This window comes from Pan paniscus, chromosome 10 (genome assembly GCF_029289425.2).
Source record: "Pan paniscus chromosome 10, NHGRI_mPanPan1-v2.0_pri, whole genome shotgun sequence".
In the NCBI taxonomy this organism is placed as follows: Eukaryota; Metazoa; Chordata; class Mammalia; order Primates; family Hominidae; genus Pan; species Pan paniscus.
In genome coordinates this window covers 51,414,797-51,536,692 of record NC_073259.2, presented here as the reverse complement: position 1 = coordinate 51,536,692, position 121,896 = coordinate 51,414,797, and the positions used below count along the sequence as shown (strand labels likewise).

Genomic DNA, 121,896 nt, shown 5'->3' with positions numbered 1-121,896 from the left:
TCCAGAAAAGACCCCCTTCTTGCCTGGGGACCAGTCTGACTTTGCAGGACTAATAAATTAGCTACAAGATTAGAAATTACAGTTTAGGGGTCATGCAACCTCTGGCTCTAAGAGTCTGAACCGCCCCAAATTGTTCCTGGGGATAACATCAGTATTGTAAAACCTAAGATCAGTGCTTGAGATATTTTGCAGACCCTGCCCTGGATGGATCAGCTGATACCATACACACTGGTAATCTGGCTCAGTCAGTTCTGCCATCCCACCCAGGAACAGAAGACAGAAAATCTCACCGTGACCCCCATGATTCCATCTTCAACCTGACCGATCAGTACTCCCCACTTCCCAAGCTCCAACCCACCAAATTATCTTTAAAAACTTTGATCCCTGAATGCTTGGGGAGACAGATTTGAGTAATAATAGGACTCTGGTCTTCTACACAGCTGGCTCTGCGTGAATTACTCTTTCTCCATGGCAATTCCCCTGTCTTGATAAATCAGCTCTGTCTAGGCAGCGGGCAAGGTGAACCCATTGGGCGGTTACAATTTTCCCAGCAAAAGACAGGTTTCGAGGGTGTTACCTCATTTTGCTGGCTCTCTGGTTGTCATTCCAAAATATGTCAAAGAAATATATTTTGGGGAAAAATATTTTGATTCCCTTCAGAAGGTAGAGGAAACACACATCATACCATTAGCTGGTTTGCCAAATTTTAGTTGTTAGATCAGAAAACTAAGAAACGGCATTCTTCACCTGGAGCCTGGATTTGTAATATTCAAGAAATTTCATGACCCTTGGAGTCTGCAGGCAGGGTAGTTTACATCACATGAAATCTCAACGATGGTCTTACTTCTGGAACCAGAATCTTTACTCTGCCTGGTGCAAAAGAAGTAACTTGCAAATATAGTGTTCATTTAGACTGAAGCTCATGAAAACTAACTAACTTTGGACTTAGTGACTTTCAGCAAATTATCTAACCTCTCTGGGCTTCAATATCCTCAATTGAAAAATGAAGCAATTGGTCTAGATAAGTGGTCTCTAAACAGTTTTCTAAAACTTTTCCTAGAAAGTGCCCCATCCCTCACTTCCAGGGCACAAGCAGACCCGTTAGGACTTTTTCTGATTTTACCACAGTCTTTAAAGGATACTTACTGCCGATTAAAAGAAAAAAAAATCATTTTGGAGCCACCAGATTGAATTCTACGTTCCCTTCTAGCATTATCATGCTAAATGTGAATGCAGTGTGGTTGACATGAATACATTATTCAGATATTTACTAAGCATCTACTGTGCATTGACCACAGTTTTAGGCATTGAGGATAAAGCAGTAAAGGAGACAAGTCCTTATCCTCACAGAGCATACATTCTAGTTGAGGGATAGATTAATGAACAAAGTGATTACAGGGAATGATTGGTATATTATAGCAGAGAAAGGGCACGGAAGCAGTGGGGATCTCTCTGAGCAGTGGCATCTGAACAGACATCCAAATGAAGCCAGGGAAAGACTATAAAGACCTGGGTAGAACATTCCAGAAAGAGAGAACAGAGAGTGGAAAACCTTGGGCAGACATGAGCCTGCAAATTTATTTTTTACCACATGAACTAATGATCTAGGTCTCCAGCTTCCTTAAGGAAGGAAACACTTGATTTTACTGATTAAGGGTATAGGAGTTTCTTCTACTTGAAATGATGTCTTGTCTTAGTGGTTCCTCCTTACCATTCTCAAGGGCCTCCTCCCACCGCACCTTTGCAGCATGGTATTCAGTTGCAGCAGAGTGAGCATCCCGTCCTGGTGAACTGTCTTGTCCTGCCCCATCCTGTGTATTCGCCTCGGCCGTTCTTGCACCTATTGAAGTTAATGCAACGTGCCTTGACACTGGCTTTTCTTATGCCCTTGAATCTTCCCCATCTATTGGTTAACACTGCTGTTAACCACTGCCTCCAGTCCCCAGGATTCTGCACCCAAAACTCTGGCACAGTCTGTTCAGAACCCAGGCCTCTGTGGTGCTCTCAGCATTTCTTGGGCGTGAAACCCCCAGGGGTTTTTCTCTTTCCATGCTGGAGTAGGCACAAAAGACATTAAGTACCAGGACTTTTGAGCCTCAGTGCTTGGGTTTGATTTCCCTATATAGTAAGTTGAGTAACCTAAAATCTCTTTGCCTTCTTCTTCCTTCTTCCTTCATCCTCTTCTTCCTCTTCCTCTTCTTCTTTCTTCTTTCTTCTTCTTCTTCTTTTTGAGACAGAGTCTCGCTCTGTCACCCAGGCTGGAGTGCAGTGGTGCGATCGCAGCTCACTGAAACCTCTGCCTCCTGGGTTCAAGCAATTCTCATGTCTCAGCCTCCCAAATAGCCGAGGAAGGATGATTACTTGAGCAAAGGAGTTCGAGGCTAGAGTGAGCTATGATTGTGCCACAGCACTCCAGCCTGGGCAACAGAGCAAGACACATCTCTTAAAAAAACAAAAAACACAGCTGGGCGCAGCGGCTCATGCCTGTAATCCCAGCACTTTGGGAGGCTGAGGTGGGCGGATCACCAGGTCAGGAGTTTGAGACCAGCCTGGCCAACATGGTGAAGCCCCAACTCTATTAAAGATTTAAAAAAAAATTAGTCAAGTGTGGTGGCACTTGCCTGTAATCCCAGCTACTCGGGAGGCTGAGACAGGAGAATTGCTTGAAGCCAGGAGGCAGAGGTTGCATTGAGCTGAGATCAAACCATTGCACTCCAGCCTGGCCAACAACAGGGCAAGACTCCATCTAAAAAAACCCATGAAAACCAGAAACCAAAAAAACAATCCAATCAGTTCCTGTCCAGGTTCCTAATCAGGTCTGTTTATGCAAATGAAAGATTGACACTTTCTTAGTTCTGATTGGTTGTTACAGCTGAGCCCTGATTGGCTGGGGCTGGTGAGCCTTGATTGGTTGGTTTCCAAGTCTAAAACCAGAAGTCTCTGTCAGACGTTTCTTTTCAATTGGCTGGAAGTGGGGCTGGGGTGGTGGTGGTTTTTCTAGTCACAGTTTATTTTGGCACTGACAACTGGAACTTGTTTGGCTTGATTTCAGAAAGGGAGATCCTGTGACATTTTATAACATCTTTCTGATAACACAGAGTGTGTGACAGCTCCCTCACCCAGCTATGACCACCTGGTTCTGTTTTAAATCTGAGCACCTTAGCCATGGGGAATCCATTTTGCCTGTCACCCAGGAGCATACTTTAGCACTACCTTACATGACTGCTTTCAGGTACAAATAGCTTAATATATGTACATATATGTAAAATGCTTTTCTTTTTCCTTTGAAGGGTAAATATTTTATTTCTGAGGAATTTCTTACTGCACATTTTCTTTCTTTCTTTCTTTTTTTGAGACGGAGTCTCACTCTGTTGTCCAGGCTGGAGTGCAGTGGCGCAATCTCGGCTCACTGCAACCTCTGCCTCCCATGTTCAAGCGATTCTCCTGCCTCAGCCTCCAGAGTAGCTGGGATTACAGACGTGCACCACCATGTCCAGGTAACTTTGTAGTAGAGACGGGGTTTCGGGTTTCACCATGTTGGCCAGGCTGTTCTCAAACTCCTGACCTCAGGTGATCCACCAGCCTCCGCTTCCCGCAGTGCTGGGATTACAGGCTTGAGCCACCGCGCGCGGCCTTACTGCACATTTTCAAAGAAAGTCTCATAAGAAAGTACAAATGTTATTTTCCCCACATCCCAGAGATAAATAAGAAGGGTATAAAATTTCTTTTTAAATCAGAACACTTGGAAGTTTAGCACCAGCATACAAAATGAACACACAAAAATAAAATAAAATAAAAAGCCTTTGCTATGTATTTCAGATTTTTTTTGGTTGGGGTTCTCCTGAGGTGGTATTAATATTTCTTCTTTGAATTCACATATTGCTTCTTTCAATTTATATAACCAAAACAGTAAAAAACGGGGAAAAACAACCCTAAGTTTGCTGAAAACTGGAGAGGTTGCTGTCTTGTCTTTTGCTGTGCAGGCATTCCCAGTGTCTCAGCTTACTGGAAAAATTTGCTGTCATTTTCCTTTTGCAGTTGTTATTTTCTTAAAGAATAATAGTAAACATTCTAATGTCCAAATCTTGGTTAGTCTTCCACTTTCTTGCTCAGATGTCTCTTTGATGCTGGTAAGATTGAGGTCTGCTTTTTGCTTTATGTTATTTTTGAGTGGTCATTAATTCTTTAGGTTGCCTTGCTGATGGCGAAGGTGCCTGGTGTAACTCAGCGCTGCTCTGCTCAGTGGTGGGAGCAGGGTTCTCAGTTGGGGCTTCACCTGCTTCGGTCTCTGCCATCTTGTGAAGGAGCATTAGGAGGATAGAGGCTACGTAAATAGTTGTGGGGAGGCTGGTATCCACGGCGAGCAGGTTGCTGGCTTGGATGATTGGCTGCTTGTTGATTCCCTTTATTTTCAGCTTCTCCAACAGCTGGGGCAGGTCGTGGCTCTCTGAAGCCAGCTACACATTCCAAATCAAAGCCCTACTCTCCAAAGGACAGGAAGCTTTCCAACATGCAACAAAACGCAGACGTGGGTCTTGAAAAACTGAGCCAAAAAAATCTCACACCAGAAAGCATAGAAGTTTTCCTCCAAAATTGTGTTATAAGTTAAAAGTGCTCTCCTAGAAACTTTTAACCATTAAATAGTCTATCCGAAGTTAATTATTCTATCTGAGCTAATTGTACATCATCTTTGAGGAAAAAAAGTCAGCAATTACTGAAATATCCTTGTGTTTTGATGACAGTCATGGCTACAGAAAAAAAATAACATAAAAAACAAAAAAAATTGACAGTGGTAGCTGTCATTGTCTGTGACAAGGACTCTCTGCAGGTTATAAACCTTGTGCATTGTTAACTTAGACCTGCAATTAGTTCATTCACATTTTGGTGTGATTTAATTGCAAGAATTGTAATTTGAAAGGGAATAATTGGTATGAAACCCAATATTATTTAATTTAATTTTGTTTTACTTTATTCTTTTGATGGACCACTCTCACAGAATAAGGAATACTTGATTTCATGGCCCACAGGTATCTGATGAAAAATCAATCGAATTAGTGATTTCATTTTGCAATTTACATTTAAATAAAAAGGGATGGAGAGAATTCGTTCAAGAAGTTAAAAAAAATTAGCCTTACTTAAATGGTGTTTAATATAAAACACAAAAACACTAAAATAATTCCAAAGTTAATCTTCTACTCTTCTACTCCACTTTTACTCATGACTTTGCAATGACTGGGAACAGGGGTAAGTGATGACATGAAAAATGATGTGGAAAAACAAAAGAGCAAGAATTCGATATAACAGGTTATTTCTATATTTCTATATTTGGATTTAGCCAGTTCATCTGCCCGATATTCTGACCTGTGGGTTTACATAAAGATTTTCTCAGAGACAACTGGGGTATAGTGAAAGGAGCTTTGACACTGTAAACAGAAATCGTTTTTTCAAAAAGTCTCAATTTGGCCATTGTTTTTCTGTACGATCAAGTCATAATTTCTCTACTCCTGTTTCTCATGTAGAATAAGGAGTTAATAAGTTAAACTTCACAATGTTATGGTGATGATTCAATAAAATAATGCCTGTGAAAATGCTATGTGAAGTACAAACTATGCATGGGAAGATGTTAAATTTTAAATGAGGGTTTCATTTAGTTGGGAGAAGCCTAGATCATAAGCATCTAGTGCCTCAACATCCTGCAGCCTAGTCTGGGTAGACTGCCTCTCAGAAAAGTAGAGGATTCTGTTAGCTGCAAGGCAGGTGAACGGCAATGCAGAGCAGGGGGCCAAGGGCAACGTCTAGATAAAGCAAAAATGTATCTGGTATTTACTATATCTCATGCACTCCAAAGCCGAACTCTTTTTTTTTCTGTAGAAATCCTGCCCATTCCTGCTTATGTATTAAGGGAATTTGGGTCGTCATTTCAAGAAAGTTAAGGATAAAGGAAACATTTCAATTTCCATAGTGTTGATAAAGAATTGCAGCACATTAACAAGGTGTATCATGTAGAACTTTTTTTTTTTTTTTTTGAGTCTCCCTCTGTTGCACCCAGGCTGGAGTGCAGTTGGGGCGATCTCAGCTCACTGCAACCTCCGCCTCACAGGTTCAAGCGATTCTCCCACCTCAGTCTCCCAAGTAGCTGGGATTACAGGTGCCCGCCACCACGCCCAGCTAATTTTTTGTATTTTTAGTAGAGACGGGGTTTCACCATATTGGCCAGGCTGGTCTCGAACTCCCAACCTCAGGTGATCTGCCCACCTCAGCCTCCCAAAGTGGTGGGATTACAGGTGTGAGCCACCGTGCCCAGCCTAGAGCTTCATTTTAATTTGCATCACTGTCACATGGCAGTAAATGCTAGGCCTTTTCACAGCTCCTTGCTTTATAGGAAATCTCTATGGAGTCTTTATTAGGAGCCTGTTGTAATGCTTTTGAAAGGAAATGCAACTTTATGTTCTTTTTACACTCAGGAGTCTGAAAGGTACATTGTTTTTTAAGAGTGCTGCACAGAGCAAAACTAACTTTACCACCTTGAGGTGTCAACAGTGAGAGAAACGGAGGAAGTCACAACTTTTGAGATGAGAGAAGCTTTTTAGGTAACTACGAGGTGTTTTAAAAAGTACCTTGTCTCTTTGGTAAGTGGAGTTTCCCAACTCCCATTCAATGATCTGTCAAAGTTAGAATGCACATGAAAGGTGCATTGAGACAACGGTACTTGTCTGAGAGGGAAACAAAAATTTGTTTTTTGATGAATCCTTCCAAAATAGATCAAATTGAAGCTGCTTTGAGGCACCAACTAAGGAAATCTGATTTTAGCCTTCTTTTTTCCCCCTCTCGGTTGTAGTTATTCTAAGTGACAAAGAACAAATTATGTTAAGAGAGGTTGACATTTTTAGGAGCTGCTTTTCAAAACATAGAAACCAACATTCTTCTTCTTGGCTGACTTACGTTTGAATGTGTGTTTGCCTTGGGTTAGGAGATACAGCCTCCCAAAAGACGTGGCTCTACCATCATCAGGCAGCTCTTTCTAAGGAATGATTAACCTATCAGATATATTTTCTTCTCTTTAGTAACAAACCAACGTTCCCCTTTCCGTGCACCCATTTGCTACATCTCCATTCTACTCTGTTAAGATTATGACTGTCTCTTGGATTCCAGGCCTTCTCATAGACGTGTCTTTCCACTGTCCAGGAGCAGCTTTGTATTCTGAAATCTAATCAGAGAGTAAGTTCATTCCGCAAATATTTCTTTTCACAACTGTTTATTGAAGGACAGTGTGTTACAGGCTCTGTGCTAGCTGCTGGAATGCAGCTATGAACCAGGTGGAGAAAGATCCCTACCCTATAGGAGCTTACACTCAGGGAAAAGGGGAATCAGCTTCCTTGATGAAATATAAGTTGGTCTATTTAAATTCTTCTCTAGCTTTCTCATCCCAACATGTGTACCTGTGCAGTTCAAACAGATTCTAGAAAGACTGGGACAGAATTCCTGTTAAGAGAAGATTGCATTTACTGTGCTAGAGCATTTGTTTCTCAGAGCCCAAAAGCTCTTTCTGCTGTAGATGTCTTATCAAGATTATATGAGGAGAGCCTGAAACATAATCCTTCTCACTGCCATTTCCATATCTCTGCCGTAAGGCCCTTGTTTTAAATTCTAGAAGGTGAAAACAATTCACAAACAGAAATGATTAATGGCATGAAGGACAGATTTATGGGAAAGGATCTTAAGAGATAAATATGTATGGGTTGACTTTAGGAGGCTCTCAGAAATTGTTCTTGGTGATATAGTTAGTGAGGAAGGATTAGCATGATATTAAAGCTAAAACAAAGTAGGGTAGAAGAGGATGATTCAGGATGTTTGGGAATACATAATTTTTTTTTTTTTTTGAGACGGAGTCTCGCTCTGTCACCCAGGCTGGAGTGCGGTGGTGTGACCTCAGCTCACTGCAACCCCTGTCTCCCAGGTACAAGCAATTCTCCTGCCTCAGCCTCCTGAGTAGCTGGGACTACAGGTGTGCACCATCATGCCCAGCTAATTTTTGTATTTTTAGTAGAGGCGGAGTTTTGCCATGTTGGCCAGGCTGGTCTTGAACTCCTGACCTCAGGTGATTCGCCCGACCCGGCCTTCCAAAGTGCTGGGATTATAGGCGTGAGGCACTGCGTCTGGCCTGGAATACTTAACATTCGTACGATGCTTTACAGGTGAATAACAATACTGGATATCATTGATTAAGGGCTTAGCATGTGACAAGCACTTACACAAAAAGTTATTTAACAAATATTCGTTAAGTGCCTCGTATGTGCAAGGAGCGGTTCTAGTTTCTGGAGATACAACCTGAAACAGGAAAGACAAAAAAATCCTTCCCTAATGGAGCTTGCATTTAGTTGGGGAAGGTAGAATATATACAAAATAAATCAGTAATATATGTTATTGGGTCAAGTGGTGTTAAGTGCATGAGTGTATGATTATCTGCACAGCTTGCAGAGTAATTTCACAAACATCATTTACTCATTTAACAAATATTTATTGAGAATACAGTATGTACCAGCCATTGTGCTCATAACAACCATATAGTTGTTAGCATTTTAAGACCAAAATATTGGGATTTAGACCGGCTAAATGATCTTTCCAAAGTAATAGAGCTGAAGGCAGGGCATGATGGGCTTGTACCTTCAATCCCGGCACTTTGGGAGGCTGAGGTGGGAGGATGGCTTGAGGCCAGGAGTTTGAGATCAGCTTGGTCAACACAGAGAGACCCTGTGTCTACAACTAAAAAAAAAAATTACAGCTGGTAAATTGCAGAGCCAAGACCCAAACCCATATTTTCAGTTTCTAAGTATAGTCCTCTTTCTGATGCAATAGCTGTAACTTAAAAATCTGAGCCTTGAAGCTTGTTTCTACTTTCACTCCTTCTGTTGCTGTAAGAGTGAAATAAATATGTTTCTAGGGAAGTGGATTTCTACCTTCAGGGCTTCCTGGATATGTGTGTTGCTTGGGCAATATTTTGTCTTCAATTAGATGAGTTTGGATAGCTTAAAAATTCACTGTGACTTGCAAAAGAAATGTTTTTTAAACCTTTACATTCATACACTTTTCTTTAAATGACTTTAAAGAAAGACATTTACTGTAATGTTCCCCTCTCTGTTTCATATTCTCTACTTAATTTTATTCCTTCCATTTCCTCTGGTCATATGAATTTTAAAATTAGGCCGTTTGACTCTTTTATAAACTGTATTTGGAGGCTCTGTCAAACCTCAGTGAGACTTTGCTGGATTCTTAAAAGCCCATGGCTCTCTGAATTCATCCTTTACATGAGAAAGCAGGGGAGATTCTTGGAAATAATCTGAGTTGACATCTATTTCTGTTGTTTTACAATAGTTTCCCAAAGTTTGCAGTTTTAAGTAAATTTAGAACAATTGTAAAAAAGTCAGCACACAAAGTTGAAAATGGTAGAGTTGTAGGCCAGGGAATTCAGACTTCTTATCCTGAATGTTTACACACGGATTTTTCTTTAGATGTATTTTTAACACTGTCTCCTTTGCTTTTATTTTTGCCACAAGGTAAACCCACCTCCAGTAAATAGTTTTGAAATGATTTTAAACCAGGGCGAATGCAGTAAGAAAACCAATATATTACAATGAACAGAGCATAGTTAAAAAAAAATAGTTGGGTGGCTTGGGTATTTAATAATCTTTAAAAAGATACAAAAGCAATAATCTTTAAAAATATAAAAACAACTTTTTGTTCAATGTAGATATTATCATTGTTAATATTTTGGTATGGCCTATCCTTTCAGACATGTTTTCCCCTGTAAAAAATGGGATCATATGTTGTGGACTTCATTTCTTTTTTCTTTGTCCACATCATTTTTATGGCTCTTTAGTAGACTGACATATTATGATTTGTCTAACCATTTGTCTATTGACCTTTTAAATTATTTCCAGTTTTTAAACTCTTATTAATAATTTACAGTGAACATCCTTAAAGTAAAATATTTGAACACATCTGTGATTATTTTCTTAAACTAGTTCACAGAAGTTAAATTGTTAGGTCAAAGTGTATATGGAATTCAAAGGCTTTTGTTAGTTTTGTCAAACTGTCCTCAAAATTCTGTATTCCCGTAAGTAATATATGGTGAGTTAAAACATTGGGTAAGAAACTAATAAATGCAAACCAGGTACAGTGGCATGGTGCCTGTATTTCTAGCTACTTGAGAGGCTGAAGCAGGAGGACCACTTGAGCCCAGGAATTGGAGACCATAGTGCTCTATGACTATGCCTATGAACAGCCACTGCGCTCTAGCCTGGACAACAGAGCAAGACCCAGGCTCTAAAACAATCAAGTGAAATCCAAAAAAAAAAAACATTAAATGCACAATACATAATACATAATCTAAAAAAGCACAATACATAATTTAAAAAAGAGGAGTTCAGATCACATCAGCCACTAAGAATATTCTGTTCCTTCATTTAGGGGGATTTTCTATTTGAAAACCATCCCAAAGAAAGAAAAATGGAACACCATTACAGTTGAGGTCTATGTAGTGTACTGAACTGGTAATCTGAAAATCTGGTCCCTAGCCCTGGCTGTGCTGCTCATTTGATGTGTGTGGCTCTGCCAGCCAGTTATTCTACCTGGGCCTAGTATGCTTTATTCGTAGTGTGACCATACCTCTTGCTCTATGTCTGTGGCACAAGCATAATAATTAAAAGCATTTTCTTTTACTCTCAAAGTGGACAATGAAGTCTGTGCTTGTCCCACTTACTTTTATGTGAGGTATTTCCACTGTTAAAATGGATATATGTTGTTTTGCCTGCCCAGCCTCTTCCCCTTGTTGTTTTCTGTTGTGGAGCCACTGTCTCCCATCATCAGTCAATGTGTCTGCAGCCTAAGTCTATCCCAGACACATGGCCAGCGTGGGCCAGTCAGAGCACCACAGCCTCTTGGACTCAGAGATGAATCTAAAAATAGCCATGTGACCCAAATCAGGCTCCTGTGAGCTGTCCTCCTGGATGTCTGCGGGGCTGGTGGTGCACTGGCTCATTTTGGTCCGCAAGAGCCAATTATTAAATTTCTAGGAGTTTTGTCAATCAGTTGTTAAACACAGCCATTATTAACAATTAGATTATATAAACTTACAATTAAAGTATATTAAAACAAAGGTAGGTGAATACTTCAAACTCACAGCTGCCTTATTATTTTACTACATCTTATATTACCTATCATCTTGAGTTATTTATGTGTTTTCACTCTATATGGCGGAAATACTACAGAATGGACTACTGCACATCTCCTCTCAACTCCATGTTTAGTGATGTTAAGTTGGTAGGTTGAAATTGGCCAGGGTGGGAGTATTTATACCATGGAAACTGGCAAATGTTATAAACCAGATTTTTTTTTTTTCTGGAAAGTTAAACACTTACCTTCACATCACTGGCTTGAACTAATCATTTGCTTTTTACTTTGTCACTATGCTGGTAAAATGTAGTCCTGGAGTAGCAGGAGGGCCATTTCGGTCATTTGGGGAGGGCTTGCCCAAGAACTCTGCTAGTGAAAAGAAAAGTAGATCTGAGGGCTACAGAATGATGGGATTCTTATTTTTCCTTTGGCTTTATGGAGGTATAATTGACAAATAAAAATAGAGACAAGCTTGGTGTGGTGGTTCATTCCTGTAATCTCAACATTTTGGGAGGCTGAGACAGGAGGATTGCTTGAGCCTTGGAGTTTGAGACCAGCCCAGACAACATAGCAAGATCCTGTCTTTACAAAAAATTAAAAATTTATGCCGTGTGCAGTGGCTCATGCCTGTAATCCCAGCAGGCTGGGAGGCTGAGGTGGGCAGATCACCTGAGGTCAGCAGTTCGAGACCAGCCTGGCCAATATGGTGAAACCCTGTCTCTACTAAAAATACAAAAAAAAAAATTTATCTGGGCATGGTGGTGCATGCCTGTGATCTCAGCTACTCTGGAGGCTGAGGCAGGAGAATTGCTTGAACCTGGGAGGTGGAGGTTGCAATGAGCCGAGATTGCACTGCTGTACTCCAGCCTGGGTGACAGAGCAGTCTCCATCTCTAAATAAATAAATAATAAATAAATAAATAAATAAATAAATAAATAAATAAAAATCTAGCCAGATGTGTTGGCATGCACCTGAAGTCCTAGCTACTCAGGAGGCTGAGGTGGGAGTATCACTTGAGCCCAGGAGGTGGAGGCTACAGTGAGCCAAGATCGTGCCATTGCACTTCAGCCTGAGTGACAGAGCGAGACAGACCCTGTATCAAAAAAAAAAAAAAAAAAGACAAGACTCTTAATGTATGTATTTGGTATTTTAGTTGGATGAGAAACTGGCTTAATCCACATTAGGTTTCTATAATCTATAAATAAAAGTCTTTTGATAATACAGACTCTCTATATCTCTAAGACTTGTAGCTTAATGATATCTGATTTCAAAATTAAATAAGAGGAGGAACTTCTTAGATAATATTTGAGTGCCCATAGTTACTATCTTTGACAAGAAGTCAAATAAAAAATATTCCATAATGAATTCACACAATTTATCTTCAAAACATTCAGTACTGTATAATGTTAGCATTAAATGTCTTGTACCCAAATTTAAGCCATAAGACAGATGAAATAAACTGATGTTAATAATTTCACTCATTTTACAAGATTCCCCCCTTCTTTTGAAAATAAAATATTGTGTTTAAGCTGATCCACTTTAAAATAATTTTTTAAACCAACTTTTAATTATCCTCAGATAGTGATTATTATCTATATTCAACCACAGCACTGTGTCTAGAAAGCCCTGTTAAGATATAGTTACTCTGCCTTTTAAGAACACTGTACTTTCTCCCTTTGAAATATTGATTTCATTTTACCAGCGTGATGTCCCCACGGTGCACCCTGAGGTGGTATTTGTTAATTAGTGAATGAGTCTGGAGTAGGTCCTACTGAGATATTAGGAATACTCTCCAATTTGACACAGCTGAAGTGCATATTTAACATTTTATTCCTGGCTCACTGTAGTTATGACCCATCTCGCATATTGTTGATTCAAAAGAATCAAAATCCCATCGGTGTGTTCGCTTCCTGGTACTTGACTGTTGATAGCTCGGAAGTGTTGGTGGTTAATAGTCAACATTCACAAAAATCTTATGAGGCCAAACCTCATAACTTGCCAAGTGCTAAGATGATTTAAATTTACCATCCCTGAAATAAAGTGTTCTTTTCTTTCTCTGGCTTAAAAAGATGTTAGAAAAAGTCTGTTTTGATTTGGATGATTATGTTTAGAAATAAACTAAATAATAAAAACCTTGACGCTGCCATTATTAGCTCTTTTAGGGGTTTCCTTGTCAATAGCTGGTTGCCTCCTCTTAATTCTATTGCTAGTTTGCCCCCTTTTCAATAGTGAGTTGTCATCTTGCAACTATAACAGAACAAGCTATTTAAATTAATGTGAATGGGAACTGTGATGTATTGGAACGAAACAAGCACTTTTGGGGACTGACCTTGAGTTAATTCCCTGCACCAGCATTTGCATTTCCCAAAGTGTGTTCCAAGAACCCTAGTTAGGGAAACATTTCATGTCAGTATTTCTCAGTGTGCAGATAATCTGCATCTGAACTACCTGGGGTGTTAAAGTACAGGCTCCAGGGCTGCTTCTGAGGGGCTTGGTAATATGAATTTTCAACAGTTTCTCAGAGTGATTCACATGTACTTTGGCAAAAAGGAAACTAGTAAATTTGTGAATTACTTTCTTTTTTTTTTTCCTTTTTTTGTTTCGTTTTGTTTTGTTTAAACAAATGTGCACCACGATGTTTCAACAAGCAAGACAAATGCCATGAATGTGAAAGCTGCAGTTTGCAATATACCACATTTAGAACCCAGGGTAGGTGAATTAGACAGAGGTGGTAGTCATTCTAATTAAACAATCAGGTAATTTCACGACAAGTATCAAAACTGTCCACTTAAGTTTCTTTTATCTTGATGATAAGAGGTCCCACGTTGACTCCAATCTCTTCGTTGTGTTTTGTGTGAGACCCATCACAGAATGGGAATTTTTGGACCTCCAGAAACGACAGTACACAGCATTATCTCCCAAATCCTCCATGTCAAAAGCATGTACTGTCTTGGGGTTGTCTTTCTGGATGTGAAGGTTTATCACAGCTTTATTTGGATGATCTTTAACATAAAATCTTTTGTAAGCTAGATAACCAATTGCAGCTGTCCCAGCAGCAACGGTAACTGCTGCCATCCATTCAACTCGTCCGCTGGAACTGGAAGTCAGACTCACGGCGCCGTCGCTTGCAAGGCGTGTGCACTAGGATACCGAGCACAAACGGGTTCGCGCGGCCAGCGAGAGTCAAGGTAGGTGCCAGCGGCGTACTAACGTTACCGACTCCGCGCTGCTACCGCCGAATTACTTTCTTGACTTACAGATACATTAGCAAATTAAAGGATCTGAAAAGGATCTGAAAAGTCCTGTAGTAGAGACCTGTTTAACTTTTTTAAACCCAGGACTTTCTCAAATTGTTTGATTTTTCAGTTTCTTTTGTTTTTTGAGACAGTCTCACTCTCTTGCCCAGGCTGGAGTGCAGGGGTGCGATCTTGGCTCACTGCAACCTCCGCCTCCTGGGTTCAAGCTATTCTCCTGTCTCAGCCTCCCAAGTAGCGGGGACTACAGGTGTGTGCCACCACACCTGGCTAATTTTTTGTATTTTTAGTAGAGACAGGGTTTCACCATGTTGGCCTGGCCTCAAACTCCTGGCTTCCCACCACCTAGGCCTCCCAAAGTGCTGGGATTACCCGTGTGAGCCCCACTGCACCCCGCCTCAAATTGTTTGATTACAGAATTCTTTTTTGGGAGGAACATTTGTTAGTTGATCAAATACTATTGGGAAAAGTTACTCTATCTAATAGCATAATAATTGTAGATTGTTGCAATTGCTTGCTAGTTTGATACAGAGTTACTGTAGTGTCTTGCTTTAAGCATTAGACAGACATCTGAGTGTGCATCCTGAATTTTATACTGTTGGTTCAGTTACCTAGCAGTCATGTTCTCTTAATCACAAGGGAGATAGAGCGAAAGAGTGAGTTAATACCAGAAACATTGCTAGAAAAATAAACAAGTGTTTCTGATACTATCGTATTTTATGAAGGGTGATGTATATGAATACTTCTGGCAATGTATTTTGCCCAGACATTCTAGTCTTCACTCTACACCTCCAGAGAAGAGATCTGGGAGATCTGGTTGCCATTTGACAGTAGACTCTACAGAGGGAGGAGCAAGGAGCTCTTCCAGAAACACCAATCAAGTAGAACAATGGGAAAGAAGTAAACACAGTTGAGCAGGAAATTGGATGGAAGTGAAGTAATTCTTCACTCTGCAGCAGAAGTGGTTAAAGGCGACCCCAGTTTTTCTTCCCACCATTCTCCCATTAGGCATAAACAACACAGAGCCAGGCAGTAAAGAAATGATAAGGGAGGACTGAACTTTAGGGACTTCTCTCTGGGGGTGGGACTGCCTTTTGCTTGGCTCTAGAACTAGAGGGACAAAGATGGGTCCAGAGTAAAGGAAGCAGGGCACAGATTAGCTGGAGGGAGAGAGATAAGGAGACCTCTGGGTTTCCTTTCAAATTGCCTGGGTTGATTGACCAGGATAGAGAAGGAGGCCAAATCCTGGGCTTGCTCATCCCGTCGCTCACCACACAAGGCATTTCATTTCTCCATGCTTTTGCACGCCTTGTCTCCTTTGTTTCTTCTTTTCTTTGTTTTTTTTTCTTTCCTTCTTTTTTTTTTTTTTTTTTTTTTTTTTTTGAGACAGGGTCTCTCTCCTTTACCTAGGCTGGAGTACAGTGGCTTGAACATGGCTCACAGCAGCCTCGACTTCCGGGGCTCAAGCAATTCTTCTGCCTCAGCCTCCCAAGTAGCTAGAACCACAGGTGCGCATCACCACGCCTGGCTTTTTTTTTTTTTTTGTAGAGGCAAGTCCTTGCCATCTTGCCCAGACTTGTCTGGAACTCCTGGGCTCAAGCCCTTCTCCTACCTTGGCCTCCCAAAGTACTGAGATTACAGGCGTTAGTCATTGTATCCAATCCTGCCTCCTTTATTTCAAATGCCCTTGCCTTGTTCTCTCCCTCTATGTGCCCATGGAACTTTGCTGATTTTTCTAACTTAACCTCATAATATGTTAATGGTATGCAGCGAGATTGGGAGCTTTTTGAAGGGCAGAGATAATGTCTTATTTATCTTGAGTATCTTGCACTAGGCTCAGCTTCTAGCATAAAACAGCTTTTCAATTAATGTTTGTGGTAGCCAGGGAGATCAGAAATCTCAACAGGATGCCTCTAAATAATCTTTAGAGTACTCATGTAGAGTTCAGTGGTATAGAGCTTTAGAGCTGGAGGCTATCTATAGACCCTCCTCATTTTACAAATAGGGCAGTGATAGTTCACTCAAGAGGCAAGCAGCGACCTAGGACTCAGGCCTCCTGCCTCTCAGTCCTATGTTCTTTTGACTCCCCGAAGGTGGTTTGTGTAATTAAAAAAACCCTCAAAACTCACACTACCCAATGCTGCATGACCCTTTATGAATTATAGTATAAAGCAGTATTCCATGTAATATTTGCATCAGTGAAAAATGCAGAGACATTGAGCTAGAAAGTGATTTAAGGAGGATGTTCTGCCTCCACATAGAATGTGTTCCATTTCTGAATTTTTGCATCCCATTGTGCGCCTTTCTAATTCTTGGCTTAGCTTGGAAGCTGCAGTTAAAAAATGCTGGGTGAGAAGCTATTCTCCTGGTACTTTCAACTTTATTGGAAAGAGAAGGTCTCATAAATCACATAAGGGAACTGGGGCCTGTAGGATTGCTTAGTTGCCAAGTGAATTCTGATTGATTGCTTTGGAAAATATGTACATTTTCCAGGAGCTTATCTGAAATAAAATAAAGATTCATACTTTCTCCAGACTGAGCTCTCACTCCACCAGATTTCAGTCATACTCTGGTCATTTTAATCCAGTGAAAGGGCAGTTAAATGAACAGTGTAAGCATTAGAAGTGTAGTAAAAAATCTGAACAGCAAAGCACAAATGTTATTTCAAATAGAGAAAGGTTTGGAACACCAAAAACACTCCTAACTAAACAAAATTAGAACCAGATTCAGGTTCTATGACTCGTGTTGACTTAAGCTTCTTCCTAATAATGGCCAGCATATCAGAGTGGAGAAATTGTTGGGAAAACCATGTTATCAGACGCAGGTATCACTTCCGTATCAGGAAGCACTGTGAATTAGGATTTCAGGAGAACTGAAATTGTGTGTGTCCACAGAGAGCGAAATTAAATGGGAGGAAAACATTTGGATCTTAATCCTTTGAGGTCACAGAAACTGTTGAAAATCTATGAAAGCTGTGTAAAAATTCACATGCATATGAAAACTTTCAGACCCACGATGCCCATAGGGTGCTGGGAACCTACATTAAGTACCTCTTATTTAACTATTTTTCCTAGAATTTCTGGTTTCTATATGTGGCAGATCTGCCTGGCTGGCACCTGGAACTTCCAGCCTCTTCACACACATACACTGTAGGGCCAGGTTGTAGCAAAAAACAAAAAAACAAAAAAAAACAACAACAACAAAAAAAAAACAGAAAAGGAAAAAAGAGGACAGAACATCTGCTGTGAGGCTGATTCAGTTTTACTCAGGGTGAAGAGAAGTGGCCTTAATCCCCTACAGATTTCCTTTACTTTGTTGTTGTGCAGAGGGATCATCTGGCAGAGATATTAAATTTTCTCAGCATTTATTTATACTTTCATTTGTAGTACGTCTGAAAGGAAAATGCAAATTTTTAATTGGACTGACTTGGTAACTTGGTTCAGTGATAGGCTGGGTTCAAAATTGCTCCATCCCCGTTTATCAGATGATTACAGTTTAGGTGGGTAGCAAATTCTGCTTTATCTTGGAGATATACAGTTTAAGAGATTTTCTAGTCTTCATTCATTACCATTTCTTCTGAATTCATCTCTGGTGAACTAAGGAAGACTTCTTGCTGTATGATTAGCCTACTGAACATGATGATGCATTCCTGAACAGACATGGGAAAGGCAGGTTGATAATAATAGTCTACAGCACTTTTTGTTTATCCAGAAATCTGCCATCCCCAGGAGGTTGACATATAATCCCATACTTAATCTGTCATCCATACTTTATGTAATAATAATAATAATGATAATGATAATCATTTACACTTATATAGCCACTTTCATCTAGGGTATCTTAAAGCTTTACAAACACTAATTAATTCTCCTGGTCTCCCTGTGAACTAGGTAAGGCCCGTTTTACAGATGAGGCATTTGAGGCACAGAAAGGACGAATGGCTTTCTCAAGGCCCTTGGGTACTGAATGACAGAGAGCTCTGTACTTCCAGTTGTCTAGAGCCAGCTGCATCTTCTGGGTGAGTGAGTGGGAGGGACCACACCAGAATAAGGCCTTCTAAGACTTGGTTACCTAAACCCTAGTAGTGCATAGAAGCTCTGGGAGAGTTTCCAAAGTATGTGCTTTTTCATCCCCAGCACACACATGCACAGCCTGTGAGTGGTTGTTTTTGAGGTCTAAGCAGTAGAGGTGGAGTTAAAGTTGGCTGTCATATATCTTTGGATAGGAAGGAAAGGAAAGAACGTGGGCAGAGAATTGCATTTTAAGTGGATGTTGCTGAGATGCATCAGCCTACTCTACACTGAATCAGAGTAATCCTGACTTTTGACTTGTTTTATTCTGTTCCACTACATGAACCATTTGATATGTACATAACAAGGATGCAATGATTAAAGAGAGTCCAGTATGCAATTGGCAAAGCACCTAATGGAAACTAGCTTCTCACTGTTTCCAGGCATTTTAGTTTTAGAGAATCCTTGAAATTCTCCCAAATGGGTGGTGCTGAATTCCAGGGAAAATGATGTTTAATGAGTGCTTCTCTCTCTCTTTAATTGCAAGAAGAAATAGACAAATGAGGGCTTATCAAATGTTAATATGCATACCAGTCACCTAGGGATCTGTTAAAATACAGATTGTTGCTTAGTAATTCTGGAGTGGCGCCCAAGATCATGCTTCCAGTTGATGCCCATGATAATGGTCCCTATAGCTTGCTCTGAATAGTGAGACTCTACGCTACTGTTTACAATTCCGATGAGCTTATTCCCACAACATACTGCTCTGGAGGAAGCTTCGGTCAATTGGAGTGAGGCCTGGGCTTACAGGACCAAGGCCTGGTTTGGAAAAGTGCTTCTGCTCTTTATTATCTAAGAGGTTTGAGACCCCAAACCTTTCAGAGCCTCAGTTTTCATATCTTTAAATGAAGATCATTAATTGCTCCTTTGCAGGTTTGTTATGCAGATGAATAAAATAACCCAGGTGAAAGAGTCTGGCACGTGCTGGCTGGGTGCGGTGGCTCACGCCTGTAATCCTAGCACTTTGGGAGGCTGAGGTGGGCCGATAACTTAAGGTCAGGAGTTTGAAACCATCCTGGCCAACATGGTGAAACCCCGTCTCTACTAAAAATGCAAAAAAACGTAGCCAAGCATGGTGGCACACGCCTGTAATCCCAGCTACTTCGGAGGCTGAGGTAGGAGAATCGCTGGAACCCGGAAGGCGGAGGTTGCAGTGAGCCGACGTCATGCCACTGCACTCCAGCCTGGGCAGCAAGAGTGAGACTCTGTCTCAAAAAAAAAAAAAAAAAAAAAAAGTCTGGCACATGCTATAACTCCACAAATGTTGATTCATTCTCTGGGCTCCCCAACTTACCCTGTCTGGTTACGTTCTCTAACAAATACTTTATAGTTTTCCTTCTGTATCTGCTGTAATCAATAACTATATTTTGTCTATCTTGGCTTTTTCCTATTATTTTACCTCTAGATTCTTTCTCTTAAACATGTATAAGCCAGCATCAAATGTTAATATGTCTCTCAATATCAAAATGCTTTCCTTGAGCTAATTTCTTGTCTTGTTAACTATTATAAACTTACCTCTGCCTTCCTGGGTTCTAATTTGATCTAGGCCATGCAACACAAGTGAGACTGTATGGTATTCATTTAGTAAACAAATATTTATTAAGCACCTACTGTGCTATGTTCTGATGCCCTGGGTATACATACCACTGAGAATAAGATAGAGACTTTTTGTTTTCCATATTGTTTTTGTTGCCTCTGTTTAACTGTTTGAGCCATAGCGAAGTCTTTCTTTAATTCTCCATTTATTGATGGAGACTTTCTCTCATTTTCTTCTAGTTCTATTTTTGTCTTTTCCTCTTGCCCACACTTATCCTTTAGATCTTTTCCCTCTGAATCCATCAGACTGACAAGAAAATTCTTTCCTAAAAAGTCTTTACAAAACTCATATTGTGTGAAATGGTTTTAATTTTTAATAAAAAGCAACAGTGAAAGTTAAGTATTGTATACGCGTGGGAACAAATGTCTGGAATAACACATACCTCACTGTTAACACTGGAACTGGTGAGAGGAAACTTTCACCTTTATCTTTATGTACTTTGGCATTTTGGGGAAAAAAACTCTCCCCCTTACAGTCAGCAAATTGTATTCTGTAACACAGAAAAGAAAATGAGAAAAAGTATGGGCCAGGCATGGTGGCTCATGCCTGTAATCCTAGCACTTTGGGAGGCTGAGGTGGGCAGATCACCTGAGGTCAGGAGTTTGAGACCAGCCTGGCCAACATGGTGAAACCCCATCTCTACTAAAAAGAAGAAAAAAATACAAAAATTAGCTGGGCGTGGTGGCATGTGCCTGTAATCCCAGCTACTCAGGAGGCTGAGGCAGGAGAATTGCTTGAACCTGGGAGGTGGAGGTTGCAGTGAGCCGAGATTGCACCACTGTACTCCACGCTGGGCAACAGAGGGAGACTCCGTCTAAGAAAAAAAAAAAAAGTATAGATTGATGGACGACAAAAGGAAGGTTGAAGAAAAATGAAATGAAACTTACAATCTTCAAATTTGCCCACATTCCCACCTGTAGTTTTATGTCTCAATTGCTGAGTCTGTTATTTAGGTTTCAAATCACTGGTTTGGAACCCCGTCTTCCTGGGATTATGCAGTGTCAAGAACACTGTTGACATGAAAGCAATACTAATAATAAAACAAGAGGAGGCATTTTCACAAGAGACAGCACTACCCAGATGGATTTTGATAAGGTTGGTATGTACCCCAAGAGGTCATAATTAATCACATCAAAGAAGGAGTGGCTTCTTAAGCAAATGGACTTTATCTTGCCATCTGCCAAAAAATGTACCAAATGCTCTTACTTTGTTAAAAAATATCTGCACTTTTGGAACCAAGTCTTCGTAGCTTTGAACTGACAAACGTGATTGAAGAAATACTTTTATTACTTACACATTTGACCTCTCATTCTTTATTTGGCACCTTGCTTCTCTTATGTCCTCCTCGCTTGGACACATCATCTACAATTTACATAAATGAGAAAGTACTGGGTCATGGCTTAATTGGGAACAGAGAGGAGTTATCTGATAAAAACAGAGCAGGAAGAATTTAATTTCCCTAGCTCATGGTCAATTTTCATCCTACCAGCTGGCATGCTGGATTAAGTAGTTGTTAGAGAATTGAATGTAGCAAATCTAACGTAGGCAAAACTGCGTTAGAATTTAGGTAGGACTCAACCTGGTTTCTGATTAGAATCCTCTGGAGAGGTTTTTGCAGATTAAGCTTGATTTAATTGGCTAACTTTGGAATTAATAAAAACAACAACCAAACAAAACAACAAGCACAAAACACCTCTCCAGGTATCTCTAACGTGTAGCCAGGAGAGCTACTTCTGGGACTGAGCCAGCCTTATACGAGGTCTTTGGACTACACAGCTTTTAATTAGAGACCACATGGTTCTCTTAAGGAATAATAGATACTCTTCAAATTTATTCTTTCCTGTGATTTTTAGTTTCAGGTACATTTGAAAAATAATCATAGGTGTAAATGAATAGATTGGAATGGCCCAAGAATGTACTGAACATTTACAATTGTGTTTCAGCCTTGGTACTTTTACTTTATGTATATAAAGCTCTAATATTATATTTCTCTGTAATTAATACTTATTTCTTAAATGTTATTTAATGAAGTAGTTCACCTTTATTTCTGCAATGATTATTAAATTATCAATCTTTTTCAAATGCAGAATAAAAATTTGCCTACCCTTGACTGTAAGTTTCTGGCTAGCACTGGAGTTTCTTTCACTGGAGGCATCTTCCTTAGATTCTTTGCCTGCCTCTTCTTTTTGGTGGTGCCATACTAGTTAGACACACCTCCACTGTTTCTCTTAGATTTAATAAAGGTGTTGGAGGCTATTCTTGCTGTTTTGTGGTTTTTATTCTATTTCTTCATTTCCAATATTACTTGGGGATATCTTTTTGTCTATGCTGTTCCCTATTCCACCCCTTTCCAGGGAGTTCTGGGCACAGCATTTTAGAATGTACAGAGATAAACCAGAATGTGCCTCATCATGCATAATCCACATGCCAAAGGACCTGCAAACCATGTTGGGTGATGAACATTTGAAGGAAATGAAGGCAATTGCCCAAAGAAATTATGATGTGAAATTATATGGTAAATGATAACTTCCTTAATATATTTTTCTTCCTTAATAAAATGAATTGTCCTTTTTAATTATAGAAAACCCAGATCCTCCAAGGCCCTAACCCTGTTCCTTGATATGCAACTTTCTTTAGGTCAGGGATGATACTCATCATTCACCAGTGTTGCCACTTCCTCTGTTGTATTCATGATTGATAGGAGTACTAATTGATCAAAGCATTCTTTCCTGCTTGAATCTGGGTGTGGCTTCAGGCAGCCACTACTAATTGATTGGTATTGGTGTTAAAAATGACATTATGTGTAATTCCTACCTTAAAGGTCTCTTGCTAATTACTGCTGCCAGGAGGATAATTCTGCCCTTTAACACCAAGGGGGCTTCATGATCTATATTTAAATAAGTCTCCTGCAACAATACCCAGATAACAGTTGAGACAAAACTAGAATATTTATTAAGACTGTAATTAAGTGTAAGTCACTAACAAAGTGGAAATAGAATAATATAAACTAGATAATCTTGCCTGTTCTTCCCTAATCCATCGTTAGCCTGGGATCCTCTAGCAGGATACCTCTTTGTATATCTCCTGGTTTTCCTCCACGAGGAAGAGAGAATTTTAAACTCCTAATCCTTTGGAATAGTTCAGAATCTTCAGGACTTAAAAATTTAGATCCAAGAAAATGAAGTCCCAAGACAGAGGAATTGTTCTATTTGTTGCTTTCTGAATTCTAGGTGAATTGCCTGATATTACTGAGGACTGGCAACAGAATGTTCATATGACATGTCTTTAAGAGAGACCACACTTAACTACAATTCTACTATGTCCTCAAAATCCCAACATTCCTTCAGCAGAGCCACACTCTTAAAGATTATAAATGTTGTCTTCAAATAATTGAATATTTGAAGGTGTAAGTTTATTGCATATTTCTTCCAAGGGTCAGCTAGATCAGTGGGTAGAAATCAGAGGGGGGCCAGACCTGAGTTTAACAGAAGGTTATGTTTTCTACTAATAAGACATGCCCTAATGTTATTAAGCTGCCTTATGTTTTAGTGCTCCTAGTCATTGGAAAGATTTAGACAGTCTGGATTGCCCTGTGCCAGAGATAGAGTTGAGTGGACTCCCTTAGCAGATGGAAAATTGAACTTAATCTCCCTTCCCTTATCAAAGAATCAGGAGATAAGAAGATTCAAATATTCAGTTATTTGAAGACAATATTTATCAAAGAATCGAAGACAACATTTATCAAAGAATTGGGAGATTCTTTGATAAGTTAGGTATAGCTACCCTACACGGTACAGCAGGAGTATTTGTAAGGAGGTAATCTATAAACCATTTGAACTTTTCTATCCTGACAGTTGCTGGCCAATGCAGGACTGATTATAAGTAATGATGACACATCTGTAACTTCTAAATGGGAAGGTCTTTGAATGGGATTGAAAAGACAAAGTGATGAAAAAATAATTGTGATAATACATACTGTTCCAGGTTTTAAGTGAGTACAACATAGCTGCATTATAATATAAAATTGTACAACTTAAAAATACACATATATGCGATCTATAATTACAAGTTTATGTGTACAACCTAGTCCATTTCTAAAAGAATTGTTCACATAATTTTGATCTTAAAATTGTAAGATGGAATATTATGTAACTAACATAACGCTGCTACGGAAAATATATAATGTTGTGGGGAAATATTCACACACTACTGAAGAAAAGCAGATCATAAAAATAATGTGAAGAATGATTCTACTTTTGATGGGGAAAAAGTATACATTTATGTTTTTAAATATAGATTAAAGGTGCTTTTAATTTTGTAAGAAAAAGAAGACTGGAAGGATGTACCTCAAAAAGTTAATAATGGATATTATAGGGGAGTAGAATTAAGGGTGACTTTTGTTTCTATTTTAAATGTTTTCTAAAATTTCCAAAGTTCTTAAAATAAGCAGACATTACCTTAGTGTTATCTTAGTTTTATATTTCTGCTGTAACAAATTATTACAAACTTCATAGTTTAAAAAACATGAATGTATTATCTTATGGTAAGATAATGTATTATCTTATAGGTTAAGAGTCCAATGCAAATTTCACTGGGTTAAAATAAAGGTGTTTATTGGGTAAAATCAAGTGCTGCATTCCTTTCTGGAGGCATTAGGGGTAAATCACTTTCCTCACCTTTTTCAGTTTGTAGAGGCTGCCTGCATTTCTTGGCTCATGGCCCCCTTCCTTCGTCTTTGAAGGCTGCGAAGTTGCATCTCTCTGACCATTCTTTCATAGACATATCTCCTCTGATGGGCTTCAACTAGAAAATGTTTTCTGGTTTTGGCATTCTCTTGATTAGTTTGAGTTTACCTAAATAATCCAAGATAATCTCCCCATCTCAAGCCCTGTATCCTTAATCACACTTGTGAAGTCCCTTTTGCCAAGTAAGGCAACACAGTCACAGGATTCGGGGATTATGACATGAATATTTTTGGTGGGGGAATGCATTATTCTGCTTACCACATGTGGTCAGGAAAAGAAAACATTTGTAAAAATGTGTTGAATCCCTACTGAACTCATTCTTTCCAATAGAAACGAAGTCATACATGAGGCCATTCTCCAGGCTAGTCATCAGAGCCTATGTGACCCATGATAGAGGGGATTTTACTTTTTCAGTAAACTTGTTCAAATGGTCCTGTTAGTGCTCTTACACATCAGTACCTGAAAGAATGGACAATAACAAGTTCAAATGGTTTATAGATTACCTCTTTACAAATATACCTATGGTACTGTGTAGATTCACTATATGTAACTTATCAAAGATTCTCCCTCTGAAAGGGAGATTTAGTTCAATTTTCCATCTAAGAAGGGAGTCCATTCAACTCCATCTCTGGCACAGGGCAATCCAGACTTTGTCTAAATCTTCCCAGTGACTGGGAGCACTCTATAACATAAGGCAGCTTACTAACATTAGGGCAAGTCTTATTAGTAGAAAACATATCTTTCTGTTAAACACACGTCCGGCCCCACTCTAATTTCTACCCACTGGTCTAGCTGACTGTATCAGGAGAATGTATTCAGAGTTCCCAAGTGGATGCCAGGAACATAACCCTCCCCTTTTTTTTCTCAGCCTCTGCTTTACTCTCTTCTTTCTCCCTTATACTTATTTTTGCCTCTCCCGTCTCCTCATATGTTTGGGAATACTGAGTGGAGATTCCGTTTTCAGTCTTTAGGTGGTGATCCCCATGGCCTGTGGCATGAGTTCAAGCAGGATGGGGGTAGGAAGTGAGGAACAGCTGAGGAATTACATGAGTTTGAGAGAAGGTAGCTGTGGGACCTCTTTTTTGGTGTAAATCTCCGAAGGTATCCTGAGAGGCTCCCGTTTCTCTCCTTCAGTTTTCCCAGTGGCCCAAGTGATTGATTCACCTGCTTCTTTTTACCTATCTCCACTAGTGTCACTGAAGGCTTCTGTTACATTAGAAGAAAATCCTTATCTAAATTAAATTTAATGGAGTTTATTTGAGCAAAGAACGATTCGCCAATTGGGCAGCCTCCAGAGCCCAGGTAGGCTCAGAGACTCCAGTGCACAGCCACGAGGTGGAAGATTTATGGATGGAAAAAGGAAAGTGACATATGGAAAATGGAAGTGAGGTACAGAAACAGACAGATTGGTTACAGTTTGGCATTTGCCTTATTTGAACAAGGTTTGAACAGTTGGCTTCCTTTGATTGGCCAAAACTTGGTGATTGGCACAAGAGGAGGCTACAGTCTGTTGACACATCCAGTTAAGTTACAGTTCACTATAAACAGAGAAACCTTTATGCAGAACTTAAAATATGTAGGGAGGCACCTTTAGGCTACACTTGACTTAACAGTTCTTGCTTGCTCACCATGGAACAAAACAGTTGTTCATACAAACCAGAGCCCTTCTGGAGTTTTCTGAGGGCTATTCTATCCAGCAACTGGGGACAGAAAACTCTCACATGCTCCCTTCTACTTATCTTGTGTTCGGTTTATGTAGCTCCAGGTGCTAGGGAAGGAGCGTTGCACGGAAGGGCTGCCTTAGAAGCTGGGGCATGGGGAAAGGCCGGCAAGAGGCTCTGCTGTTGGGCCAGGCAGTGGCAGGTGTGAGGGAGAAAGTCTGCTTTCCCTCTGTGGGGTGAGCTTTCCTCCAGCCTAGGCCAGCACAGTCCCAGTCCCAGGTGGGTGGATCCCAATAAACAGAGCAAGTCTGTCTCCTTACAATGTTCAAAAGATGGCGAGTGTATTGTTTTCTCATGTTCTGAGCTAGCTCTGTAGTTAGTTGAGGAAGTGTCTGGAGAAGGCTTTTCAAGGACAAGCCTCAAGTTGTCCTCTTTTTTGGCATTTAGGGGGAACATTGCCCCTGACTGGGAACTAGGGCTTGCCTCCTGATGATTGCAAGCCAGAAATAAAATCCTAAACCCCCCAACTGACTGAACTGAACAGACCCCCTCTTGGCTGAGGGAACCCCAGAGAAACCCAAAAAACAAATTTCCAGGCCATGCCAGGAAGGGAGGCTGAACACACCTTGTTGTACTCTTTTGGGGTTTAGGTTAAACTAGAGGTCACAAGACTGGCAAAACAGAATCTTTGTGGCAATGGGATACCAAATTACAAAGAAGACCTAAGGCCATGCAAGGCAGGGGTTAAGTCACATCCTACAAACCATAAAATCTGCCCTCCCCCACTTTTTTCTGAGGCAGTCTCCCTTTGTCACCAGGAGTGCAGTGGCATGATGACAGCTCACTGCAGCCTTGACTGCCTGGGCTCCAGGGATCCTCCCTTTTCAGCCTCCTGAGTAGCTGTGACTACAGGTGTGCACCACCATGCCAGGCTAATTTTGTATTTTTTGTGAAGTCAGGGTTTTGCCATGTTGCACAGGCTGGTCTCAAACTCCTGAGCTCAAGTGATCTGCGCACTAAGTGCTATGATTACAGGTGTGAGCCACCACACCTGGCTTTGTATTGATTTATTAATTGGTCTACAATTCCCATCTCCCTAACATGTGTGTAACCAAACTGTAACCTGACCACCTTGGACACACTTTCTCAGGACCTCTTGAGACTGTTCCCTGGGCCATGGTCACTCATACAAGTTCACAGTAAGCCTCTTTAAAATATTTTAAAGTTTGGTCTTTCCATTAACATGATGATGAGGAGGATGACAAGTAGCTGCCACGTGCGAGTGCTTACTATGTTTTAGACTGTGCTGAGTGCCTACCTGAATCTAGTTAGATCTTCATGATGATAGTATGACATAAGAACTATTTTATCATTATTATGTATCAGTGATTTCAAAATAACACAGAAAACATATAACGCTATACACTAAGTTAATGATATATGCAAGCCATGCAAAAATTATTGAGAATAAAATACACTGAATAAAGCACTGAAGTCATACAAAGGGCTTAGCTATGGTTGTGCTAAGCCTTGGAAAAACAGGTGGAATAAAATCTAGAGTCCTCTCTCCCTCTTTCCCCCAATTTACTCTCTTTGGATGGACCACACTGCTTCGCTCTGGTGCTCCTTCTATCCCTGAAACACACCCAGCCTATTAGAGGCCAAATAGTGCCCTTTCAGTCCCCTAAAGTCATATGCCCAAGTCCTAAGCCCCAGTACCTCAGAATGTGACTGTAGTTGGAGATGGGGCCTCTACAGAGACAGTTAAGGTAAAATGAGGTCATTGGGGTGGGCCCTAATCCAATATGACGTATACTCAATACGACCATGACATTATGATGTATATATTTTGGGTTTTGTCCATGATTCCAGGTTCTCAGCTCCTGTAAGCCTTGCTGTTTCCTAAGTGACTAGAGCAATAAGAATATCTTTTGTTAAATTATTTGGCCTTTTGTCCTGGGTTCTTGAAACACCCTAGAAACAGCTTCAGAGAAGTGAGGGAGAAAGATGTTTTTTTGTTATTCGTAACAAAGCCTTTTCAACCACATCTGAGCTGGTGTGAATGAGGTGATTTTTGGAAACTCAGGGTGGGCAAATGATGGGGTGCTCATTGCCAGGGGAGAACTAGCCATGTGGTCAGCCCCACACTCCAACCACCCAACAACCAGGGAGGGGAGAGAGGCTGAGGGTTAAGCTGATTACCAATGACTGATTGATTTAATTAGTCATATCTGTGTAACAAAGCTTTCATTAAAACCCCAAAAGAACTGGGTTGGAAGAGCTTGTGGATAGCAGAGCATGCGAGAGTTTCCAGGAAGATGAACAAGAAGACATCCACGAGCTGGGAGGGTGGTGCACCCCAACTCCACCCGGACAGAAGCTCCTGGGCTCATGACCCTTCCAGATCTTGCCCTATGCCTCTCTTCATCTGGCTGTTTATTTGTATCCTTTAAAATATCCTGTGTAATAAACCAAGTAAGTGTTTCCCTGAGTTCTGTGACCTGCTCTAGCAGCTCGTGGGAGCCCTGATTTATACTTGGTGAGTCAGAAGCACGGGCAAAATAACCTGGGGCTTGCAATTGTCGTCAGAAGTGGAGGGCAGTCTTGTGCGGCTGAGTCCTCAACCTTTGTGATCTGATGCTCTCTCCAGGTAGATATTGTCAGAATTGAGTTGAACTGGAGGACACCCTGCTGTTGTCCTCTGTGCAATCACTTGCTTGCCAATGGGAGAAATCCCCACGCATCTGGTGTCACAAGCGTGTTGTGAGAGTATAGAGGAAAATGGTTTGCTTTTCCACCTATAGACACATACAGAGGGAAAATGAGGTGAAGACACAAGGAAAAGACAACCATCTATGAGCCAAGGAGAGAGGCCTTAAAAGAAATCAACCCTGCCATCTTGATCTTGGACTTCAAGCCTCCAGAATGGTAAGAAGATTAATTCTGTTGTTTAAGTCGCCCTGTCTGTGGTGTTTGTTATAGTAGCCCTAGCAAAATAATACAAAGGCTTTTTCTGTGCTAGGAACTTTGTGCTTTGCATTTTCTGGTTGGAAATCTTTGTTCCCATGTTCAGTTCAAATATTCCCCCCTCACAGAGGCTGTCCCCACCTGTCAACTAAAATTACTGCCCCCACTCCCAACAGTCAACCTCTTACCAGAAACCCCTAGCACAGGAGTCTGTTCTGTATTTTTTATACTTCTATTAGCACCTGATATTATTTACTTGTGTTACTGTTTATTTTCTCTTCCCTGATCCCTTCTAGAATGTAAGCGCCTTAAAGGTAGCCTCTAGTTCATTTTTATGAAATAAACTGCTGTCAGTTCAGAGCCAGGGTCTGGTGATTAAAAAAAAAAAGAAGAGGAAATAACCTTATTATTATTTTTTTATTATACTTTAAGTTTTAGGGTACATGTGCACAATGTACAGTTTATTACATATATATACATGTGCCATGTTGGTGTGCTGCAGCCGGTAACTCTTCAATTAATATTAGGTATATCTCCTAATGCTAACCCTCCACCTTCCCCCCACCACACAACAGGCCCCGGTGTGATGTTCCCCTTCCTGTGTCCATGTGTTCTCATTGTTTAATTCCCACCTATGAGTGAGAACATGCAGTGTTTGGTTTTTTTGTCCTTGCGATAGTTTGCTGAGGATGATGGTTTCCAGCTTCATCCATGTCCCTACAAAGGACATGAACTCATCATTTTTTATGGCTGCATAGTATTCCATGGTGTATATGTGCCACATTTTCTTAATCCAGTCTATCATTGTTGGACATTTGGGTTGGTTCCAAGTCTGTGCTATTGTGAATAGTGCCACAATAAATATACGTGTGCATGTGTCTTTATAGCAGCATGATTTATAATCCTTTGGGTATATATCCAGTAATGGTATGGCTGGGTCAAATGGTATTTCTAGTTCTAGATCCCTGAGGAATCGCCACACTGACTTCCACAATGGTTGAACTAGTTTACAGTCCCACCAACAGTGTAAAAGTGTTCCAATTTCTCCACATCCTCTCCAGCCCCTGTTGTTTCTTGACTTTTTAATGATTGCCATTCTAACTGGTGTGAGATGGTGGTATCTCATTGTGGTTTTGATCTGCATTTCTCTGATGGGCAGTGATAGCATTTTTTCATGTGTCTTTTGGCTGCATAAATGTCTTCTTTTGAGAAGTGTCTGTTCATATCCTTTGCCCACTTTTTGATGGGGTTGTTTGTTTTTTTCTTGTAAATTTGTTTGAGTTCATTGTAGATTCTGGATATTAGCCCTTTGTCAGATGAGTAGATTGCAAAAATTTTCTCCCATTCTATAGGTTGCCTGTTCACTCTGATGGTAGTTTCTTTTGCTGTGCAGAAGCTCTTTAGTTTAATGAGATCCCATTTGTCAATTTTGTCTTTTGTTGCCATTGCTTTTGGTGTTTAAGACATGAAGTCCTTGCCTATGCCTATGTCCTGAATGGTATTGCCTAGGTTTTCTTCTAGGGTTTTTATGGTTTTAGGTCTAACATTTAAGTCTTTAATCCATCTTGAATTAATTTTTGTATAAGATGTGAAGAAGGGATCCGGTTTCAGCTTTCTACATATGGCTAGCCAGTTTTCCCAACACCATTTATTAAATAGGGAATCCTTTCCCCATTGCTTGTTTTTGTCAGGTTTGTCAGAGATCAGATAGTTGTAGATATGCGGCATTATTTCTGAGGGCTGTGTTCTGTTCCATTGATCTATATCTCTGTTTTGGTATGAGTACCATGCTGTTTTGGTTACTGTAGCCTTGTAGTATAGTTTGAAGTCAGGTAGCGTGATGCCTCCAGCTTTGTTCTTTTGGCTTAGGATTGACTTGGCAATGTGGGCTCTTTTTTGGTTCCATATGAACTTTAAAGTAGTTTTTTCCAATTCTGTGAAGAGAGTCATTGGTAGCTTGATGGGGATGGCATTGAATCTATAAATTACCTTGGGCACTATGGCCATTTTCATGATATTGATTCTTCTTTCCCATGAGCATGAAATGTTCTTCCATTTGTTTGTATCCTCTTTTATTTCATTGAGCAGTGGTTTGTAGTTCTCCTTGAAGAGGTCCTTCACGTACCTTGTAAGTTGGATTCCTATGTATTTTATTCTCTATGAAGCAATTGTGAATGGGAGTTCACTCATGATTTGGCTCTCTGTTTGTCTGTTATTGGTGTATAAGAATGCTTGTGATTTTTGTACATTGATTTTGTATCCTGAGACTTTGCTGAAGTTGCCTATCAGTTTAAGGAGATTTTGGGCTGAGACGATGGGGTTTTCTAGATACACAATCATGTCATCTGCAAACAGGGACAATTTGACTTCCTCTTTTCCTACTTGAATACCCTTTATTTCTTTCTCCTGCCTGATTGCCCTGGCCAGAACTTCCAACACTATGTTGAATAGGAGTGGTGAGAGAGGGCATCCCTGTCTTGTACCAGTTTTCAAAGGGGATGCTTCCCGTTTTTGCCCATTCAGTATGATATTGGCTGTGGATTTGTCATAGATAGCTCTTATTATTTTGAGATATGTCCCATCAATACCCAATTTATTGAGAGTTTTAGCATGAAGGGTTGTTGAATTTTGTCAAAGGCGTTTTCTGCATCTGTTGAGATAATCATGTGGTTTTTGTCTTTGGTTCTGTTTATCTGCTGGATTACATTTATTGATTTGCGTATATTGAACCAGCCTTGCATCCCAGGGATGAAGCCCACTTGATCATGGTGGATAAGCTTTTTGATGTGCTGCTGGAGTTGGTTTGCCAGTATTTTATTGAGGATTTTTGCTTCGATGTTCATCAGGGATATTGGTCTAAAATTCTCTTTTTTTGTTGTGTCTCTGCCAGGCTTTGGTATCAGGATGATGCTGGCCTCATAAAATGAGTTAGGGAGGATTCCCTCTTTTTCTATTTTTTGGAATAGTTTCAGAAAAGATGGTACCAGCTCCTCCTTGTACCTCTGGTAGAATTCGGCTGTGAATCCATCTGGTCCTGGACTTTTTTGGTTTGGTAAGCTATTAATTATTGCCTCAATTTCAGAACCTGTTATTGGTCTATTCAGAAATTCAAATTCTTCCTTGTTTAGTCTTGGGAGGGTGTATGTGTCAAGGAATTTATTCATTTCTTCTAGATTTTCTAGTTTATTTGTATAGAGGCATTTATAGTATTCTCTGATGGTAGTTTGGATTTCTGTGGGATCGGTGGTGATATCCCCTTTATCCTTTTTTATTGCATCTATTTGATTCTTCTCTCTTTTCTTCTTTTTTAGTCTTGCTAGTGGTCTATCAATTTTGTTGATCTCTTCAAAATCCAGCTCCTGGATTCATTGATTTTTTGAAGGGTTTTTTGTGTCTTTTATCTCCTTCAGTTCTGCTCTGATCTTAGTTATTTCTTGCCTTCTGCTAGCTTTTGAATCTGTTTGCTCTGCTTTTCTAGTTCTTTTAATTGTCATGTTAGGGTGTCAATTTTAGATCTTTCCTGCTTTCTCTTGTGGGCATTTAGTGGTATAAATTTCCCTCTACACACTGCTTTGAATGTGTCCCAGAGATTCTGGTGTGTTGTGTCTTTGTTCTCATTGGTTTCAAAGAACATCTTTATTTCTGCCTTCATTTCATTATGTACCCAGTAGTCATTCAGGAGCAGGTTGTTCAGTTTCCATATAGTTGAGTGGTTTTGAGTGAGCTTCTTAATCCTGAGTTCTAGTTTGATTGCACTGTGGTCTGAGAGACAGTTTGTTATAATTTCTGTTCTTTTACATTTGCTAGGGAGTGCTTTACTTCCAATTATGTGGTCGATTTTGGAATTGGTGTGGTGTGGTGCTGGAAAGAATGTATATTACGTTGATTTGGGGTGGAGAGTTCTGTAGATGTCTATTAGGTCCGCTTGGTGCAGAGCTGAGTTCAATTCCTGGATATCCTTGTTAACTTTCTGTCTCATTGATCTGTCTAATGTTGACAGTCGGGTGTTAAAGTCTCCCGTTATTATTGTGTGGGGGTCTAAGTCTCCTTGTAGGTCTCTAAGGACTTGCTTTATGAGTCTGGGTGCTCCTGTATTGGGTGCATATATATTTAGGATAGTTAGCTCTTCTTGTTGAATTGATCCCTTTACCATTATGTAATGGCCTTCTTTGTCTCTTTTGATCTTTGTTGGTTTAAAGTCTGTTTTATCACAGACTAGGATTGCAACCCCTGCCTTTTTTTGTTTTCCATTTGCTAGGTAGATCTTCCTCCATCCCTTTATTTTGAGCCTATGTGTGTCTCTGCCCGTGAGATGGGTTTCCTGAATACAGCACACTGATGGGTCTTGACTCTTTATCCAATTTGCCAGTCTGTGTCTTTTGATTGGAGCATTTAGCCCATTTACATTTAAAGTAATATTGTTATGTGTGAATTTGATCCAGTCATTATGATGTTAGCTCGTTATTTTGCTTGTTAGTTGATGCAGTTTCTTCCTAGCCTCGATGGTCTTTACAATTTGGTATGTTTTTGCAGTGGCTGGTACCGGTTGTTCCTTTCCATGTTTAGTGCTTCCTTCAGGAGCTCTTTTAGGGCAGGCCTGGTGGTGACAAAATCTCTCAGCATTTGCTTGTCTGTAAAGTATTTTATTTCTCCTTCACTTATGAAGCTTAGTTTGGCTGGATATGAAATTCTGGGTTGAAAATTCTTTTCTTTAAGAATGTTGAATATTGGCCCCCACTCTCTTCTGGCTTGTAGAGTTTCTGCTGAGAAATCAGCTGTTAGTCTGATAGGCTTCCCTTTGTGGGTAACCTGACCTTTCTCTCTGGCTGCCCTTAACATTTCTTCCTTCATTTCAGCTTTGGTGAATCTGACAATTATGTGTCTTGGAGTTGCCCTTCTCGAGGAGTATCTTTGTGGCGTTCTCTGTATTTCCTGAATTTGAATGTTGGCCTGCCTTGCTAGATTGGGGAAGTTCTCCTGGATGATATCCTGCGGAGTGTTTTCCAACTTGGTTCCATTCTCACCGTCACTTTCAGGTACACCAATCAGAAGTAGATTTGGTCTTTTCACATAGTCCTATATTTCTTGGAGGCTTTGTTCATTTCTTTTTATTCTTTTTTCTCTAAACTTCTCCTCTCACTTCATTTCATTCATTTGATATTCCATCACTGATACCCTTTCTTCCAATGGATTGAATCAGCTACTGAGGCTTGTGCATTCGTCACGTAGTTCTCATGCCATGGTTTTCAGCTCCATCAGGTCCTTTAAGAACTTCTCTGCATTGGTTATTCTTGTTAGCCATTCGTCTAATTTTTTTTTCAAGGTTTTTAACTTCTTTCCCATGGGTTCGAACTTCCTCCTTTAGCTTGGAGTAGTTTAATCATCTGAAGCCTTCTTCTCTCAATTTGTCAAAGTCATTCTCTGTCCAGCTTTGTTCCATTGCTGCTGAGGAGCTGCATTCCTTTGGAGGAGGAGAGGCACTCTGATTTTTAGAGTTCCCAGTTTTTCTGCTCTGTTTTTTCCCCATCTTTGTGGTTTTATCTGCCTTTGGTCTTTGATGATGGTGACGTACAGATGGGGTTTTGGTGTGGATGTCCTTTCTGTTTGTTAGTTTTCCTTCTAACAGTCAGGACCCTCAGCTGCAGGTCTGTTGGAGTTTGCTGGAGGTCCACTCCAGATCCTGTTTGCCTGGGTATCAGCAGCGGAGGCTGCAGAACAGCGGGTATTGGTGAACAGCAAATGTTGCTGCCTGATCGTTCCTCTGGAGGTTTTGTCTCAGAGGAGTACCCGGCTGTGTGAGGTGTCAGTCTGCCCCTACTGGGGGTGCCTTCCAGTTAGGCTACTCGGGGGTCAGGGACCCACTTGAGGAGGCAGTCTGTCCATTCTCAGATCTCCAGCTGTGTGCTGGGAGAACCACTACTCTCTTCAAAGCTGTCAGACAGGGACATTTAGGTCTGCAGAGTTTTCTGCTGCCTTTTGTTTGGCTATGCCCTGCCCCCAGAGGTGGAGTCTACAGAGGTAGGCAAGCCTCCTTGAGCTGCGGTGGGCTCCACACAGTTCGAGCTTCCTGGCCGCTTTGTTTACCTACGCAAGCCTCTGCTATGGTGGGCGCCCCTCCCCCAGCCTCGCTGCTACCTTGCAGTTTGATCTCAGACTGCTGTGCTAGCAATGAGCGAGGCTCCGTGGGCGTAGGACCCTCTGAGCCAGGTGCAGGATATAATCTCCTGGTGTGCTGTTTGCTAAGACTGTTGGAAAAGTGCTGTATTAGGGTGGGATTGACCTGATTTTCCAGATGCTGTCTGTCACCCCTTTCTTTGACTAGGAAAGGGAATTCCCTGACCCCTTGTGCTTCCCAGGTGAGGCGATGCCTTGCCCTGCTTCGGCTCACACTTGGTGCACTGCACCCACTGTCCTGCACCTACTGTCCGACACTCACCTGTGAGATGAACCCAGTACCTCAGTTGGAAATGCAGAAATCACCCATCTTCTGTGTCACTCAGGCTGGGAGCTGTAGACTGGACTTGTTCCTATTCGGCCATCTTGGTTCCACCCCCTGGAAATAACCTTTGATAGAATGAACAGTTCTGGTCCCCACAAGCCACTGTGCAAGGTCCATGAAATTTTGGTATCTGCTATGAGCAATCACAGACCATCATCAGTCTTTCATTATTCTCTTGCTCCAAGTTCAGGTCTTTAAAACATTCATTTTCATTAAATCGTTTGATTTTTATAGGAGGCTTGGCTTTTCTCCAATATGCCCTGCAAATTCTCGTCTGTTATACTCACATTAAATTAAGCCTAAAGCTGCCTCTTTACATGTTTTAAGTTTGGTCTGAAAGTTTCTCCATATGTAGCGAACTGTAACCTAACAGGCTGCGTCAAATGACTGTAACCTACTCTTGCACCAATCACTGAGTTTTGGCCAATCTAAGGTGAGCAACTGTTTAAACCGTGTTCAAATAAGGCACAGGCTGAGATGTAACCAATCCAGTGATTTTGATACCTCACTTCAGTTTTCCATACCTTGCTTTCCTTTTTCTGTCAACAAATCCTTTGTGACCACATGCAGAAGTTGTTCTGAACCTATTCTGGTTTGGGGGCTGCCTGACTGGAGAATTGTTCCTTGCTCAGCTGAACTCTGTTAAGTTCAGTTTGTCTTAAGTTCTTCTTTTAACACCTGTGAGCAACAATGGCTGCATCTTAAGTGAGGCCCCCTCACCCTAGTCTACACTTCTGCATGCTCTCCTGCATTTGTGTATGCTTTGGTTTGTGTGTTCTCCTTAAAGAGTCAGCATTCTGCATATCATAGTACTGGGAGGAGAGTATTAAACCAGCTCTGGCAGGAAAAGCAACTCTGCTTGGAGATAGAACTGAAAATAGATTTCCCCATGGGCAGAAATACAGATGCATGAAATCTCTTGTGCATCCCATTTGATATTCCTGGCAGCAATAGTTCTGGGATCTTATTATTTGAATGCTTCTTGCCCATTGTGATGAGGACTACATATCCATACATGAATGTACATACGTACAGTAGAATATTAGAAATGGCAGAAATTCCATTTATTGTGTAACGAAACCCAATCTTTCCAGTCATTTACTAGTCAAGAGAGCTGGTCTCACAATTACATGTGGAAATATTATATTTGAAGATATATGATCTTCATAATTTTGTTTTGGATATGGGTGAAAAGCAATCTGAGAGCTACCAGATTAAATAAACAACAGTAATAATCTTTTTTATTCCTGGGAAAAGAAATGAGGCTGATTTGAAAAAGAACAAATCAACCTCAAAATATCTCATTAGAAATGAGATATTTCAAAATATCTCAATGTTTCAAAATATCTCATTAGAAATAAACACAATTTCATGAAAATTCCAGCAGTGTTTAATTTAGCTAATATTATTACTGCCTCGTGGAAACTGTAACACTCAGCTGTGTGATGGGTTGCTTTTCACAATTATTTGTGTCACAGAATTTTTCAACTTTTGAAACAGGGTAGAAAATACACAATTTTACCTTTTTTTGGTTAAAAGGAAGCTGAAGAAAAACAAGGACAAAATATTGACTATACAAATGAAAGCTTAAAATGAAAACAACACAAACCAAACTCAAAACACACTGAGGGTACCAATTTGCTCTTTAGAATTTTTCTGGGATTATTGTTGCTTTAAAACTATAGAGTGAACCAGGAGCGGCTCTCTGTGACTCATAGTTCCAGATTGACAGCTGTCATTTCTCTTTAGCAGATAAAGAGGCACTTCCTTTTTTTAGTTGTCAGCTGCTAAGGCAGTTTAGTGAGCACTGGAGAATCAGGTCAGGGTGAGCACACAGACTGCTGTAATGGCACAAAATCAAACCCCACTTTTGGACTTGGGTCTAACGGCAAAGGCAAGATTGAACATTGGAGCACTGATTAAAGTCAAACCTCCCAGTTTCAAGAGGTTTATTCATTTTTTAAAAGGCCTATTAGTAACTGAATGAGTTTACAGTTCTGAGTAACTGTATGTATGGTCTATAGTAAACAACCTAAACAGCTGTTCTAAATGAGTTCTTTATATTCAGCCTCTAGAAACTTGTAATTACATTTGAGCCAGGACATGTGATACCAGAAGATATAAAGCTATTTAGCCCCAACTGCCACTTGAATTCAGGGAAGGCAGTTCAGTAGGATCAGCGGAACACACAAGAAAATCACTGCCATTAATCATCTCTTAAAGTAGAACTGAAGAAAGCTTTTCTTTAAACACAAATAGATTTACTCTTTTTTCATTAGTCCTGGGCTTTAAAAATAAATTGTGATGAGGTTGCATTTTCAGCAGCAATTGATCTTTTCTGTCTTACATTTTATATCTTGCTAGGTGATGTTAGGAAATTATAGGCATAAATACTGTTATAGCAGTTCTCTTTAAAATGTGGAGGCTCAAGAAGAAAGTTAAGAAACACTCTGATTTTCAACAACCATGAAATCAAGTGTGGGTTGCTCCAAGAATTTCTCCCCATCTCTAGCTACAAAAGCATGCTCTAGGAGAACACATGTATGCCCAATGAAATAGTTTAGATATTTGAATATGAACAATCTTTAAACAGGCCATGTTTTAAATGTTGTTTATGTTAGCAAAAATGGACAGATTTGAAACCTCTGTTTCCAGGTAGATTGACCAAAATCTAACAGTTACTAATAGTTTTACCAACCTGCAAAATCTTTATAAATTTTTTGACTCTTTCCATCATGAATTCATTCATTACTGAAAAGATTATTTACTGAGCCTCATTTGGTTCTACAACTAATAACAGTGAGCTTCAGGAGTTTGAAGTTTTTATTCATTTTTAGCAATATGTATTCAATTTATCTTAACATTCTTAGGATCTGTCTTCTGATTCTTTAGATTACAAATAGGTCCAACATAATTTCTTTTTCTTTTCTTTTCTTTTTTTTTTTTTTTGAGATGCAGTCTCACTCTGTTGCCCAGGCTGCAGTGCAGTGGTACACTCTCGGCTCACTGCAACCTCCACCTCCCGGGTTCAAGCAATTTTCCTGCCTCAGCCTCCTTAGTAGCTGGGAATACAGTCGTGTGCCACCACACCCGGCTAATTTTAGTATTTTTAGTAGAGATGGGGTTTCACCATATTGGCCAGGCTGGTCTCAAACTCCTGACCTCAAGTGATCCACCCACCTCAGCCTCCCAAAGTGCTGGGATTGCCACCGCGCCTGGCAGTTCTAACCTAATTTCTTTCTGACCTTGGCTCTCTTGGGCCATGCCAATTACAGGTCAAGTCAACCCTTCCCTTAAAAGCCTGGGACACTGGTTAGCATGAGCCAGAGCTGGAGAGCCACATGAAGGCAACGTATGCTGCCCAAATGGTACACGGCCACACGCTGTTCTTCAAGATGCACCTCATTAGCTTGTTTCTGATGTGGTACGTCGTTCTCTATTTTCTCCAATTTCATACTTTTGCACTTTTAATCATTCTTTAAGACCCAGCTCAAATCATTTTTCTTCATGAAAGCTTTATTAATCTACTTTCTTCATTCTCCCAATTTCCATGTATTTGTATTTTTCTTTCAGTGCACGCCTAGAAGTGGTTGCATCTATGGTAGTCAGATTTTCTTCCTCTTGTGTTCCTATAGATCAAAAGTTCTTTGACAATAATATTGTTTCTCATTTTCTAGTAGCCCCTGCTGTCTTTCAAATGGAAGGTGCCTGATAAATATTTGTTGATAAAGTTGGGAGGAATTGGATACAATATTGGCATATGGATTGGCATATATTGGATACCATATATCTGGCATATGGATTTTATTTTTGCCTTTTTTTTCATCCATTCCTGAAAGTAGTAAAAAAAAAAAAAGACCGTATCAGGACTACATTTATAGCCAAAGAGTCCTTGAATTAGAGTGAAACAACTGAGGCTAGAATTTAGCTCTTTATATTAAATTTGTGGCACTAATTTTCCCAGTGGCAGTTGGGGAAGTCACCAACACAGACATAACATCATTGCAAACCAGGAGGCCAAGCATAGCTGTGGGAAAGAAAGCCATGTTCAAAAGGAAATATCCAAAATAATAGAATGGAGGGTCTAGAAAATCGCCACCATGAATGCTGTTTTTGTGGGTCTCATTTTCCCCAAGGTTGCTCTGGTATGAAAGTCCTTCTTTAAGAAGATAACATAAAAAGAAATAAGTGGTGGCAAAAAAAAAAAGCTCACTCTTGTAATGGCCTTGTATGTTCTTTGGCTATTTCAATGTAATGTTTATCTAATAAATAGCATTTCAGTGTTAAACAGTAGAGCTGTGTCTCCGCTTCTATGCCAGAAGACTGGACCTCCTTCAGGTCTTGCCATGCTCTTACTGCTGAAAAAAGTTCTGTTTTAATGAAAAGAGATACTATGTGGCTAGAGCCAGTACCAGTGATGCCTGCTTAACATTTTCATGCTTCCGCACAGTACAGAAGTCTTCAGACAGTCACAGTTCACGTGTTTGTGTGTGATTACTGTATGTATGGTCTATAGTAAACGTGCATGCATACATAAAAATACAATTTCAATAAAAACTGACAGTAAAAAGCACCCAGACAACCAGATAATACTTGTTGGAGATAGAATTCTATGTAACTGCTTCCTGTACTAAACAAGTTTATCAGAGAAAGGCATTGTTCAAAGGGAAATATCCTTTGTGCATGAAGATAAATGTAATAAGGATTATTGTGTACAATGTCCTTTGGCGATGTGTATTGGTGCATCTGTATAATAACTGAATAATTGTTCTGATGTCCATATTTAAAAAAAGGAAGGAAAAAAGAAGACTAATGTGTGTGGTAGTGAAATTTAAAAGAAAGATGCTAATTCCAGAACAGAGCAAATGAAACCTATGTCCAATTACCTACCTCAACTCTTAGACAGTCAACATATTTTTATTTATTTATTTATTTTTTAAAAATAATAGATACGAGGTCTCACTGTGTTGCCCAGGCTGGTCTAGAACTCAAACAATCCTCTTGCCTTGGCCTCCCAAAGTGCTGGGATTACAGGCGTGAGCCATCGCGCCCAGCCTGGTCAACACATTTAGATGGTATTGGAGTCATTTTTGAGATTGGATTTCAGAAATGTAGTTGATCTCTAAACTTTGCTATTTTCCAGAGGAGGAGAATGTTTCTTGAGAATAGTAAAATGAATTTTTAGCATGGTAGAGTGAGGACATGGCAGGGACAAGGTAGGTCAAGGCGGGACAGGTTAAAGAGGAAGAAAACATAGTCCAGGAAAAATTGTCCCAACTACTGAGAAAAATATATGATATTGCCCTGTTCATTTAATCCACTTCTGTAAACTCAGAGGAAGTGTTTATGTGGTTCTAAGGCAGTGCTTCTACTCTGACAAGGTATGAGAATTCGTTTTATGGACCAAAGAGTTTCAGCATGGAAAATGGGAAAGAGAAACTTGAAAGGGATTTGGTTGAGGTGTTGTCATCATCAGTCTGACCTCCTTAATAAACTTTGCATGTTCAATCATCCATTCCATTCATTTGGAAAACTATTAAGCTCCTTCTGGGAGCACAGAAAGGATCACTACCCTGAGATAAATAGGTCCTGTCTCTGAGGAACTTACAATCAGTCAGGTTTAAATTATGAGATCCATTATGCATAGTTCATGTGCTCTGCAGCTTGGGCTGATTTTAATATTGATGGACACAGACATGGTGTTTATGGGCAATGAATTGTGTTGACACGGCTGCCTTGTCCCCTCTTGGGGAACTGTCCTCACTGGTGGCCTTTGTTGCTTCCGCTGATTTCCTTAGGGCTCCCTTACTTGGTAACTTCCCTTGATCCAGCCTTCTCCTCTCTGTCCTTTCAGCAAATACAGCTGCCTTGTGTGCTGTTCTCCCAGAATTCTGAATCTATTTTATCTGAGAAACCTCTTGGTAAAGTGATAATGGATTCTTTTTCCTAGTTAGCATGTTTATATGGGAATAGCACAATGAAGACACCTGCTTTAAGCCTGGGGAAGGTCTCTAATGCTAACAATTTCAGGTCATGGCAGGCTAAGGGGTGGTGGTGGGGAGTCATTGGAACCCCTCAAATGGTAATCATACTCCATGGCTTCTGTCTGTATCCAGAGTGATGGTGGCGGATGTATCACTCTGGTTCCAAGAGCAACTAGAGAGCTTATCATCTGTGCTGAGATGCACTCACTTCTGCAGGTTTTGTTCTCTCCCTGGGCCATCACTCCTCAGAAATGGTGGAAGAACTCTGGAAAATTTTCACCTATGGTCTCTTCAAATACTAGTTTTCTGCTATTCCCACCACTCAGTGTGTGTTTGTTTTGGATTATTTAAATTCACAAACAGTAAAGTCGACATTGACTTTGATTTTTTATCCTATGAGTGATTTTTTTTTTTTTTGAGACAGTCTCCCTCTGTCACCCAGGCTGGAATGCAGTGGTGCAGTCTCAGCTCACTGCAATCTCTGCCTCCCGGGTTCAAGCGATTCTCCTGCCTCAAACTCCCAAGTAGCTGGCATTACGGGCATGCACCACTACGCCTGGCTAACATTTTTTTTTTTAAGTAGAGATGGGGTTTCGCCATGTTGGCCAGGCTGGTCTTAAACTCCTGACCTCAGGTGATCCACCCACCTTGGCCTCCCAAAGTGCTGGGATTACAGGCGTGAGCCACTGTACCCGGCCTATTCTATGAGTTTTGACACTTGCAGAGATTTGTGTAACCACCACCACATTCAGGATATAGAATAATTCCATCACCCTCTAGGTCAATCCTCTGCTCTCACAAATAATCCTTGGTAAGTATTGATCTGTTCTTTGTTGCTATGGTTGTATACATATTTTTGAAAGTGTTGTTTTAATGGAGTCTTACAGTATGCCACTTTTTGAGACTGCCTTTTTTCATTCACCCTAATGCATTTGAGATTCATCCAAGTTGTTGCATGTATCAGTGGTTTGCTCCTTTTTATTGCTGAGTAGCATTCCATCCAATGGCTATTTATCCATTCACTGAATGAAGAACATTTGGATTGCCTCCCATTTTTAGCGATTATGAATAGAGGTGTACCCATTTTTCTATGAGCATGTTTTCATTTATCTTAGGTAAATACCTAGGAGTAGGATAGCTGGGTCATGTAGTAAATATATCAAATAATACAAAATAAAAACAATTGGAAGAGACTGCCAAACCATTTTTTGTTGCCCCAGAATAAATGATGCTATAGAAACGAATCTTTTAGTGCCTCCGAGCTCACCCATCTAAAAGCAAAGCAAAGAGTACTGGTTCCTCCAAAGAGCAGCCATTGATCATTTGTCTGACTCAATGTTTATTCCTACTCACTGCTGTGAGAAACCACCCTCTGGAAGGCAAGCACTTTGGGTCTTTACATGCAGAAGTGGGCGGGGCTGGCTTTGTGTTGAGTCAAGGGTGTGTGTTACTTAGAGGTAGCTTAGGTCGGGGCACTGTCTGGGTCCACAAAATCAAGCAAAGCTTGGAATGAATTATACAACAGCAGTGGGAGGCTGCTGTGCTTTCTGCCTAAGCTTAAAGAAAGAAGACACACCTGGGGTCCTGCAGTAGAGCACTCAGTTTGATACTTGGGCACATTAAACATTCAGCAAGAACAGTGCCTGAACATTGTCTTCTAAACAGTATCATCAAAATGTAAACAGATAGTGTGACAATCCTATAGCAATTCTGTTGTTGGATGTCTTTTCTCCTGATTGGTCTCAGTGCCCTGAAACAATTCCTTCAGCCTGAACTGCTGGGAATTCAGATTAGCCAGCATCAAACCAACCCTCTAATGGGATCCATTGGCAATTGCACACAGCAGAGGTTAAGCAAATCTTAGGAACAGCTTTTTACTAATCACAGAAAAAGATGCACTTTATTTATATTTTAACATATCCCACTGTATTAAACCCAATGAAATGAATCAGAGATAAGCTATATAAAGAATATATATGTATATTTATATGTGTATATATATACACACGCACACATTTCAGGTAATTTTGGTAGCACTTAAAAAGTTTGTCCGATTTAACTTCTATGACACCACAACTTTAAACCACTCCTAGCACAACTATAAAACAGAAAAATTGACATATGTAAAAAAAATGGATCAGGGATCATATCAGACAAACTTATAATTATAAGCAGAATTATGGTAGAAGATAAGTAGCAGTTGGAGAACCTCAAAAGGCTTTTGGGCTTGTTTTGGATGACCCTCAGAAAGTTTCATTTCTCAGGCAAATGTTCTGTCTCTGGAGTTGGAAAAACTGGACTTGAACTCTTATGAGAACAGGTAATTCCTCCTGGTTTGTTTTGATGACCAACATGGCCAGAGTAGCTTCTTTATCACTTCTGCTAGAGCCCCTTTCAGAAATCAGAAATTTAGACAACAATTAAAAGCAAACAAACAATAACATGGCCACGCATATAGTTGTGTGAAATTTTGCTAGTCCCCTTTTTCTTCTCCCAAAATGTCTAGACTGAAGCACACCAGACTGACTGTTCACAACCTCAGGCTAAATTTCCTGAAGTTCCTCCTTACTATCTTACTCTGCTGCTTTCACAGAAGGAACCAAGGCTAAGTTCTCAATTGTTTCTTTTTTTTGTTTTCCTTTCAAATTACCTAAACAGTAGGTTTGTGGTCACCTGGTTTGAAATGCCCTCTATTTTCTCTGAAGGCCAAGTATCCTAGTATCCTATATTTAGGTATCACACCTGTGATAGTTAACCAAGACTCTCAGGCTAGGCGCGGTGGCTCATGCCTGTAATCTCAACACTTTGGGAGGCCGAGGCCGGTGGATTGCCTGGGCTCAGGAGTTCAAGACCAGCCTGGGAAACATGGCGAAACCTCGTCTCTACTAAATATACAAAAATTAGCTCGGTGTGGTGGTGTGCGCCTTCAATTCCAGCTACTCGGGAGGCTGAGGTGGGAGGATCACTTGAACCTGGGAGGCAGAGGTTGCAGTGAGCTGAGATTGCACCACTGCACTCTAGCCTGGGCAATAGAGTGAGAACCTGTCTCCACACACACAAAAAAAAGACTCTCAGGAAGTATTTGTTCAAAGACTGAATTCACTCATACTTTCAACAAATATTTAGTGAGCACCTAAATATATGTCAGATACTATTCTAGGCACAGAGGTCATCAGCACTAGGCATGCGAATAATTCTGCCCTAAAAGAGCTTACATTCTGGTAAAGGAGAGCATCAGAGCTGTCTTAACTGGCATACAACATTTCACATTCAAATGATTATTTTGTAATCATTTGAATACAGAAATCATTTGAATCAGAAATGATTATTCTGCCTCAGGTGCTATTTCAGTCATATAGATATAACTGAGGAGGATAAAGGGTATACATTTGTTTTTCTACTTACCACATAGGTATCATTCTAAAAAAGCAGTGCTAATATTGTAGCATCCTATCTGATAACTACAGTTACCTGTATCTGAATGTTCTTGTAAATTTTGTAATGTCTTCAGGTCTATGTGACTTTTAAAATATCCAAAATTGATGTGGATTACTCATCAAAATTTGAAATGGTAATTTTTAGCCATGAAGTAGAAATGAAAAATGAAAATGATTGCTTCAAGATTCTGCAATATGTTTTGCTGTAATTATATACCAGGCTTAATAACGGTCGAGTCTGACATACACGTTCCAACATTCTGTTGGAATTAATTGAGGTAAAATATTTGTGGATCTTTTCTTTCTTTTCTTCTCTCTGTATTTATAATTCAAATGAATGAAAGGAGCCTGATTACTAACTGGAGAGTTCACCAGGTTACTTTTTTCTTTTTTCTGGTTAAAGCTGCATAGCCACAATTTATTGTTACTTGTTACCTGTCTCCATCCTCAGTATTATCTGGTGATCAAGTTGCACTGAGAGATGCTATTTTTGTATAATGCCACAGGACATATGCATAGAAGTTTTTCACATCTTACGTTATGTAACTGAAAGGCATTAGAGCTAGTTCCAAATGAATCTTTTTGTTTAACCAGTTCCTAAAGAACTCATCTTTTATATGTACCAGCTGTATCGTACAGTTGAACAATTACAATTCTTAGAGGTCACTGTGTGTCCCATTTACAATATAAATAGCAGTGTGATGGTCTGGAACCGTTCGATTTCTTATTTTCCTTATATGCCTTCTTTCTGGTGTAAAAGCATTAAGGAATTTTGACATAATGATAAGCTGCTATTTAAAGTCCTCACTTGTGAAGATTGGAATGCAATGCATTCAGAAGAAATTTACAAGCTATGCATTCATCAGAGGTTAGAGCCAACAACAATGAGCATTGTTTGAAGGCAGGAAACAATTTACATTTCAAATTTCTGTTACCTTGATTACTTTGACCATGGAGGTGATTATCAAAAAAATTTAATAAGATTTTTAAGATTCTTATACAGTCTTATAGGAAGCAAAATATCTTTGTGATAACTAAATACATGTAATTGCTAGCCAGATGTTTTGTTTTTGTAATGCCAAATAGCTGGATGTTAAGAAACATTGGTTAATTGTGTTTTTAAAGTTTTTTTCTTTTTTTAAATGTGAATGTATGCTTGCCATAATGTGGTCATAGTTACACGGTCAACATCAGAACATGGCTGTTTTGTAGTTTTATATCATAATACTAATACACAATCTCAAAAGTATATCTGGAAAAGATTTCTTTGCTATGTAGAATTCTCCCTGATTTCTGAAGAAATTACATCCAGTTGTATAGGGATGTTTATAAGAATAATACAAGGACAAGTGATCATTATCCAATTAAATTGGTATTTTGCAGGAGAGGACCTAGCAAAGCCAGGGTTACACATCAAGATGGAACTGAAGAAAGCTTAATTTCAACTCAAGAAACTGGAGAATTGGACAGGCGCAGTGGCTCATGCCTATAATCCCAGCACTTTGGAAGGCCAAGGTGGGCGGATCACCTGAGGTCAGGAGTTCAAGATCAGCCTGGCCAATATGTCAAAACTCTGTCTCTATTAAAAATACAAAAATTAGCCAGTAGTGGTGGCAGGTGCCTGTAATCCTGCTACTCAGGGAGCTGAAGCCAGAGAATTGCTTGAACCTGGGAGGCAGAGGTTGCAGTGAGCCGAGATCGCGCCACTGCACTCCAGCCTGCGTGACAAAAGAGAGACTCCATCTCAAAAAAAAAAAAAAAAAAGAAAAAAAATAAGAAACTGGAGAATGAACTGAAGAATCAATTTATAGATCACTTCATCATCTAAAGTGAGCAAAACAATCTCTTGTGGCAGTTGGAATAATTGGTAATAATTGGCACATTGGCTGAAATTTCCACTAAGCGAAATTGCTGCAACAATTAATATTTTAATAATATAATGATTGTATTTAATATATTTCATAATATAATGATTTAATAATATAATATTGGGTATAGAGATATATCTATGTATCTATCTATATAAAGTGAGACTCTACACACACACACATACACACACACACACATATATATTTGGAGACAGGGTCTTGCTCTGTCACCCAGGCTGGAGTACTGTGGTGCCATCACAGCTCACTGCAACCTCAACCTCCCGGACTCAAGTGATCCTCCAGCCCAGCTTGCCCAGCTAATTAAAAACAATTTTTTTTTGTAGAGACTGTCTCCTTATGTTGCTCAGGCTGGTCTTGAACTCCTGGCTCAAGCTGTTACTAGTGGAAGTTATCTGAGTTTCCAGTAGCGAATCCATAGGGGTCTGCAGCAACCTCAGTTCTTGCCTCCTCAGAAGAAAGAATTCGACTGAGAGGCATAAAGCAGAAAAATAGACGGAGGCAAGTTTCAGAGCAGGAATGGAAGTTCATTAAAAAGCTTTAGGGCAGGAAGGAAGGAAAGGAAGGAAAGTACACTTGGAAAAGGCCCAAGCGGGCATCTTGGAGGTCAAGTGCGGCTTTTGACCTTTGACTTAGGGTGTTATATGTTGGCATACTTCCGGGCTCCTGTGTCCCTTTTTCCTTGATTCTTCCCTTAGGGTGACCTGCCAGCATGTGCAGTGGCCAATTGGCGCCTGGGAGGTGAGCATGCACAGTGTGTTTACTGGAGTCTGGCACATGCTTGCCTGGGACTTCGTCCCTTTTCAGGTGGAATGACCCGGGAAGGTCATACTCTGCCATTTTGGTTCTTAATGCTCATGCTTGAGCCCGCTCGCCCAGTTCCTGAGATCTTAATTGAGAAGCTGTCAATCACCAATTTCAGGTGTTTTCTATCTATAGGGGACCTGCCTTTCTTTGATGCTGGCTGTAACCAATTATTATTTTAGAGAGGCAGTGGGACAACTGCCTGACCATCACCTGATGGTTGCCTGACTTTGCTGGTGAGGTGTGGTGGGGAGCCCTCTCCTACCCTGGTTATGCCTGACTAGTTACCTACTGTAACAAAGCCATCCTCCCGCTTCCGCCTCCCAAAGTGCTGGGATTATAGGTGTGAGCTGCTGCGCCCCATGTATTTCGTTATATTTAAACAAAACTCTGTGTTGATGAGAATAGGAGAACCTTTCCCCCATTTATTTTGTATCCTTCTTTAGTTCTCTGAAGAGCTCTGTATAACATTCTAGATACTCAGTTAAATGCTTGTTTATTCTAAAAATGTCCCAAAATTCAACAGCCAAGACTTTGGCATTGTAATTTATGAGTTGCCTATAGAGAAAAACAAAACATCTCCTTTCTGTATGCTAAATGCCTCCAGGTACTTTTTCCCAAGCGTGTTTTATCTGAATCAAAAAGTAACACAAATTAACAAAAGTCTCCAAAAGTTCTTATTTCAGTTGCTCATTTATTCAACATACATTTAGTAAACAGATACTGTATGCAAAGCCTGTTGCTATGCACAGAAGGGGTATGAAAGAGAAAAGGGAAGGGAGGAATATTCCTTCCGGAGGAGACACAATGGCCCATGCACTGTGCTAAGCATTTGATATCTGGGGGGCTATCCGAAGACATAGCTACTGCCTTCAACACGTTTGCAGTCTAGCAAGGAGGTATGACGGGTACTATTCCTATAGCGAGGTAAAATGGGAGCATGTGCCACAAGACAAGTACAAACTGGATTGCATGTTAGAGTGGACAGGAAGAGACCACTTTCAAGTTGGGAGGTCAAGAAATCCCAGCTGAGAATTGGCTAGAATTTCAAGGATTTCAATAGGAGAGCATAGTATGTGGTGGCAGAAGCTGGGGAATCTAGAAGTTGGCATAGGTAGATGTGTGATGTAAAGAGTATGGGTAGGAAAGAAGTGGGAACTATTTGAGCAAAAAGAAATGCAGTTTAGACCAGGCGCAGTGGCTCACACCTGCCATCCCAGCACTCTGGGAGGCCAAGGTGGGTGGATCTCTTAAACCCAAGAGTTCGAGGCTAGCCTGGGCAACATGAGGAACCGTGTCTCTACCACAAATACAAAAATTAGCTGGGCATGGTGGAAGGATCACCTACCTGAGCCCCAGGAAGTCGAAGCTACAGTGAGCTGTAATGGCACCACTGCACTCCAGCCTGGGTGACAGAGCGAGGTCCTGTCTCAAACAAAACAAAACGAAACTAAACGACAGAAAGAAATGCAGTTTAGGTGGTGAATAGGGCACACCAGAGCCTCCTGAACATGTCAGACCAAAAGAATTACTTCTGTAAGTGTTCGTATCTGTGGGAATAAAAAAAAAAAAAAAAAAAAAAAGAAGTTTCTTTTTAGGTTTCGCCTAAATCTATTAATTCAGAATCTCGGGGGCACTTTTTTTTTTTGGCAAACGCTTTTCTTTTTAAAGCAAGTACTGGAAGTGATTGCTAACATCAGGTAAGTTTGGGAAGTCCTGGAATGTGAGGGCTGGAATGATAAAGGGAGGCCCTGCACTTGGATTGTATTCAGAAGGCAATCTGTTGCGTGCAAGAATTCCCACCTATTTGGTCAATAAGCAAAATATTCCTAAATTGTCTTTGTCTGTATGCCTTTGACTCTTCAGTCACATTCTTTTAGACATTTGGGAACCTAGGTCGCTCAGGTAAATGTGACACAAGGCCAGCCCTCCCCATGTTGAAGAATTGTGACACTGTGGAGACAGAGCGTGTATCCACACAGTCCAAGTGGAGCAGGCAGCTGCTGCTAAGAGCTTCTCTTTCACTGAATTGGGCCATGTTCTCTGTGGCGTGTTTAAATAGCCCTTTAAAGGCAGTAAAAATGGGTTTCTATTGCTCAATCCCTCCTCTGTGGTTGCCCCACTGACAGGACTGAGACATGTATTGAGTGGATGGGAAATGTCATTCTGGCTTGGTCTCTTCTGTCTCTATTATTTTAGAAGTGAATGCTCACAAGCTGTTAGGGAATGGATGAACAAAATGAAAAATCACTGGTGCTAGATCCAAGTCTTTTAATTTTTATTAACAAATGCTCTCTTATCTAGACCATAGGGCATGATGGCCTTTGGAATGCCCAAGGAGAGGACCTTCCCTTTTCATTTTGTCTCCTTCTCTTTATTTGTCCCCTTTCTATTTTATCTTTCTGGACCCAAGTCCTCGTTTCTAAACGCATCTCTTCTTGGCTCTACTTCCCAGACTGGCTCCCTCATGGCTTCCCCTGGGTCTCTAGTCTCCTTAGCTGTCTGTGTCCCCTCTTCCTGCGGCTTCCCACCCCTTCATCATCTGAACTCATCCTCAGCCTCTCCAGAGCAACATCATGATCTCTTTACTCTCTCTCAACCTCCTTGCTTTTCACCCTTGCCCATGAACTCCGTCAACCCATTTCCAGCTTCCCCTTCCTTGACTTCTTGTCCTTTTCTTTTGGTGCTGCTACTCTACGCCCGGTTGTCCAGCTTCATTCCTCCCGTCTCCATGTTTCCTTCAACATCTCTGCCTTTTCCCATCCTGCTCCTGGCTGCCCTTGATCTGCTTAAAGTTACAGTAATATCACTGAATTCTGCTTCGAGGTAGACTGGAAGAGTGGTTGGGACCAGAAATTAAGAAGAAAGGTGGTCAAGAGCATTCACTGGTTCTTGGGCTCCACTGCCCGGTTTCAAGTTCAGACTGTGTGGTCTTTGTAAGTGCCTCTTTGTGCTTCATCTTAATCTTTCAAATGGGCCTGCTAGCAGTATGCAAGTTATAAGGCTATTATGAGCATTGAATAAGCTCATATATGTCAAACACTTAGAACAGGGCCTGGCATGTAAATACCATGAGAGTGTTCATTGTTATTTCTCTATTTGGTCTGTGTCCTGTAACTGCGTCCTTTTTCATTCACACTGAATATGTCTGCACATTTCCCAGGTTATAACATTGGTATAGTATTTGTAAAAATTTTTTAAAATATTATTTCTTAGCTGGGCACGGTGGCTCACACCTGTAATCCCAGCACTTTGGGAGGCCGAGGTGGGTGGATCATGAGGTCAGGAGTTCGTGACCAGCCTGACCAACATAGTGAAACCCCGTCTCTACTAAAAACGCAAAAAAATTAGCTGGGCGTGGTGGCGGGTGCCTGCAATCCCAGCTACTCAGGAGGCTGAGTCAGGGGAATTGCTTGAACCAGGGAGGTGGAGGTTGCAGTGAGCTGAGATCGTGCCACTGCACTCCAGCCTGGGCAACAGAGTGAGTCTGTCTCAAAAAAAAAAAAAAAAAAAGAAAGAAAGAAAAAAGAAAAAAAATTATTCCTTAAGATGAAAAACTTTAATATTTGCTTTCTACAGTGTATGTATAAGCTGGTGTACAACAGAGAAGATGCAAGCTCCCTTTCCACTGCACGTCTGCTCAAAAAATGACTAGTCCATTTTTGTGAGCAGAAAGTTCAAAGCCAAAGTTTGGTTGATTCAAATAATTCCTCTTTGCTAATATACACTGAGAAATGGTGAGCCGTTCTTTTATCTTTTCCTTATTTGTCTTTAGCTATGTTCATCGACCTAAACTTGACAGTTTGTGTTATGCTCATGGACTAGAAATTGAAATTGCAGAAAATAAGGAAGAAGGAATTGAAAGAAGAGACTAGAAAGGGGGCATTTTACAAATTGTGAAAGATGAATATCAGCACCTTGTTTTAAAACGAGAAATGGATCTCCAGAGAGGAAGGACCGATCATCCTTTAAAGTAAAAGGTCTATAAACTGTCATGCATCAGATTTACCTGAAGGAGTCTATCCTCAGGCTTCTGACAAGTTCAGAGTTGCATTTTAAACAAACTCCCAGGTGATGCTGTGATATAGTTTGGCTGTGTCCCCACCCAAATCTCATCTTGAATGGTAATCCCCATTATCCCCACGTGTCATGAGGGACCTGGCGGGAGGTAATTGAATCATGGGGCGGCTTTCCCTCACGCCGTTCTCGTGATAGTGAGTGAGTTCTCACGAGATCTGATGGTTTTATAAGCGTCTGGCATTTCTCCTGCCCGCATTCATTCTCTCTCTTGCTGCCCTGCCTTCCACTGTGATTGTAAGTTTCCTGAGGCCTCCCCAGCCATGCAGAACTGTGAGTCAATTAAACCTTTCTTCTTTATAAATTACTCAGTCTTGGGCATTTCTTCATAGCAGCTTGAGAATGGGCTAATACGTGCTGCTATAGTCCAGGGACCATACTTTGAGAAATACTGCCATAGACTTTTCTTCCTGTCCCTTCATAACACTTTATTCTTTCCTTTTTGTTCATTAAAAATAGTAGTATCTCCCTTAGTAATAGGGAGATATTACTGCTCTAAAATAATTTCATTCTTCATTGGCGTTAATGCCATTTATTGTACTTTCTATTATCTTTATTTGTAAAGTTGTCCTCATTCACATACAATGAGTTCTTCTCTTCCTCGTGAGCCCTCATGACCAGCTCCACCTGCCTGAGTCTGCTAGCACCAGCTCCACCTGCCTGAGTCAGCACACCTGAACCCCGGCCTCTTACTTGCAAATCCTGCCCAAATGACCAATACATACTGAAATAGAGACTTTCTACCAGGTTAGAGTATGGAAAAGAAGGGTCTTGAGGTTGAGCTAAAGCAAGAGAATTACCACCAAGAGTTTTCCGGGAGTGCGCTCAGCCAGAAGGGAGAGAGCAAAACAACAGGGTCAGAAGCTCAAATGCTGGGTGACAGACATGGTGATGTATGGAGCTGAATGTTAGCACGAGGACCATAATAGATACCTATTGCTTTTGCCTTCCTATCCCCCAATGTCTCTCTCTCTCTTTTTTTTTTTTTTTTTTGGTGGAGCATCTGACTTTACGTTTAAGGAACTTTTTTTCTTTTATATTTTGTAGGTCTAATTTGAGGCCCTACTTTCCCAGCCCCAGGTATGGGCTCTAGGCTTTTCAATGAGAGTAGCTCATGCTCTGGTTGGGGTGACTTGTGGCTGACTGGACATGTGGCCCCAGGGGGCTATTCTGAGTCCTTTGAAGCCTGAGATGGAGGGAAAAGAAGGCCACTCTTCTTTGGAAAGTTCAGAAGCTAAAATTATGTCCATTAGGGCTGCTGGGGACTACACAGTCTTCCATTTGGAGAAACCATTCCTGAAGATGAAGTCAAGACTAAAGAAATCAGGATAAGGAGAGAGATGGAGAGGGAGAAGAAGAGGGAGTTCAGTTATTTGAATCCCTGAATCTAGCTATGCCGGAAGCCAAACTACTGTTGGAGTTCTCAGTTATGTGAGCCAATTAAGACTCTTTTTTGCTAAAACCGCATAAATTGGGTTTCTGTCATTTGCAATAGAAAAAAAGTCCAGAAGGTCATTAAAAATGTTGCTTTGGTCTATGGGATATCCATATCATGTCACCTTGGTTTTTCCTTTGAAACCTCCCTCATTTCCCTACTCTCAAGTGTATGGATAGTGACACTTGGCTTGGCCAATCTGTGATTTCCATCTTCTAGGCCGCAGCAATTGGTTCAGGGATGAGCACAAGGTGTAATCCAGGTCTGGGAGACTCATTTCTGGATTTTTTTTTTAATGAAGTGTTGGAAACGTAAAGCTAATTTTTTTTCCTGAAATTGCAGTGCTAGAGGACATCAGCCTGGGGCTGTTGGGGTGATTATATAGGATGGGCTTGTGTGAAAGCAAAGCCCACAGAGAACATTTGGATGTAGGGAGATCAAGGCTGATGACATCAAGATTCAGAACAGCTGAGGTTAAGAGGTTCAAGAAGCTTAAAAACACATTAAAGAGAATTGTTAATCAGCTGCAGAGTGCACATGTTTAGAATCACAGTAAATCATGGTCAACTTAAGCAGATTTTCCTAATTGGCTTTGTGTTCCGAAAGATTTTAGTTGCAGTTTTAGCCAAAGTTTTTTCTGTCTTTTGCTCCATTATATATAAGGATAAAAATGATTCTTACTGAAAATTATGATAGAATCAGAATTTCAGTACTGAAAGGGACCTTAGAGTTTATCTAGCCTTGCGGTTTCCAAGTTATGGGCCGTATCATTTTTACAAGTGGTCCCTAAATTCATATGTGTCACAAACATCATTCTGCAGATAAAAAAATGCTTATATCTGGGACACATATGTGGATTATCATTTTTCAAATGAATGCAGGTGGTGCTATGATTATGTTAGAATTCATTTAATGTTTGGACAGAAAGCCCAGTACCATTTATCAATCAGTAAAGCCATTTTTTTCAATCAGTAGAAATGTTTACTACCAACCTTTTAGTAGGGGGAAGAATCTGAAAACTGTTGATGTTAACATATTTCACCTAACTGAAAGGATTTTAAAACATATCCCTGGCCCAAAATGTTGATTTGTAATAAGTGAAGAATCTAAGAGGTTACATGACCTGTCTGAACATTTGTAGTGGTTCTGTGCTACTTTTGTCGTGGTGCAAGGCTGTGGAAAGGTGGCTACCTAGGGGACATGGTACCTACGTGGTACATGGAGAAGAGGTGAAGAGTCTTGTGTCATTATATCTCTGCCACCTGTAATCCTCACCACCATCCCTGGCTCCTGGGTATCTTCCTGTCCTGCCCATCCTTTTGTGCCCCTTCCCCTGGCTTGCTGCACTCTTGTCACATGACTTCCTTCCAGTGTTTTGGAAAGGCTCTGCTTTTCTCATCCCCGGTATTTGGCACACGTGATTGCCTGTCTAGAATGCTCTCAGCCCCATTCCTTTGCTTGAGTTAATGCCTCCTCTGTCCTCACCTCTCAGCTCAAGAGTCACTTCCTCAGAGGAGGGCCACCACGATTACACTCATCCCAGCCCCTGTCCAAGGCAAGTCCTTTTGTTGTGTGTCTTCTGCAGACAGCATTGCTTTCCTTGGGCATACTTCCCTTGGTGTGGAACTCTGCTTTTTTTTTTTTTTTAATCCAAAATGTGTTTATTGAGTTTCCCACTCATCTTGATTCAGAGTGCTTTTAGTGCTGCTTCCTCCTGAAGGAACATCCTTCTGTAAGCCTTGCTTTTCCTCCTGTAGGGTGTCAGAGGACAGTGGAGCAGTCATCACACAAAACTACCGTTTGTGCATGGCTAAAGACCGTGGTGATTTTATAGCATCCTGGGCATTTCACATCCATGAAGTAGGAATTGGGGGCTCTGCACCAGGCATTTCTTCTTGTGTTTCCTCTTCTCCCCTTCTGGGGAGGGATGAAGGAGATCCTTTGCGAGAGGCATGTTCTCGTGTGGGTAGGTCGTCACCGCTGGAAAGTGGAACTCTGCTTTTGTGCTGGCATTTGACGAGGTCTGATTTCCCCACCTGAGAAAGTGGAGTCCTAACAGCCGAGACAGTGTTGATTTTTGTGCATAATTGTCTTCACCGGTGCTTGGCATGTAATAAAATGTGTTGCACAGATGAAGCAGAGGCTTCTAAGGTGCTTAAATTCCTGCTCTCTCTGCTCCTCTACCTCTGTTATGCCAAATTTCACATTCTCATGCTTCATTTTTACCTTTTCTGTCCCTGTAACTAGTCTTGGAACTCTTCAAGGGCAGAAACTGTATTGTATTTATCTTTATATCTATGTATCTATTTTTATCTAAAATGTGAAGAGAAGGCCCACCTGCAAGCTTGTGACATAACCAGAAAACTATGTCCTATATACAGCCCTCCTAAAAATAGCCCAGCACGTGCTCTGGTATAATCTGACTCAGATGCTTTATGTAGTAGAATTTCAGGAATATGCCTGTCTTTATACACTCATTAAAACCCCTGAATTAAGTTAGCCTTTGAAGTGTATTTCAGCAACTGCTATGATAAGATGAATGTATTATCCCGGATTTAACGAGAAGCAGAAGCTCCATGAACTGTGAGCATTCCGTTGCTTCACAAACACCCCTTCTCTACTTAACCTGAAGTAAAAGCTAAAGGGTTGAAGGATGTGTGGGCTGGGAAGACCACCCAAGAATAATGTCGTATTTACTGTAATGTATAAGCACAAACTTTTAGGGTTATACACCATGGGTTTGAACCTTAGCTTTGCTACTAACTACCTGTGTGGCCTTAGCAGGACTCTCTTTCTCTAAGCTTTATTTTCTTTGCAGCTCAGTAGAGAGAATAACAGTACCTGCTTTATAAGGCTGCAGGGAGCATCGTGGAAAGCAAGCATGTGAAGTACTCTGCACAGGCCCGACTTGAGGGCTCAGGGCCATAACCACTGCTTCCCCTCCCTCAGTAGGAGGCAGGTGGGTGGGTGGGAGGCAGGTAGATGGGTGGGTGGAGCTCGAGTAGCAGGAACATCCTGGATGAGACAGTGCTGCCTCTTCTTTCTCTGTAGCCAGAGTGGTAAATGGGAGAGGAGTAAAAAGGTCCCGGGGAATAGAGAACAAACTTATCCAAGCCATGATCAACCATTTGTTCTTTGGGGCAAGGAGTGGGGTTGGGGGTTGGGGTATGAGTGACTTGAAGATAAAGGTGGGACATCTAACTGACATTGGTTATAACGGTAAGTTTGTTTCAGTAAGAATAAAATATCAGGCTGGGCATGGTGGCTTATGCCTGTAATCTCAGCACTTTGGGAGGCTGAAGTGGGAGGATCGTTTGAGCCCAGGAGTTTGAGATCAGCCTGGACAACAAGACGAAAACCTAGCTCTGCAAAAAATACAAAAATTATCCGGCCATGGTGGTGTGTGCCTGTAGTCCCAGCTACCTGGGAGGCTGATACTGAGGGTGTGAGGATCACCTGAGCCCAGGAAGTCGAGGCTACAGTGAGCTGAGACCATACCACTGCACTCCAGCTTGGGCGACAGAGGGAAACCCTTTTTTTAAAAAGAAGTAAAAAAGAATAAAATATCAAAAGACCTTGAGGAAGGAAGACAAAACAGATACACTTAAAATACAGCTCAATGGCAGATCCTGGGATAAAACATTGTCTTAGAGCTTCCTGGCAGCTGTGGACTCTGACGTATTTTCATTGTAGATTTTAAGTTTTTGTTTTTCTTTGCATAATGCCTAATTTACATGCTGATTTCTCCTGAAACCTGATGTTGAATTGTTGCTTTTTTTAAATGGAAAGGATTTAGATTAGATCATGGAGTGAAAGAATACTGTAGTTTATAAAGTGCAACACAAATGTAAAGAATAATCGTTAAAGCATTCTAACTCCAATGAACTATCTTCTCCTTAGTTCCTTCTAATCCACTCTCCAGACTTGACCAGAGGGTTATTCCTAAAACACAATCTGGTAACATGTTTCCTTTGCTTATAGTCTCTGTCCTCCTTACTTACCGCAGTAATTGTCATTTTCTTTATATTAAGTTTTTGTTAAATGGTCTAAAATCACACTGTATTAAAAGCAGCAATCTTTACTCTTTCCTTCCCCAGTCCTGTTCCTCAGAGCAGAGTTTATAAAACTACCTCAGTGTTCAAGTGCTCATAACACTCAAGTGCATTGGTAGGGTTTCTAGGACTTAAAAAATTATTTAAAAAATGTAACTATCATAACCACTTACAGTAAGTTGGGAAATTACCAAAAAAAACTGTGCCTTTGCTTATATTGCCTTAATGGTACCATAGTTTAACCATTATCATATTGTTGGCTGGACCCCAAATTATATAATTGCCTTAATTTGGGGCCACTTAAATTATTTCCAATTCTTATTGCTATAATCTATGGAAAACATCTTTTTTGAAATTATTTTGTTTATATTAAAATATAAACATATATTTCAAAATTGTTTCCTTAGGGTTGATAGTCCAAATGGCAAAATCTGGGCCAAATAATACAAATACTTTTATGGGTCATGAAACTCATAAACTATCTTCAAAAATGATTTGCCACTATCTGGTGCATCCAGAAATACATTCAAGTACTCTTTTCACCTCATCCTTGCTATTCCTTTTTTGATTTTGACTAATGTCTCATTGTTTTGAAATCTAGACCTTTACAAAATTCTCTAAGTATTATTCTTGGTGGGAAACATTAAGACATAAAATATAAAACTCTACTTGTAAACTTGAATTTCTTTTCTTTTTTGAGGTGGGGACTCACTCTGTCACCCAGGCTGGAGTGCAGTGGCACCATCTTGGCTCACTGCAACCTCCACCTCCTAGGCTCAAGCGATCTTCCTATTTCAGCCTCCCAAATAGCTGGGACCACAAGCATGTACCACCATGCCCAGGTAATTTTTTTTTGTTTTGTGTTTTTTGTAGAGATAGAGTTTCACTATTTTGCCTGGGCTGAAACTACGATTTCTTTTAAGGTTTAAAATACTGAAACTTTATTGTTTTCAAACTCTTAATTATGAAATTACCAGATATGATGCTTTCTAGCATTATTTTCTCATACATTTAGAATTTCTACCTTGTTTTATTTCCTGCAGCTTGTTGCTGTAGGAAAAGGCATGGTGAATCACATGCCATTTTGTGTTGGCCAAGAATATAACTCCATCTCTAGTTGTCTGGCACATCTTGACAAAATATATGGTGCAGTTTAGAAGTGTTTCAAAGGCTTCTTGCTCCAAAATTTGGGGAAAAAACTATCCATTGCTTGCATATGTGAGCATAAAATGATTCACTTGGTATTAATGCCTTTAGGTTCTTTGATTGACTAGGGTATATGAGAGAACTAAGAGAAAGGAACACTCATTAAAGGCAGATAAAGACTTGATACTTTTTCTTTATTCACTGGGTAAGATTTATAGTATGGTAATCAGAAATTCCAAACTGGCTCTCAGGCATTGTATCTACATGATGCCAACTTTTGTAAGTGAACTGAAAATTTTGTTCTCAAACCATTGCTTCATACTATTTTTCACCAGGGCAAATAAGCAGATTGATCTCAGGAACCAGAGGTTGCATGGATGGCTGGTCCAATTGATCCGCCTGTCCTAATGGATCATTGTGTAACAGGGTGGAAAAACAGGAAACTTGATTTAGGCACCATTTTGATCAGAGACTGAAGTCAAATGATGTGAGTACTCAGGTCATTATGATTCCTTTAGTTAACTCCATCCTGTAGAGTAGGGAGCTCTGCTGATGTCACCTCAGTCATGCTTATGACAATAGAATTATTTTCAGGGGGTCAGTATTTGGTAGTTTTGAGAGAAGGTTCAGTTTTACTAGAGGAATGTTATAAATGCAATAGTTTTATTATAATTTCCATGTAACTTTTGAAGAGGAAGAACATACATGGTTTTCTCAAGAGTGAAAAACAATTGTCAGCAAACAATTTGTTGTGAAAAAATGCCCTTTAACTTTTATAGATGTTTGTGTCTGTCCAATCCTGGCTTCTTCTCAGTTTCTCAGAACCCTCATCCATCCCACCCACCCCATCCCAGAATTTGTATGACCCCTGGCAAAACACAAAAGTCCTCTCCCCACTAATGAGAGGTTTGGGAAACATATTCTCTTGTGTGTTATTTCCCAAATAGTTGTTTCATACCATTCTTCAGAGGCAAATAAATGATCTGTGCTAAGGAATCAGTTTCATGGGTGTTTAGAAAAATGGATCCATCTGCCTTAATGGATAATTGTGTGACAGAGTTAAACAACAACAATAACAAACACACTTAGCCTTCAAGCTTTGGGGCTGCAGTGCCTGGAGATCAGCCAGATCTTTCCTGTTCAGTGACAATAAATATGTGGTAGTGTCCTGAACCAATGCTCATCTTGGGAGGAATTCAAGATTGGGGGTAGGGTGTGGAGGTACAGAGAGGGAACCTACTGTTTGGTGCCTTTCTGCTAAAATCGTAGTCCTAGCCTTTCAGCTATTTTCTTCCTTAGCCCCTCTTTAACATTCCCTCAAGCCCCCACTCCCTGCACATGCAGAATGAGTGTGCTTCCTCCAACCACCAATCTCTCTATCCCCTGAATCCCCTACGCAGAGGAAGAGCCCAGCCCTGTGCCCTGCCTTGTTGCCTTATCCATAATAGTCAAGTCTCTTGGAGCTGGGCATCTTTTCACACTACCTTAGATTTGTATTCATCTAACTTTTGCACTTAGAGATTTATTATGCCCTGGGACTATTTCCTCAGCTCAGAAGCCTGGAGGTGGGTCGCAGAGCTTTGCTGTTCTTCCTCATGAGGGCTGCACCTCTGCCAAAATATTTTTCTTCCTGCTGCTGCTTTTTCACAAGGTTGTTCTCTTGTCCCTTTCCCCATGCTGGGCAATCCGTCCTGTGCTGTGGTTGGGTCAGCCTGCTTTTTGGAAGGTATTTTTTACATTTGCTTCAGTTGTTTGGATTCTAAGGCAGGGTACACCCTCTCTGTGGTCTACATGTGAAAAAGCACATTTACAAAACAAAGCCAATATAAATGGATTATGCTGTTGACTTAATAAGAACAAAATTTTCTAGCAACAGGGAATAGAAATGTAAATTTAGTTTTTGGTGATTCATTACTTAATAGGAAATATTCCAATTCAACATTTGTAAATAAAGTAAAAGTACAATTTACTTATTCATCTGTTTAGTCAGCATATATTATTTGAGCATCTATTATGAGTCAGCTTTCACACTAAGTAATGAAGACACAAAGAAGAATGAAACAGTTCCCAACCACATTGGGAAATCTGACAGTCTAAGGGAAGAGACACATACCAAAAGAGGTCATTTGAAAACAATGTGATATTCTAGTAACAGGATATACACAGAGGATTAAGGGAATATGAATAAATGAACAATTGAATGAGTGAATGACGTTTTCTATTTCCTTTAATGTAATAGAAAACAAGTAGTTCAATGGCTACTTACTGGATATAGAGGGTTGAAAATAAATCTGCACTTAAAAAACACTCCTCCTATAAAGGCGTGGGTTTGCATTCTTTCTCCTGAAGCTGGGCAGGTGTTTTCACTATATTTCCCAACAGTGTGTGATGAAAGTGATGCTGTGTGAATTCCAAAGTGAAGACAAAATGTGATGCTAATACTGCCTTGCTGGAGCTCCAAGCACCATGCTGTGAGGAAGCCCAAGGTAGCCTATGTAATGACACTACATGGAGAAGCCCTGAGCATACATGAATAAAAGAGCTGCCCAGCATCTCCCATCTGCTCCAACCCACCTACTGTTCCAGCCACTATCTGACAGCAAACACACGAGAGACCCTAAGCCAGAGCCTTTTTTAATAATTTTATTTGTTTCATTTTATTTTTTGAGATGGAGTCTTGTTCTATTGCCCAGGTTGGAGTGCAGTGGTGCCATCTTGGCTTACTGCAACCTCTACTCCTGGGTTCAACTGATTCTCCTGCCTCAGCCTCCTGAGTAGCTGGGACTATAGGCACGCATCACCATGCCTGGCTGATTTTTTTTTTTTTTAATTTTTAGTAGACACGGTTTCACTGTTTTGTCCAGGCTGTTCTTGAACTCCTGACCTTAAGTAATCTGCCTGCCTTGGCCTCCCAAAGTGCTGGGATTAGTGAGCCACTGAACCCCACCCTCGTACAATCTTTCTCAGACTCCTGACCCACAGAAACAACAAGAGAATAAAATGTTTGTTCTTGTTTCAAGATCTTAAGTATTGGATAGATTTGATATATATCAGAAAAATGGAACAGACTGTTACTTTGTAGTGGGGTGCTGCTAGAACAAAAGATGAAAACAATTTGGGGTTGGGCATCAGGGAGATATGCTGGAAGAGCCTTGAAGATATTGTCAGCAGAAGCCTGTTGGGCCCTGAAGAATCTGTTGTAAAGGTTTAAAAGAATGTGAGGAAAACTTTATTGAAAACCAGAAGAAAGGAGGCCTTTGTTAGGTGGTGGTAGAAAGTGTAGCCAAATTGTCACCTGTAGTAGTATGGAAAAGAGAAAACATACCCAATGAACTAATGGATCTGTCTGAGAAAATTTGCAAGCAGAATGTTGAAAAGGCCAACTGGTTTCTTTTAGACATCATGCTAAGACACAAATAGACAGATAAGCCAAAAATGCAACTGTTCAGTTTTTAATAAAAACATAGAGGAAATAGTAAGATGTCAAGACTGTTTTTGAAAATAAATGTTTCTTATTTTACCAGAAAACAAAAACTCTCAAGTACTAGTTTCAGGGCAGAGATCAAATCCAGGGTGGTCTTGTACAATCCTTTGTTAAGACCTCAAAGATGTTAGGTGGGGCCTCATATCCTTTCAAACAGACAAAAATGTTCTAAGAATCTGAAGGGTGTGCATCACAGACCCTTTGTGTTAACAGGATTTTAAAAATTTTTTGTTTTTGCTTTTCTTAAGACTGTTTTGTTTAGGGTTTTTTTGATACAGGTTTTTGCTGTCTCTCCCAGGCTAGAGTGCAGTGGCTCGCTGTTGGCTCAAGGGATGTAACCTCCACATCCCATGCTCAAGGGATCCTCCCACCTCAGCCTCCCAAGTAGCTGGGACCATATGTGTAAGCTACAAAGCCTAGCTAATTTTTGTATTTTGGTAGAGATAGGGTGAGTGTCAAACTCCTGGGCTACAGCCGTCCTCCCACCTTGGCCTCCCTAAGTGCTGGGATTTATAGGCATAAGCCACTGTGCCAGGACTTTTAAGACACTTAAGGGAATTTTTCGAAGGCAACCTCACAGGGAGTGAAGGCTTACTTTAAAGAGTTTTGTCTAACTTTCATTTAATGGAGTAGATTACAAATTAATATACAAAAATTTCACAAAAAATTTTAAAGGAATTGTGTCAGCTTGAACTGAAAAGGACAGACGGAGCAAAATGAAAAGAAGCCTTTGTTTTCCAGAATGAATGTGGGCAGGAAGGATCCTGAAATATCTACTTAGCTGCATTTCCAATGCTAGGTCATACATGGCAATACAACTTCTGCCTTGTTTGCTGGAACACTTGCAATGGAGCACTGTTTTGGCAGGTAAGCCGTCTGACTGCCCTGGGGCACCATGCTGTGAAGAAGTCCAGTTGGTCTACCTAGAGAGATCATATAAAGAAGCACTGCGACAGCATGCTGAGAGACGGGGAGAGAGAGAGGAGGAGGGAGAAATATATCAATCCCTGGCTAACCCCTAGCTTCTCCAGACCTCCATTTTTTTTTTTTTCCTGCTCTGGCCACCATCTGACTGGGTGAGAAGTCTCAAGCCAGACCTACCCAACAGAGCCCTTCTCAAATTCCTGACTCACAAGAACTGTGAATCATAGTGAAGTAATAATTGTTTTAAGCCATTAAATTTTGGGGTGGTTTGTTATATAGTCCTAAAAAACCAGAACACTGGCCATGTAAATTTGAACAGTATATAACTTTTTATGCTTCCAAATGGGAAAATAAATATTCATTTATTTACTCTTTGATTTATGTCAGATACCTTGCAAGCAACTTAATGAATGAATGGATGAATGAACATCTCCATTTTGAGGTGAGAACATTCAAAGGTGGGCCATACAGGATTTATGTAACTCATCTAAGAATTCAAGGCAAGTAAATGTCACTAGTGGACTTGAATCATCCCAAAGCCATTAAAGTTCCATTCATTCAAACATTATTTTATTGTGTGTTAACTATGTGCCAGGCACTGTGCTAGGCAATGGGGGTATGGTGTTAAACAAGACATTCATTGTTTCTGCCCTAACAGTGCTAATATTCTCGTGGAAACTGACAATAAACAAGAAGTAATTATACATTTTGACCAACATGGAGAAGTAAGAGTGCCATGATGAATTATAGGAGAGGATACTCCTTTAAAGAAGGTATTTAGGAACATTCTCTCCAAGGAGGAGACATCTGAGCTAGAACTTGAAGGTTGAGAATTAGTCAGCTATGAGAAGAGGACACACAGCATTTTTTGTGAGAGGATTAGATGACGTGTGTGTGTTTTTTGCACAGTAGTAAAGCATGTCACTTTACAGAGCCTCAGATGAGTGGGACTGGCAGTGAAAAAGCTTTGGGTACCCTGAGAGTGAGGGCCTTCTTGAATTTTGCCACTTTAGCCCCTTTCTTGTCTCATCCTAGTCCTGACCCTGAACATAGACTTAGAAATTTTAGATTTGTTGCATTATTGCCTATCACATTTAAGACCCATCTAATAAAAGAATCACCATAGACACAGGCGTACACAGATACGCATACATAGGAAAAAGCCAAAGGATTGATCAAAGTTAAGTGTTTAAAAATATTCATGTAACTGATGGGAATTTTATGATAAGCAGCAAGGGAATTGGCACTTACATTTCAGCACAGGGCTTGCTGAGATACAAGTCTGGGGTTACTCAGTGCGGTAAGCAGGCTCATTGAGCTCATAATGTTTTAGTACCTGTTGGGGGATGAACTAATCAGCTCCAAATGGGCAACAGGCAGTGAAATTGTGTTTGTGTGAGAGTGTGTGTGTGTGTGTGTGTGTGTGTGAGAGAGAGAGAGAGAGAAGTGGGGGTCAGGGGGTGGGGTGTGGGGAGGCAATGTTCAGCCAATGAATGCTGTTCCAGCAGGGTTCATTTGGGAAAGTTTAATATTCACAAAGTCTTCTTCTATAACATAAATATTTGTTTTGGTCAAATTCTTAGAAACTCTTTCTGAGATTCAAAGAATATGTACTATTGCACTTGGATTCAGAATGTATCATGGCCAAATTGAACCAAGAATTCCCTTTCATTAGTAAAATCATGTTGCCCTTGCAGGTTCTAAATCATTCCTGGGACAACGCAGACATGCCTGGGGAGATGGGGCCGAGCAGCAGACCTGAAACCAATTCTGGGCTTTGGAAAAAGGAGATACTGTGTCTGCTCACTTCATGTGTTATCTTCCAAGGATTCTTTTGGTATAAGCAGTTTTGCTTATCCTACCGTTGTTCATTTTGCTCTCACTTTCTTTGAGGGATTATTTTTCCAGAGGAAAATGTGGTTCGAGGTCATTTCTAATTCCCTACATTTATTACTGTTGGGTTATTGATGTCTTTCTACTCTGATTATTCATGCCCGTCTTAAAGTTTTCTCTTTAAGAATTTTATAACTTTTCTTCTTTTCCCACACTTCTTATTACTGGCATCACTGCAGCCTAATCGGGCCCTGGGCTCAGGAGAGGAAAAAAGCATGGAATTTACTCATCTGAAAAGTTGGTTTAACACAAGTTTATTTTCATTTATTATTTTTGTGTAGAGACAGGATCTTGCCATGTTGCCTGGGCTGGTCTCAAATTCCTGGCCTCAAGCCATCCTCCCTCCTTGGGCCTCCCAAAATGCTGGGAGCCACCACGCCTGGCTTAACACAAGTTTATTGAGTAACTACTTGAGTTGGGCATTGTCTCCTGGGTGCTAGGGATCTAGAGTTTAGTGAGTCCCTGGAAGAACTCACAATCTAGTATAATTACCTATTTGCATAACCATGTACAGTAAATAGGTAATTACGACACTAGTTTACAAACATCAAAGAAAGTAGACAGTATGTGCTGGAAATGGGCTGCTCAGAACTGGAATGATGTAGAGCATTCTTCTACAGGACACTTCAGAGTTTTAGTCCAGATGAGATTTATTAGCTCATTAGCTTGTTAGGTTTTTAATCATTCATTCATCAAACATTTATCAAGCCCCTATCATGTGCTAGAAATATGCTAGGTGTAGGTAGCAGCAATACAAAACGAAAAAGAAGGATCCCTTCCCTTAGGTCACGATAGACATGAAAACACATGGCTGCAATGTTTTCAAATGCTATAATAGAAGTCTCTGCATGGAATGGTTGGATTACAAGGGGAGAACAAGCTCCTTCATGGGGAGGCTTCAGGAAAAATGTCAGAAGTAATGTTAGAAGAGAATTCTAAGACAAGTGAATGTTTACTGGGCTTTTATTAAAAAGAGTACATGGCAGAAAGAATATTCCAGACTGAGGATGCACAGAGGCCAGGAGGCTTGAAACTACCTAGCACATTTTAGGGGAACTGCAAGACATCCAGCCTGGTTGGAGCTTCACATGCTTAGGGTGGGGCCCAGGGGGAGAGAACCTGTAGAGGCAGTAGGCACAGTGTTCCTGGAGGACCACACACTGGCAGAAGGCTGAGACACAATGCAGGGTATTCAGGGAACCACAGTGATGTGGCCTGTCTGAGGCACAGGAAAGAGAAGGAACTAGAGAGGCAGGGAAAGACCAAAACAGGAAGGGCTTTGAATGGTAGTCTAAAGCAAATTGAGTTTTTTGTCAGTGATGGGAAGCCACAGGGGGATATTAAGACACAACTGTTTTTAATTTTTAATTTCTAAATTAAGACAGTAAAATTTGCTTTCATTGGTGTACAGTCCTACCAGTTTTGACAAATGCGTAAGTCATATTGCAACCCCTTTAGACAAATATAGAGTAGTTCCACCATCCCAAAAGAGTCCCCCAGGCTCTCCCTTTGAAGTCAGCTCTCCTCTGTCCCGGGCAACCAGTGATCTGTTTTCTGTTCCTGTGGCATTGCCTTTTCTAAAATGTCATAGGAACACAATAACACATATAGCTTTTTGATTCTGACTTCTTTCACTTAGCATAATATATTTAAGATTTATCCATTTAGTAAGTATACCAGTAGTCTGTTCTGTTTTATTACTGAGTGGTATTCCATGGCATTGATATACCACAGGCTTTTAATCCATTCAACAATCAAAGGACATTTGGTTTACTTTCACTTTTTGGTAATTTCACTTTTTGGTAATAGAAAGCTGCTATGAACATTCAGGTACAGGCTTTTTATGAATGTAACTTTTTCATTCCCCTTGGGTAAATGTCTAGGAGTACAATTACTGGGTCACTGGAGAGTGTATGTTTAACTTTGTAAGAATCTGCCAAACTGTTTTCCAAAGGTACTTGTACCCTTTTCCAATCCTATTAGCAACATATGAGAGTTCCAGTTACTCTGTATCCTTGTCAGCACTTGATATTGTCAGTTAAAAAAAATGGAGCCATTTTCATAGATATGAAATGATAATCTCACTGTGGTTTTACTTTTTTTTTTTTTTTGGCCAAATGACTAGTGATATTGAAAACATTTCGTGTGTGTGTGTGTGTGTGTGTGTGTGTGTGTTTTGCCATCCATATATCTTTGCTGGTGAACTGTGTGTTGAAATCTATTGCCCAGTTTTATTTTTCCTTATTGTTGAGTTTTGAGAGTTCTTTATATATTCAGCATACAAATCCCTTATATGTATTTTACAAATATTTTCTTCCAGTCTGTGGTTTATCTTTTTATTCTCTCAACAGTGTCTTGTAGAAGCTTTTCATGTTGATAAGTCCAGTTTATACTTTTTTCTTTTGTGGTCCAGCTTTTGGTATATTTTCTTTTTTGTTTGTTTTTTGAGATGGAGTCTCACTCTGTCACCCAGGCTCACTACAACCCCTGGGTATATTTTCTAAAATCTTCACCTAAGCAAGGCTGTAAATATTTTCTTCTAAATTTTCTTTTGGAAATCTGTGTATAGTTTAGGTTTTTCATTTAGGTCTGTGATCTATTTTGAGTTAATTTATGGATAAGGTGAAAGGTATGGGTCGAAGTTCACTTCTTTTCACTTAAGGTTGTGTCTTAGAAAGCCAGCAACAATGTTGAGAAGGGATTGGAGAGGCAAGAAAGTTGAATGTTTCTTAATTTATCTCTTGTTGTTCTAGGACTTTGTGCATCAGTAGATAAATGGAAAAATCATTCCCAACACAGGGATTGCTGGCATTTATGGATCAATTACATTGATTTGGCCAATATGAATGTTAAAATATTTAAAAAATACATAATAATTAGCCTGTTGGACGTATGACTTAGTGATTTGGCTGTATAGATATAGCTTGAACCCTTCTTTTGACCCAAATTTACTCCCTTATTTATCACTTGAGAGTTATAAGGAATTTAAAAGGGAGAATGTTTTCTCTTTTATGTTCTATGATTGTACATCTGAGTAAGACAATTGCTATTATGCTTTGCTAATACTCCTGGTGATGTCATGATATAAGGGAAGATGAATTTACTTTGACTAATGTATAAGAAAAAAATCTGTTTTAAGAAAATCCAGGTGTTGGCTTATGAAAGATGAAATTCCAGAGACTCCTCATTTATGTTGCAGACAACAAAAATAATACATAAGCAAATGGAATTGAGGCAGGAGAATAGGGTCTGGAGTCAGGGAACCTAAGGCCATTTCACACTGACTTCCTAGAACTAAATTGAATGGAAAACCCTAACTTTGCACATCTAAGTAACAAAAGGACCAGGGGCTACTGCCTTTGCAAACCCCCACGTTTTCCGCGTGGCAGATGGGAAATTGAAAGTACTTCTGATTGGTTGCTTTTTGCATAGGAGTGTAACTTTGTAACTTCAGCCTCTGATTGGTTGCAGATAGCACCCAATCAGACTGATTGCCAGCAGATAGCACCCAATCAGACTGATTGCCAGCAGATAGCACCCAATCAGACTGATTGCCAGCCAAGTCTTTGTTTGCATAGAAGCTCAACTTTGTAACTTCACCTTAGTCTCTGAGGGCCACAACTTCATTTACATGAGGTGAACACAAAGTGGCCAATGGGAAATCTCTAGGGGGTATTTGGACCTGAGAAGATTCTATATCCAGGCCCTTGAGCTGCTGCCGCTGCCGGCTCCCACACTGTGGAGTGTACTTTCACTTTGAATAAGTCTCTGCTTTTGTTGTATCATTCTTTCCTTGCTCTGCTGTGTGTTTGTCCAATTCTTTGTTCAAAATGCCAAGAACCTGGACAACTTGGAGTCAAGACCCTCTACCGGTAACAGAACTACTTCTTCCGCCCATTCTACAACTTCATTTTTAATGAACAGTCTATGCTATTCTTGAATTTCTTTAAATTAAATTAATTCATTTAAACTATCAAGTGGAAAGTAGAGAATAGGGGTTTAGGCTGTGGAATCCAAATACTCAGGTTCAAATCCTAGTGTCTCTAACTGCATGATGGGAAAGCTCCTTAAATGCTGTGATCTCATTTCCTCCTCTATAAAGTGTGAAAGACGATATTTATACATATGGCTCTTGTGAAAATTAATTGAAATAGTGCTTTAAATGCTTAACTAAGACTGATAAGTAGTATGTGATCAATAAATATCAGCTATTATTAGTAAAATTGAGAGCTTGCTTTAAGCTATTCTATGCATTGTGAAAGGATATAACCATGGAACAATACAGGGCTTCCTTCCTCAGGGAGTTTGCAATTTGCAACTCATTTGGGGATGCAGATGTGTAAAGAATGACCACTTAAAATTCAACCAGAGGCTGCTCTGCCTATGGAGTGGCTATTCTTTATTCCTTTACTTTCCTAATAAGCCTGATTTCACTTAAAAACCAGAATGAAATAAGTGTTGTATTATATTTGTTAGATGAGGTGAGGTTAGAGTGATTATCAACCCCTGGGTGGATTAGAGGATGTTTCAGCCAAGGACAGTGTTTGATTTGGACCTTGGAGGAGGAGTAGGGGTCTCATAAATGGAGAAGCAGAAGAGAATGACTCACACATTGGTCCAGAAAGGATTTGGAGAAGAATTCTCTTGAGCTGAAGAAGGAAGGATAGGGGGTGGTGGGAAAGAAGTGATAGAAAAAGCAAGTAAAGAACAGATTTTAAAGGGACCAGAATGCCAAGAGGAGAGGTTGGGCTTGGGCTTTTCTTATTCACCATATTTTATACCTTTTTCATATTAGTTCTTGGAAAAAGCCAGCCTGGAAGACTACTCATGAAAGGTTTTATTTCTCTTCCTTTTAAAAAAAATATAAAACAAAAAACAAAAACCACCCTTGTAAATCATTAATGGCCCATTTTAAAAAGGAGATTACAGCCTGGGAGTTACTATTTTTCTGTTAGAGAAATAAAAAGGAATATATTGAATTATATGAAATATGAATTGGCCTCTGTGCTCCAGTACCTATCTGGGACAGATTTATAAATACTGAAATGATATAAATGATGGTTATTCAACCCATTTAACATTAGAGAACTTTTAATGGCAAAGCAAGGACACTGAAAGAAAAGTTTTAGGGAAAAATAGTGGTAGTCTGGAAATCTAAAAGTTATTCTTTATTCTTCCATATTGATTTACATCTATTTAGAACTTGAAGATTTTTAGTGTTATGCTTACTCTGCCAATTCTTGGAACATTTGCAGAACTGAGAATTTACTTCTTCGTTTATTACTTCCTAACTACATTTTAAAGGTAATAGTGAAATCTTAAATTATTCATTCTCTTTTCATTGGGCAATGCCATTGAGGTAGGACTAATATTCAGAGAATTAATTTCCAAGATTTTTAATTCTGAAAATGATACAGATTATTTTTCTCAAGTTTAATCTGATGTCTCCTAGAATAATACTGGGGAGTCATGCTGGGAACAGAAGATATGAAATCATTCATATTCTAGATTAGACAAGCTATACTTTAATTAACAGGCTGCAGTTGGAAAAATGACTCCAAGAATTAAATGTGAAAACCAGCTATTTCAGTGTTCCAAGAATATTTAATCCTCTTAGAAGAGTTTATCTATGTCACAATTGGGAATGATTTAAATTGTCTGTGGCATCTTTACGTTATTATTGAAAATGGAAAAAAAGAAAAATGCCCACCCTCACAGGCTTTTTGCGGCAAAGTTTGGGGGGCACCCACAATTTTAACTTCAGCATTGACAGAGTCCCTCCCCATCTTAGTTGGCATTGGCTTTCAGGGTTTCTACCAAGGCATCTCTTCAGGCTTACTCTCTAAAAAGATGTTCTTGTTTCATCAGAGCTAACCTAGTTAGTGTCCCATTTCCACGGGACTCTGATAAATGCTAGAATTTCTGCTAAAATAATTTCAGAGTCTAGTGTTTATCCGTTTGTTAATTCATTTGATATTTGTTGGTTGTTATTAGATAAACCTATTTTCACTTGAAAGGAAGTGTGAAAATAATATAGGCTTTAGAGTCTGAAGTTCTGAGTTCAAATTGTGAGTCTATCCTTAACTTCCCAAAGGTCTCTGCTGAACTCATATAACTTCTCTGAATATCAGGCCTTTCATTTATAGAGTAGTGTGAGAATAACAACCAGACAGGGAGATTGTGAATACCCTGAAGGGGATTTGCCAGGTGTAAAGTGCTATTTGAAATTTTTTTAACTAAACTAATAAATCCTGCTGAGGGAACGCTTTATCATCACAGGTTGCTCCTTTTATGGTGTCAGTTTCAGTCATAGGCAGGTGGATATAGAATACTACTTGGGATGTGTGGCAGGTTATATGTTCTGAAGAAGACTGCAGTGTTCTCTTCTCCCACACACTCTTCTTGCAATGTGATCTTGACAGTACCCACATTGGGAGGTCTGTTTCCTCCCTTTGGACCTAGGTGACGTTTTCTCCTGTCTTTGCTTTCTTGGGATACTCACGCTTAGAACCCAGCCTCAGTGCTGTGAGGAAGCCCTGTTCCACTTATGTGGAGGAGAGGCCACGTGTAGGTTGGCTGGCAGCCTACCCGAGGTCTTAGCTGACAGCCAGCATCACCCAACAGTGGATGGAGATGCTTTCACACTTTAAGTGTCCCCAGCTCAGGCCCCGGATGACATGGAGCAGGGATATGACATCTATGATGTATCCCCTTCAAATTCCTAACCTACCAGTGAGGCAGAAGAATAGGGTCTAGAGGCAGGAAACTTAAGGCCATTTCACGCTGACTTCCTAGAACTGAATTGAAAGGAAAACCCTAACTTTCCAGGCCTAAGTAACAAAAGTAGTTGCAGAGGCTACTCCCTTTGCAAACCCCCACCTTTTCTTCAGCAGATGGGAGATTGAAAGTACCTCTGATTGGTTTGCTTTTTGCAACCAATCAGACATTTGCATAGGAGTGTCACTTTGTAACTTCACTTTAGCCTCTGACTGGTTGCTTCCCACAACCAATCAGACGTTTGCATGGGAGTGTGACCTTTGTAACTTCACTTCAGCCCCTGATTGGTTGCTTTCCGCAACCAATCAGACTGATTGTGGGCCACCACCTCATTTACATGAGGTGAACGCCTAGTGGCCAGTGGGAAACCTCTAGTAGGTATTTGGCCCTGAGAAGATCCTGTATCAGGGGCTTTGGTTGCTTCATTCTTCCTTGCTTTGCTGTGTTTTGTCCAATTCTTTGTTCCGAATGCTAATAACCTGGACAACTTGCTGTGAAGACCCTCTACTGATAAAACCAGAATCCACGAGAATAATAAAATAATTGTTTCATGCCGTCAAGTTTGGGAGTGGTTTGTTACACAGCAATAGCTAACCAGAACAAGTTGGGAGGATTTATCTACACCAAACCTGTTTTTAACATTTTAGTAAGGTTGTAAAGAAAATTTGAATAGTATTATTTCTATTGTTTCAATAGCTTTAAATCATGATGGCAAGCTGTAGTTATTTGTTTACTGAAACTTCAGAGCAAAATAGACTAAGAATTATTGGAAATTTATACTTTTTTCATGTAGGATCAAATATCATGAAGCGAATTGTCATTTTCATTCCCACATCATCTCCTTAGATTTTGAGTAGAGGGGCTGGCTGTATTCCTGTTGGCTTCTACTTCTACAAGGAATGAGAATTGAGCCTCTCCATTCTTAATGTCTTCAGAGTGGGATCCCACACATGAACTGTTCTAGCAACTCCTCTCCCTGGCATTCAATCTTTCAGAACCAGTGGCAGGCAGAAAGCAGATGCTCTGTGGATAATTTGGGAAGAGACAGTGGAAGAATTTTATCACTTTGCAGCTCTAAAAGATACTTCAGACTATTGGCTTTTTCTGAACCCAGATGTTTCAGCTCTGTGGTTTATCTCCTTGTCTGTTCAAGAAGATTGTAAGATCTCTCATGAGCTTTCTCTCTTGAAACCTCGGGGCCTTTGCTTGAATGATTTACCTTACCCAGAATGGCTCCTTTCAATCCCTAGCCTTCTAAGTCCAGTAGAAATTCCACCTCTTTCATGAAAGTTTTGTGAGTTAGCGGCAACACTTCGGACTTCTTAGCACTTTGTTGGCACTTCTTTTAGAATTCTTAACGCCGCCAATGCCTGTTTCCATGATGAGATCGCGATGCCATTCTTGGCGGGGTTTCCATCTTGTTCTCCTTCCTGTCCCCTACTGTGGTTTCTCAGGAAATGCTTGTTGAATTTCATAAGATGGCCCGGGGGAGTGCCAAAATTGTGCAATCAGAGTCAAGACACTTGGCTCCCAGTTTGAGGTCTGAGCCAGGTCTGTCAAGAGGAGATTCTGAAAATGGTCTTGTGACCCCAGAAGATTCTTCATGCTACTGGGCCTCCTCAGCTTGCTCCTCTGTAAAGTGAGACATTCAGAGCAAGGCAGTGGTTCTTAACTAGGTACACTTTTTCAACACCACGGGTGCCCAGAGGGTCTGATACATCCTTGGTTGTGCATCCTTGGCTGGATTTACAATTTATAAGATGACTTCCCATTCCAGAAATATACGGGGGCTGTTGGATATTGCTGTAGCCTGTGGAGTTAGATGGAAGTAAGTAAGCAGATTGGAATTACAGGTTAGGATTTCAGAGACATAACAAAAAAACCCTCTGAATAATAATAACTAATATTTATGAACCGGGTGCTGTGCTGGGCTTGGAATGCATTATTTTATTTACTAGGCACACAATGCCCTTATGGGGCAGGCACTACTATTACCCGTTTTATAGATAAACTGGGGTTTAGTGAGGTCAAATAATGATCCAAGTTGCTGAACTAGGTTGCTAAGCACCGGAACTGAGATCAAACCCAGGCTCTCTGACTTCCGAACCTGTATTCCTAACTACTCCCTGGCTGCCTTTCTCTTAGTTTTTGCTTTTATTGTGTGGAGCTGATCGTATGGTTATTAAGTATTGACTTTATCAGTCTTTGCAATTCCACTCTATGTTCTGTATAATATTTGGTTACTGGTAGTTAGGAAGTGATGTTCACTTATAACAATCTTTTATAGAGATAGTGCATGGAGGCGTGGTTTGGCCGTTTAATTTTTGAAAATTGCAGCATACCATACCAGATTCACGAAAAGGTGGCGTCATTTTATTCTTTCACACATACAGTCATGAGTAGCTTAATGAGAGGGATACATTCTGAGAAATGCATCACTAGGCAATTTTGTCATTGTGTGAACATCATAGAATGTACTTACACAAACCTAGAAGGTATAGCCTATTGCTCCTTGGCTACAAACCTGTACAGCATGTTACTGAACTGAATACTGTAGGCAATTGTAACACAATGGTATTTTTGCATGTAAACATACGTAAACAGAAAAGGTACGGTAAAAATATGGTGGTATAATCTTACAAGGAGCACTGTTGTATATATTGTTTGTCATTGGTGGAAAGGAATTTGAAAGGAATTTACTTTCTGAAGGGAATACCTAGAGTTAAAAGAACATCTGGTGTTACAAGGTCATCAAAGACCAGGAAATGTATCAAATCTTCTGGAAACTCACCCAGAGTTCTCATTAGTGATGAGGGAATTGCTATTCTGTAACTGCATAGATGGAACAATGATAACTCATATCCATTGCAAAATGTTTCACCCCACAGAGTGATTAAGCAATTGGTATTTATTGCACCCAAGATATTGTTCACGTTTCTATTTGTGAACAACTCCCGTAACTACTCTTTTACTCCCCATTTCCTTATCATTGCATAATTTCCAGCTGCATCTGTAATGCCTCTGCCCAGTTAAGTGGCTCTTGGCTCCTGCTGAGCATGACTGATGGGCTGAGTTTCCCCTCAGGTTCTTCTAGCGCCCAATTTCCTAGTCTCCGTTAGCAGAACTGCTTTGTCCTATACATACTTTGTCTTAAGGTCAGCTCTGCTCTCAGCTGTGCCCTGTCTTCCAGTGGTTGCTCAATCTGGTTCCGTTTGCCTCCATGACATTACTAAAATCTCTTCCCATCTCTTGGATTCAACAGCTCAAAATCACGTTTTTTTTTTTTTTTTTTTTTTTTCCTATAGAATCATGACTTCCTTTCCCCAACCCCCAGAGTTTACCCTTAGACCTTGGTCGTTTTTATTTTCAGCTCCAATCAGTTAAAATTCTGCTCTAAAGTGGTCAAGTGATGCTTTCCCTTCCAAGGAGAGAGTGGATAGTGTCAATGGGTCTGGTGTGACTAGCACTTGTGCTTAGGGTCACAGGAAGGAAAGGCAATCGGGAAGGATTCCAGTAGAGAAGGTGGAGGAAGGGGCATCAGGCCATTGATCAGTGCTTCTGGTCTCCCACAAGTCTGCTGGCAATGCAGAGCACATGGTATAGGGGTCAGAATATTCCAGACCTGGCCGTGAGAGAGCTCAAAGACATGGGCAAGTAAGTCCCTGCCATCTCAGAGCTGCAGTCTCTATGAGAGTGGCCCCCCTGGTGGCCCATCTCCCTTCCTTATATTATTGGGGGTCACAAAGTGCCTCACTAAAAAGTGTACTTTCCAGTCTCCTGGGAAGTTAGATTTAGCCACATAGGTCTGGCTTAGGAGAACTAAGTGAAGTTCTGTGGGGACTTAAGCAGAGGAGGCTGCTTAAGAGTAGGAGATAGCTGAGTGCAGAGCAGCTCCCTTTTAGCCTTTTCCCTTCTTTCCTGTAACCTGGCATGCAGATGGTGGGATTTCCATAGCTGACTTGCACCATGAGGTGCTTGGTAATAGAAGTATAGTGCATTAGCGTATAGCACCTATAAGGTATTAGTGCACAGGGCCTAATAGGGCATTAGGGCACAGCGCCTATGGGGTATTAGTGTATAGTATTTATAGTGTATTAATTTTCTGTTGCTATATAAGAAATTACCAGAAATTTAGTGGCTTAAAACAACACATTTATCATCTTACAGTTTCTGTGGATTTGGAGTCTGAGGATGGAGTCTCTGTTCAAGGTCTTGCGAGGCTGAAATCAAGGCATCAGCTGGGCTGTGCTCTCATCTGGAGCTTGGGCCCCTTTTCCAAGCTCATTCAGATTTTGGCAGCATTCAGTTCCTGGCAGCGGTGGAACTGAGGTCCTGTTTTCTTCTGGGCTGTTGGATGGGGGTCCACGCAGCTCCCTGGAGCTGCCCTCACATCCTAGCCTCACGGCCCCTCCCACATGGCTGCTTTCTTCTTAAAGGCCAACTGGAGAATCTCTCTTAGAAAGGCTCAAAAGCTACCTTGTAATTTCTTTAGGATGAGCCCAGTGCCTTTTAAGGGCTCACCTGGTTATCAGACCCACTCAGGATATTCTCCTTTTTAATTAAGTTAAAGTCAACTGATTTTGGTCTTTAATTACATCTGCAACGACTCTTCAACTTTGTCATGTAATGCAACCTAATCATGGTGGTAATATCCATCTTATTCACCATCCTGTCTGTGATGGAAGGGAGGGGGGACTATTCTGAACACCCGGGGCAGGAATCTTGGGACCATCTGAGTTCTGCCTCCTACACATAAGGTGGTGCAGTAGAAATATAGAGCCAGGCTCTCAGGAACTGTGGTGCCTCCTCATCACCTGTAAGCTGTGTAACTCTGACCTTTTTTTTTTTTTTTTAGACGGAGCGATCTTGGCTCACTGCAAGCTCCACCTCCCAGGTTCACACCATTCTCCTGCCTTAGCCTGCCAAGTAGCTGGGACTACAGGTGCCCGCCACCACGCCTGGCTAATTTTTTGTATTTTTACTAGAGATGGGGTTTCACCGTGTTAACCACGTGTTAACCACGGCGGACCTTGCGATCCGCCAAATGAGAGACATGTTCTTGGTTTATTGAAGACATTATATTCAGGCCTCTTTTACTAGCTGCTGAAAACAATACCTAAATTGATTTGATTCAACACTGAGGTTGGAGAAGCTCTTTCTTATTTTGAGACAGGATCTCACTTTGTTGCCCAGGCTGTAGTGCAATGGTGTGACCACAGCCCACTGTAACCTTTAATTCCTGGCTCAAGAGATTCTCCCACCTCAGCCTCCCGAGTAGCTAGGACTACAGGCATGTGCCAACATGCCTGGCTAATTTTTAAATTTTTTGTAGGAATGGGGTCTCACTATGTTGTCCACGCTGGCCTTGAATACAGAAGCTATTTCTAAGATTTAATCTTTCCCTTTCTTTGGGGGCATTCTCTTTGCTGTGTGTATACTGGCTGATGCCATGTTTGAAATTCAAAACTCTCTTGCTTGCCATTCATAGCTCTATGCATCCCAGGTGTACCTTGTAATTCTCCAGTGGTGATTGTTTGTTGTAGAGAAGAAAGAGCAGAATTTGAAGTTAGAAGACCTTGCTCCCAGGGTGGGCTTCTTCATCGATCAGCTTTATAATCTTGAGCAAGTTACTTCAATAGTTAAACTTGAATGCCCTTTAAGAAAATGAAGATAATAATCATACCTGTCTTGCCTACTGTATAGGATTGATGTGAGGAACAAATGAGAGAAATATGTGAAGGTGTTTCGAGCCCTGTAAATGCCTGAGCAAACGTTAATGACATGCCATGAGTATCCATGCATTCATTTGTTCATTCTACAAACTTAATCTGAATGCATTATTTGTTAAGCATTGAACTGGTGCTGGGAATTCTAAGATTAGTAAGAGAGAGTTCCTGCCCTCACAGGGTCATAGTTTTTTGGGGTGGAGGGAGGGACAGACATATAAACAGTGGAGTATGAGATGTGCTAGGATAGAAGAATGTATGGATTAGTCCTAATCTGGACCTAAGGGGTCAGTAGAATCTTTCTAGAGGCTTGGGCAAATAAGAGATAGTCTGATGAATAAGTATTAATAATAATAATTACTATGCATAGAGTATTTGTTATGTATCAGGAACTGTTCTAAGTATGTTATATGTAGCCCTATGATATAGGTACTGTTATTCTAGCCTCCATTTTGCAGATAAGGAAACTGAGGCACAGGATAATTAATTTGCCCGACATAACACAACTAGTAAGCTGGTGGAGCCAATCTAGGCTGATCCCATAATTGTTCACTCCAGAGCCTGATCCCGTAACTGTTATGCACTGGACCAGGTGGGGTGGCCTGTCCAGAGAGATGTAACAGAAGCCTGTTCTGTGGAGAAACTGCAAGTAGTTCATCAGGGTCCCAGCAATTCACCAAAAAGTAAAGATGGGGGAAAGAGGGAGTTAAGGGTACAAGGGCATAGAGAGGTAATATAAAAGGGCATAGAGAGGTAATGTAAAAGCCAGTAAGCTTTTATATTGAGCAAAGGGAAGCCAGGTAAGGGTCTTGGCCAGGGTTGTTCTTTGCAAAGATCACTGTGGCACAGACAGATAATAGGTTGGAGGGGTAGTATTGGACACGGAAAATAGTAAGGAAGTGCTGGCAGCTGGGTTTAGGGGAATAGTGAGTCTGGGGACAAAGGCGTGGATATGCGACACATGAAAAAATTAGCCAGGATTATTTGGGTGGTGGTTGACAGAAAAGGAAGAATCAAGAATGAGTTGTAGTATCTGGTTTTACCTGACAGAAGGGCCCTTTGCAGAGATGAATGCTAGAGGAACAAAAGGAGGAAAGGTGATGAGATTTGAATATATGGAGTGCGAGGTGCTTTTGATTCGTACAAATAGGCAGTGAATACAGGTATGAATCTGAGAGATCTGGAATGTGAAGATAGGCTTGGGAATCATCAATATGTGGATTATAATAGAGGCCCTGGGGATGGATGAAATTGGCAAGGGAGAGTAATGTGGAGAGGTAAGAACCAAGGACAGAAGTGCAGGGAGCACCCATCCTTGAAGTGTGAGCTGGGGGATATGAGGTGTGCAGAGAGACAGGAGGAACTCAAGAGTGCAGGGGAGTTAGAGATGCAAAAGCACTAAGTGGGTGGTTTCATGCAGAAAGGAGACTCGATACACATTAAACAAACAGGACAAGTAAGCGAAGGAGTGAAAAATATTCATTGGACTTGGCCACAAAAAGATGAGCACAATTCCAGTGACTGCTCTGCATGGACATCAGGTTGCAGAGGGTTGAGAAATAAACGAGAGGTGCAAAGGTAGAGCTAATAAGTACACAAACGAACAAAACCAAAAAATGAGAAACAAGCTTTTTCTAGGACTTTGTGACAGGAGGAAGTCCATAGGATAGGTGAAGAGGGTGTAGGATCCAAGGAGAGTTTTTTCTTTCTTTTCCTGTAAGTTGGGGACATATGAGCAAGTTTTTAGTGTGAAGGAAAAGAACCACTGGAAAGAGCCTACCTGAGTGGGCAACATAGTGAGAGCCCATCTCTACAAAAAATTTAAAAACATTAGCAGGCTATGGTAGTATGTGTCTGTAGTCCCAGCTACTTGGGAGGCTGAGGTGGGGGGATCGATTGAGTCTGGGAGGTCGAGGCTGAAGTGAGCTGTGATTGTGCCACTCCAGCCTGAGTGACAGAGTGAGACTCTGTCTCAAAAAAATAGAGCGTGGCTACTATAAAGAAAGAAGGATGATAAAGTAAGGTTTCCTGGGGAGGCTGAGGGAACAAGGTTCAGCAGCTGAGTGAGAGGATTCATCATAGGGAGAATGTTTTCTTCCTTTAGATGGGGAGAGAGGAAGTGCTCCCTAGGCTCCCACCCACCACCCACCTGATTCTGCCAGGCCCAGGACACTGACCTGCCACACCAACCTCTGCCTTGTGCTGTTGTCATTCAGACACGTGCCAGCATGCATCCATTCAGCAAATACTGGTTGAGTACCTACTAGGAGCTAGCCCCTTTTTGAAATGCTGGAGATACATTAGTGTTTACAGCAGATAAAAGCCCCACCTCTTGAGTTTACCTATTCTGGTGGGAGGGCAGAGGCAATAAAATAACTGAGTAAATTATGCAGCATATTAGAAGTTGATAAGGCCTAGGCAGAAAAATAGAAACGGGAGAAAGAGAGGATTGAAGGGTCTCCCTGAGAAGGTGAGACTTGAGCAAAGATATGAAGGAGGTAAGAGAGGAAGTCCTGCCTATGTTTGGAGGAAGAATATTCCAGGCAGAGGCAACAGCAACTGCCAAGATCCCAAGGCAGGAGTAGGCCTGGCATCTCTGAGGAGCTGAGTGAGTGAGCAGTGAGGGCTGAGAGGTAATGGCTGGGTGGAGTTGCAGGACACTTAGGACCTCGTGGGTCACTTAAAGGATGTTGACTTTTATTCTGAGATGGGAGACCATTGGAAGGTTGTGAGCAGAGGACTGATGTAGGTTTTCTTATGGTTTAAAAGATCGCTCTGGCTGCTCTGTTGAGGATTGACTGTGGGGAGTGAGGAGGTTGGGGACAAGTGTGGAAGGTCAGAAGCCAGTGAGGAGGCCATTGCAACAATTCAGGTGTTGAATGATGTGGCTTGGGAGAGTTGCTTTAGAGGAGATTATGAGCAGTGGCTAGACTTTGTATATATCTTGAAGGTTGAAGCAGAAGGGTTTACTGATTGTTTATGAGGAAGACTCCAGAACTTTTGTCTTGAATAATCAGAAAGCCTCTTATCTGTTCCTTGTGAAAAAGAAGCTGGTTTTAATTTTCTTTGTATGTTTCATAGTTCCAATTGCAGTTTTGGGTGAACTTCAAGTTTTTGGTAAAAACTATTTAAATTTAATTGAAAGATTTGTAGCCCTCTAAACTCATGCCCTATGGGATGATTAAAGTAGCTAATTTGTTGTTTTAAATACACCTTTTCCCTAAACTCAACACTAAATCTCTCAAAGTAACATCTACTTTCTGGAAGCAAATGGGACTTGTATGGTGTGACTCATAGGTAGGGATTGCTTGGGAATTTTGGGTGGAGGAGAGAAAGGAAAGAGTTGGCCCAAGGGGGCACCACATTGGAAACCTGGAGCAGCTGAGGGCTCTCAGCTGAGAGGCGACTGGCAAAGTAAAGGTGGGAATCTGAAAAACAAGAAAAGAAACCCAGATTGATTTTTTCCCTAATACCTTCAGTGTCTGACAATGTGTATTCTGACAATGTACATGCCTCTGTATGGCTTGCAAACAACAAGGACTTTGTTGCATCTTAAGTTCTTGAATTACAAGCAGAAGGAAGACAACATTTGGAAATGTGTCCTACTTTTGTGTTCTTTTAAAAAAAAAAAAGCATCAAATTTTTTCTTTCCCCTTATGGTTCTAGAACTAATGTGCCAGTCACCTGTGTGTTTGCTCTCAGATCCATCCCCACTCTTATCTTTGACTGTTCTGAACTGCAGGTGGCTTCCACTGCAGACTTCACTTCCCAGCTCCCTTCCCCACTGGCTCCAGGCTTAGTGGGTGTGAAGCACTGCAGGGGATTGCAGGGTGTGAAGTGCTGTACTGAAGAACAAGGGTATTTCTTCCCCTCTGTCTTTGCTTCAAGTGATGTTCCAAAAGTAGCTATATTTTCTCTCCTAAAAGCCACACATACCACTGAGTGGCTCAGACTACTAGCTCTGTTAATATCACCTCTTCTCTTTTCTCTCCCACTTCTTGGTACTTGCTTCTTGATTCTGCTAATTGCTGGACTGCCCTATTGCTTCCTGTTACCTCATTGTTTCCTGTTACCTCTCATAAAAGCTTTGTAACTTGTTCTCCATATTAAATTCCTAATATTGAGCTACCTGGTATGTGCTGTTTTCTTAGTCGGAACTTGACTGACATGTGTATTTATTGTTGAAATTTGGCAAGAGGAGAGTTTTGTAGAACATAGAAGAATATAAAATCACCACTAATCCCACCATCCAAAAGTAGCTATAGTTAGTGTTTTGGTGTGTATCTTTCCAGTTTATTTTCATGTGCATATAAGCATTTTTTTTTTTGTTCACAACTTTGGAGACATAGTGTACTCTTTGCTTTGTAATCTTTTTTTCCCATTTGATATATTGAAAAAATTTCTAAATCATTTGGTATTCCTATATAACATGATTTTTAAAAATCATGTTATATAGTTAGTTCTGTGACTTCAAATAGATATACTAGAATTTATTTAGTCAGTGGACCACTGTTGGTTGTTCAAATCGTTTCCAATATTTTGCTATTATAATATTATATGCAATTTTGGGGGTATATTTCTGATTGTTTCCTTAGAGTAGATTGAAAAGGTAACTTCTACAAGAGCAGAGGTGTTATCTGGCCTGCCCACTGATGAATTCTCAGTGCCTAAAGCAGTGTGGGAAGGGATACGTACAGTCTAGGGACCTCATACATGTTGAACTGCCTCTCTTTTGGGGGCCAGGGCTGATTCATCACACAGAAAGTAGTCGGCTCAGAACTGGCTGGCTGCCTGATGTATTGTACAGGATGGAGCCTCCAGGCTACCACAGCTGCTGGGATTCATTCAGCTGGTGGAATTTGCCTTTTGTAACTGAGAGCCAGCTGGACTGAGAGTGAAGGCCAGGGCCTTGTGGATTCCTGTGAAGTCCACTCCTGTTCCCCCAGGACATCTGTTGGCTGCTCTCCTGAGGCTCTTGTAACCATGTTGTGTCAAAGCCCAGGCCCTGCCCCAGCTGGACGAAGCCTGCAGGGGTAGGGATGGAATTTTCAGGCCCCTTCAACTCTGAACCCTTAAAAACTGAGATTTTCTTAATTTTAGGCTTTCAACTACACTCTTAAATTTACTATTTTGAGGGTTAATTCAGATATCAAAGAAAGGCTTGATCACCAAGTAGATGGTAAAGGAAGTCCTTTTTGGTAAAGGAAGTTTAACTTAACCTTTACCAAGTTAACCAGCTCACAAGTTTTTTTTCTTCTTCAGCAAATGAGGCACCACAGGAAGCTGGAACCTGGTCTCAACATTTATCTTTGGTTTGCCTAAGACCAAATAAATGACTTTATGCCCCAGGCTAAATAACAACAACATGCCAATAAAATAAAAACCACAAAGACAAAGTGGAATGTGGAGGACACGAAAGTTTCATGCTAGGAATTAAACTAGAACATGAAGATGTATCCGGAGATCTCCAGTTCTGAATACCCTGGTCACTGTCAACAAGTTCCAAATGATTTAAAGTACTAATTGAATTTGATAATTGTTTATTGATCACATAGTATATACTCTGCGTCAGAAGGTGCCTCTAAGTAGTGTCACCTTAAGCAGAAGGGATTGAGGTACAAATTCACAACTCAGTAAACACTAAAGTGCTTAGTTAGGAGCCCAGGATTGCATTGCTTGGGTTCTAATCCTGGCTTCACCATTATTCGCTGTGTGATCTTGGGGAAGTTGTCAGCTCTTCCTTGGCTTCAGTTTCCTAGTCTATAAAAAGGATGTAATATCCCACAAAGTTATTGGGAGATTTAAATGAATTAACATATATAATATATTTGGAACACTGCCTGGGACATGGCATATCTGCTTTGTTGCTCCACAGCTTCTCTCCAATGCCAAGTTTTCCTCTGGGTTGGGGTGCAGTATGACTGGGGGAATTGTTGCCTAGCCATTTATTTGGTGTGTGTCCCCTGCATCTGCAGGGACTTCCTAACTTCCACCTCTTTGTAGCTTCCTAAACTTTCACTTGAAATACATGACCTTTGGTCAATCCCTAGCTTGCCCCTCAGTGAGGGGTTAATGCAACACACTAGGCTAGGGAATGTAGAAGATAGGGAATTGTAAGGAATGGTCTTTCCTTGATATGCTCAGCCTGTGAGGGTCTAACATACCTGGTCCAGGAAGAGATACCTTAGAGAAGGATGCTGGCATTGGTATGGGGTTCCTTAAAATCATTGAAAGGAGGCCTAGTCCCTGAGAATGATTCTTAGCAACTGGACAGTCTGCCAATATTAGGACGATGTACTCAAGACAATCCAGCCTTTCATCCAAATTCAGGAATCTTTGGACGCTATCCCTTGGGAGATGATCATTTAATTTCTGCTCTAACATTTTATTCATTTGTTCATTCACTCACTCACTGGGCTAGGCCAGTCAAGGGGACTTCACCACTTTGACCTATCAGAGGATAGTAAATTCTCCCAAACAACTTCCAGCAGGTCTTTTTTATTCTGGTTTTTCGTACAAGTCAAATCTCTATTTTATATATTTAATGGCATACATTATCTTCCTGAATCTTTTCCTTTTCAGACTCATTTGTTCTAGATTCAGATCATTCAACAAAACATGGCATGATTTCCACAGTCTCTGACATTCTGATTGCATTGCTTGAGAAAATTCTCAGTCTGGGAATCTCCTTAAAATGCAGCACAGATGATGGCTGAATAGGAACAGCTCCGGTCTGCAACTCCCAGCGAGATCAACTCAGAAGGCGGGTGATTTCTGCATTTCCAACTGAGGTACACAGCTCATCTCATTGGGATTGGTTAGATAATGGGTGCAGCCCACAGAGGGTGAGCTGAGGCAGGGTGGGGCGTTGCCTCACCCGAGAAGTGCAAGGGGTTGGGGAACTCCCTCCCCTAGCCAAGGGAAGCCATGAGGGACTGTGCCATGAGGAACAGTGCATTCCAGCCTAGATACTACGCTTGTCCCACAGTCTTTGCAACCTGCAGACCAGGAGATTCCCTCGGGTACCTACACCACCAGGACCCTGGTTTTCAAGCACAAAACTGGGCGGATGTTTGGGCAGACACTGAGCTAGCTGGAGAAGTTTTTTTTCATACCCCAGTGGCGCCTAGAATGCCAGCAAGACAGAACCATTCACTCCCCTGGAAAGGGGGCTGAAGCCAGGGAGCCAAGAGGTCTAGCTCAGCGGATCCCACTCCCACGGAGCCCAGCAAGCTAAGATCCACTGGCTTGAAATTCTTGCTGCCAGCATAGCAGTCTGAAGTTGACCTGGGATGCTCGAGTTTGGTGCAGGGAGGGGCGTCCACCATTACTGAGGCTTGAATAGGCAGTTTTTCCCTCACAGTGTAAACAAAGCCGCAGGGGATTCCAACTGGGCAGATCCCACTGCAGCTTGGCAAAGCCACTGTAGCCAGACTGCCTCTCTAGATTCCTCCTCTCTGGGGAGGGCATCTCTGAAAGAAAGACAGCAGCCTCAGTCAGGGGCTTATAGATAAAACTCCCATCTCCCTGGGACAGAGCACCTGGGGGAAGGGGCAGCTGTGGGCATAGCTTCAGCAGACTTAAACGTTCATGCCTGCTGGCTCTGAAGAGAGCAGCGGCTCTCCCAGCACAGTGTTCAAGCTCTGCTAAGGGACAGACTGCCTCCTCAAGTGGGTCCCTGACCCCACTGCCTCCTGACTGGGAGACACCTCTCAGCAGGGGTCAACAGACACCTCATACAGGAGAGCTCTGGCTGGCATCTGGCAGGTGCCCCTCTCGGACAAGGCTTCCAGAGGAAGGAGCAGGCAGCAATCTTTGCTGTTCTGCAGCCTTCGCTGGTGATACCCAGGAAAACAGGGTCTGGAGTGGACCTCCAGCAGACCTGCAGCAGAGGGGCCTGACTGTTAGAAGAAAAACTAACAAACAGCAAGGAATAGCATCAACATTAACAAAAAGGATGCCCACACAGAAACCCCACCTGAAGGTCACCAACATCAAAGATCAAAGGTAGGTAGATCCACAAAGATGAGGAAAAACCAGCGCCAAAGGGCTGAAAATTCAAAAACCAGGATGCCTCTTCTCCTCCAAAGGATCACAACGTCTCACCAGCAAGGGAACAAAACTGGATGGAGAATGAGTTTGACGAATTGACAGAAGTAGGCTTCAGAAGGTGGGTAATAACAAACTCCTCCGAGCTAAAGGAGCATGTTCTAACCCAAAGCAAGGAAGCTAAGAACCTTGAAAAAAGGTTAGAGGAATTGCTAACTAGAATAACCAGTTTAGAGAAGAACATAAATGACCTGATGGAGCTGAAAAACACAGCACGAGAACTTGGTGAAGCATACAGAAGTATCAATAGCTGAACTGATCAAGTGGAAGAAAGGATATCAAATTGAAGATCAACTTAGATTAGAGAAAAAAGAAAGAAATGAAACAAAGCCTCCAAGAAATATGGGACTATGTGAAAAGACCTACGTTTGATTGTTGTACCGGGAAGTGACGGGAAGAATGGAACCAAGTTGGAAAATACTCTTCAGGATATTATCCAGGAGAACTTCCCCAACCTAGTAAGGCAGGCCAACATTCAAATTCAGGAAATACAGAGAACACCACAAAGATATTCCTTGAGAAGAGCAACCCCAAGACACATAATCATCAGATTCACCAAAGTTGAAATGAAGGAAAAAATGTTAAGGACAGCCAAAGAGAAAGGTTGGGTTACCCACAAAAAGAAGCCCATCAGATTAATAGCAGATCTCTTTGCAGAAACCCTACAAGCCAGAAGAGAGTGGGGGCCAATATTGAAAATTCTGAAAGAATTTTCAACCCGGAATTTCATTTCCAGCCAAACTAAGCTCATAAGTGAAGGAGAAATAACATTTTTTACAGACAAGCAAATGCTGAGAGATTTTGTCACCACCAGGCCTGCCCTAAAAGAGCTCCTGGAGGAAGCACTAAATATGGAAAGGAAAAACTGGTACCAGCCACTGCAACAACATACCAAATTGTAAAGACCATCGACACTATGAAGAAACTGCATCAATGGATGCGCAAAATAACCAGCTGGCATCATAATGACATGATTGAATTCACACATAACAATATTAACCTTAAATGTAAATGGACTAAATGCCCCAATTAAAAGACACAGACTGGCAAATTGGATAAAGAATCAAGTCCCATTGGTGTGCTGTATTCAGGAGATCCATCTCATGTGCAAAGACACACATAGGAAGTTTACCTTAACCTTTACCAAGTTAACCAGCTCACAAGTTGGTTGTGATGGAGGAATATTTACCAAGCAAATGGAAAGCAAAAAACAAGGGTTGCAATCCTAGTCTCTGATAAAACAGACTTTAAACCAACAAAGATCAAAAAAGACATAAAAGGGCATTACCTAATGGTAAAGGGATCAATGCAACAAGAAGAGCTAACTATCCTAAATATATATGCACCCCATACAGGAGCACCCAGATTTATAAAGCAAGTTCTTAGAGACCTACTAAAATACTTAGACTCCCAGACAATAAGAGTGGGAGACTTTAACACCCCACTTAGCACCCAGATTCATAAAGCAAGTTCTTAGAGGCCTACAAAAAGATTTAGACTCCCACACAATAATAGTGGGAGATTTTGACACCCCATTGTCAATATTAGGTAGATCAACAAGTCAGAAAATTAACAAGGATATTCAGGACTTGAACTCAGTTCTGGACCAAGCAGACCTAATAGATAGCTACTGAACACTCTACCCCAAATCAACAATATACATTCTTCTTAGCACCACATCGCACTTATTCTAAAATTGACCACATAATTGGAAGTAAAACACTCCTCAGCAAATGCAAAATAACAGAAATTGTAACAGACAGTTTCTCAAACCACAGTACATTCAAATTAGAACTCAGGATTACAAAACTCACTCAAAACCGCACAACTACATGGAAACTGAACAACCTGCTCCTGAATGACTACTGGGTAAATAACATTAAGGCAAAAATAAATAAGTTCTTTGAAACCAATGAGAACACAGACACAATGTACCAGAATCTCTGGGACACAGATAAAGCATTGTCTAGAGGGAAATTTATAGCACTAAATGCCCACAGGAGAAAGCGAGAAAGATCTAAAATTGACACCCTAACATCACAATTAAAAGAACTAGAGAAGCAAGAGCAAACGAATTCAAAAGCTAGCAGAAGATAAGAAATAACTAAGATCAGAGCAGAACTGAAGGAGGTAGAGACATGAAAAACCCTTCAAAAAAATCAATGGATCTTGGAGCTGTTTTTTTTTTTTTTGAAAAGATTAACAAAAATAGACCACTAGCCAGACTAATAAAGAGGAAAAGAGAAGAATCAAATAGACACAATAAAAATGATAAAGGGGATATCACCACTGATCCCACAGAAATACAAACTACCATCAGAGAATACTATAAACACCTCTATGCAAATAAACTAGAAAATCTAGAAGAACTGGAAAAATTTCTGGACACATACATCCTCCAAAGACTAAACCAGGAAGAAGTCAAATCCCTGAATAGACCAATAACAAGTTCTGAAATTGAGGCAGTAATTAATAGCCTAACACCCGAAAAAAAAAAAAAAAAAGCCCAGGACCAGATGGATTCACAGCCAAATTCTACCAGAGATACAAAGAGGAGCTGGTACCATTCCTTCTGAAACTATTCCAAACAATAGAGAAAGAGGGACTCTTCCCTAACTCATTTTATGAGGCCAGCGTTATCCTGATACCACAACCTGGCAGAGGTACAAAAAAAAAATTTCAGGCCAATCTTTCTGAGGAACATCAATGCGAAAATCCTCAGTAAAATACTGGCAAACAGAATCCAGCAACACATCAAAAAGCTTATCCACCATGATCAAGTTGGCTTCATCCCTGGGATGCAAGGCTGGTTCAACATACACAAATCAATAAATGTAATCCATCACATAAACAGAACCAATGTCAAAAACCAGGTGATTATCTCAATAGATGCAGAAGAGGCCTTTGATAAAATTCAACACCTTCATGCTAAGAACTCTCAATTACTAGATATCGATAGAATGTATCTCAAAATAATAGCTATTTATTACACACCCACAGCCAATATCATACTGAATGGGCAAAAGCTGGAAGCATTCCCTTTGAAAACCGGCAGAAAACAAGGATACCCTTTCTCACCACTCTTGTTCAATATAGTATTGGAAGTTCTGGCTAGGGCAATCAGGCAAGAGAAAGAACTAAAGGTATTCAAATAGGAAGAGAGGAAGTCAAATTGTCTCTGTTTGCAGATAACATGATTACATATTTAGAAAACCCTATTGTCTCAGCTCAAAATCTCCTTAAGCTGTAAGTAACTTCAGCAAAGTCTCAGGATACAAAATCAATGTGCAAAAATCACAAGCATTCCTATACACCAATAACAGACAAACAGACAAATCATGAGTGAACTCCCATTCACAATTTCTACAAAGAGAATAAAATACCTAGGAATACAAATTACAAGGGATATGAAGGACCTCTTCAAGGAGAACTACAAACCACTGCTCAAGGAAATAAAAGAAGACTCAAACAAATGGAAAAACATTCCATGCTCATGGATAGGAAGAAGAATCAATATCATGAAAATGGCCATACTGTCCAAAGTAATTTATAGATTCAATGCTATCCCCATCAAGCTACCACTGACTTTCTTCACAGAATTGGAAAAAAAACTACTTTAAATTTCACATGGAACCGAAAAAGAGCCTGTATAGCCAAGACAATCCTAAGCAAAAAGAAAAAAGCTGGAGGATCATGCTACCTGACTTCAAACTATACTACAAGGCTACAGTCACCAAAACAGCATGGTACTGGTACCAAAACAGATATATAGACCAATGGAACAGAATAGAGTCCTCAGAAATAACACAACACATTTACAACCATCTGATCTTTGACAAACCTGACAAAAACAACCAATGGGGAAAGGATTCCCTACTTAATAAATGGTATTGGGAAAACTGGCTAGCCATATGCTGAAAATGAAAACTGGACCCCTTCCTTACACCTTATACAAAAATTAACTCAAGATGGATTAAAGACTTAAACATAAGACCTAAAACCATAAAAAACCTTAGAAGAAAACTAAGCAATACCATTCAGGATATAGGCATGGTCAAAGACTTCACGACTAAAGCACCAAAAGCAATGGCAACAAAAGCCAAAATTGACAATGGGATCTAATTAAAGAGCTTCTGCACAGCAAAAGAAATTATCTTCAGAGTGAACAGGCAACCTACAGAATGGGGGAAAATTTTTGCAATCTATCCATCTGACAAAAGGCTAATATCCAGAATCTACAAAGCACTTAAATTTACAAGAAAAAAACAACCCTATCAAAAAGTGGGTGAAGGATATGAAGACACTTCTCAAAAGAAGACATGTAGCCAACAAACATGAAAAAAAGCTCATCATCAGTGGTCATTAGAGAAATGCAAATCAAAACCACAATGAGATACCATCTCATGCCAGTTAGAATGGTGATCATTAAAAAGTCAGGAAACAACAGACGGTGGAGAGGATGTGGAGAAACAGGAATGCTTTTACACTGTTGGTGGGGAGTGTAAATTAGTTCAACCATTGTGGAAGACAGTGTAGCGATTCCTCAAGGGTTTAGAACCAGAAATAACACTTGACCCAGCAATCCCGTTACTGGGTATATACCCAAAGGGTTATAAATCATTCTACTATGAAGACACACGCACACGTATGTTTATTGCAGCACTGTTCACAATAGCAAAGAATTGGAACCAACGCAAATGCCCATCAATGATAGACTGGGTAGAGAAAATGTGGCATATATGTACCACGGAATACTATGCAGCCATAAAAAGGATGAGTTCATGTCCTTTGCAGGGACATGGATGAAGCTGGAAACCATCATTCTCAGCAAACTAACACAGGAACAGAAACCCAAACACAGCATGTTCTCACTTGTAAGTGGGAGGTGAACAATGAGAACACATGGACACAGGGAGGGGAACATCACACACTGGGGCCTGTCAATGGGTAGGGGTTTAGGAGAGGGATAGCATTAGGAGAAATACCTAATGTAGATGATGGGTTGATGGGTGCAGCAAACCACCATGGCATGTGTATACTTATGTAACAAACCTGCATGTTCTGCACATGTATCCCAAAACTTAAAGTATAATAAAAAATGCAGCACAAAGATTTAGTCTCAACACTCCATATGCAGAATAAGAGTCTCCCTGATGGATCTACTAATGGAGCCTAAGACTGTTTTAGCTTTTAAAGGAAAATTTTAAATGAGTCATTATTTGCCCAATTTTCTTCCACACGATAGCTATGTAATTGGCTTTGTAAATCTACATGTAACAGTTTAATTTCACTGCAGCTCACTTATCCTCTGATGTAATTTTGAATTTGCCAGTTAGAGGTATTTTTGGTGCCCATAATTTTGATAAGCATGAAGATGAATAAGAAAGACAAGGACGGCATACTCCAGCACCCCATTACAAATTTTGCTCTGAGATGAATACCCATCTACTAATCAACACTCTTTGACTTTGGATTCAACCAGCTGATTCTTCCCACAACTCAATCTATAGTTGCTACTCACATGTCTGATTCAGTTTGGGTTGCTATAACAGAATACCATGGACTGGGTGATTTAAATAACAGAAATGTATTTCTCGTAGTTCTGGAGGCTGGGGTAGTCCAAGGTCAAGGCACTGGCAGGTGTCTGGTGACATCCTCTTCCTGGCTTGCAGTTGGCCATTTTCTTATTCTACCCTCACATGGTTGAGAGCAGAAAGAGAGGAAGCTCTCTCATGTCTCTTTGTATGTGTATATGGGCACTAATTTCATCATGACACCTCAACCCTCATGGCCTAATTGTTTCCTGAAGGCCTCATCTCCTAACATTGGAGATTTAGGCTTCAAAATGCAAATTTTGGGGAGACACAAATGTTCAGTCCATAGCACCAATTTTGAAGCTCTTCACTTAGTAGGGCAACATTGGAAAAGTTATGTATAATAACTTCTCTGAACCTCACTATCATCATCTGTAAAGTGGAGGAATATCTACCTTGAAGTGAGGGCTAAGATAAATTATAGTGAAGGTTTATCACAGTGTCAAGCATTTAATGTCAGTTATTTAATATGTTATTTCTCCATCTTGTCCACTAGATACCACAAAATTGATCTGAAATTTCATTATCACAGTTTCAATATTTTCCTGTCTTTGGTCTTTTGGAACTTTCCCTTTTTTTTTTTTTTTTTTTTTTTTTTTGAGACAGAGTCTCACTCTGTCGCTCAGGCTGGGGTGCAGTGGTGCGATCTCACTGCAAGCTCTGCCTCCTGGGTTCGCGTCATTCTCCTGCCTCAGCCTCCCGAGTAGCTGGGACTACAGGTGCCTGCCACCATGCCCAGCTAATTTTTTGTATTTTCAGTAGAGACGGGATTTCACCGTGTTAGCCAGGATGGTCTGGATCTCCTGACCTCATGATCCACCTGCCTTGGCCTCCCAAAGTGCTGGGATTAGAGACGTGAGCCATGGCACCTGGCTGAGCTTTTCCTATTTTTAATGACTTTTAAAGGATTAATTGGCAATGATCTTGATATAAGCCTAGAGATTTGTTTAACAGCTGAGAGCAATTATGACTTCCTATAGAGCACTAGATTAGCCCAGTGACTAATACAAATAATATCATTAATTTGGGTGCTGGGGAGAGGAACTCCATAAGAGTTGAGAATCAAACCTGGAAGTCAGACAGTAGCTTTTTTTTTTTTTAATGTGGTATGCAGAAGTGGAAGACCATGCAGGATAATTTTTATTAGATTTTATTACAGAACATTCAGCACAAATATTACTGCTCAGATTGGGGTGGGTGATTGTTGCATTTACTTGGACATTGTTTATCTGATAGTATCATCATGATTAGGAGGTTCTGGGATCAGACTGACCTGGCTCCATCATTTGCCAGTGTGTGTAAGGTCACAGCTGGAACCTTGACTGAGTCTGTTTGCTCGTCACTTAAATGGTATCCAGAACATAAGATGGTTTGAGGATCATGGGAGAATGTGTGTCTGAAGTGCTTATCCTGGTTCCTAGTCCATAGTGGTGGACTCAGTAAATGGTAGCCGTGATTTTAACTATGGTAAGAGAAAATTTCGCAAAGGAACTGGCCGCCAAACACCACTAAAAATTTAATCATTGCCTTTTTTACAGCAGGCAGATTATATGAATATTTGCTTTCTTTTCTCTCAAGGGTGTAACACTGTGACCAACGAAGAGAGTGTTTTCTATCAGTGACTCACAGACTTCCCTTTCACTGGAATCCAGCTTATTAGCTGCATGGTTAACTTTGGAGCCAGGAAAACATCCTGCACATGACACTGCCATCAAGCAGAGGAGACATGTTTCTCGGCTTCCCCTCTCTGGGACTTAATAGCCTCTGAAGGCTAGCCTTTACTGACTCATGAAGCTGTGTCTGCCTGGGGTCAGTGGTGGAGACATTGCATTAACCCCAGCAAGCGAGCCATCACCAGAGCTTTGCACAGGGAGACACCACATAGAAAAGCAGATGAGGCAACACACACACCATCCCCAGACAGCCATGGGTCCCCAGAGACAGGAAAAATATGTGTTTTCTTAAAGAATTAGAAAAGAAAACCTCTTGCTTTTTCCTGTGTGGCTCATTGGTAGGAGATCTCAAATTCTAACCCTTGTTTTCTCTTTTACCTCTCTGTCTGCTAAGAAGCACTCCTTAGATCCAGTATCTAGGATGGTGAGCCTCCTGGATGCAGTGCTGCAGTGGCCACTGCTGAGTCAAAAACAAACACTGGGAAAGGAAGAAAATGATGTTTTTCTCTCTTTCAATAAAGCATTTGAAATCTCTAGTTCTGTTTTCTCCTTTCTCTCTCTGGTGTCCCATGTATGCAGTGATGAGAAAGGAAGTTCTTCCATCTGGTGTTTGTGACTCAATTATTCCTAACCCATTTTTATGTTGTTCTACCAGTAGTAGTTCCCCAGGTGCAGGTCACCTTCCTCTCTTATGACTCCCTGTACTCCAGGCTGTTTCTGGGATAGGTGTTCATGGTTGGGGAGAAACTGTACTCTCAACATTAGCAGAGAACATTTACTAAGTGATTGTAAATTGGTCCCTAGAGAGGTCCTGGGACATTTTCTTAGTGAGCCAATGCTGACTTCTGGAGAGCATTCCTTAGTAGGTGTCAGGATCAGCTTCATAATCTAGTCTAGAACTTTGTTAAGCTCAAGCTTTATGATAATGTGTGTCCATTTGTAATTATCACCTCTAATCATCATCTGGAAATGTAGATTTCAGTTTGTGTGCAAAGGTGCCCACTGCCTTGGTTTTCTAGTCCGTTTTACGTAGTCTATTCTGTGCTTTTTAAGTCGACATACATTTTCTTTAGTAGACAAGGAATGATACTCCTGTTAGTAATGAAGAGAATGGTCAAAAAAGGCTGGGGATATGGTTGGGGTTAGATTTGTGCCATCCACATATGGCGGGTGGCAACCATATTGGACGGTGTAGATGTAGAACATTTCCATGATCACGGAAAGCTCTATTGGGCTTGTCAGATCTGTGTTAGATGACCAAAAAGAGTAGGATCACCTCCTGCTGGCCTGGAAGTCTCCATTAGTAGGAGCCAAGAGAGTGCTGTAGAATTCTTCGGACTCCTATAAAGACCACTGTCACTTATGTCTTCTCTACCTCCTCTGCTGCCTGGAGACCACAGGGCTACTCTCATCATGTCACTTATCACATGAAACCCAGGACTGCCTGGTCATTTTCATGCCAAGACTCCTCCATGACTTTGCACTTCTCTTAAAGGATTTCACTGGCCCTTTGGAATTTTAAGGTCAATTGTCAGCATAATCTCCCAAAATCTCAACTCTTCACTGAATCTTCTCTTCACTTCCTTGCTCTTCCCAAGACACTGCTTCCCCTGCAGCTCTCTTGAAAGATGGACATTTTCTCTCTCATCCTTCTTGTACTGCTGGACCTAGAGGTGGGTGAATTATTTTGCCTTAATTTCTGCCAGCACAGTGGCTCACACCTGTAATCCCAGCACTTTGGGAGGTGAAGGTGGGTGGATCTCTTGAGCCCAGGAGTTGGAGGTCAGCCTGGGCAACATACTGAAACCACATCTTTACTAAAAATACAAAAATTAGCTGGACATGGTGGCGCATGCCTGTAGTCCCAGCTGCTTGAGAGTCTGAGATGGGAGGATCAGTTAGTTGAACTCAGGAGGTGGAGGCTGCAGTGAGCTATGATCATGCCACTGCACTCCAGCCTGGGCAACAGAGTGACACCCCCCAAACCAAAAAACACTTCTGCCTCTAGACCTTTCTCTCTCTCCTCCTTAAAATCTGTTATAAATCTCATGTTGTCAATTTAGATCACCCTATATCCCTGCTCCCTTGCTGTAGTCCATAAGGACACCTTGGGTCACTCTGCCTGATTTCTTGAGGACTTTTTAGCTTGTGGCTCACTGCCATTCTCTCATCATTATTTCTTTAATTGTTAGTAATGTAAATAGACAGGTAGAGGATTCTTGACTTTTTCTCCTCTGCTTATCTTGTCCTCTGTCTTATCTCAGAAACTATCTCTCGTAGTTGTCAACCTAAATAACAGAGCTCTCTAAGAAATATGTTTATTTGCAAATAGAGCAATGCCTTGTGAATATGTGTGCCATGGTAAACTCTGTGCGTATTCAGGGAGGTAAAAGAAGACAAAGATTTTTTATGTTTTTAAAAAATTTTTTATTTTTAGAGAAAAGGTCTCACTATGTTGCCCCAGCTGGCCTCGACTTCCTAGGCTCAAGTAATCCTCCCATGTCAGCCTCCTTAGTAGCTGGAATTACAGGCATGTGCCACTGCTGATAAAGGTTTTTAAAGGAAAAAATGAGGAATACATAATCATTTTGAAATAATTATCCTTGGCTACAGAGACCAATAACAAGGGTGACACCAGTTCAAGGTTGGACAAGCAGTTGCTGTGCAGATGTCCTTGCAGAAGTATTTTTTTTGTGTGAGGTTGCAATGGCCTTTGTGCAAGGTTGTAGTTTTTGTAGTCTTTCATGATAGTTTTTACTATCAGGCATCCTAGCCAGGAGAACCCTCATTTCGTGGCCTTCCCTGGTTCTGTTTGTAAAGGTTTTTTAAATTTGTTTTTTTACTTTGAGCATTTTTTATTAATGTATGGTTGTTCATAACACAGCACGGTAAATAGAGATTTATGCTTTAAATGTTTAAACCTATATGCAATCTTTATATGTTTCCATATTCAGCCTTTATATACATTTGGCAAGACTTTGCAAAAGCTGTCATTAGATAAGGATGTTGAGTGCACAGGTTGCTGTTAATTCCAGTGGAAACAAAGTCTCTTAATTCATTTTTTTCTACTTTGCTGATTTTCCAAACAATTGCATCTTTTTAAATTTCAAAATTATAATTTTGTTGACATTCAGAAATATTGACAATGCATGTAAAGGTATGCACAATGCATAGAATATATTACAGCATGGAATGAAACTGCATATTAGTCTGCATTAATCTAATTATGCATATATATATTTTTTATTATACTTTAAGTTTTAGGGTACATGTGCACAATGTGCAGGTTAGTTACATATGTATACATGTGCCATGTTGGTGTGCTGCACCCATTAACATCATTTAACATTAGGTATATCTCCTAATGCTATCCCTCCCCACTCCCCCCACCCCACAATAGGCCCCGATGTGTGATGTTCCCTTTCTTGTGTCCATGTGTTCTCATTGCTCAATTCCCATCTATGAGTGAGAATATGTGGTGTTTGTTTTTTTGTCCCTGAGATGGTTTGCTGAGAATGATGGTTTCCAGCTTCATCCATGTTCCTACAAAGGACATGAACTCATCCTTTTTTATGGCTGCATAGGATTCCATGGTGTATATGTGCCACATTTTCTTAATCCAGTCTATCATTGTTGGACATTAGGCTAGGTTCCAAGTCTTTGCTATTGTGAATAGTGCCACAATAAACATATGTGTGCATGTGTCTTTATAGCAGCATGATTTATAGTCCTTTGGGTATATACCCAGTAATGGGATGGCTGGGTCAAATGGTATTTCTAGTTCTAGATCCCTGAGGAATCGCCACACTGACTTCCACAATGGTTGAACTAGTTTACAGTCCCACCAACAGTGTAAAAGTGTTCCTATTTCTCCACATCCTCTCCAGCACCTGTTGTTTCCTGACTTTTTAATGATCACAATTCTTTATTTTATTTTATTTTATTTTTTAATGATCACAATTCTAGCTGGTGTGAGATGGTATCTCATTGTGGTTTTGATTTACATTTCTCTGATGGCCAGTGATGATGAGCATTTTTTCATGTGTCTTTTGGCTGCATAAATGTCTTCTTTTGGGAAGTGTCTGTTCATATCCTTTGCCCACTTTTGATGGGGTTGTTTGTTTTTTTCTTGTAAATTTGTTTGAGTTCATTGTAGATTCTGGATATTAGCCCTTTGTCAGATGAGTAGATTGCAAAAATTTTCTCCCATTCTATAGGTTGCCTGTTCACTCTGATGGTAGTTTCTTTTGCTGTGCAGAAGCTGTTTAGTTTAATTAGATCCCATTTGTCAATTTTGGCTTTTGTTGCCATTGCTTTTGGTGTTTCAGACATGAAATCCTTGCCCATGCCTATGTCCTGAATGGTATTGCCTAGGTTTTCTTCTAGGGTTTTTATGGTTTTAGGTCTAACATGTAAGTCTTCAATCCATCTTGAATTAATTTTTGTATAAGGTTTAAGAAAGGGATCCAGTTTCAGCTTTCTCCATATGGCTAGCCAGTTTTCCCAGCACCATTTATTAAATAGGGAATCCTTTCCCCATTGCTTGTTTTTGTCAGGTTTGTCAGAGATCAGATAGTTGTAGATATGCGGCATTATTTCTAAGGGCTCTGTTCTGTTCCATTGATCTATATCTCTGTTTTGGTTACTGTAGCCTTGTAGTATAGTTTGAAGTCAGGTAGTGTGATTCCTCCATCTTTGTTCTTTTGGCTTAGGATTGACTTGGCGATGCGGGCTCTTTTTTGATTCCATATGAACTTTAAAGTAGTTTTTTCCAATTCTGTGAAGAAAGTCATTGGTAGCTTGATGGGGATGGCATTGAATCTGTAAATTACCTTGGGCAGTATGGCCATTTTCACGATATTGATTCTTCCTACCCATGAGCATGGACTGTTCTTCCATTTGTTTGTATCCTCTTTTATTTCCTTGAGCAGTGGTTTGTAGTTCTCCTTGAAGAGGTCCTTCACATCCCTTGTAAGTTGGATTCCTATGTATTTTATTCTCTTTGAAGCAATTGTGAATGGGAGTTCACTCATGATTTGGCTCTCTGTCTGTTATTGGTGTATAAGAATGCTTGTGATTTTTGCACATTGATTTTGTATCCTGAGACTTTGCTGAAGTTGCCTATCAGCTTAAGGAGATTTTGGGGTGAGACAGTGGGGTTTTCTAGATATACAATCATGTCATCTGCAAGCAGGGACAATTTGACTTCCTCTTTTCTTAATTGAATACCCTTTATTTCCTTCTCCTGCCTAATTGCCCGGGCCAAAACTTCCAACACTATGTTGAATAGGAGTGGTGAGAGAGGGCATCCCTGTCTTGTGCCAGTTTTCAAAGGGAACACTTCCAGTTTTTGTCCATTCAGTATGACATTGGCTGTGGTTTTGTCATAGATAGCTCTTATTATTTTGAAATATGTCCCATCAATACCTAATTTAGTGAGAGTTTTTAGCATGAAGTGTTGTTGAATTTTGTCAAAGGCCTTTTCTGCATCTATTGAGACAATTGTATGGTTTTTGTCATTGGTTCTGTTTATATGCTGGATTACATTTATTGATTTGCATGTGTTGAACCAGCCTTGCATCCCTGGGATGAAGCCCACTTGATCATGGTGGATAAGCTGTTTGATGTGCTGCTGGATTTGTTTTGCCAGTATGTTATTGAGGATTTTTGCGTCGATGTTCATCAAGGATATTGGTCTAAAATTCTCTTTTTTTTGTGTCTCTGCCAGGCTTTGTTATCAGGATGATGCTGGCCTCATAAAATGAGTTAGGGAGGATTCCCTCTTTTTCTGTTGATTGGAATAGTTTCAGAAGGAATGGTACCAGTTCTTTCTTTTACCTCTGGTAGAATTTGGCTGTGAATCCATCTGGTCCTGGACTCTTTTTGGTTGGTAAGCTATTAATTATTGCCTCAATTTCAGAGCCTATTATTGGTCTATTCAGAGATTCAACTTCTTCCTGGTTTAGTCTGGGAGGGTGTATGTGTCCAGGAATTTATCCATTTCTTCTAGATTTTCTAGTTTGTTTGCATAGAGGTGTTTATAGTATTCTCTGATGGTAGTTTGTATTTCTGTGGGATTGGTGGTGATATCCCCTTTATCATTTTTTATTGCATCTATTTGATTCTTCTCTCTTTTCTTCTTTATTAGTCTTGCTAGTGGTCTATCAATTTTGTTGATCTTTTCAAAAACCAGCTGCTGGATTCATTGATTTTTTGAAGGGTTTTTTGTTTCTCCATTTCCTTTAGTTCTGCTCTGACCTTAGTTATTTCTTGCCTTCTGCTAGCTTTTGAATGTGTTTGCTCTTGCTTCTCTAGTTCTTTTAATTGTGATGTTAGGGTGTCAATTTTAGATCTTTCCTGCTTTCTCTTGTGGCCATTTGATGCTATAAATTTCCCTGTACATACTACTTTGAATGTGTCCCAGAGATTCTGGTATGTTGTGTCTTTGTTCTCATTGGTTTCAAAGAACATCTTTATTTCTGCCTTCATTTTGTTATTTACCCAGTAGTCATTCAGGAGCAGGTTGTTCAGTTTCCATGTAGTTGAGCAGTTTTGAGTGAGCTTCTTAATCCTGAGTTCTAGTTTGATTGCACTGTGGTCTGAGAGACAGTTTGTTTTAATTTCTGTTCTTTTACATTTGCTGAGGAGTGCTTTACTTCCAATTATGTGGTCAGTTTTGGAATAGGTGTGGTGTGGTGCTGAAAAGAATGTATATTCTGTTGATTTGGGGTGGAGAGTTCTGTAGATGTCTATTAGGTCAGCTTGGTGCAGAGCTGAGTTCAGTTCCTGGATATCGTTGTTAACTTTCTGTCTTATTGATCTAATGTTGACAGTGGGGTGTTAAAGTCTCCCATTATTATGATGTGTGGGGGTCTAAGTCTCTTTGTAGGTCTCTAAGGACTTGCTTTATGAATCTGGGTGCTCCTGTATTGGGTGCATATATATTTAGGATAGTTAGCTCTTCTTGTTGAATTGATCCCTTTACCATTATGTAATGGCCTTCTTTGTCTCTTTTGATCTTTGTTGTTTTAAAGTCTGTTTTATCAGAGACTAGGATTGCAACCCCTGCCTTTTTTTGTTTTCCATTTGCTAGGTAGATCTTCCTCCATCCCTTTATTTTGACCTATGTGTGTCTCTGCCCATGAGATGAGTTTCCTGAATACAGCACACTGATGGGTCTTGACTCTTTATCCGATTTGCCAGTCTGTGTCTTTTAATTGGAGCATTTAGCCCATTTACATTTAAGGTTAATATTGTTATGTGTGAATTTGATCCAGTCATTATGATGTCAGCTGGTTATTTTGCTTGTTAGTTGATGCAGTTTCTTCCTAGCTTCAATGGTCTTCACAATTTGGCATGTTTTTGCAGTGGCTGGTACCAGTTGTTTCTTTCCATGTTTAGTGCTTCCTTCAGGAGCTCTTTTAGGGCAGGCCTGGTGGTGACAAAATCTCTCAGCATTTGCTTGTCTGTAAAGTATTTTATTTCTCCTTCACTTATGAAGCTTAATTTGGCTGGATATGAAATTCTGGGTTGAAAGTTCTTTAAGAATGTTGAATATTGGCCCCCACTCTCTTCTGGCTTGTAGAGTTTCTGCTGAGAGATCAGCTGTTAGTCTGATGGGCTTCCCTTTGTGGGTAACCTGACCTTTCTCTCTGGCTGCCCTTAACATTTTTTCCTTCATTTCAACTTTGGTGAATCTGACAATTATGTGTCTTGGAGTAGCTCTTCTCGAGGAGTATCTTTGTGGCATTCTCTGTATTTCCTGAATTTGAATGTTGGCCTGCCTTGCTAGATTGGGGAAGTTCTCCTGGATAATATCCTGCAGAGTGTTTTCCAACTTGGTTCCATTCTCACCGTCACTTTCAGATACACCAATCAGAAGTAGATTTGGTCTTTTCACATAGTCCCATATTTCTTGGAGGCTTTGTTTGTTTCTTTTTATTCTTTTTTCTCTAAACTTCTTGCTTCATTTCACTCATTTGATCTTCCATCACTGAAACCCCTTCTTCCACTTGATGGAATCGGCTACTGAGGCTTGTGCATTCATCATGTAGCTCTCGTGCCATGGTTTTCAGCTCCATCAGGTCCTTTAAGGACTTCTCTACATTGATTATTCTAGTTAGCCATTTGTCTAATTTGTTTTCAAGGTTTTTAACTTCTTTGCCGTGGGTTTGAACTTCTTCCTTTAGCTCAGAGTAGTTCAATTGTCTGAAGCCTTCTTCTCTCGACTTGTCAAAGTCATTCTCTGTCCAGCTTTGTTCCGTTGCTGGTGAGGAGCTGCGTTCCTTTGGAGGAGGAGAGGTGCTCTGATTTTTAGAGTTTCCAGCTTTTCTGGTCTGTTTTTCCCCCATCTTTGTGGTTTTATCTACCTTTGGTCTTTGATGATGGTGACATACAGGTGGGGTTTCGGTGTGGATGTCCTTTCTGTTTGTTAGTTTTCCTTCTAACAGTCAGGACCCTCAGCTGCAGGTCTGTTGGAGTTCGCTGGAGGTCTAGTCCAGACCCTGTTTGCCTGGGTATCAGCAGCAGAGGCTGCAGAACAGCAGATATTGGTGAACAGCAAATGTTGCTGCCTGATCGTTCCTCTGGAAGTTTTGTCTCTGATGAGTACCTGGCCATGTGAGGTGTCAGTCTGCTCCTACTGGGGTGTGCCTCCCAGTTAGGCTACTCGGGGGTCAGGGACCCACTTGAGGAGGCAGCCTGTCCATTCTCAGATCTCCAGCTGCATGCTGGGAGATCCACTACTCTCTTCAAAGCTGTCAGACAGGGACATTTAAGTCTGCAGAGGTTTCTGCTGCCTGTTGTTTGGCTATGCCCTACCCCCAGAGGTGGAGTCTACAGAGGCAGGCAGGCCTCCTTGAGCTACGGTGGGCTCCACCCAGTTCGAGCTTCCGGGCTGCTTTGTTTACCTACTGAAGCCTTGGCAATGGCGGGTGCCCCTCCCCCAGCTTCACTGCTGCCTTGTAGTTTGATCTCAGACTGCTGTGCTAGCAATGAGTGAGGCTCCGTGGGCGTAGGACCCTCTGAGCCCGGCACGGGATATAATCTCCTGGTGTGCTGTTTGCTAAGACCTTTGCAAAAGCACAGTATTAGGGTGAGAGTGACCCAAATTTCCAGTTGCTGTCTGTCACCCCTTTCTTTGACTTGGAAAGGGAATTCCCTGACCCCTTGGCTGTTTTGCAGATCCACTTAAACCCCTGTCTTCCTGCAGGGCATAACTTCACAAATACGTGTGGTGCAGACACAGAGTCCTAGAACATGTTTTGGGGAATTGAAAATAGTTCCTTAAGACTGAGGTGTTCAGTGAGGAGGAAAGAAGGGCAAGGGATAAAACTTCATAGAAAATATCCACACTTGCCGTCTTTATTTTCTTTGGTTCAATGCCTTAGTGAGTCAGGCTTTTGGACTGTAAACTTTGAATGGAAAGATCTAAGGCTGGGCATGCTTAAGTTTCAGACAAATCATCTGTCTTTGCTCCTTATGGTTCACACCTGGCATCTGTCAGCAGGGCTGCCTCCTTGGGATGCTGACTGGTGGTTACAAAAGAGAAGCCCCACAGCCTTTCATGAAACAACTATATATCCCTGTATCATAGATCATAGAGAACCAAAATGTGTGGTTTAGGCAATGTCAAGCATGTTCAGGAATCTTAGACTTCATTCATTTGCCATTAGTTGACATTAGATTGGTATTTCTTTGCCCACTATTGGCTTCTTGAAAACTGAATCCTAACTCTTAGAGCAGTGCCTGCACAGTCTTTCCATAAGGATGAATTAATATGGGTGATGCAGCCACAAATTAGGCCTTTCAAATTTTTCAGCTGGTTTTTCCTCCAGAGGGTGTCTGTAGGCTGTACAGGAAGCATGGCGCTAGCATCTGCTCAGCTTCGGGCGAGGCCTCAGGGAGCTTACAGTCATGGTGGAAGGTGAAGGCAGGAGCCAGGGTATCACATGGTGATAGAGGGAGCAAAAGAGCTTTTTTTCTTTTAAACACTAGTAACTCCATTTTGGTTCTGAAACTTTCACATGGTCTTACACCAGTAGATCTTGTGCTTATGCTTAACTTGAAACTTGCCAGAATCTTAATTTCAAACATTCAGCTCCTAGATCATGTTTTTCATCTTTATAGCCCACTTCTTGCAGCAGCCTAGCTCCAACAATCTTTCAACACTCCCAGGACCTTCAATCTAGTGTCTCCACCAGTCAAACACCAGAGGCAACCCCTCTGGGTGGATGAATTAAGAAAAGGTGTCTTCTCTGGGCATGAGACACAGACTAGATTTTGGCCCTTTTTTACCCCTTTCAGACACAGCTAAGAAAAAAAAAACTGTGCTGCCTGTTCACACTTCAAATTCGTGATCAGTAACCTCAAGTGAACCATAATTCCTCCCATCAGTTTGACTGTATTTCCTTCGCATATAATTTTCTGTTTGCCTAGAAAATGATTTAATTTCCTCTTTCTTCTCTTCAGAGCTTTAACGTCTCCTCCCTCACTGAGTTTCAACTGATGACCTTGCTTTCCAATCCACCAAAGAAATTGAAGCCATGGCAAGAAAACCTCCACAAGTTCCTCTCAGCACACCTAGTCACCCATGTACATCTCTATCTACATGCTGTACCTTCTCTTTGGCTTGTATTCCTCCACTCGGGCACTGAATCTCATTGCTTTTGCCTACTCAAGGGCACTGCTGCCAGGATTCTCTCTGCTTCTTTTTATCACCAAATAATGCCTTTGCATTGGATCATTCCTACCAGAATTTAGGCATTATTTCTTTCCTCTTCAACACAGGTCTCTATAGACCTTATTTCCCTCTTTAGTTGCTCTGTTTTTCTATTTTCTGTCATAGGAAAATTTCTCAAATGTATTGTCTGCACTTGAGGTCTCCATGACTGTGGTCAGTCTTTCACCTCTCTACTGCTCTTGTTAAGGTCACCAGCGACAACCACATTCTCAAATACAGTGATCAAATTATCAGTCTTCCTCTCCTTGGCCTGTTAGAGGCATTTAACATAGTAGGTTGGTCTCTCTTCCTTGGAATATTTTTTCATTTATCTTCAAGGACACCACACTCTTCTGGTTTCCATTAACCTTTTTGCAAAGTGATGTCTCCTCTACTGGTTCTTCCTTAACTCTAACCTCTAAATATTGGAACACCCCAGTGTTCGTTCTTGGTCTTCTTCTCTTTCTGTCTCTCCCTAAATGATCTTATCCAGCCTCATGGCTTCAAGTAACATTTTCATGTTGATAATTCCCAAATTTATATCTATCTTCAGCCTGGACACTCCATAGAATTTCAGACTTGTACTTCATACCCCCATTGCCTAATCAGAATTTCTACTTGGATATCAAATAGGCATCACAAATTGAACAAGATCAAACTGAACAACTGATATCCATCTCTCCTCTCAAAGAAACTGCTACTCCCATGGTCTTCTTTATCTCTAAAATGGCAAATCCATTCTTTTAGTTGATTAGCCCCCAAACCTTGGAGTTAATTGATTCATCTTTTGTCTCACACTATCAACAAATCCTATTGGCTCTAGCTTTAAGATATGTCCCAAATCAGGTCACTCATCTCCTCCATGGCTACCATCTTAGGTGAACCAGCATCATCTCTCATTGGATATTTATAATAGCTTCCTAACTGGTCTCCCTGCTTTCACCTTTGCTCTGTTTTCTGTTTTCCACACAGCAGCCAGGGTAATCTTTCCAAAACATAGGCCATATCATGTCATTCCTCTACTCATAATACTGCAATGCTTTTCCAGATTGCTCAGATAAAAGCCAATGCCCTATGCATGACCTACAAAGCCTTAAATGATCTGGCTCCCTGTTACTTCTATCCCAAGTTACTCTCTGACCTCCTCTTCCATCACGTTTCCTCCCTCTGTTTTAGTCACACTGCTTTCCTGAATTCACCAGATAGGCTTTTGCCTCGGGACATTTGCACTTGCCATTCCCATGCTCAAAATGTCCTTTGTCCAGATACCCACGTGGCTCATGGCCTCACTCCCTTCAGGTGTTTATTCAAAAGTTTTAGTGAAGACTTTTGCAGATACTTTCTCTAAAATTTCGTTCTCCTATGCATACTTTCTATTTCCTTCTCTGCTTTTTCTCCTTAGCACTACTTATCACTATCTAATGTACCTCACATTTTATACCATCTTGTTTTTCATCTGACTCTCCCACCAGAATTTAAGTTCCATGGAAGCAGGACGTTTCAGTTGTCTGTGTTGTTCGTTTTGCTCTCTGTTGCATCTCCAGTGCTTAAAAACGTGCTGGACTCCCAGCAGGTGGTTAAGAAATGTTTGCTGAATGACTAATTGAAGTTAAAGAGGAATCAGCCAATACTGCCTCTTGTTACAAGGCATTATAACCTACTGTTTAAGAGCATGGGCTCAAAATCCTGCCTGTGTAACATTAGGTAGGTTATTTAATCTGTTTTCCCCTGTGCAAAATGGGGTAATAAAATTTCCTACTGCATAGGGTTACTGGGAACATAGAGAAAACAGATATAGAGAAATAACTGTAGAGGTGAAATATTCAGACTAAGTGCACGTTAAGTTTTTTTTTTTTTTTTTTTAGCGACAGGGTCTTACTCTGCCACCCAGACTGGAGTGCAGTGTTGTGATCATGGCTCACTGTGGTCTTAAACTCTGGGGCTCAAGTGATCCTCCCACTTTAGCCTCCTGAGTAGTTGGGACTTTAGGCATGGGTCACCACACCTGGCTAATTTTTAAATTTTTGGTGGAGATGGGGTCTTACTATGTTGCCCAGACTGGTCTCAAACTGGTCCCATGAGCAATCCTCCTGCTTCAGCCTCCCAAAGTGCTGGGATTAAAGTTGTAATCCACTGCAGCCAGCCACGGAGTCTTAATTTTCATTATTATTGTTGTCCTCGGCTAATGTTATGTCATCTTCCCGTCTGTTCATTACACCATCCTTATAAGTTATTTATACAATATAAACCTATTTATAGGAATTCCAGCTCTGCTGCTCATTAGCTGCGTGATATAAGGCAATGTACCTAATCTTTCTGAACCTCAGTTGTCTGATCTTTAGATTAGAGATAACAGTACTTACTTTGCAGAGTCATGGTGAGGATTAAATGATATTTAAAAGCAGTGAACAACTTGCCCTGACTCATAGTAAATGCTCGGTAAGTAAAAGCTCTTAGCTGTGTTGTGAGGGTGCAGGATGTGGAGGAGGCATTCTGGCAGGGCAAGCGGGAGCCAGGCTGTGGAGCTGGTTGGACTGCTTGTGTTCAAGTTCTTCTAAAATTGAAACTCATAAACAAGCAGCCTGTGCAATCACAGTCTTTAATTCAGTTCTTCTTTACCTAAAGATTGCTCAGGAATTTTTTTTTAGTAGAGATTGTAATTTTTAGAGTTTCTTGAGATGTGTTTCTTTTTATAGTTGCATCTTCCATAGGCTCTTTTCTCTGATTTTAAAATATTCTATCTAGAGTCTAAGAGAACACACATGTATCTATTCTCTCTTTCTTTGTTTTTGTTCAACTTGAAGCTAACACTATCTCTTCCAAGGTTTTAGTAGCTTCCATATCACCAGTTCTTCCTTGTTGATTGGAATCACACACAGAGTAGCAAATTCACTTGTTTCCCCTCTACCCTTTGAGCATCCAGCAAGGAGATGGACATTATTTTTATGTTACAGAGAAACTACATGAAGTTGTCTAAACTGACCTGTTTTAACCTAATATTCCCTCAAGCCAGACCTAACCAGCTTTTGTACAAGCCTGAGAATACCTAACAAGCTGATTATTCAATACCACCCACTTCACCGCATACATTCTTAGGTATTGTTGCACAAACTCATCTTCTGTCCCGATTTCAGAAGGAACTCCATGAATGGAAGAATCCCTAAGGGGACAGAAGTGAAGGTTAAATCCTACACTAAATACATGAGCTCATCTTTTTAGAATCCTGCAGAGCCGAAAGTGGAATTATGCCAACATTTCACATTGACCAGGCAAACTGTCAGCATTGTCTATTTCCTTTTTATTTTATACAGCGTAAATATCTTTAAAATAACCTACTAAAAAACTGCAGAGTGAGAAAGACCACCCTCTTCCTAGTCATGATTCAAATTTTAAGTGGGTGTACAAAATGAAGTAAAATGATTAGACACAGAGAACACATTTTAAATATAATTTTAAAATAATTTTTCCTGTAAGTAAAAGTGTTGAGTTTGGGTGGCAACAGAATTCTTGGAGCTAAGGGACTTTCCGATTGTGGAATATGACATATTTTGTTATGAGCCATAGTATCGTACAGTTTTGGAAGGAAGTGAACATGATTGCTAATTAGCTTGAATTTATTTAATGCATGAACTAAATCCTCTTCGGTATTTTGATTACATATGGCGGTGTCCTACCTCCTGCAGAAATGAAATAAATACTAATTGAACTGACAGTTTTTCTTCTAATGAAGTAAGAACTTGTTAACTTCTCCCCCTCAAATCTGTCATCTTCTCTTTATGTAATTCTTAAGTATCCATTCTGATTCCGTGTCTCCCACATTCATCCAGCCCTTGAAAGCAAGCTTAAAAAAAGAAATGGAATTTTTCAAAGTTGTTTTGCATTCTCATTTATGTTTTTAAAGAATGTCATCAACGAATTTCTCCGGAAACACCATTAGCTGTGCCTCTGTTGGGCGGGTCATGCCATGGGAAGAGCTCAAACTTCTGAAATCAGGATACATTTTTCTCTTTTCTATTTTTTCCCCTTTTCTTTTTATTGAATGCATTTTTTTTTACATACAGAAAAATACTTACCCTAGGTGTACACTCAATGCATAATCATGAAAATCATGTACATTAGGGATTTGCCCAAGGTCACAAAGCTTGTGACAAACAGGGACTCCAGCTTCCTTATTCTTCATCCACTACTTTTTTATGCTCCATTCTACTCAAAACCCCTTTAAACTGTGTGTCTCATCCATGAAGTTATTCTTTAGAACTGAACACAGTGGTCTAACAAAAGATACTGGGCAGAAAGTGAGGCTCACCATGACCTTAGTGGGCTCCTAAAAATGTTTGCCTTCCCTTGAGATTTACAGAATCTTTAACCCTGTGCTGTCTTACAAAATCCATACCAGGATATGTTTTTTCTGAGATGTCGAGAATATCAACAGTACTGGTAGGTAACTCACTGCTCAGTCAAGTGGCATGATAGACAGGGGATGCTTTTTTAGTTCTAGTTTTCTGGCCCAGTAGGGGAATGGCCTTTCTCCCTCTTATTTTCAAGCTCAAGAGTCAACCGTAGCCCCAGAGCCCATCTAGACTTCTCCTTGTATGCATTCCCAAAGTACTCTTGCATTCCTGTGTCATTTTAACCCTTGAATATGCCTTGCACTGCTCTATAACAGTTTACTGTCTCATCTCCCCAACCAGATTGTCTCTTCTCACTATGTGAGAAAAGAGTAAGTCTTAAATGCCATCTCAAGGAAATGGACACTTCAAAGAGCATTTCTCAATGTGTGGTCCTCAACATCCTACATCAGAAACATCTGGGACAGCTCAACGAAAATGCAGATTCTTAGCCCCTACCCATGTTGCTTATAATTCAGTATTGGCTGTGGTGAAAACCATGAATAGAGTTTAATAGTGTCCACAGGTGACTCCTATGCACACTAAACTTTGAGAAACACAGGCTTATAGGCATGAGACAGATACTTGATGATTGGCCTGAACAACCTCCCACTGTTTCCCCATGAATACCTTCAGCAGAGTATCTCAAGGCTCACACAGGCCAGCATGGCTAGGCCTAAGAGTAGAATTCATACATATGTTCACTTAACATATATTAATTATGAGTTTACTCTGCTCGATGTGGGTATATGATGGGCCATAATGGTTTGGCAGTATCCCCACCCAAATCTCATCTTGAATAGTTCCCCATAATCGCCACATGTCATGGAAGGGAACTAGTGGGAGGTAATTTAATCATGGGGGCAGTTACCCTCATGCTGTTCTTATGACAGTGAGTTCTCATGAGATCTGATGGTTTTATAAGGGTCTTTTCTCCCTTTTGCTTGGCACTTCCTCTTGCTGCTGCCATGTGAAGAAGGACTTGTTTGCTTCCCCTTCTGCTATAATTGTAAGTTTCCTGAGGCCTCCCCAGCCATGCTGAACTGTGAGCCAATTAAACCTCTTTCCTTTATAAATTACCAGTCTTGGGTATATCTTTAGCAGCATGAGAAGGGACTAATATAATGGGGAACTAGATATATAGACACAGTTCCCTTGTGGATCATACAGTCTAATTATATAATGTAAGGAACCTGGAAATAGTTCCTTTCTCCATCAGCATCTTGCCTTTATTTTCCTTTTTTATTTCTCAGATATTTTGTGAATACCTTCCATTAGCCAGATTCTTTTCTATGATGAACAAGACAGATAAGGGCCCCTTTCCTCTCATAGGGTTTACCCTTCAGTGAGGAGAAAAGGAAAATAAACAAGTAAACCCAAAGCCCCAAGTTAATTACAGATTGTGACAATTGCACTGAAGTGAATAAACAAAGTAATGTGTGGAGAGACTGACTTCAAAGGGTGAAGGCTAGGCAAAGTTACTCATGAGGTGCCATCTGATGAGAAGTGATGGATGGAGGCCTTTGGGTCATGACTGGAACTGGGGTACATTAGTGAGTCATCTGAGGCACACATGCCTTGGTGGAATACTACCTCTACTACTAACACCACCAGCTATTGTTTATTGAGCATTTCCTGTGTACCGGACTGTGTGTTAAACATTTTGCATACTTTATTGTATTCGATCTTTGCAGGAAACCTAGGAGATGGATGTTATTACTTCTACTTTCAGATGAGGAAACTGAGGAAGCTCAGGTCAGGTGATTTGTTCAGGCACACACAGTAAGTGGTAGAGTGGGCAATTAAATTTGGCTCTGTGTGGTGGCAAAACCTGCACTCTTTGGCACCACAAGATTTCCACCTTTGGTGGTACAAGGCTGTGCTGCTGACTGCAGACGAAGCATGACAAAATGCAAAGTGCACAGCCTTGCTGTGATAAGGATGGTTAATATTAAAAAGAGTAATAGTAATGATTTAGCCCTATCGAGCACCTACTCTATTCAAGGTTCATGCAAAGCACCTTGACATTCATTAGTTCATATAATCTTCAAAATAATCCTATGAAATACAGATGGGGAAAGTGGGGTTTAAAAAGGTTAAGCAACTGGGCCATGGCCACTCAACTGGTAAGTGGTAGGACCAGATTCACACTATTAGGTCTGGTTCCAAATCTTTGACTCCTTGCCCTTCTGCATCCCTAATAAAAGGAGTTAATGTGTGTGCAATGGTCTTAGACACAGACAAAGTAAAGCTTGAAAGAACTCATCTCCCTCATTCCCACTCTTTTTTTTCCCCCTGGCCTGGTTCCTGATTTGTGTGACCTTGTCTTCTTGACTTGTGGGACACTTGCTACAGAATTGCTGTGCTGTCTTTCCCCATCCTGATTTATGAGGGTTGACAGTTATTGGCAAGTACCTGGGCATGTCACAGGATAATTTGCCACTTTTTTCTATCTTTAGAATGCTGTCAACCCAACATTAAATCACCTTCAATCATTAATAAGCTGATACAGGTTATCTGTCATCATCTTTCCATAGATGGGGGTGGGGGCGAGGTGGGTTGCAGCAAGCAGGACACAGAGCAGCTAAACTGGGATGCTAAGGAGGATGTCTGGCCAGGTTCAGAGCCTGTGGCAGGCTCGGGAGCAAAGCCTTAGCAAGGACTCTGAAAAACCAGGGTGGAAATGAAGGTGGAGACTCCCAGGGATTGTGATCCCTCCAGGAAGGAAAGAGGCTCCTTGAAATGGAGGAAGGATAGAGAATCAAAGCAAACTTCGCAGTTTTGCCCAGTGCAGCCTTTTCATGTTCACGTTCATGCTGAATCCACGCTGGTGCCACAGTGGTACCAGTTTATATTTTTGTATTGCTCTGTTTCTATCAGAGCAATGATGGCATCAGATGGCAGTGAATACCGGGGTTTACACCTCCATGTTGCTCTTCACCTGTGGCTGAAATCTGAGCCTTACCCTGTTTTTGGCAGATCTACTTTTGGAATGTTTGACCCGTTCTGCCTGGGCTAGTCCATGGCTTGGATTGGATGATATGTCAGGGGAAGACCTGGCAGCATTCCCTTCACTCTCTGGATTGATTTGGGTTGGGATTAGTGAGATATGGCCTCATTCTCTGTGATTTGGGGTTGAGCTGCACTGGGTTTGGGAGAAAAACGAGGGTTCATTCTCAATCTGCCAACCTAGATTTCCAGGTCTAGACCACCGTGATCTCAATACCTGCCATGTGGTTGCGCTGTTTGAAATTCTTTTATTTTTAAAAACTTAAATCTGAAAAAATGGTGGGAAGTTGTATATTCAAAGAGTGGCTTTAAGCCTCACCTTCATCTTGGATTTTTGTGTGGAAAAGTATTTTGGCATCAGTGTTCCATGTTCTTTTCAGGCTAGCTATATATAATAACCAGGTATCCATGCTAGACACATGAAAACTGTTAATTGGTTCACTGTTGAAAAAGGATTCGAACTGGGCTTGTGAAATGTTTTACAGAATAGCTTTATGTGGAAGAAGTTCTCAGTAAAAGCTAGAACAGTATCAGCATCATCTCTAATGTTTGAAGGTTGATCAGCACAGTAAGCCAGAAGTCAGTGGATCTGGGTTCTGCTTTTTGCTTTGGCCCTAACTAGCTGTGTGACAGTGCCAGATCTCCTGGCTCTTTATGTCTTATTTCCTCAAAGTAAGGTTGGAGGGTGGAGGGTGGAAGACAGGAGGCTGCAGTAGCTAAGTCCTATGCACCCTTCTAACCATGATTATTTTTTAATGAAAGTGAATTTAGACTTCTACTAACTGTCTTTTTGAGTCACTGTCAGAGGCAGCAACTTGACTTTGAACGCTCTTGTGTTTTCACATTCTAACAGATAGTGTCTATCTGTATTTTAAAATCATGGTGGCAATCTTTGCCATGAATTCGGGGTTCAGCATTCTACTTCAGGCTCTGATAGTTGTGTGATAACGGGGTAAAAATATTTCCACTGAGTCTTTTAAATTGTAGGACATCTTCTCTTTGGGTTTTCAAATTGTAACTTTGAACATAATCTTTTCTCATTAGCAGAGGCTTTGTTGAAGCTTTAGACACAGATATCAAAAATCAGTCAGCTTTATGGACTTTTAAAAAAATATATTTTTGGCAAGCTTCAATGTGTTGGAACAACCATGATACATAAAGGGACTACTTTGCCTGTTAACAGAAGTGCTTAAGACCAGGCTAACAGGTTTGCTGCTGTGCTAATACAGAATAATCTCTGATAACTATAATTAACTTGTACGCTCCTGTCATAGGTTGACTCACCAGAACACTCACACCCTTCAAGATTGATATTCATTCCTCTTTGAGATACGAGCAGATGCTTCCAACAACTGTCTACAGCCACGATGCCGTAGCCTTGGTTTGTACGCATTTATCCCTGGCAGGCGCGCTATCTATTTTAGGAAGGTATTTTGACACTTTACCTCTTGGCTACAGTGTCTTCAAAAATGCACTCAGTGAACGGAACAGTCTCTCTCCTTGCAGGCGTGCAGGCGACAGTCAGCCCCAGCATGTTCTGTGGCAGAGTCAGCTGGCTCAAGACCAAAGCAGCTAATCAGCGTTGGGTCTGTTCTGGGGCTCAAGGAAGATGCCCTGCCATTCACTGACAGCTTTTCCCTGGGCTCTCTCTCCTTGCAGGCATTCTTATTCTGTGAAAGGGCTACACAGCTATGCTTGGGAATTCTAATCAAGGTGTCTTTGGATAAGGATGATTGTCTTGTGGGGCTTCAAGTTTGGACTCTTCTGACTACCCTCTAGTTTTTCCTGGTAATCCTGTAAACTGCCTGGCTTTTCAGGGAAAGCTGTTCTTCCTCTGCATGGGTTTAGGAAAGAGTTAGGGAGACTATCTGCTGCTTCCTTTTGGGGCAAAGGTGGGAATCATGATGATGAAGCATTTAGCAAATGAGGCAAATAGCAAAGGCCTCTTTGACATGCAAATAAATGTGCATAGAAATAAAGATTAAGGGATTTATATTGAAACATGGTCATAGTTTATTTTCTAGATCTGGGCAAGATGAATTATATCAGAAAAGAAAAATCTAACCCAATGAGAATACTTAGTGAAGTTTTACTAGGAAGTAGTAGTGAGGAGGTATTTCAATGGGGCTTCTTAATGGAGTGGGCTTCAGGAATGATGTGATGGTCATATTTTCTGAGCAATTTTTGGTTTGCTAGAAATCCATGTTCTCCATATTCTCAAACCCTAACCTCATAGCACATAAACCACATTGTCAAGAGGACCTGCTGATTGGTGCTAATGACATTTACCAAAAACACAAAGTGCCTTTAGAGGAAAAAGAAGTCTATTCTTACTGCTGTTTATAGTAAATATTTAAAAAATTACAGAGTAGCAGCTGTCGAGTTTTCTGACATGAAACATAGTTTTATTTGTTTTCAGACATCTTGGGAAAGTCTTAACTTGTTCTTTGTTACATTTTCCTTAATTTTTTTTCTTAGGCTTACACGTCCCCTCTAATGGATTTTTGTAAGTCAGTAATTAGAAGGGGTAAGGATTCGTACATTTCTTTAACATTATCCTGCGAGAAGGAACATCTCATTACATTATGTGTCCTGAATAAGAAAAGCTATACAAATTGTTGAGAATAATATCTATGTGAGCAATCACATTGGCAACAAACAAACAAACAAACAAAAAAACCAGAAACAACTATTAGATCGGGTAGGTATTCTTTTGGAGTTATCAAATATAGCTGATGAGATTTGCTGTGAATCTTCATTGGTGCCAGCAAGACTGGAGGAGAAAACAGAGTTTTCCCAGATCTGGAAAATTTGGGTAATGTCTCCCAAACAACCGCATAAAGGCTTCCATGCATTGACAGCTCCAAGATTCTAAGAGAGATAATCTGTTCCAAGATTTAGAAAACAGTGGTTGAAAATCAGGACATTTCCTGAGGATAAATGACCAGCTGGAAGGAATTAATTCACAGCATTAAGTTCAACCAAGTGCCATTAACCCGCCTGTTCCCTGGTATTGCTCTAGACTGGTCGTCATTTCTGCAGGACACATGTGCTGCTTTCCATCCAGGTGAACTGGAGACAGCAGAACAATTGTTCCTGGATAAGATGTCCCATAATACTATTCTTGTGAGTTTGAAAGTTTCCTTAAATGGCAAGTGCCATTAGCAGGGAAGTTTAATGCTGTTACTGGCAACTGAGGCTGGAAGGGTGGATCTAGCAGGCAGCAGGGCAGAGAACTGGCATGGTGCCTCTAGTCTGTTGGTTGTGCCAACAATCTCCAAACTCTATGCCACGTGCCTAGGGGTGTTCAACAAACCCACAATCTTGCAAATCTCAGCACTGGAACCTATCACAGGGCAACTTTTTGAAAGTTATATCAAATAAGTTTGAGAGGAGGTAAAAGGAGTGATTGAATTAAATTAGAGGAAAAGAGAAATAACTGCCTGGGAGTATTCATAAAACTATTGTTATTACTTTTTAGGCCTTTGCAATTATACTTCAAAGTCAGGGAGCATCTTCAAAATTTCTCTATTTTCTTTTAATCATTAATGATATCCTCTATTTGTTATTCTTTTACAGTACAGCATTTTTCAAAGTGAATGAATAGGAATTTTTATGAAGCAGATAAGCAGAGCAGTAAAGCAAAGAAGTCGGTGCAATTTCTAGATAGGAGAGTCTCTTGTTACTTTAATTACAATATTTGCAGTTAAATTGTTTTGATTATTAGTCTACTGCAATATACAGTATAATTTACATTTTGCTTCATTTTTGAGAGCTTAAACAAAGCATGTTTTAAATGATAGCAAAAATCACATTTGAACATTTTTACCTTTAGAAATTCACATTTTAGTTTTCTACTGATTAAATGGGTTCTCAAAAAAACAGTGTATCTGAGTATAAAAGGGAGTATCTGGAATACAATTACTTAAAATATTCCACTTTGCATTTATAATACATTTCAGAATGTGGAATGAATATTTTATGCAGAATCCATTTTTGACTTGAAGATGGTTTTATATTTAAAAGTCTCTACTCAAATGTGTTCTCAAAAAGAATTCATTCAGCTATCCCTTGTTTTCATGTTGAAGCTATTGAGACTATTCAATGATATTCTAAGAGTAATTTTTTTTCTGGTCGTAGAAAAAAATTATTGGGGCTTTAATGTTAATGCGGTATATTTAGCTGACCTTTGATTCTCTGCATGGTCAAGTAAACAGCAACATTTTTAGGTTTTTATCAGAAAATGAAAGCATGCCACTTCTCTGCAGACTCTAAGGTATGACATTCAGATTGAAATACCATTTATTGAATTCCAAGATTATGCTACTAACTCTCCTTACATTGTCTTTGTTTTCACAGAAAATAGGTGAATGTGTGAGTAACACAGATAAAGACAGAAATGGCTTGATAATGTTTTAGGTGACATCTGTCTCCTCGTGTGGCCCATCCTGGGCCCTGCTCTTTAGTCCCATCTCCTTGTGCTCTGCAGCTGGGGATCCCGCTCTCTGAGTTCATTCTCTCCATGCTCTGTTGGTGGGAAGGTTTGTGATCCCTGCCTAGGGTAACTGAGCCGAAACCTGTCCTCTGTTGAGCAAAAGACTGAAAGCTCTAACATTTTCTGTGAACACCACAAGAAGCCTCCTGCCAACACCTGACTGTAGCAGCCAAAAGGCGTTGCTGTTTAGCCATATCATATTCTATATAGCATGAGCTACAAATATACACAAACAAGTTTAACTTATAAATTCACAGAAAGCTGGGTCCAGAAGAAGGCTTTGAGCTCATTTAGTGCAGTGAGTTTCAGACTTTCCCCATGGTATGGGGGTTGGGGAAGGGGACAGGAAGGAAGGCTCAGCCCCTCTCAACAAGAACAGGTCAGCGTTTGTTTTATATATTGTGGTTCTGAGTAGGATTTCTTTAGGGAAAAAGCATTCTGCCATTGTTTGCCACTAAAATATTTGAGAACCTCTGGTCCTCTCTTTTTACAGATGAGGAAATAGAACCCCAGACAGATGTTGTGTCTTTATTCAATGTTGCTTGCAAATACAGAGATTTTCCCAAGGCTTAAATTTCTGGCTTAGTATGTAATAAATGTGTTACCCTTTTCTCAAAACTTCTTGGCTGGAAAGACATGAGCAGAGCATCTATGTGGCCTGTCTCTGTGCTGTGGTTTCACTCTTGCAAGCATACCACCTCAGCGTGTGTCAACGTGTGTGTGTGTTACACTCATGCTTGCTTGCATGAGGCTGTGTGAGCCCACAAAGGCAACAAGCCTGTAGAATTTGGGGATCAAGTGGACCACCTCAGTAGCTGAGGGGCCAGTGCTCGGAATACTTCCCTGAGTTTTCCATGATATGGCAGCTGCTTCTTGCTGTAGGAAGCAGATCATAAATACAATCTCAAACTCCTTGGCTCCTATCACCACCAACATGGTTCTGAAACTGGTGTTGATTGGAGAACTGTGGATGGCTTGGGGGCAGCCACTAGTTTAATGAGAGTATTCTGTCCTGAGTGTTGTATGCAAGCATGGGGGGAAAAGGGCAACAAGACACTACCACTACTTTGCTGCCAGTGCAGCCAAGGATCCCATACCCATGGCTGCAATCTGATCAGAAATTGCTGATTTCCAACTTTGTTTCTGAAGATCATAAAATGGGCATCTAATTTCCCTCTTGTGTACTGCAGTCTGTTCAGTTTGGTCCAGCAAACATTTCTGCAAGCCTCCTGCGTGCCAGGCACAGGCTATAAACCACATGTGAAGAGAACACCCCTCTGAGTTAACATAGGCCGTGATGTTCATATTTCTTCCTAAAAGATTATTTTAAAACAGTTTTTACATTGTTGGTGGGAATGCAAAATGGTGCAGCTGCTATGGAAAACAGTATGGAGGTTCCTCATAAAATTAAAGATAAAACTACCATATAATTCAGCAGTCCCATTTTTGGGTGTTTATTCAAAAGAATCGAAAGCAGCATCTTGAGGAGAGATTAGCACTTCTATGTTCATTGCTGTACTATTCACAGTAATGATAATGTGTTCATCAACAAATAAATGCATAAAGAAATGTGGCCTATGCATATAATGGAACACTATCCAGCCTTAAAGAAGAAAATTCTTTAATAGTGGACATCATGAATGAGCCGTGAGGACATTATGCTGAGTGAAATAAATCAACAGAAGGACAAATAGTGCATGATGATTCCACTTATAGGAGGCAGCTAATCATAGTCAAAGTTTTAAAGTGAGGAGCTGGGGAAGCCCATCTAAGGGGCTAGCCATTTCTGGTCAGTTGTTAGCATGTAAAATCGTGGTGTTATTGTTGCCATATCTTCTGATTCAAATCAAGAAATCCAGATTTTTAAAGATGTTTCATATCTCATTTTGTAAATGTTGGCAATGAAGTAAAAAAAAAAAATTGCAGAGCCCACATCTGTGAGCTGCATCTAGTTCACAGAAAGCCCGGTTTTCCACCAATGCTTTACAGTAACCTTTGAAAGTGACTGCAGCATTTGTGGTTGATTGTCCTGCTATGTGAAACATATTGTCTCTGAGTCCATGATGCTGGAAGGATTGAGCTGCACATATGGTTTTGTAGACATATTGTGAGCAGCCAGTGAATATTAATCATTAGCAGCAGTTTTATCACCACCATTATGCAAGTTTGGGAAAGGTACCACAGAGCAGTTAGTAGCAAACCTGCAACAGTAATCATGGGACTACTTTGGAAAGTGATGATCTAGAATTAAATTTCACTCACACGCTTAAAAGCAATTATAAGTAGTAAGAGAGATATATGATTATACCATGGTCAAAAGTCCAGGATATTTTAAAATAGTTTTTAAGTTCCTATAGATTGAAGAATCAAGGAACTTGCACTCCATGAAGCCCTAGTACAGTTTGATTATAAAAATATATATTTTGGCTACTCAGTTTTATAGAAAGAGTAATGTTTATTTGCTCAATTGGTTACGGCTGCTGCAGCTATTGCTTCTCTATTATACACAATCATAAGCACTTGCTTTCTAGGTTTTATAATTGTATAATAGAGACAAAGTTTAACAGGCTATTTCCTGAAAATAAAAAAAATATTTTTATGAAAATGAATTGAGATGATACTTTAACAAATACCCTTAAGATTAAAATTCACAACTTCAAAGCTGCCTTTATGCAAAGTCGAATCAGTATTTAGAGCCAGGAGAAATCTTAGAGATCATCTAATTTAGTCTTTCTGATGGGTAAATCAAAGCACAGAGAGGTTAAGTGATCAATCCAGTGCCACACAGCTATACAGCACTAGAATTCAAGCCTCTAGCATTGAGTGTACAAACTCATGACATTTACAGATTTAACACTATGGTCTCAATTACATGCCAATGATCTAAAATCCATGAACGGTAGTACTTATAATTTTTCTGAAACAGGGATTTGAATGCACATATAGCGATGCTGATACACTGAGATGAGTCACTTCCCTGGTGAATGAACCCAGCTGACCACTTGGTATTTAGTCTCAACCCAGCTGTCTTGTTTTCTGCTCCAAAGAGGTCATTTAAATTGTTTGATTATATTTTATTGCCTGGCTTATGTAGCAGGCTCGCAATAAAATGTTTCTTAAAGCAATGAACAAAAGACTGCATTTTATAAAGAGTTATTTGCTGCAGAGGCATTTGAAAATATGAGCATTCAAAATTTCTCATTATGTCAGTCTTCATGAATGTTAACGGTCAGCTGTAGTTTCTATTAATAGAAAGGTCCTCGGGTACAGAGGTAGAGTCCCCAGTGGTTTCTCCAAAGGGAATTTGAGCCAGACCCATTATTTTGTGGGGCTAAAAGGTAAGACTAAAACAGAGACTTAAAATTGTTGAATCAAATTCTTTCAGTTCTAAAACTAGTCCCTGAGATTAGGTTAGGGACTTTTGAAAACTCCAGCCCTTTCCAGTCTTCTGTGTCCTGTTCAATAAATTATTGCTTTAGGGATAAAAAATTTCATGCCTAGATGCTGTATGGTGTAATATGATCAGGATTCCCCTTCTAAATGTATGTATTTGACTTGGGCAAGGCACGTAGCCTCTCTAATTATTGGTTTCCTCATCGGTAAAATTGACAATGATGCCTGCTGCTAGAAAGGTTCTTGGAAGTTCACAGGAGCCCCCTGGGAAGTCTGCGTTGGGCACTCTCCAGGGTTCCTTCCCATCAGCCTCTCCTTCCTTCACGCACAACATTGCAGTTGTCTCTTGTTTGTGTGTGACATTTCACATCAAGCTGTTAGCTCTGGGAGGGGTGGGAGAATGTCTTGCTCTCTTTTCTGTCCAGCTCCGTAAATATTTATTGAATGAATAAAATTGCACAATGCGAATGTAAGCAACTGTTGTAATTTCATCTAGGAAGTCTGGTTCCTAATTTGATGGTATTAGTACTTCCTCGACTCTGGGCATGCTCTGACTTCCTGTATTTAGTTTTCTGACCCCCCAAAAAGGCAGATGGAGAATCCTTACAACCCACATAGAGGGGATTTTGGCACATGATTTCACTGTGCCAAAATGTTTATTGGATTGGCATTTTCTGAGCAGGGATTGGGGTTAGCCTACCGTTGATGAAATCTGTTCTTTTTTGTACTTTTCTAATGGAATACTCCAATCCAGTCTCTCACTCAGGGTTAAATAACAAACCTATAGAATAAACATTAAATAATATAGCCATGGGAAGGGCCAGCACAATCTATGGCTCTTAGTGAGTTTCACGAATGCTGGTTTTACTGCCCCCCTTGCAAACCTTCCAAACCCAGTTTAGTATTTCTGCTACTGATGATTTTCCTATCTGACTTTGCTGAAGATATTTATGACTCGAGCAGGCTTCTCTCCATAGTAGTCATAAATGAGATTCACCTTGGCCTCACCTTTCTAAATTTTGTGTTGGCTTTAGTCCACCCAATGGTGGATTGAAAGCCAAAGGTGACTCAGGGCAATGTTGGATCTAAAGATTGATTTTTGCAAGTTCCCTGGACGGGATCCTCACAGTGGGTGGGGCTGACAGCCTTTTGTATGTGTCTCCCTTTCCTGATAGAGTATGGGAATGTGTTCTCTGGCTCCTGGCAAAGCCCGCTTGCTTGTCTCTCTTGCCACGTGATAGCCTCTTCCTGGGCTCCACAAAGACCACACACTCCCTTCCTGCTCAAAAACTTGCCCCTGTTAGCCAAACCAATGTACTCAGCTCAATGGAGAAAGTAGGGGAGGTTGTCTCGTGTGTGTGTGTGTGTGTGTGTGTACACAGTATACATCAACGAGAGGGCTGTCATTGGATTTTGTATTGGGTCCCATTTTAACTTGTTGCATTATGTCACTGCCCCTACACTGTAACAAGGATCATTGTTTTGAAGACTGGCTTCTCAGGGCTTTTGTTAAGCTAACAATAATAAAGATTATAAGAAATTATTGAAGTAGAATTGGGAAAGTCCACGACTCTGAGACTGCTTTTAATGCAATAAAGCATTCACTTGCTATAATATTTTATTGTTTTGTTCTCCCCAAAGCACAATTTACAACGGTTTTGTTAAAGGGTTTCAAGTCATTTTGGTAAGTGATCTTTTGTTTTTGTGTCTTGTAATTACCCAGATCAGTTTTTCCTTGACTTCAACTCATCTTAAAAAATTTCAAAGGCTGTGCCAGGATGGCTTAGTGGGCACCAGGTTTCTTGCTAAAAAGCCAGAAAACCACTATATATTTGTTCTGGGGAATTGTAAAACATTAAAAGGTGTAAGGGAGTGTTCTTCTGGGGCCCTAAACCAGTTGCATGCTCTCTCCTAAGCCTAAACCCAAGGCTGTCTTTGGCACTGGAATGAAAAAGCATCATGCCAGAGAAAATTATGCTGAAGTCTTTCTTGGGGACTTGACACAACCAGGCTGACACTTCATGAGGAAAGCCTTGTGATTCTGGAGCCTTTGCCTGGGGCTGTTTACACAGCCTTCTTTTAAAGACACAGGCCCTTCTAGGGGAAATGCTCAGTGTCCTTGGAACTCCTCAAACCTTTTCACTGTAAGCAAGTTGCAGGCTTTCTTATGGGCATGGAGTCAAGTAAATACACACTTTAAAATGAATTTCTGATGTCCAGTCATGAATGTTTCATGTCTGCAAGACATAACATTTTTTTGGAGAGCAGAGGTCTGGTGTAACCACATTTTCGAGGTTGCTTCATTGTTGTAAAACTTGATCTGCAATCCTGTGACACGTGTCCCCAGGGGGAAAAAAACAATGAACACCCATTGTTCCATCAATCATGGATAATCGAGTCCAGTTGCACAACGAGTGCATTGTGCAGAAGAGGAAGCAGTAGCCTAGACAGTGTACCTGTCTTGCTCAGGATCCCCCAGAGCTTTGATCTCTCCCCTCTATTGTCTTCTCTAGCTGTTCCCCACCTCCTGCAAGCCCAGCCCTGTCTTAGTCTCTAGGACTAAACCGCACCTTAGAGACATTAAGGAGCTCCACCCCAGACCCTGAGGCTCAGAGTCAAGTCACTGTTTCTGCTGGGTTGGCTTTGAGTCTGACTTAGACTTTGCACCCCAGCTATGAAAACTGACCTTCTGAGACTCTGCCCTTGTTTCTCATCCAGTCCCTGTATTTGTGTTCCATCTTGTTCCCATGTGCCTGACTCCTCACCAAGGTCACCCAGGGCCATACTTTCTCCACAAGGGGTCCTTTCCTGATCCTGCTAGTTTCCTTTCTAGTGCCTGGAGCCTTTTACTGGGCACAGGCAGGTGACACAAGCTCTGATTTAAAATAACGATGATAACGATAAAGACAGTAGTTAACATTTATG

The 121,896-nt window shown here is 40.6% G+C and overlaps 2 long non-coding RNA genes and 2 pseudogenes across 3 annotated transcripts; 2 read left to right on the top strand and 2 right to left on the bottom strand.

Moving 5' to 3' along the window:
* Window positions 1-13,155: 13,155 nt before the first annotated feature.
* On the bottom strand, window positions 13,156-18,087 carry LOC106635367 (CDGSH iron-sulfur domain-containing protein 1-like; annotated as a pseudogene).
* A 5,340-nt stretch (window positions 18,088-23,427) lies between these two features.
* On the top strand, window positions 23,428-63,800 carry LOC130540665 (uncharacterized). Of its 2 annotated transcripts, none has more exons than XR_008954654.1 (5): window positions 23,428-23,499; window positions 23,948-24,084; window positions 29,304-29,427; window positions 58,341-58,482; window positions 63,012-63,800. It is a non-coding gene; the product is annotated as an uncharacterized LOC130540665 (long non-coding RNA). The 2 variants fall into 2 exon arrangements; XR_008954655.1 differs by lacking the exons at window positions 58,341-58,482; window positions 63,012-63,800 and adding exons at window positions 46,770-46,901; window positions 59,122-59,235.
* Window positions 54,474-55,748, bottom strand: LOC117975452 (small ribosomal subunit protein eS27-like; annotated as a pseudogene).
* A 4,862-nt stretch (window positions 63,801-68,662) lies between the features above and the next one.
* LOC130540664 (uncharacterized) lies at window positions 68,663-93,502 on the top strand. The gene is made up of 4 exons (XR_008954653.1): window positions 68,663-68,723; window positions 70,288-70,391; window positions 84,173-84,381; window positions 92,872-93,502. It is a non-coding gene; the product is annotated as an uncharacterized LOC130540664 (long non-coding RNA).
* The last annotated feature ends 28,394 nt before the right edge of the window (window positions 93,503-121,896 follow it).